Source organism: Ascaphus truei, chromosome 5 (genome assembly GCF_040206685.1).
Source record: "Ascaphus truei isolate aAscTru1 chromosome 5, aAscTru1.hap1, whole genome shotgun sequence".
NCBI lineage: Eukaryota > Metazoa > Chordata > Amphibia > Anura > Ascaphidae > Ascaphus > Ascaphus truei.
The window spans coordinates 201,940,667-202,084,845 of NC_134487.1; the positions used below are offsets into that span (position 1 = coordinate 201,940,667).

Sequence of the window (144,179 nt, forward strand, 5' to 3'; positions counted from 1 at the left end):
TGGTTTGTCCCCCTCTAGGGACACGTAATCATGTTCTGAGCGTTTGCTCCTTGTCTCCTCCAAGATTTTGCAGTTTGCCTGACGTGTGGTGATGTATGACATTAGCATATAAGTTTTTTGAGGTGTGCTTCCCTAGGCTGTATATTGTGTGGCCCTATCATATATTGCTACACTGTGTCACTTGAGACATTCCCTGAGATTATGTGGGAATAAGAATGTGTTGATATCATGTGATTTGACCATTTGGCCTTAGCCACTTCAATTTTGGCTTCTTGTCTGGATTATTTTGTCAACCCTGTCAGGTATATTAGAGTGCTTCCCTAGGCTGTATATTGTGTGGCCCTATCATATATTGCTACACTGTGTCACTTGATAATTAAATTAATTGATTAACTCAAGTTAATAAAAATAACCAACAAATAAATAGATAGTGTCCAAAGAAAAAAAGGATAAGTCCAAATGTCTCCACTTGGTAGTGGTCTGGAGGAGGAGAGAGTCCCAACGATACACTGACCACAGGAGCTCCTTGCTGCTTCAAAAGAAAGTGGTGTAGCCACCCACCATAGATCTAGAAAATCAAAACACAAAAAAGCGCAAGCTCCATAGCGCATAACTGTGTACAAATGAGGGTGAATTTATTAAGAAAAGTGTCCCTAGGAGATACACTTACAAAAGGTTAGAATAAAATATACATTGGAGAGAATCTGTATGGGGCGTCATCTACAGGAGTGGGGGAGAGGGATTTCGTCCGTGATACTGAGCACCTGGTTTGACTGCTTCTGACTCCTGCCACGAGTCCCTCAACAATTCAGCGTCTCTGATGTTAAGGGAGCTTCTTTTGACGGTGCAATAATAGAAGCACAAGCAGAATAGCTGGAAAAGTGCCGAAGAACACAGACCTCCTCCCACACAACCGTCTGAGATGACGTCAACCCGTCTCTACACGTTTCGTCACGTTGCGTGACTTCCTCAGGTTAACCTTTTACCCCTGAGGAAGGAAGTTCTACTTCCGAAACGCGTAGGTTGGGATCTGCTGGCCCTGCTGCTCACTCCTGTGACCACTACCGACAGGACTACACTGCATACGTTGTTTGACGTTCAGAACGCGGCGAATCTGCCGCTGCCGTTCACATCCCTGGTGAGATCCCCATCTGGCGAATCTGCGGAGGCGGTTCCTTCTGCTCCTGAGCTGACTGCACACTGAGGTCTGTGATCACGAGACCGGGAGGCGAACAGCACGGAGGGGAGAGCCGAGGGACAGAACATCTGCCGCACAGAGGAGACGCCACGAGTCGGTTGTTATACACGAGAGGGGATACTCTCTGATTTATCCACTGCGCAATACGACTTCATGTCTGGTAAGCGGTTCAGCTTCAGCAGCAGCATTACTAGCAGACCTAATTTCTGTTTTAACTATGGTTATGTCCTATTATTGTTTATAATATTAAATGTGTTTTATTTTACCTGTTGTTTTCTCTCAGCTCTTTGTTTTAACCTTGTTTTAGTTATGTTTTTTTGTTTTTATTTATTTTGGTTTACTGCATTGATTCAGTGGCAATTGTTTAACAATATTACGCTATATGTTCTTATTTTGTCTTTATTTATATGCGAATCCTCTTTGTTTTGGAGCACATCCCTCCACCTGATCCAGCACCTGATCCGGGTTGTATATATCCTTTTTACTTTGGGGTTATGTGTGGGGCGCCATAGATATAATATTCTACTTCACAGGAGTCAGAAGCAGTCAAACCAGGTGCTCAGTATCACGGACGAAATCCCTCTCCCCCACTCCTGTAGATGACGCCCCATACAGATTCTCTCCAATGTATATTTTATTCTAACCTTTTGTAAGTGTATCTCCTAGGGACACTTTTCTTAATAAATTCACCCTCATTTGTACACAGTTATGCGCTATGGAGCTTGCGCTTTTTTGTGTTTTGTTTTTATATATATATATATATATATATATGCGATAAGCATCATGATCTACTGGAGTATGTGTGTGTGCCAACTGCTGTTTCAATATATATATATTGTGACATAGTCCCAGGGTATTAGGCAGCTTTCTGCCCGATTTTTAGGTCAGAAAGTGCAGAAATAGTCTAAAAGGAGCCATTCCACAGCTTCACATTTACTGAGACTGGTGGATAAAGAATCCATGCCATAGTTTATAGTGGTTCTGGTTCCCCCTCACCTGCTCACCTAATTACAGGAACAGAAATTTAGGACAAAAAGGTTTGCTGTTTCGTTCTCACCCCCAGCCTCCAGGCTCTTGGATAATTGCTGCTCCCCTGCATCCAGTTCTGGGAGGTTACCCCTTCAAGTATTGCAGTACCCAGAAGATTTTCCTGAACTCACTTGGGACCGAGTTCCCACCACTACTGTCAGTCTCTCCTAGAGAATGGAGGCTGGGGCTTGCTGCTCCCCTGTATCCATTTCAGGGAGGACGCCCCCTTCATGTGTTGCAATATCTGGAAGGATTGCAGAGAATCAATTGGGACGCTGCCCTCTTCTATCAGATAAGAAATCAATGTATATGTCTGTGCCCAGGCCCGCCAATAGGGGGTCTGCCTGGGTTGGTGTCCCGGGCCCGCTGGCTGGGGGGTCCCGGCCCACAGTGGGGTTCAGTCAGGCGCTTTGGCGCTCCCCCTATCCCCACGGCCAGGTGCAGGATGTAGGCGCATGCGCTCGGGGGGGGGGGAAACGGGAGGTAGGCACACGTGGGGTGGTGGGGGGGTGGGAGGCACCCCCCTCCGCATCCACTAGCCCCACTCCCCATCCACTAGCCCCCCTCCCCATCCACTAGCCCCCCTCCCCATCCACTCCCCATCCACTAGCCCCCCCTCCCCATCCACTAGCCCCCCTCCGCATCCACTCCCCATCCACTAGCCCCCCTCCCCATCCACTGCTTCCCCTCCCAATCCACTGCCCCTCCACATCCACTAGCCCCCTCCGCATCCACTAGCCCCCTCCGCATCCACTAGCTTCATCCACTAGCCTCCCTCCGCATCCACTGCCCCCCTCCTGATACCATCCCCAAGGTAAGTCTGAATTTTATATCTATTGGGGGTAGTGGGGGTAGTTTATATATGTATTGGGGTGGTTGGGGTATTTTGTATATGTATTGGGGTGGTGGTGTATTTTGTATATGTATTAGGGTGGTGGGGGTATTGTGTATATGTTTTGGGGTGGTAGGGGTTGTAACGAAAATTGGGTTAATCAGCGCATTAATAAAGGCAGTATGCTCGGCTGGTTAACCCTATTTCGTATTGGGGGTGAAGGGGTTAATTTTATATGCACTATACATGTACTATTTTCCCCTCTGTACCTTATTGTCCTCGTTTTGCAGGATTGTATAGGCCTGCGGTAATGTATTGCATTGCATACCTGCATTACTAGTGTTTGGACACAAGATGCTGCTGCGCGAGCCAAGCCGCAAGTTAATTGGAGAAGCGTGGCGCGGTCTCTTTGTTCCGTTGAGTAACATAGATATCCATTACTGAGGCTTGAACTCGCAACCGCGAGGTCAATTGAATCAAAGGGTTGCGGTTTCAGTCTCAAGTGGGTACCGGTTACAATGTATCCAGTCCCGGTTAGTAGCGTAATTTGAAAGGCGGCAGGCAATTGGCGTGGGAACTCGGTCAATTGACGTGGGAACGCGGTTAACCTCAAGTCAATGGTCGTGAGAAGTCCATAGCCCAGCATTGCCGGCTCAAGGAGAAGCCCTAACTCGGGAACTGAATGGGTTAGCACCCTGAAATTTGGTGTGCAGCCCCAGAGTAACACCCCAAGTACACACATATTAGAAATATAATTGTAGGATAAGTAAAACATATTTTTAATAAAGTGCCTTTCTGGTTGCAATTTTAAAAGTACAGACAGGATACATTTTTTCTACTTGCCTTTGTAATGCACCCAGTGACCAAATATTTTAACACCCATGAGCTGGGGGCACTTTCTCATGCAGACTTCATAGACCCCATGTTGAGGCAGTGCCTATGAGTCTAGGAGTTTTGCAAATGAAAGCCCCCAGAGCCAGAAGGTGTGAATTAGCTGGGATGCTCGCTGAATAGGAGATCCTGTTAGCCATCTGGGCTAGTTCACACCTTGAGACCAACTCCTAGCCTGGGAGACGCCAGGGAAAAGGGGAGTACACATATGGTAAGCAGCCAAGGTGTCAGGTTAGCAAAGGCGCTATACCAACCAGAAATCCCTATAGTGCCCACTCTGCAAACTGTGGGCAAGTTGGGGATTGGTGAGTGGGAAATTCCCACGAAGGGGATTGGGTGGGTATGTTGGAGATATGATCTCAGACCCTATATACATGGCCCCCGAGCTATCCCCGTTTTCTTTCTTTTTACCATGTAATTGAATTTCCACCTCGCTTCTAAGAGCGGATAAGAGCAGCAGCAACGATTCCAGAACGCAATGAGTTAATTTAATCGGAAACCAAGGACAGAACTCTGCTTCAGGAATTCGTTAGTGCTGGGGGTTATCTAACGAACCCCAGTGGACCAGAACGAACATTGCACTATTCCAGGATATATTGGGCTGGCAAGTTGCGCCCCTTGTAACAGGACTGCATTTTAAAAGACAATATGCCGGTGCTTTGTTCCATCTCTGGACATTTTATCCCGTTCTCTCCCTCAGTAATTCTAAGGTTGTCGTGTGTTTGTCTATTAAGGAAATAAATGTCACTTTATTTTGCTCAACTTGTGTACTCAATCTAGTTCCCCAAAATATAAAATTGTTGATCAGGTCTGTCCACCGTGACAGGGGTCTTTTTAAAATGTGGTGGGGGTCTTTTTAAAATTTATTAGGGCCACCCACCTACGCACAAAGTCACCCACCGACGCACGCAGTCAATGCGATGCAGTCACCCACTAAGTGATACATTATAACCATGTTGGATGCCTGACAAACCGCAGTATCCGAATGCCGCTACAATTTCGAGGAAGGGCTTTGATCACTGAATTGCCGTGGGAACTCGGTCACGGTCAAGTTCAAAACATATTAAAGTTTATAACTTTGGTTCTGGGGCAGCTAGCGATAAAATTATTTCTACCCCTAGCTCATGGGACCCCCCTCACTCGACGCCAACCGGGTCCGATGGGCAATGGCCACGAGAAAGGGTCACGCCCGCCACGAGGGTCGTCGCCATTGACCACAAATGGCTGACAAAAGCTGCTAGGTTTCAAAAATGCTCAAAACCTGATATTCCTATCTCCGGTTCGGTGATAGCTGGATGGCTGACATTTGGCCACCATGCAGGCACACCTCCGGCATGATTGCATGGCAATTTCCAGCCCTCTCAGATCAACAGAACTGAGTATTTTGATATGTATAAATTTTTGTAAGTTTTACTGCATTTCATGCCTACTGTAAAGCCCGCAAAAGTTACTGGCCCATGAGGTATGTTAATGGCCAGAGGGCGACAGTGTGTCTACAGTGAAACCACTGAACAAAGGCTCACTCCCCCAGATTAAGTATGCAGGGCGGAGAAAGAGCAGGACATGGCTATTCAAGCTAAGTGTCATACTTCACACCTCTGGTCAGAGTTTCCCGGTCCAGAATCCCAAATGGCAGACGTGGAGACGCAACCTTTTAGTATGGGGTTCAGGAAATGGGACTCTGACTGAAGGAATGTGCGCATGTGCCAACCACCTGGGGGCAGGTACTATTCTGCTTCCCACGTTAGCTGGCAAAAGGTAATTGGGTCCAGGTAATTGTTATCCAATGCCTGAGACCCAATGTTGGGGTATAGAGCCCAAATCCCATATAAACGATTGTAAGCTCTATGCCCAGTGTCTTCGTTATTCTACCTGAATAGTTCCTGTCGCTTGATGAACTGCTAGCCTGAATCCTAGGCTATTTCATTTGTCCCCTTCCCAAGTAATTGTATATATTATGTTTGTTATTTGCTCAATACTGTGTGTCCACCTATCTTCTAAGGAATAAAATCTCTTTATTATATCACAGTCTCATTCAATTCAACCCAGATTATTTGGTGTATATTATAACCCTGAAGCTACCGTGACAGTGGGTTTGTCGGAGAAAGTCTTTACAGAATGTGGCTATGTATTGGGTTTCCAGAGTTATGGGATACCCCAGGAACTGGATCCAGGAATTGAGTGAGATTCTCGGATGCAACCAATCACATTACTCCAGTCAAACTCTGACTCTGAAAATGCTATTCTGTCTCACCGCCAGGATTCCTGCTGCAGCATATTCCAGACAAGGTAATTGGGCATGAAGGGATTAATGTATACCTGCAATCATCCAGGGCGTCCCAGGTATAAGGAGGGGTACCCAGATACATGCCCATGTACCCTGGACCTGGTTATAGGGGTTCAGGGGGGGACTACAGCTATGTGATAAAGCTGAGAGTGCTTTCTTGTGTGTAAAAGTTTTACAGTCATTTCTAAAGAATGAGGCTAGTGAGTGTAGGAAATATATACACTCACTCCATCCCTGACACCAGAACAGGGACTTATATATTTTACCACACATAAGACAGGACACAGTATATTTGATTAAAGAATTATATTTAATAGGTATATGTACTAGTAACCTACAAGTATACATGGGAAATATATTGATCCAGGGATTAAACCGAATGCCAATTCTTGGAGTCAGGAAGGAATTTATGTTTCCCCTTATGAGACTTCATTGGATGATATGACTCTGGGGATTTTTTGTTTGCCTTCCTCTGGATCAATAAGTAAGTATAGATAAAGGATAAAGTATCTGTTGTCTAAATTTAGCATAGGTTGAGCTTGATGGATGTACGTCTTTTTTCAACCTCATCTACTATGTAACTATGTACTATGTAACTATGTAACCTGTAAATGAACTGGGATTTCCATGATGTCATGGATTCCGGGCAGACCACATGGTAACCAGCTTGGTGCCTATGGGTCTGTGCTGAGTCCTGACTTGAAAGCTTCAGGGATGCCAAGGTGTTAGAACAGGAGGGGTACTGCAGTTCTGCTTGAGTACCCACATCCTGGGCTAACACAGGGCTATCCGGCCACCATTTGCACAACCCCAGACTCTGCGGAGCCTGGACAGCAAGTGGACTCAGTATGCAAAGAAGCAGAGGTGCCAGGTTGGCGCATGCCCCTTTACAATACCGGCAAATCGGTGATTGGCTGGCAGGGAAATTTCCATGCTCTGATAGGCTGTAGATGTTGGTGAAGGGGACACTGAAACCCATAAGGGAGCTTACAGCCAATCAGGGGCTCAGATTTCAAGCGCCAAACCATCAGCCGGAAATTCAAAGATGTTCTGTACTGAATAGACGCGACCCAGCTTCCAGGATTTTCAACTAACTCCTGCTTTTGAGAACATAGCGGTCGCGGTTTGCATTGCATGCCGAAATCAGTTCCAGGACTTTTGTGAGTACCTAACGGTCAAGGAAAAGGGCTCCTACAAAGTTCATTTTTGTAAATTTGGTTTAGAGAATAGATTTATTCGTTAGCCCCATTCCCAGTAAGTGTGTTAACCCTGTAAATTGTGTTACATTGTGTGTATGTCTTTTCCTGAAATAAATTACAATTTATTTTACCTCCTTGCTGTGCTCAATCAATGATGCCGGTATAGAAAGGTGTTAATAAACCTAGTCTCTCGTGACAGTCGGTCACCCAGGCAGTCAGTCAGTCAGTCACCCACCTAGGCAGTCAGTCAGTTACCCACTCAGGCAGTCAGGAAGTCAGTCACCCAGTCATTCAGTCACCCACCCAGTCAGTCAGTCACCTAGGCAGTCAGTCGCCCACCCAGGCAGGCAGTCGGTCACCCACTTAGGCAGTCAGTCACCCACCCAGACAGTATTGTATTGTATGTCTTTATTTATATAGCGCCATTAATGTACATAGCGCTTCACAGTAGTAATACACGTGGTAATCAAATAAATAACAGATAATATAAATAACAGATCATGGGAATAAGTGCTTCAGGCATAACTGTAACATTAAGGAAGAGGAGTCCCTGCTCCGAGGAGCTTACAGTCTAATTGGTAAGTAGGGAGAACGTACAGAGACAGTAGGAGGGAGTTCTGGTAAGTGCGTCTGCAGGGGGCTAAGCTTTATATCATGTGTCCAGTATTATCACAGTGCTATTCATATGCTTGTTTAAGCAAGTGTGTCTTAAGGTGGGTCTTAAAGGTGGATAGAGTGGGTGCTAGTCGAGTATTCAGAGGAAGGGCATTCCAGAGGTGTGGGGCAGTCAGTGAAAAAGGTTTAAGGCAGGAGAGGGCTTTAGATACAAAGGGGGTAGAAAGAAGACATCCTTGAGAAGAACGCAAGAGTCGGAATGGTGCATAACGAGAAATTAGGGCTGCGATATAAGGCGGGGCAGAAGAGTGTAAAGCTTTAAAAGTGAGGAGGAGAATAGAGTGTGAGATGCGGGATTTGATCGGAAGCCAGGAGAGGGATTTCAGGAGGTGAAACACGGAGACGGATTAAGGAAAGAGCAGAGCGATTCTGGCAGCAGCGTTTATTGTATTGTATTGGAAAAAGCGACAGGTTTTAGAAACGTTTTGAATGTGAGAGGAGAATGTGAGAGAGGAGTCTAGTGTGACCCGTAAGCAGCGTGCTTGGGCTACTGGGTAAATGATCGTACTTCCAACAGTAATGTGGAAGGAGGTAGTAGGTCCAGATTTGGGAGGAAGTATGAGGAGTTCTGTTTTTGCCATGTTAAGTTTAAGGCGGCTGAGGGCCATCAAGGATGATATAGCAGAGAGACATTCAGAAACTTTGGTTTGTACAGCAGGTGTAAGGTCAGGTGTTGAAATGTAAATTTGTGTGTCGTCAGCGTAGAGGTGATATTTAAAACCAAGAGATGTTATTAGGTCACCTAGAGAGAGTGAGTACAAAGAAAAGAGAAGAGGTCCCAGGACAGAGCCATGGGGTACCCCCACAGAGAGATCGATAGAAGAGGAGATGGTGTTAGCAGAAGATGAAAGTACGATGGGAGAGGTAAGTGGAGATCCAGGATTGAGCTTTGTTCCGAATACCAAGAGTATGGAGAATGTAAAGGAGAGGAGGGTGGTCCACTCCTTCAAAAGCAGCAGAGTGTCGAGTAATATGAGCAGAGTGTAATGACCTCTGTCTTTGGCAGCATGGAGGTCATCAGTTATTTTAGTGAGGGCTGTTTCCATGGAGTGAGCAGTGTGGAAGCCAGATTGTAGAGGGTCTAGGAGAGAATAGGTGTTGAAAAAATGAAGCAAGCGAGAGAATACAAGATGTTCAAGGAGTTTAGAGGCAAATGGCAGGAGGGAGACAGGTCGATAGTTAGAAGGACAAGTAGGGTCAAGCTTGCGGTTTTTGAGTAATGTTATAACTGTTGCATGTTTGAAGGAGGAGGGAAAGGTACCAGAGTAGAGGGAGGAGTTAAGAATGTGTTTGAGCGTAGGTATTATAGTAGGACCAAGAGGTTTTAGGAGATGGGATGGAATGGGGTCAGGAGAGCAAGTGGTACAGGGAGAAGAGGAGATCAACAGTGACACATCCTCCTCTGAGACAGTGTAAAAAGAGTCAAGGAAGGCAGGAGGAGAGTTAGGAAGAAGTGTAGGATGGGAGGAAAAAACAGACAGGATGTTCTGACGTATGGATTCCACCTTTTCCTTAAAATAGTGAGCAAAGTCCTGAGCGTTGATGGAGGAAGAAGAGGCAGCTGAGGGTGGTTTGAGTAGAGCGTCAAAGACAGAGAAGAGTCAGCGTGGGTTAGACTTGTGCGTGTTGATTAGTGAAGAAAAGTAGGCTTGTTTAGCTTGTGAGAGGGCAGAGTTGAGACAGGATAGCATAAATTTGTAGTGAAAGAAGTCTGCGAGAGTATGAGATTTCCTCCAGAGGTGTTCAGAGGAATGAGTGGAGGAACGTAGCATGCGCGTGGGGGAATTTAGCCAGGGTCTGGGGTTAGAAGGGCGAGGACGGCAAAGAGAAAGCGGGGCATGTAGATCAAGAGAGGAGGATAAGACAGAGTTGTAGTTCCTGACCAAGTTGTTGTGGTCTGTAGCAGAGCTGGGAGAGGAGAGGGAGGAGCGTAAAGTGGACTCAAAGTCAGGTCGGTGAATAGAGCGCAGGTTTCTGCAGAACCAGGGGGTAAATGGAGTTGGAGAAGGGGAGAAGCGAGATAGAGAGAATGTGATGAGCTGATGGTCAGAGAGAGGAAAGGGGGAAATGGAGAAATCGGAGAGAGAGAAGTTTTTTGTGAAAATCAGGTTGAGGTAGTGGCAATCCTTGTGGGTGCTGGCTGCAGTCCACTATTGAAGGCCAAAAGAAGAGGTTAGAGAGAGAAAGCGGGAAGCCCAAAAGAGAGAGGGGTCATCAATGTGGGAATTGAAGTCCCCAAGGAGAAGAACAGGGGAGTCTGAGGAGAGAAAGAAAGAGAGCCAGGATTCAAAGTGAGAGAGAAAGGCAGAAGGGGAAGGAGTAGAGGAAGGTGGGCGATAGATGACTGACACGTGGACAGGGAGTGGAGAGAAGATCTGGGCAGTGTGAGCCTCAAAGGAGGGAAAAGCAAGAGAGGGAGGAATAGGAAGGGTTCGGAAATGGCAGAGAGAGGAGAGCAGGAGCCCCACACCTCCACCCCTGCTATAATGGCGCGGAGTTTGGGAGAAAGAAAGGCCACCATAGGAGAGGGCAGCTTCTAGAGCAGAGTCAGACTGAGTGAGTCAAGTCTCAGTTATAGCAAATAGGAGCAGAGAGTGAGAGAGAAAGAATTCATGCACAGAGAGGAGCTTATTAGAAAGGGAGCGTGCATTACAAAGAGCACAGGAGAAAGGGAGAGAAGAGGGAGGGTGGCAGGGGATTGGTATGAGGTTGGAGGGGTTGACACCAGGAGTAGAGGTTGCATTTGGCAGGCGAGGACAAGAGCATGTAGGAATAAGGCAGGGACCAGGATTTGGAGAGATATCCCCAGAAGCAAGGAGGAGAAGCATGGATAGAAAGAGAATGTGTGAGGATGATTTGTAGGGGTGTGATTTAGTGCAGGCAATATAGCTATGCAGTGTCAGAGGGCGCAGGTAAGAAAGAAGAGATGAACTCAGAAGTGGTGAAGAAAGGAGAGATGGAGATATATGAATAGAGTTAGAGACATAATGAGCCTGGTAGAAGGAAGTGTATAATTTGAGAAGAAGTGAAGCCACAGCAAAAATAAATTGTAAAGGCAGCATCACAGCAATAGTTAAGTTCTGGGAAGTGCAGTTTGAGATAGATACTATCCTCCTTTCCAGCGTTGGTCAAAAACAGGAATCAGGGCCAATAGGTGTTCTCCACTTATTCTTCACTTCAGTTACCCACTCAGGCAGTCACCCACCCAGACAGTCACCCACCCAGGCAGTCAGTTACCCACACAGGCAGGCAGGCAGTCAGTCAGTCACCAACCCAGGCAGTCAGTCGCCCAGTCACCCACCCAGTCAGTCACACATCCAGTCAGTAACCCAGTCAGTCACTCACCCAGGCAGTAAGTCAGTCACACACCCAGGCAGTCAGTCACCCAGGCAGTCAGTCACCCAGGCAGTCAGTCACCCAGTCACCCACCCAGGCAGTCATCTACCCAGTCACCCACCCAGTCAGACACCCTCTTCCGTATTAACAATAACAAGAAAACAGTTACGTAAAAGTTGCATGCTAACAAAAACATTTTTGTGGTAGGTGAGCTATGGGTTTGGGGGGTAGGGTGGTGGGGCCTGCTCTTTTAATTTGTCCTGGGCCCCATGATTTCTGTTGGTGGCCCTTTCTGTGCCTAAAGATTGTGGATATTCTTGAGTATATAGTAACCGTAAATGGGAGTGCGTTATTTAAGCTGGGTGTAGACGGACGTTCACAGAGGTACACAATTGGAGGCTTTTATAAGGTGAAATTATAATAAGGCTTTATTGTGCCTTTTCATCAGGAAATCATCCAAACACAGGGGAGGAGGGGAAACAAAGCTTAATTCACTTGGGAGTATTTCTAGTGAAATCCGGTGCAATTCACAACTCCTAGTTAAGCAGGTCTCCCAGCCCCAAACACATAGCATGACATAAGCAGATATAAGAAGTCTCTTTAGAATGAAAGTCTTATCTGTTAGCTGCTGTAGAGTAAGCTTCTCTGCTCTCCTGGAACCGCACCCGTGCTTGCACAGCAAATCAGCATCCAGGTTTAGAAGTCTTATTTGGTGTCTTGCAATCAGCTCTGCTGTTTCTTCTTGACAGAGCTCAAGACAGGTCAGCACCAGAGATCTGTGTTCTCCAAAGTTCAGCCCACAAGTGAGCTAAGGAGTCACTTCCTGTCTCAAAAGCAGGCTTTTTCTACCACCTCTAATCAGGCAGGTGGTGTTAGTTAATTTGCTACCAGCAGTTAACTACCACACTGCTGGATTAGAGGCACATTTGTGAACAGGGATAAGTCCCCTGTTACACTCGGGAACCAGGTTAGTTGGCCAACAACAATTAGATAGGCATATGCTGCTGTATAGTTAGTTTTCCTAAAAGGGATAGGTGTTATTTTTATGATTTCGTTTCTTAAAGTGACAGGGTGATTGAAACATTAAGTGTCACTAATGTAAGAATTAACTGCTGAATGTCAATGGCTGAGTGCCCCAATATTTACCTGTTAATGCTGCAGTCCCCTACTGGGATGAAATAAAACAGGCAGAAAAGACTGAATTACGCAATATAATGCTTTGTATTATCCTGTTAGACATCAGTGCTACAAAGGAGGTACGTTTGTGAATATATATATATATATATATATATATATATATATATATATATATATATATATATATACAGTGTTTGACAATTAATGATAACCACACGCCCGTGGTGAGTGGATTTAGGCCACTGGCGAGCCGTGCTGTGGCTCTATTAATTTCCCTGCTCGCGCCAAAATTTTCAATTTTTAAAAATAAATAAATAAATAATCCCTGTCCCTGATTGGTCTGACGCAGTGAAGAGGGCCGGCTGGCAGCTCTGGGTCGGCCTCTCTCTCCCTCCCCCCCCCCCTGCCAGCTCTGGGTTAGCCTCTCTCTCCCTCCCCCCCTCTGCCAGCTCTGGGTCAGCCTCTTTCTCCCTCCCCCCCCCCTGCCAGCTCTGGGTCAGCCTCTCTCTCCCTCCCCTCCCCCTCTGCCCTCTGCTTGCTGCCTGGGTCGGGAGGAGCAAGGGAGGAGCTTCCCCTCCGTCCCACGCTCCTTTGGCACCCGCGCGGGCAGGGTAATGGGAGCGGTGAAGCAGGCTGACTGCTCTGACATCCGTCAGAGGGGGGAGGGAGGGGTGCGCGCAAGCAAAGTTGGCTGCTGGATCCAGCGCGTCACCGTCCGGCCACGTTTCCCATCGGGGAGTTGGTGTGGCTGTGCGGATGTCCCCCGCATGCCCCCAAATACACTCAATTTCCCCCGCAGGCCCCCCGGTGTCCCCTGCATGGCCCCACATACACTCCATTTCCCCCGCAGGCCCCCCAATGTCGCCCGATGTCCCCCGCAGGCCCCCACATACACCCGATTTCCCCCGCAGGCCCCCCAATGTCCCCCGCAGGCCCCACAATGTCTCCCGATGTCCCCCACAGGCACCCCAATGTCTCCCGATGTCCCCCGCAGGCCCTACGATGTCCCCCGCAGGCCCCCCAATGTCACCCGCAGACCTCGATGTCGCCCGCAGGCCCCAGATACCCACATACCTCTGGTGAGTGGGACTCCGGGCTCCGTTTCTTGTAGAGTGTGTGTGTGGGGGTGTGTGTGAGTGAGAGGGTGTGAGTGTCAGAGTGTGTGAGTGTCTGAATGTGTGTGTCAGAGTGTGTGTGTGTGTGTGTGTGTGTGTGTGTGTGTGTCATAGTGTGTGTGTCAGAGTGTGTGTGTGAATGTGTGAGAGGGTGTGTGTGTGAGTGAGAGGGTGTGTGTGTGAGTGAGGGTGTGCGTGTGAGTGAGTGTGTGTGTGTGTGTGTCAGTGTGTGTGTGTGTCAGTGTGTGTGTGTCAGTGTGTGTGTCAGTGTGTCTGAATGTGTGTGTGTGTGTGTGTGTGTGTGAGAGAGTGTGAGTGTGTGTGAGGGGGTAGGATGACTGACTGGGTCACTCTCTATCTCTCTCTGTGTCGCTCTCTCTCTCTTTCTGTGTGTTGCTCTCTCTCTCTCTGTGTCGCTCTCTCTCTGTGTGTCGCTCTCTCTCTCTCTGTGTCGCTCTCTCTCTGTGTGTCGCTCTCTCTCTCTCTGTGTGTCGCTCTCTCTGTGTGTGTCGCTCTCTCTCTCTCTCTCTGTGTGTCGCTCTCTCTCTCTCTGTGTGTGTCGCTCTCTCTCTCTGTGTCGCTCTCTCTCTCTGTGTGTGTCGCTATCTCTCTCTCTGTGTGTCGCTCTCTCTCTGTGTGTGTCGCTCTCTCTCTCTCTGTGTTTCGCTCTCTCTCTGTGTGCTGCTCTTGCTCTCTCTCTCTCTCTCTCTCTCTCTCTCTCTCTCTCTCTCTCTCTCTGTCGCTCTCTCTCACACTCTTTAGCTGAATATCTTACTTACCCTATACAGTATATCTTAACTGCCCTATACCTACACCGAAATAACCTATACTGCTTACTTCCAGATCTGACTCAAGCTTCACACAGGAGACATCGGAATCCCCCCTAACCCAGAAGACAGGTAAGAAACACCTCCCCTCCAACATATAACATTGCGGGAATGAGGTACCTAGACTGCGGATCAGGTAAGATCACACACACACACACACACACACACACACACACACACACACACACACACACACACACACACACACACACACACACACACACACACACACACACACACACACACACACACACACACACACACACACACACACACACACACACACACACACACACACACACACACACACACACACACACACACACACACACGAATTCTGTAGAAAGAGTGGCTCAGTGAGTAAAGACACTGACTGGCACTGAGTTTGGAGTAGCGGAACCTGGTTCAATCCCCAGTGTGGGCTCCTTGTGACCTTGGGCAAATCACTTTATCTCCCTGTGCCTCAGGCACCAAAAATTATTATTATGCTAGAGTGAGGTGCAGTATGTGTGCTTTCCAACATGCAGGAGGTTAAACTCCTCTAGAAGCTAGCTGCAGGTGGATCTAATTAAGGCTGAGTTTATAGTGGAGTGGCCGTGCTCTCCAGCGCTGATGCTTGCTGATGCTCACCTCTCGCTTTACCAAGCGGCTGCTTTTCATGTTCTTGCCCATCAGACAGAGCGTGTGCTCTGGTAGGCGGGGCTTGTGGGGCGGAGGCGGGACAGGGATCTGTGTGATGGATATGTATGTATGTATATATATATGTATGATATATATAGTATATATAGATATATCCAAAATATATATATCACTAGCTGATATACCCAGCGTTGCCCGGGATGTAAATGCGTAATAGGTAGTATTATGTATAAATAGGGGAACAATAGATTGACTATTTTGTGGAAAGGTTGTATAATAATGTTGAAAAGAAACATGGAAGAAAATGTAATACGATGTTGTTTAAAAATGATTTATTGTAAACACACCACAGTACAATGTATATTTTGGTGACATAAATGATGTAAAATGTGAGGTGTGTGTCCCGCTAGGGTGTGATCGGGTGTGAGGCGGCGGGTGGGTGTTCAGTACGGGTGGCGGGTGGGTAGTGAGTGCTGGCTGTGGGTGGGGGTCTCGCTAGGGTGTGAGGCGGCGGGTGCTTGGTGAGTGCGGGTGGCGGCTGGTCAGTGATGTCGGTGCGTAGGGGCGGGAGGCGGCAGGCGTGTGTTGAGTGTGTCAGGTGGGTGAGAGGCGGCTTGTGTGTCGAGTGGGTGAGAGGCAGCAGGTGTCTGAGTGCGGGCGGCGGCTTTGGGGTGCAGGGGTGTGAGACGGGGGGTGGGTGAAAGGCAGAGGCGGGAGACGGGAGGCGGCGTGAGGGGAAGGCAGGGGTGGGGGAGAAGGCAGGGGCGGGGGGAAGGCAGGGGTGTGGGGGAAAGGCAGGGGCGGGGGGAAGGCAGGGGCGGGGGGAAGGGGAGGTGTGAGTGTGTGTAAGTCAGTATGTGTCTGTCACTGTGTGTGTGTCTGTCACTGTCACTGTGTGTGCCTGTCACTGTGTGTGTCTGTCACTGTCTGTGTGTCTGTTACTGTGTGTGTGTCTGTCACTGTGTGTGTGTCTGTCAGTGTGTGTGTGTCTGTCACTGTGTGTGTGTCTGTCACTGTGTGTGTGTCTGTCACTGTGTGTGTCAGTGTGTGTTGGAGGGGTCAAAAACGGAGGTGGGGGGGTCAAAGACAGAGATGGGGGGTCAAAAACGGAGGTGGGGGGGTCAAAAACGGAGATGGGGGGGTTCAAAAACGGAGGTGTAGGGGTCAAAAACGGAGCTGGGGGGGGGGGGCAAAAACAGTGCTGGTTTTTTAATGTATTTATTGGGTAAGGATCAGTCAGATCAAAGTCAGATCAGGGAACAATGGCCGCTCTCGGGTCTAAGCTCATTTATGAGCAGAGCTCTGATTGGAGGCTGTGCAGTCACGTGACCGCACCTCCTCTCCAGCAAGCACAGAAACACAGATTTGCCTGTAGCTGGAAGCTGAGCGAGCTTCAGCAAGCGTGAGCAAGCAAGCGGAAGCTTTCACTCAGAATGGCACCATAACATATAATGGGTCTCTGAATATATGCTATGCTCGCCTCAGCGCGCATCAGCAAGCACTACGCCACTATAAACTTAGCCTAAGGCAGGTGAACTCTGGACAGCAAAGGGGTTTAAAAAGGTGGTCAGTAAGCTGTCAGGGCAGAGAAAATGCAGGATGATGATCCTACAGCCAGTGCTAAAGGGCTAGAGAGCGTGGGTAATCCATAAATCATGATGACACACAAAGCAGGCACTTAATAAGCAATCATACTTTAGAGCCCGGCGGACAAATAAAGCAGGTTAGGGGGAGGGGTGATAACGGGTGACATTAAGAATCGCCGACCATCCTAAACAAGAACAGCCTGGCTGATGCTAAGACACCCTCAGCCCACTCCACTCACAGAATACCTGCTGTCACGCTGCATCCAGTGTGTCCCGCTGCAGAGGAGATGATTCACTGGGGAAAGTGTCTGGAGCTGTGCGTAGAGTCCACGTGCCACCAGCTGGAGTAATGAGCACAAGGAAAGAGGAGAAGTGGTGCACCGAGGAAAGGAGATGAGACCAAACGCAGCTCTACCAAAAACGGCTATTTATTGAAAAAAAAAACGAACAAAAATCACATGGCTAGGTAAGCTCTGACGCGTTTCATCCCGCAAGGCACTTTGTCAAAGAGTGAGTGGTAAAACGTCTGTGTGCTCCCCTATAAAGTACTAACTATACTGTGATAGGCTAATACCAAACAGATCTAAATGGCAACACCTCTAACACAGCTGAGTCTTAATGAATGAGGGTGCCATATAACCCATGCAGACATATTAGTACATAGAGGAAAAAGCAACACAGATGTAGCTAATACACAGACAGTTAACAGACATATGTAGCCAGGTCCCCTGTCGGTGCGGGCGCGAGCACAGCGCGTCTCTCCATTGATGCGGCCGGGTTGCTAGGGCCACGGTCACGTCGCAAGGGTCTCGGCGGCTCGTGGAGCAGGGCACCGCCATTGTTAGCACTGTTGCGCATGCGCAGGAGTCTGATAGCGCGGGAGGACACAGAGAGGTCGCGCATGCGCAGGGAAGGGCAGCCCACCCCCAGGGTGCACAGGGGCAGAGACACATGACCCCCGGGAGCCAATAGGGCTGCAGCATCTCCCTTCTAGGAGATTGATACATTTCGCGGGCTTGCAGCACGTTAGTTGGTTGGTGACCGGAGCAGCTAGGGGAAGGAGGTAGGGGGCAGGAGTCAGTGACTCCCTGCACTAGGCCAGCAGTCCCCTAGGCCCCAGATAGCCCTGAGTCACAGTAGCTGAGTGTTGTAGGGACAGGGCCCTAGGTTAGGGGCTCTGCCCCATTAGCTATTTGTTAGTTAGGGACACCGCGGACGCTGCGTTTCCTGCTGAGAGACTTGGGCTCAAGTCTCTGTCATTAAGAGAGCTGGACTATCTTCAGGGTGGGATCGCCCCTGACAGGATCACCACGCGGGTGGATCCGGGATATCGTGTAGGAGCTCGTCTGATCCTTTTCGAAGCAGTTGCAGATCCGAGCACCGGAGTGCTTGGCAGGTACTCTAACTCTACAAGTGCACCAACAGTTCCATTAGTTAGGGACTGCGCAGTCACCCACATCCTTTCACTGTAGAGTGCGGGACATTGTGTTAGGTTACCGGACACGGGGTGGGATCACCCGGTGATAGGGGGTTAGCGTCCTGCGAGACGCAGTAGTCAGTGTCTCCTCTAGGGAGGGACACCTGTTGATATACAGTATGTGTATCTGCTTAGGATTATGATATGCAAGTAAAGTCATTGATTGTTTACATAAGTGTGCTGAGTATTTGTAAGTGTCCTGCGAGGAACAATTCCTGCTCTGATAGGAACCATCGCAGGTGGAGGCGCTGCACCGAGTACAGGGTTACTCCTAATATAATTGCCACAGGTTCCCCGTGGTGGAAGCTAAGCCCTCCTATGAGTCTAACAGGTAACGCACCACACCTGGTAACACTGTATGTTCTCCGCACCCACACTATATCTGCGATTGGGTGGGGTGGAATACCCGTTACACATATATAACAAATATGAAAAAATAGCTACATAAGGAATGAATAAACAACTTATTGCAACAATACTGTAGAATAGTAACACCAGTTGTAGCAAATGAATAATATTTAAAAACCAACAAACAAGCAACGTAAATAAAAGCAAGAACACGAATTGATAAAGGGATGAATAAATAAGTCACATAAATAAATGTAATTAAGAATAAGATGATATAACAGTGATGATAAACGAATGAAAATAATAAGGTAATAAAAATAATAATAATAAATATAACTGGATATAACCAGCCATAAATAATATTGAATAATAAAATAATGATAAAGTCAAATAAATAAAAGTAACATATATTTACTCTAAATAATATAAATAAATCCAATAACAATATATGTATATATGTGTTACAATGTGGTTGCCATAAGAAATATGTGGGACACACTATGAGACCCTTACGGTCATGAATCATGGAACACATACGCCTTATTAAAAAGAAGGATGATAAACATCCAGTTTCTCATCATTTTTCTATTTGTCCTCAAGGAGGTATATCCAATTTTTCATTTGTTGGTATTGAACATGTTCCATGTCATCCCAGAGGTGGAGATAGACTGAATGTCTTAAATAAGAGAGATGCACTGGATCTATACTATGAACACACTGTACCCTAATGGTATAAGTACTGATTGGGAACTGAAACATTTTTAGTTGAATAAAGATGAGGAGTGATGATTATTATATATATTTCTTCTTCCTCATTGTAATTTAATGTTTTAGGTTGATCCAGTGTGTTTTTCTTCTTTTTTGCTTCTTCATCTCTATGTCTCTTTTCTGAGATATTACAAATGAATACCATGATACAAATTTTCTATGGTTATATTTTTATATATATTGCTATTATTATTATTACAGTATGTCTTTCTGACAATTTTCCACTGTTATATGGATGTGAGATAAGATTATATACTATGATTGACTATTATTTATTTACATATATTGTTGTTGGATTTATTTATATTAGAGTAATTATGTTACTTTTATTTATTTGATTTTATTTATCATTATTTTATTATTCAATATTATTTATGGCTGGTTATATCCAGTTATATTTATTATTATTTTTATTACCTTATTATTTTCATTCGTTTTTCATCACTGTTATATCATCTTATTCTTAATTACATTTATTTATGTGACTTATTTATTCATCTCTTTATCAATTCGTGTCCTTGCTTTTATTCACGTTGCTTGTTTGTTGGTTTTTAAATATTATTCATTTGCTACAACTGGTGTTACTATTCTACAGTATTAACAATCCAAAAAATAGTACCAGCACTCTCTGTCTCACAGCTACAGATATAAGCGAATACCAGTGTAGGGAAAATGAATAATTTAATGACACTAATAATAAACTGAAAAAATAGCAACAATAGCCAATACGCCAATGCAAGAATAATATTTATTCTTGCATTGGCGTATTGGCTATTGTTGCTATTTTTTCAGTTTATTATTAGTGTCATTAAATTATTCATTTTCCCTACTCTGGTATTCGCTTATATCTGTAGCTGCGAGACAGAGAGTGCTGGTACTATTTTTTGGATTGTTAGTACTTCTGAAGGGTATTAGGGTCCCTTCCTGTTCCGTGCACCCTGCAACCTTGCTGAGTCATTGTGTCAGAGTGCTGTCTATCACCCCCCCTTTCTATTCTACAGTATTGTTGCAATAAGTTGTTTATTCATTCCTTATGTATCTATTTTGTCATATTTGTTATATATGTCTGTTAACTGTCTGTGTATTAGCTACATCTGTGTTGCTTTTTCCTCTATGTACTAATATGTCTGCATGGGTTATATGGCACCCTCATTCATAAAGACTCAGCTGTGTTAGAGGTGTTGCCATTTAGATCTGTTTGGTATTAGCCTATCACAGTATAGTTAGTACTTTATAGGGGAGCACACAGACGTTTTACTACTCACTCTTTGACAAAGTCCTTTGCGGGATGAAACGCGTCACAGGTTACCTAGCCATGTGTTTTTTTTTGTTTTTTTTCAATAAATAGCCGTTTTTGGTCTCATCTCCTTTCCTCGGTGCACCGCTTCTCCTGTTTCCTTGTCAGGACATAGAGCCTTTCTCCCACCAGAAAGGATAGTGGTTGGTACGGTTTTACAGGCCTTCCGGATGCAGGTCCGCCTGGGACCTGAGCCACAACCCTGCTGATGGAGCAAAACAGTCTGGTCTGAAGGTGTTACGTTCTAGATGGATTCCCAGCACCTCAGTTAAGGACAATTTATTATTTATACAGTACTCTACAGTTTGTAGTGTTTGGACTGAAACTGGCCTGGCCATCCAGCCAGTTAGTTTGTGTAGTTGTCCTCCCTACTGTGGAGTAAGCTTTTATGTTGATGGTTTGTCTTGCCTTAAAGGAACAATGTAAATAACTGTGTGTCATGTGGGAAAAAAAACCACTAAAGAGTTTTTTAGGCTAGAAATACACTGTGTGGACTCTTACTGACACAACCACAAGGCTGTCCTGCCACAATATATATGTGTGTGTGTGTGTGTGTGCGCGTGTGTATGTATGTATATATATATATATATATATATATATATATATACACATATACACACACATATTATATATATATATATATATATATATATATATATATATACACACACATATATAGATGTAGCCAGGTCCCCGGTCCTCCGTTTCACCCCCCGCCCACCCTTATCTCCGCTGCCACGGGGAATGTTGCGGGGAGGTGGAGATGTAGGTGGCGACGGGCTAGCTGGTGGCTCCCTCCGCAGGGCGCCGCCATGTTGTGTGTGCTCACACATGCGCAGAAGAGTCAGTGGCGGCCATTATCGGTTTGCGCATGCGCAGTACCCTAGGCGCACGCGACTGAAACAGGGGATGGCTCTGCAAGGGATTACGAATCACATGGCGCGAATCGGCCAATAGTGTTGTCAGAATCGCAGGCAGCCAGGAAGAGGTTTTGGCGTGCTCAGAGCAGAAGGGCAGTCGGAGCTGGGACACAGACAAGGGAGGGTGTCGGTGTGAAGGGGTCTGTAACTCCTGCACTAGGCCAGACATCCCCCTAGGCCCGTCTCCCCTGGTAAGAGTGTGGCAGCAGTGTGGCAGCAGCAGGGACAGGCCCTTAGGTAGGGACAATGCCCTACTAGTTGTTTATGCCAGGGACACAGCTGCGACGTTGCGCAGCACTGGATAGCAGTGGTCTGGGACCAGATCACCAGAACTGAAGTTAGAGACTATCTTCGTGTTGGACAATCCAGCGGGATATCACTCCAAAAGGAGGCGAAGGACATTGCTGGATTGGCGGATCCCATTGTTTCCTCAGTCAGCGCGCCCGGGTGCTGGAGCACCCGGCAGGTATCTATTTCCTATGTGCACCAACAGAGTACATACACCATAGTGGCAGCGCTGACCACATACAAGGATGGGGCTGTTATCCTTGTGGACACCAGGGTGGTTGGGTGCTGAGGGCTCCTCTGGTATGGTGTGGGTTACACGGTGGTGGGATAAGGCCCATGAGACGAAGGGGTAGCTGTAACCAGTAGAGTTATTATCCGGTTATCACTGATTATTTACATGTTCTTTAGTAAAAGGTTATTCTTATCATATACTGTGTGTGGACATCAGTATTGTGGTTCCTGTGAGGGGCTACTCCCATTACGTTGGGATCCCTCCCAGGTGGAGGCGCTGTACCAAATTGTATTGTTGTATCACCCCGGGCTCCCCATGGCGGATGTTTGGGATAGATAAAGCCAGCACCTGTAGACTCCTTACCCTAGTGGGAAAGAGGGCTACATACACATACACACTAGGGTTGCCAGGTGTCCGGTTTTCACCCGGACAGGCCGGTAATTCTGCTGCCTGTCCGATATAAAATTGGAGGTAATACCGTACACCTATGTGTCCGGTGTTACCATTGTTGCGGCGGCAGTGGCAGCACGAGGGCGGGCATGGTCAGTAGCGAGGGTGGCGGCAAGCGCTAGTGGCTTGTGCTGAGAGGGCGGGCAGAGGCAGTGAGAGGGTGGGCGGTGTTAAGAGCTAGTGGCTGGTGCTGAGGGGGCTGGGCGGAGGCAGTGAGAGGGTGGGCCGGGACGGTGGCTAGGCAGAGCAAGGAGGACTGGTGTGCTGTCCTTGATTGGATGAGAGGATAGCCAACCAGAGGACAGCAGGGGCAGAGCCCACACCCCGGCAGCCCAGAGACATGTTCCAGTGCTGTCTGCATCCTGCCAGGAGATAAGGTAAGGTACAATGTGGGGGTATATTTCATATGTATTTGGGTGGTGGGGGTATATTTTATATGTATTGGGGAGGTGGGGCTATATTTTATATGTATTGTGGGGGTGTAGGGGTATTTTTTATATGTATTGAAGGGGGTCGCAACTTTTACCATTGTGTCCAGTATTTTTGGACAAGCCATCTGGCAACCCTAATATATATATATACATATACACCCTGCTTCCCTGCACGCCGAGACCTCTGCGCATGCACATGGGGATATATATATATATAGATAGATATATATATATATATATACACATATATACACACACACATATACACACATATACACACACACATATATATATATATATACATATATATATACATATACACACATATATATACATATATACACACACACACATATACATACATACATATATGTGTCAGGAAAAAAAATGCCGGCGATCCCCATGTGCATGCGCAGAGTTCTCGGCGTGCATGTGCAGGGAAGCAGGGTGTCCGACCTGCTGTCTGTGGGGGGGTAGCGCCATGGTGAGCCCACGCCCGCCAACCCAGCTTCCCCCACGCCCACCAACCCAGCTCTTCCACGCGCTAGCCTCCTGCCCCTGGCAGCAGCCATGGGGCCCGGGGCCACGGGAATTAGCCTGCCAGTGTCGCACCCCCCCTCAGCCTACCTTTTTATGATAAAACTTTATTTTTCAATGTAGAAAGTGGGAGATATGGAAAATGCTATATGACAAATTTGTTGTTAGTGGTATATATGAAGTATATATTGATACTCCTCATTCTAGAAATATTATGATTCTGTGATTATTGAATCACCCTATTCTATTTACCATATGTACTTTAAGTGCAATTTGTAGGGATCTTCTGTAAGTATTGTCTGTCACTAGTTGCAAGCGATATCCTCTTGAATCCTGTATATAACCCTCATCAAACGCATCCAGGTGTAGTGTCTTGCGTAATTGATAATGTGAAACAACCGGCAGGAGGAGCTGAGGTTGTGAGCCATGGTGACATCCATGCTCAGTGTCTCTTACTCACAGGTAATCGTTTGGCCTCTCTGCTCGGTTGAACATAGGAAAAGCTGCAAGCGCAACTATCGGAGATGGATCCAAAAGACGTCTCTGCAGTGAAGCTTTGAAGTTTCAATGAAAACATGGTCCCAAAATCGCTTAAAGCGCTTTGACACATTTACGCGACTTCGTCAGGGTCGGGTCTATTGGATTGACGCAACAGCTATAACTTGCCTGCCTGCAGCTACCAGGATAGCAGTAAAAGGATATATACAAGTATAGTTTTTCATCTCCTAAGCGATTCTGGCACTAGACACAATTTGTAGTGAAACCATATAGTTTATTGAGCCATATATAATCTGGTAGTCCGGCGTTTCGGTTTTGACAGGGAGATTAAAGACTATACTAACCGTAACCCATTTTACCGTGCATGGAGCTGCTGTAGAAAGCTCTATAAATTTTGGAGTGCAGCCATTTTTTTATTAATATATATTGGTATGCATACAGTATGTGTCATTCTGTGACTAAAGGCACTGACTGAAAGAATTGACACTGCCTTTATAGCAGTGGATCCTGGTTCAAATCCCATTGTCAGCTACTTGTGACCTTCGGCATGCCACTTTATCTCCCTCTACCCCAGGCACCAAAAAGCTCTACACAAAAGGGACTTATTGTGCTGGCTACCATCACCCACGATGGAGGTAAGTATCTCTGGAAGCAGGGGTCCCCGGAGCTGAAATGAATGGGGTTCAACTCTGGAGACCCACTCCTTCAATCCTGTATTTAAAAAAAATGAGGGGGAAAAAAAACGGCTTGGATTTACTCTTTAATAACAAGTAATGCCCAGTGTTTTTTCACGCTTTGAGAATCAGAGTTGCAGCACGGACCTTCCTGTTGAGTGAAAGCGGGGTGTGGGCCGGATTGCTGAGTGGGGCGGACTGGCAGCCACAGGCAATTAGTATCTATGAGGAGACCGGGTTGTCAGGGAGAGAGGTGATTTGTTGATGACAATATGGTAATCAGATGAACAGATTACTTATGTGAGGAAAAGAAAAAATCATACAAAACATACAGTTAACCTATGCCAATGTCCTGGCTTGGTTAAATGCCATCAGCTTTTCAACTCCCCAGTCAGTGCATTAGTTCCTCTTAATGTACAGTAATGTACATAATTAGGTACACCGTACAGGGAATAGTTAGACAAGTGCATGAAAAAGACAATTGAATAAATGGTGTTAGAGAGTCCCTGCCCAACATAATTTAATGAACCAGTCTCGCTTTTAATCAGGCAATATCAGCGTCATTAAAGTAGTGAAATACATTTTCCAATATTTCCAACCAATTTAGAATATTGGATTTAACAGAGTTCATTGAATTCTAGCACATTATAAAAAATGTGGAAATTAGACATTTATGGAATATCGCACTCCATGGATATGCAAGGAGAGTTTTCAATATAGCGAAATCCAAATTCGTGGAAAAACAGCTGTTCTCGCAGCGAAAAGCACTTTGAGTTTATGGCGATTATAGTGCATAAATAAATATATCAGACAGTTCTTTGAAACAGACAGACACTCACATTGCATGCTATTCCTATTTATATAAAATTATCCTATAAAATCTACAAACCAAAAAGTAAGAAACAAAATTTATTTGACATAATTGCATAGTAACAGAACATATTTAAATGGCATGTACAATCCCCAAATAAATGCAATCCCCACATAACATTCCATTATTTTATTCAAATAAATCAACCCTCTCTGTAAAGGATTATGAATCTTCTTTCAATAATGAATATTCCTGCTATTTTGCAGCTCTGAGAAAACTACTGTATTGCTATGCATTTCTATAACCATTTACTTAATTCACCAAGTCTCTATAAAACAGACAAGAGGGAAACATGCTATCAAAGAAGGGCCAAACCCCAACTACAGAATATAAATGGCAAAGAAAAACAAAACCTAAAATAACTTAAAAGCTCTTCTATACATTTATAAATATACGTAAAATATATTTTTAAAAGAAATAGTTGATTATAAAAAGTGTTCACAGTTATTCTGAATAGAAGAGTATACATATATTGCACAATAGAATATGAGTTAAATCTGTATAGAAAATGTAAACAATTATTTTTCTTCTTTGGCAATTTAAGTATATAAATCAACAGCGTTTGCCAAGGCATAAGCACTTGGGTATAAGGCACATAAATCGCTGAGTTAAAAAAAAAAAAATCTATAAAAATCGAACTGTATTTTTTCAAATAACAAAATCCATTCTAAAAAAATATTTTAACTAGAGAGATGTATCAACAGAACAGTATTCATTAGTGTATGCATATTCATTCCACTGTAACAGATTTGGCCAGGTTCCTTGGAAAATCAACCTGAAATAAATAATAAAATTAGTATATATTTGCTTTAACTAGGTACAGTACATAGTAAGAACCATTTTAAATCATAATTTAATCAAGAACGGTTTGTGGTAATTCCAGTTGAACTTCGATATGCCTATGTATTGCCTATCCTGATTTTAATTGTATTGTATATCAGAGATCAAAAGCAAGATGTATCCAGCCTCAGGGTTCTCGGTGCCGAATGGAGTCAGGACCCCCCTCCAGACTCATGTTGACCTCCCCCCTACCCCACAAGCGGTTACAGAGGCCCCATGCTCTTCCCCACAGCAATGAAACTGATTCCCAGGGGGGAGAGGGCAGTGCAGCTCTCCTCCATGATGTCATGGCGACACATGACATCACCCGGGGGCCTCTTAAGGCGTAGTTACACCACTGAGTACAACAAATGTTATCCTCCTTTTTTGTGGAATTATTTTAGTAATAATCGTAATCCTAAAAATAAGCATTGCTGTGTAGAATACAGCCGCAGTTCTTTTTAAAATTCTAGACATCTAACAGAGAGATGGCATATTATATTATATTTACATAAGACATTAACATAATTATCGTGGGTAAAAAGGACAGGGTCTGAGACATGCAAATGTACCCATAAGTGTTATTTTTATTTGAAGTTGATTTGTTTGTTTGACAGTCACCACTTGTTATTGAGGCTTTGTCCCTCTCCCATATTGTCTAATAGTTGTACAGATAGAAATGTTTGAGTTTTAACCATTTGTGTGCCAGAGGGGCTGTTGCACCCGGCTTAACTTAGCGGTGAAGTGATTGTGGCAGCACTGAATGGAGGGAGTGAGCCTCTTCAGTTCCCCTGCCTACCCAATCTCTCCTAGAAAGACTAGCTTAAAAGCCATGCCGTAGTCACTACTTCATAGGGCCATGTCAATTAGGCTCCGTCCCTGCTGGTGCTGAGCGCACTTGACGCTCAGCACTTGACGCCTTCTCTTCTGTGAGTGTGAATCAGCCCGTTCACCCTCACGTGGCGCAGGGGCACATACGATCTCCCAAGCTCGGAGAGACCAAAAAAATCTGCGATTGACGCACGCTCAGCTTAGGTAAGTGCACACAGAACACAGCCACAGCCACAGCCACACACACACACACACGTCCCTGATCCATGCCCCCCGCTTGCAAAATTAGGCTGGACACCCTGCACTCATGCTTTGAGAGTTGTCTTTGAGCGTCGCCGGCACTATAAACACAGCCTAAGACTGACTTTTTTTTTTTCAGCTTCATCTATGTAACCATGTAATTTTTAGTGGAATAATTTCAGCTAAAGCACCCAAGATCATTGTATGTATGTATGTATGTATGTATGTACACATAAAAAATATATATATATTTTTAAGTATTAAAGGTAAAAGTTATGCAACTTACATCATATCCTCTGAGAACTGCCAGGTGGAATGAAAGCAATTGCAGTGGAATTACACTCAAGATTCCCTGCAAACAATCAACTGTATGTGGCAACTCAATAGTTTTGTAGGCAAGTTTCTTACTTTCAGTATCATCTTTTGAACAGAGAATGATAGGACATCCCTGAAATAAGTACATTAACATAATTTAGGGGTGTTGTAATTCCACAGTTTATGTAGCAGATTAACTATTCCAGCTCCACAGTCTTTAGTATCTCTATGAAAACATATGCAAGGATTCACAAAGTTGCATTCATTGACTTGAATAGCAGTCAATGTCGATTTACAGTAGATCCGATATCTCTAATCAGAGATTCATGAATCCTCCCCCCCTATCAGGAGGTTATGTATTAAAGTCTTTTGGGTGCAAATATAGGAACAAAAAATACCACCAGATTTAATTAAGGAAAAAGACTCTCGTTTACTTTTAATGGGATTTTTTTCCTGGATAAACCTGGTGATATCTTTTGCTCAACTTTGTGCCCCAGTTTTGCATGAGGAAGACTGATTAAATGGCACCCTTCGTTACAATTGTGCCCTTCTTGGGGTGGTAAACAATTTGGTCACTGTCACATAGAGCAATCGAAATAGTTGAGAAGTTATATATTGTAACTTGAATAATATGTGTTTATTGCCATAAGGTATCATTAGTGCCTTAAAAGAAAAATCTGCATCAATATAAAAATAAGGTTGTAGATCAACACGATTAAAATATATCACATTTGATAGCTACTTTCATACACTTGATGCATAAACTAAAGAAAATACAATAATATATAAGAGGACTCAAAAGTTAAATGTAATAGTTCAAAAAGTTATTAAATAAGATTTTTTTTAAAAACAAAAGAAAACGTCATAAGAAAAAAAACAAGTTTGTTTGATGATATATTTGTCTCCTCTTATTTGTAGTCAGGATATGTATTTGAATATACAAAGTATATTCAAATGATTTAAATTGGCATATTTACAAGGTATCTAGGTGTGTTCACGGGTATCTCTACATGTTGTATAAAGGAGCATTTTAAGAGATATATAAGTCAATGTTCGCTCTACACAATGGGTCTCTCCATGTTTCTCCCCCCCCCCCTTTCCCTCTTCTCTTCATCTCCCTTGCTCTATTCTCTCTTGCTCTCCTCTCCAGCAAAACCCCATTTTCAGGATCTCCAAGTTTAGGTATTATGTAAAGTTAAGTACCCATGTTAACTTTAGTGTATATGAGATATTAGAGTATTGTCTCTTTAGAACGTCCTTTATAGTTAACTCCATTCTCTTTATGGGAGAAAATAGAGTGTAATGTAACATTGTCCTTTTAAGATATACATTAAGGCTTATAGTGACATTAAGTTAGATTTACATCCCCTTAAGTCACTTAACAGGGCGTTGTGGATTTAGCCCTTAGCACCTGATGCTGAACAACATCAACATTAATGAAAGTGGTACTGCTACTTCACGTTCTCCTTTCTTGAAAATAAGCTGTTTTCCTGATCTGACAAATTTTACATGGCTTGCATAGTATTTTCTGTTTATGTAGTTTGTTTTGTAATAAACAATGTTAAAGATATTCAAAAATGTTACTTTTGTTGATAGCAACAAGAACCCATTACTGTACAATATGTTGTCTACTTTTTTGTGACCAAGCTAATTTGCATTAAACAATATTAAATTATTTAGTTTAGGCTGAGCTCAAACTGTTTGATGGGGTTAGTCAACGTCTTATTTAAACCTTGCACTGGGCCCATACAGGAAGATAATAACAGGATTTTTTTGCTATGATAAAATCTTTTTCTGGTGCTTTGTATATCCTTAAGTATTTTGTATAATAACAGCTCACGTGAAGAAATATAATACAGATGAAGAGTCTTACTACAGCTACTGTAATGATTATGCACAATAACGCTTTATAGTGCAGAATATCACATAGTTTTCATAGGATACAATGGCAGTTATTCTGAGATCTCAACATAATGCGCCGGTAGAAGTAATAATTGCTACACCTGTAAATAAATATTTGTCATACATAAAAAAAATAAATGATTAAAATGGCATACCTTGCGAGCAACAACTTGTTGGAGAGCATTCTGGCATTTATTAAAACAGGGATCTTTCATAATAACCATGATAACAGGCATTTGTTTATCTATCAGAGCCAATGGTCCATGCTTCAGTTCACCAGCCAGAATTCCTTCAGAATGCATGTATGTGATCTCTTTAATTTTCTACAAAAAAAAAAAGGAACATACTGTATATCTCTTGTTAATGGTAAAAACTGATATTTTACTTTGTAAATTATAGTTTTAGACTAGTGAATAAACAAAGTGAAACCCCTCCAAAGATGCAGATTACCATGTCCACAAAGCAACTTAAAACAATAATTAAAAAATACTTACACGTATCTGCTATGTGCAAAGATCGTGTTAATTACTCAATTTTAAATCCAAAAGACAGTCCCTGTCATTAATTCCTTTGGTTCTAAGAGGTAGTGCACCATCAAGTAACTTGGCAATAAAGCATTAAAAACTCAATGAATTCTGTGCCACACCCAGGGTTGCCACCACTCTGGTTTGACCCGGAGAGTACAGGTTTAGGCCACGGATTTACCTTGTAAACCTCCGGGTGGTGGCAAAGGAGGCAGCATCTCCCGGCATCTCCCCCTGCAACTGCTGTCAATATGGCAATGTGGCGTCAAACGGCGCCACGTTGCCATGACAACGGCAGCGCTACGTGATCATTTTGTGGATTTACAGAAATTGGGCTGATACACTAACATATGTGGACTAGTTTTGAGGCTTGCTAACTGATGTACATAGAACGTGGAAATATCTATAACAAAAAAAACTGCAAACTGCTGGATTTGAAATATTATTTATTACTTACAAGTGCTCCTTCCAAGCATGTAGCATAATTAAAACCGCGTCCCATGACTAGAAGAGATCTTTGTTTGTAGAGCTCATGGGCCAAATCATTAATTGTCTTGTCCAAAGTTAAAACTTCTTTAATCATATCTAACAAAATTATGCAAAAGAATTAGAGAATTTAGAAAAACATTAATGTGTTACTGTTTTCAATTTGTACATATAGTGAAACAGAATCTCCAATATATTGAGATTAATTGACAAATGGTGACTATAAGCTAAAGACATAATTCAAATATTCACATTTGTCCAATTGAATTTATTTTTCCTTAAACAAAGAAAATAATCATAACCAACTTACTAGGCAAAAATTTAAGACCACTTATAATTTCCTGTCTCCTTTCTTGCATTGAAATGCGGTCTTCAGACATCATTAGGCCGAACATTACTAAAGAGATGAACTGGCTAGTATAAGCCTAGGATACAATAGAAAAAAAAATATTGGAGTTATATACTTGTTAATTTATAAGTAGACAACATACATGCTTTTCTGGTCATGGGCTGGAGGAGTAGCTTATTGGTAATAATACTGCAAGCAAGGGTAGTCAAACATGAGACCGCTAGACCATTTTGAGTGGTGGTGCATCCCCAACATGCAGCCTCCTCCTTTTCTGGCCTCTGCAGCTGCATTTATAGGGCACAGAAAAGAGAGGGAGAAGGTAGTGCCAGTGAGATGTGCCACTGGAGATGATCACCAAGCCAGGAGACAAGTATATCTATCTGATTCTTGGTGGATGGTGGCTGGGTGGTGCCTGGGCCCTGAGTCTGCAGTCTCGTCCAGCTTGTGGGTATTGGGGGAGGGGGCATGGGTTGTGAGCACCACTGGAGAGAAAATCAAATGTGGCTCTTTGTACTGGTGCAATGCTCGAATGGGGAAGTCCAGCGGCCCCTAGCGGTTGCCCGTCACAAATCTCACTTTCCTCTCTAACTTGCTTAGCAAGTAATCAATTAAGCACTTAACTCATTCAGCCCTTCAACGATACTTTTCCTACCCCACTTATTCCCTCACCTTCCACTCATCCCCCTCCCACTCATATGGCACTCTTACCCCTTCGATGGTACTCTTTTCCTCCCTAATTTTGTTGAATTATGAAAATGGGGCTGATTCTTTCCTTACAAGATGTTTTCCAGCACAAGAAGATTTGTGACATTACACCTCTTACTAATCATGGCCTTACACTTATGGCCCAGGCATAAAATACAGTATAGTACCTTTGTGCTGGCCACACCGATCTCAGGACCTGCATTAATGTGCACTCCACAGTCTGTCTCTCTTGATATTGAACTTCCAACTGTATTAGTAATGCCGCAGGTTAATGCACCACGGTCCTTGCAATATCTTAATGCCATGAGAGTGTCTGCAGTTTCACCTACAAAAAGGCAAAATTCCAAATTCAGTGCAAATAATAAAAGCAGGCAAGTCAATTATGTTAACACATTATTTTTATAGTTACATAGTAGTTATCCATCACGTTCAAACTATGCTAGATTTAGACAACAGATACTTCTCCTATATTTGTATCTACAGTAAACCCCAGTGAAATATCATCCAATGATATCTCATAAGGGGGAAAATAAATTCCTTCCTGACTCCAGATAATGGCAATCAGATTTCTCCCTGGATCAACATCCTTCCTATGTTTACTTATTTGGTATACGGTATCCCTGTTTAACTTTCCTTTCTAAAAAGATGGCCAACCTTTTTTTTTTTTTTAAAGATATTTATCGTGGAGAAATAAGATATTTATATAATGTAGTTAAAAATAGAAGTGCAATGTTTCACTATTTTAATAAAGGAACAGTTCACACTGATTTTACTGCCAGCTCCTACCCGACTGTAAACCTACAGCGTCTGTCTATACAGACTGCATCTCACTCCACTTGAATAAACATGCTTGAAAAACAGTTATGCAATCTGCTTATGTGTTGTAATTTGCAATGTATAGATTTTTAATGCTTGACAATTTTTTGCCGAAGTTTGCAGTTAAAAAAAATAATCAGACATCTCTACTCACCTGACTGACTTATAAAAAAACACACATCATCTCTGAAGACAGGAGTATTTCTGTCTAGAAAATCACTTGCAAGCTCTACCATCACAGGTAGTTCAGTGAGTTCTTCTAGCACTTGACGAGTCTAAGAAAAAAAAATTATATTTAGTATTTGCTAAAAGTTGTATGTCTTCTAAAACATAAGGAAGGCCAGATTGACGAAAGACATTTATGCTTAGCCGTAGCTCAGCATTTGGAGTTGATAATATTTAACTCATCCTAACTTTCAAAACTGAATTAGGTTTAACACATTTACTCAGCACCAAAAAATAAACTTTTTTTTCACAAGTATTCAATCACTGAACTTCTATAGGTTACATTTTATGTATAGATAAAGAATGCTAATGTGCTTGAAGCATTTATAATCCAAATGTTCATTTGACATTTTAAAGAGGCAAATTAATAATTAGCTAATTAGAAGCTATAACATGTTGTCAATGTTGCAGTAGAAAACTAAAGCCTAGATTGCCCAAAGGTAAATAAATGAAAAAATAAAAGTTTTATCCCCAGTTACTTGTAGTTGTAGAAAGAGGACACGTGCAGATGGTTTCCATTTAAGAAAAAAAGGAAGAGGAGTACTTGAGCAACTGAGTTCAATCAATGATGGGGATGGTTTGATGTGGGCATGATGGCAGTGCATTGAAATAGGTATAGGATACTAATTAATGTCTACTACAGTAGACGTATTGTATTTGCATGTGTATTTTCCGCATTATTCTGGAAATTTAGATAGTGACTATTGCGTATCTCCTGCATTAACACCAGAAAGCAACCTGCGGTTGAGTTGGATAAAGTATGGTGTTTTTTCATAGCACAAAATACTATTGACAATTTAAAAAAAGTCTAGTGCATCTAGGCTAAAGTCTCATTTCTGTTATGCAAATAGAATACCTGTTATCACTACACAGCCTTAGACTATCTTACAAAAATAGTTAGACATGAATAAAGTACAAAAAGAGATAATGTACTACAAAAAATTCTTCAAAAAGTTTAAAAGGAATGACTTTACATGTATAGATAGCCGGACTTAAGTTTTACTGAAGCCGCTGCTTTAAAAGCAAAAAGAATGCAGCCTTGTGGCGCATTGCTGCGGGTGGTCCATTACTTCTGAATGGGACCACCCTCTGCGAGTATTCCCCCTACTGCCGGGAGAAGCTGCGGCTTCCCCTGCAGAAAAAAAAAACATAAGTCAGGCTACATCTGCATATGCACAAACTTTTTCTTAGATGTACCAAGTGCATTATGCTGTTTCTAAGGTGTTAAATGAATCAGATCAATCCATTTTAGTGTTTTGAACATCTATTCATGTCACTCACAGTTTAGTATCTTGGTAATATAGATATATACAATATACACTTCTTTCTAGTATTATTCCATAAAGCTGTTAAATGTTTTTGTTATTATTAATAGTAACTTACAGCAATGGCAGCATGATAACTCGTTCCACAGCCAATCAGGATCAGTCGTCTGCATCTTTTAAATTCTTTCATGTGATCCTTCAGACCTCCCAGCAGAACTAAGCAAATTAAAATAAAAAACCTATTTGTTATGTATCTGCATATGTTATTTTATCATTCTTAGGCCAAGACCCAGAAAGATCCGTTAAGTGCCTTAATGTCACGTCTCACCACATATCTAAGGCCAATCATTTAACGCTAGCATTAACTATAATGGTCGTTGCTGATAGTATTGATGTGCAATCGTGGGGTTACCCTAATATCGCATATCTACAAAAGTTTAAGGTTAACGCCATGATTTACTGTTATGTTAATTAAGTCATAGATAAACTTGATGTTACTCCAGACCTAAAAAAAGGCTATAGCTGGGGAGAAGACAGAGGGAGAAAATCGAGAGCCAGGACGGGTTATTGGACATTGAGGTTAGTGGGAGTTGACATCGGCACAGGTGCGATAACTGTATCGCTACTTCATAAATGTGCCCCAGAGAGAAAAAGATCTGCTAGTGTACCAGCCAATCATTTCCAGTTGCTTTAAAAGTTACATAACACCGGTGGTGGGCATACAGAAAACACCATCTCAACTTTCACTACTCTCTGCTTGTATATTATCAAATAATTTCCGGTTGTTTAAACACTTTTACTTTAAAACAAGTATTGGGTTGGCGCTGGAGAGGGAGATGTGCGCCCCGCTGGAGCTCAAGGACCTGATCTGGTACCCGAGGACACGGGTAAAGGATGTTCTCGTTCCGCTGACCTCTGTTCTCAACTCACTCTCGGTTTGGGAGGCTGCTAAAGGTAATCGCTCGATAACCTCCAAACACACACTGATGGCTCCCCTATATGGCAATCCAGATTTTGTTCCTGGTTTATCAAACAAGAGCTTTCCGTTATGGCGCAAATTGGGGATTAGGCGATTGAAGGACCTGGAGGGTAGTGGAAAGATTAAATCTTTTGAGCTATTACGGTCGGAAACAGACATACCCAATACTGAATTTATGAGGTACCTCCAGGTTCGGGCATACTACAACGCACACCCGGTGAGGCCACCGTTAACGAATTTTGAACAGCTCTGCGTGCGTGGTGCAGACACGCGGGGACTGATCTCTGCCATATACAGAAGGGTGATTAATACTGACTCGGACAAGACAGCCAAACCCCGTTTTATGGTTCAGTGGGAGGAGGACCTACAAAGCACATTAGAGGACGAGGACTGGTCTGCGGTGTTTAAAGCCGCAGCTAGTAGCTCCATTTGTACGACATTAAAGGAGAACTCATATAAGGTGTTGTTACGCTGGTACCTCACCCGAGTTACATTGGCGAAATTCGTCCCGGGCTCTTCCCCGCTCTGCCCTAGGCAGTGCGGGGAACAGGGGGATTTGGTTCACATGCTGTGGTCTTGCCCGAAAATAGTGCCGGTCTGGACCCCGATCCGAGATTGGCTGCAGCGGATCTTCTTGGGGCTCAAAATTCAGCTGGACCTGTGGCTATTTTTATTAGGCAAACCTACCAATGATGTATCTAGATCAGGTAACAAGCTGATAGCACACTTTGCTACAGCTATGAGGTGTGAGACCGCAGCATTGTGGAATCAGAATGCGATTCCTTCTATAGATAAAATCAGAAACAGAATTTGGTTCATATGCCGAATGGAGAAGTTAACGAGCTTAGTTAACGATTCGGGTGATAAATTCGAAAAGGTCTGGTCATTATGGCTGGCTCAGACTGATATTCAGGGGGTGAATGGTGCCACGATATGGCTTTAATAGATTTAGGTGAGTTCTCCTTGGATGGGTGGCTGGGAGCTAGATATGACGGACGGACGGAAGGGACTCCCCCGGGGCTTAGTGATACACTAAACCAATACAAACAGAAAGTTGAAGTGGAACTACTCCTGAGACCTCTGTGAGGTGGTGACGGGCAAAGCGCTAGCAGCAAAGAAGCACAGTACCGGAGGACACGATAAAAGTGATTATTCTTCGCCGATCCCTTACCCCCCCCCTTTCCCTCCCCGCCTTCCCCTCCCCCTTTCTCTCCTATGTTGTCGTTGGTATGTCGATGTCTTGTCCTGTTGTCTCCCCATCATGTGTTTGTTTTATGTAGTTTGTCCTAGATAGTTTGGTGTATACTATGAACAGTTTGCAACATCCTGTTTGCTCATGATTGTATGCACAAAAAACAAATAAAGACAAAGTTGAAAGAAAAAAAAAAACCAAGTACAGGCATACCCCGGTTTAAGTACACTCACTTTAAGTACACTCGCGAGTAAGTACATCTCGCTCAATAGGCAAACGCCAGCTCACGCATGCGCCTGTCAGCACGTCCTGAACAGCAATACCGGCTCCCTACCTGTACCGAAGCTGTGCGCAAGCGGGGAGACTATTGAGCCTGTTACAAATGCGTTATTTACATCAGTTATGCATCTATATGACGATTGCAGTACAGTACATGCATCGATAAGTGGGAAAAAGGGAGTGCTTCACTTTAAGTACATTTTCGCTTTACATACATGCTCCGGTCCCATTGCGTATGTTAATGTGGGGTATACCTGTATTGGGTAAAATTGTTGGCATACAACAACCATCTACTCTCTGCTAATATACAAACCAAAAAGGTTCCAGTTGTTTTAACTCCACCAGGGTTGGTTAAACTGATTGGCATACAGAAAGTACTATCTGACATTTCTCTACTCTCTGCTAGTATACTAGCCTATCACTGCCAGAAGTTTAAGTTAAAACACAATCTCTGTAACACCAAGTTTACATGTGTGGCATTAACTTTGTTTTTTTAATTATTATTTTTTTAATTCTGATTGTTGAAACACAATTTCGTATATTTGTTGAGTCAGCAGAGAAAGCATGTATAAAGCAGATTCACACACTATCTATGTTATGTAGTGCTCCTCAAATCACAATCCCCCCCCCCCCGACTGATTATATTACAATGTAACTATGAGGGAATTATTTTTAGTGGACAGAGGACAAAGGACTCAGGCATGGCCTGCAACCTTGTTTACAGTGTGTTTACAGATATCTCTCCATTCGTTATATATGGCAGTGTTTTAGGAAGTATAAAAGTCCACGGGTACTCTGCAAAATCTCTAACAGTGGCTCAGTGAGTAAAGGCATTTATAGTGAAAATAAATGACAGATTTTCAAGCAGCCTGGTTCAAATCCCAACACTTCAGGACAGGGACTTTTTTTTTAAAGGATTCTATGTACAGCACTGTGTACGCCTTGCCAGTCACAGCTGCAGCATAGGGCAGGGGAGCACAAACAGAGGGCGCACAAGATTTTTTTTGGGGGGGGGGGGGGTGGGGCGCAGCGGTTACAGAGGCCAGTATTAAGCTCAATTTTCCTGTCTTAAGGAGAAACTGGCCGTGCAGCTTGGCAGACACCCCTTGTAGTGGGACCGGCCCCATTGAGGGGCGGCTCTTGTCCTTGCAGCACAAGCAGGCAGCCGGGACCTGACCATACTGTACTTTATCAAATCCGGTTGCTTTTAATGGTGAACTGTCATTTGGCTAAAAATAAACATTGAAAAAAATTATTCGGAGCTGGTTTCAGTATTGGTTTATCTTTTATTGACTTCGAGAATAGGGATTCGGCATTTTTTGCACAATTTATTTTTCAAATCCACCTTTTCAGAGCATATTTAATATAGCATTCAAATCAGAAATCCCTCCTCCCCCATCAGAACCCTACATGAGTTTAACACATAATGTTAGTATCTTGCCCCCCTGATCATGCCCTTTTTTTTTTTATGTTTGTAAAAAAAAAATTAAAAAAATTCAGTGATGTGGTAAAAAAAAATCAGGATTTTACTCATCTCTAGAGCTCCTGAAGTTACCATGGTAATGTATAGATTGCACCGGGCACTGGGGAGAGCTCCATTTTAAGGACACTTAATATTTCAAAAAAGTTTATATCTCCTGAACAGAGCATTCAATTATTTAAAAAAAAAAAAAAAAAAAAAAAAAACAGCGTTGGAAAAGTTAAAAATAGATCTATTAACGCAAGTACAAAATGCAAACAAATGGCAATCTGTGCGGACTGTTAATCTACATAGAAACAAGGGAAAACATTATGTACCTGTATTGGTCTCATAATTCACTCTTCCTCTCATGGTATTTACAACAGATTCTGGCTGCTCGAAGATTTCCTTCTGCATGAAAGCGCTGAAATTGCCTAGTAATGGAAACACAAAATGTTAGCTTAAAGTGTTTTCTATTGTTGAACTCAATGTGCGTAATATTTTGCAGTTAACAAAGGATAACATTTTGGCTTGCGTCTCCCATAATATTTATATATTTGTATTTTTATTTTAAAATGATTGACCTTGATTAATTTCGATCATGTGAGCAAGGTGGTCTAAACGGAAACTTGATTAATTAATAGCATTCTGAAGAAAGGCACATGTGAGTCAGGTCAGCATGTCTCACTAGTTGTACTTCACAGGTTATATTAAGCTAATTTGCAAAGTTTGCTTTCACAAATTTGTGATTCTCTTTTGCAATTCACAAATATGTTTTTGAATCAAACGAGAACACCTCCCACAAATCTTTGTCCGCCCTTAAGTTCACTTTTTGATTCTCAGAAGGCTACTGCAAATTTTGCTCTGGAACTAAAATTAATCTTATGAACCTCAAATGTGATTCCATACCTGACTAAAGGCCATTAGCGCATTTCAAATACAATGTTTGATAGCTTTATTGTGTCCTACCTTTTCATCACAGCTCACCTTTCATAATTTGCTGCAATTCCATCTGCAACGTCTGGATTGCACGTGAAGGGTCATCACCTGTTGAACGTTTAATGCGGTGGATGGAAAGTTTTCCATCTGCAACAGATGCTACATCGTCATCCTCAAGAAAAATGACCCTGTTCGTGTGTTCAATTATAGCACTGCAAAAATGAAATCAACAGGTATTTGAAAAACACAAAAAGTTAAATAAATGTGCGATCCCTTAATTTGGTCTTCACTTATTAATTTGGTCACAAGTAAATATTGAATAAAATAATGGCAACTCACGAGCACTATGAACATCATAATAAAAGCTTTAAAATAAAAGCTTTAAAATTGATTAAAAATAAATGTAGGTGTATTATACAATGCTGAAAGAGAAATACTGTATGTTTTTGGAAAGCGGCTGCTTATCAGGAAGGATAATAACAAAAAGACATGCTTCTTACATGATATTCCACTGGGGAAAAAAAATCTTAATTAATGTCAAAGTTGAAATTACCTCGCATCGGATGCAAAGAAATATTCAACTCCTTTTTCTGGCCCCACAGGATAGAGGCATGTAGAACTGTCCATTCTCTTAGGTTTGGGTGTATTTTTTCTATTGTCAATATTGTTGCCTATACATAACAAAATGAAAATATAGTCAAACAGTACAATTGAAAGTAGTCTCTTTTTAGTCTCTATCACTATATAAAACAGAGGGTGCACATGCAAGCAGTCCCAGCTAGAAAGTGGAAAGATGTTTTAAAAATAAACTATAGTTTATCAAACTATTATAAGGGAAATAAAACAAAAACAATATAAGTGTAGACATTAAGATAAATTGTGAGTTCGCTGTATATTGTGTCTTGGCTCGTATGTGCAGCCTACTCACAGGATGTAGATGTAAAATGGGCAATTGTGAACAATTCCTGAACGGGAAGAACTTCTGTTGCGGTTAAGGTGAAGACCTCCAATCTCAGCAAGACATTGTATACACTGGCGACACACTTTATTCGAGCTCGGCTAGTCCCACGAATTCGGGTATACCCGGGTGTATTGAGGTTTGTGACTGTTTTCTGCCCGAGTGCATTGAGGTATTTTCCAGGCAGGGATTGAAGCATTTTATTCCCGCTGGCTGCAATACTGCACAGTATATATATATATATACTGCATTACAATTCATGAATTTATGCCATCTGGTAGACACGCGAAGCATTGCAGCCTATTAAATCCTAATCATTATCATTTAACAGATCAGCCGCCCGTCAGCCAGGCATGAACCCAGGCTGGGAAGGCAAACGCAACGGGGCTTGTCAGAGGTGAGGAGCGGCGCATTCCAGGTATCTGCCAGGTACATACTGGGTATTTGCTCGAATAAAGTGTGTCGGTGCAGTATGTAAAGAAGGGAAAATACCCATAGTGCAGACCAATCTTAAAAAAACGTAACTTTTATAGGACTTAAAAATGTACACTTACAATAAAAACATTCAAATAATGCATATATCACAACACTGTGATGGAAGAGAGTATGCTCTGGACATCTGGCTCACCCCCCGCCTCCGGTTTGCAATCGATACGTGCGACATTGCTATAATTAGCTCTCTGCCTCCTGAGCTCCCTCCGAGGCGTGCCGTCACGTCACTTCCGGTTGGTTGCGACACGTCACTTCCGGTTGTGAATTCTGGGCTTGCTGTCTCTGTCCTTGCTTCTCTCCTCCTATGGGCGGATACCACTCTACGCGTTTCGCCAATCCGACGTGTGGCTTCGTCAGGAGTCCCCTCCCACATCACATCTTATTATACCCTACATAATTAGCATAAATGCGAAGCATCTGCTTCAATGGGTCTACATTCATTGATAAATACGGAGATCATTTAACCTCTTCATCTTTGTTTAAAAAACATATACATTATAACAAAAAAGACCACCCCTCTATGTATCCCTTAGATTTGTATTTGTATTTCTGTATTGATGTTTTGTCAGCAGAGGATGTGAAATCATTGCGCTTTCATCTTTGTACTATCCATGGAGTACCTTTTACTCGTTTATCTTATTGGACTCCCCCCTTTTTTGTATGAGAATCCCCCTTTTTGTATTAGAATCCCCTTTTTCTAAAGAATTTTTAATGATTCTAAAAATGTGTGTGTATATATATATATATATATATATATATATATATATATACACACACATTTTTAGAATCATTAAAAATTCTTTAGAAAAAGGGGGATTCTCATACAAAAAAGGGGGGAGTCCAATAAGATAAACGAGTAAAAGGTACTCCATGGATAGTACAAAGATGAAAGCGCAATGATTTCACATCCTCTGCTGACAAAACATATATATATATATATATATATATATATATATATATATATATATATATATATATATATATATATATATATATACACACACTCTATTTTTGGAATATACATTTTTTTATATATTTTTTTATTTTTCTGTTAGTCTGCCCCTTTAAAAATTCCACACTGTCCATAAAATGAATTATATAAGCAATAGATTATACCAACTAGAACCTTTTTGATTGCTTTTTACGTATATTGATTATTCCGTTTTGATTATCTGCATCCATTATTCCATTTGTCTATGGAATATTCCGTTTTTATGGAACTAATTGTTCACTAAATATTCCATTTTTTTGTTATAATGTATATGTTTTTTAAACAAAGATGAAGAGGTTAAATGATCTCCGTATTTATCAATGAGTGTAGATCCATTGAAGCAGATGCTTTGCATTTATGCTAATTATGTAGGGTATAATAAGATGTGATGTGGGAGGGGACTCCTGACAAAGCCACGCATCGGATTGGCGAAACGCATAGAGTGGTATCCGCCCATAGGAGGAGAGAAGCAAGGACAGAGACAGCAAACCCAGAATTCACAACCGGAAGTGACGTGTCGCAACCAACCGGAAGTGACGTGACGGCACGCCTCGGAGGGAGCTCAGGAGGCAGAGAGCTAATTATAGCAACGTCGCACGTATCAATTGCAAACCGGAGGCGGGGGGTGAGCCAGATGTCCAGAGCATACTCTCTTCCATCACAGTGTTGTGATATATGCATTATTTGAATGTTTTTATTGTAAGTGTACATTTTTAAGTCCTATAAAAGTTACGTTTTTTTAAGATTGGTCTGCACTATGGGTATTTTCCCTTCTTTACATATACAACTGTCTTGCTGAGATTGGAGGTCTTCACCTTAACCGCAACAGAAGTTCTTCCCGTTCAGGAATTGTTCACAATTGCCCATTTTACATCTACATCCTGTGAGTAGGCTGCACATACGAGCCAAGACACAATATACAGCGAACTCACAATTTATCTTAATGTCTACACATATATTGTTTTTGTTTTATTTCCCTTATATGCTCTCCCTGGATTGCAAACGGAAATCTACAATTTGGGGGACCAGAGAAACCAGTCCCTACCAGCTGGGTTTGAGCAGGGGTTTTTAATTCAATTTGCTTTACTCACGTTATTGTCACGTTTTTATTTAAATATTTTGTATCACTGGATTATTACGTATATTCACTTTATATTTTTAAGTGAACACTATTAGTGCTAGCGCCTTTTCTATCACTATCACACAGCACTCAAACTATTATATGACATGCTCAGATTTGTTAGTGATCAACACACTATTATTAAATCTGTGACAGACTTAGATTTTAAAATATTTTATTTATAGGAAAGGGTTTTTACAAGTAAATATTTTAGAATGTGTTTAAATATATTTAATGTAGCCGACATTCAAGGTACATAATGTGACTTACAAAAAATGTGAAGGTGCTCCTGATTGTGAATACAGACTATAAAGGTCTGTAGTGAATTTTAAACACTTTAAAGTGATAATTATACATATTTAACCAAACAAAATGCAGCTTTAACCTAAATAAAGGATAGTTTCCAAATCCTTTAACACGATAGAGTGAAAAATGAGGGAAGCGCAAAAGAATACATGTATGAAATTCAAGTGAATGTAAAGTGCAAGTGATATAATAAAGTATCAAATTAAGAAATTATCCTAAAAGCAAACAAGTTATGACTGGAGGCCAGGGGGTTCCCATTAGATGTTCATCTGTATATCCAGCTGTTATGAAGCTCCTGGTGAAGCTACTGTAGCGAAACACGTTGAATGTGGCACTTAAACTACTTCTGACCTGTGCGAACACAGCTACGAGAATGCGCAGTACCGGAGCAGTGTACACTGGAAGTGACGTCACGGTACGAGTGGACACTGGTCACGAGGGACACTGTGCGGGTCGGGTGGCGGTGAGATCTTCGGCACTCCAAATTGGAGTATAAACTTCTAAACTAATGCGTTTTTTTATCTGGGGCATTGTATGTGCATTTGTTTGTGCCTGCCGCAGTGCTCTGTATATATCTCTGTTTATACTGTCTGCACCATTGTATGTTTGTTTCTCCTCTGAGGTGGATTTGTCTCTGAGCTGGACATACAGATGAACATGTGATGACAATCCCCTGGCATCCAGCCATACCTTGTGTTTGCTTTTAGTATAATTTCTTAATTTGATACTTTCTTATATCACTTGCACTTTTCATACACTTGAATTGCATACATTTGTATTCTTTTGCACTCCCCTAATTTTTCACTGTATTCAGGGTACATGTCAGAAAACACAGCATAAAGTTTATACGGTTACATGCATTTTTGCTGTTCTTGCGGAGTCTACATTTATTTCAGGAGAAAGGCATTGAAACATGCAACATTTTATTTTAAGAAACACCCAAATCTTAAAGTAGAGGTTAAAAGACAAAAAACATTTTTTTAAGCAGTGCAGGGCCATAAAACATCTTATGTCCCATGGTGTTTTATGGAATAGCATTGCTTAGACTAGAATGTTTCCTCTTGGTGGTCAAAGCTAAGAGAAACAAAGATGTAGATGGAAAGTAAATAGCGCAATACTCCACCTATGAAAACATCTTCCAAATGTTCAATAGAAGAAGCTTTGGTAAATTTGCTACACTTTGTGTCCAAGGTGAATGAGCTCTGGGACACTAGACAAAATAGATTTGGAAAAAAATACAAATTAGACTGGGCCACAGACGCAAGGTGACACTCAAAAACAGCACAAATATGTGAACTTTAAAAAGTGAACTAATATTGTTATCCAATGGTGAATTTATGTCATACTTTATTAGTAACAAGCATATAAAAAAATCTGTCTGATCGCTTGTGCAAAATATTTTTTTATCATGTAGACTAGTAGGATATACAGATGCAGCGGCCATTATTTTAACAAATCACACGGTGTACACTGCCGACACACTTAATTGCAGTGCGGCCAGATCCGCAAGCCGGGAGATTTCCCGGCTTGCTAGTGGCCGCCCCTCGGCGTGCCGCGCTTCATAGACGCGCGGTCACGCGTCTTCGGGAGCCTGCGCCCCCTGCACGCGCGTCCAGGGCTCCCCGAGCCCTGGTGTCCCGCGATGTGGGGGACGGCGGCAGGGGGTTCCGGGGGACCCGGCGGACCCGGCAGCGGTAGGGAGAGCGCCCCGATCGGAGGGCGCTCTTCCGCTGCTTCGGCGCGCGCCCGTCACCCTCGGGCGCGCGCCAGGCTACTGCTGCGGCCAAGAACGGGCAAATGCTCGAATAAACTTGGCCGCAGCAGTATACCTCGGAACACCCATGTCATGGCGCGGGATTTCTTCCAACCGTACCGCCTTAAGACGCGAGTGCAGGCGATTGCATAAAATTCCATTTTAGTGTTCTGGCTTTTAAACACTTGAAATTGACACAGTAGCACAGTACTGTACACATTACAATTCATTTAATTGCATTTAATTGCACACAATCCATGAAATTCAAACAAAGCAACCACGATAAACACGTGTGCCTGGGGCGATTGGCCGCGTTCATGCCGCATGGAGTACAGCAGCGCACACGAAAACGGCGCCGTGATTTGTTAAAATAATGGCCGCTGCATCTGTACAAAACCTCCATCTCTATGACATTTGAACTACATTTTAGATAAACAATTTACATATTTTCCACACGTGATCCGCTCTACTAAATGAAAATCTGGGTGCTAGAAAGGGAATTGTTTAATGAATTGTAGATTACAAAAAAAGGAAAAGGTCCCTCAAAGATCAAAAATAATATAAAACGTAACTTTTATTCTAATTATACAATAATATAGTTCATCAATATAAATACAATATCGTGCACTGACCTAATTCAGTACTATTTAAAATAAACATAAAATTGCCCTATTGGCCAAAGTGATACAATAGTTTAAAGGCTACGTATTTTAATTGGATGGCATTAAATGGTGGTCCTGTGTATTGTCCTAATGGTTAAATACCATTACAATATTATGCTGCAATTATTGGATCTCCTTAAATTGTCACTATTGTCACTATTGTAGACCAATGTCATCAAATCCCACCCCGCGTTTCACACCTAAACGTGCTTTATCTGGGGTGTCTTCACCTAATATCACTATTGCGAGATTTGTGGATATATTAATGTGCTACCTACTGTAACTATAATAGTGACAATTTAAAGTGATCCAGTCATTACAATGGTATTTAACCATTAGGACCATACACAGGGCCACCATGTAATGCTATCCAATTAAAATACCATGCCTTAAAAATATCACTGTGGCCAATAGAGCAATTTTACGTTTATTTTAAAAAGTACTTAGGTCAGTGCAGGATATTTTATTTATATTGATGAACTATATTATTGTAAAATTAGAAAAAAAAGTTTTATATTATTTTTGATATGTGAGTGCAGATCTTATGAGGGACCATTTCTTTTTTAAATGATATTCAGACATGTAAATTCCCAGCGTCCCACCATGTGATACAGGGTTGTATCCCTTTCTCCCAGTCTACCAGTGAAGTGTAAAAATCACACTGTGCATGAAAAGGGGGTTGTTGCATAGCAGGACCATGTCCTTCCAGGGTGGACGTGGCAGCGCATAGTGATGGAAATTGAATCATTGCTCCAGAGTAGCGGAGATTACACGAGGGGCATCAAGTTTTAGAATATAAATATACAAATAGAAAAAGAAAAAAGGCAGACCGGCGCACTAAGGGACACAAACTAGTTTATTATTAATAGTAGATCCCAATACATGTAAAAATAAAGGGAAAACAATATACAAAAAATGGCATCAATAAAAAGTTTAAAAAAGGTTTTAAAACAGAATTTTAACCAATATAGGGCAGAGAGGGGAACAGGACGATATCACACCTACACTAAATATTCAAAGAAAGGATCCGGAACCGATCAATGAACTTACCAAATAGGCAGGGAGATGCGAAGAGCCCTGCACAGCCTCTGACTGCAAACTCCACGGGAACAGTCTCACGTGACCTCTACGCGTTTCGCACGTAGTGCTTCATCAGGAGGTCACGTGATGACGCTGTCACTGGAATATTATTATCTTTTTAAAAAGTCAAAACTATTGTTTTTTTTTATTTTTAAATTTGATTGATTTATAAAATGACGGCTTTCTTTATTTAGTTTTATTGTGCTTTTTGATATTCAGAGTGTGTTGCATGTCATGTGTTTTTAAACTCATTTATATTGTCTTAAATTGTTTAAAATGTTTAAAATATTCAGTTGTGGTTTTTGTGTAAAAAATTGTATCAATTCATTATACAGGACATAGTTAGCCTGATTGAAGTAAACTTTTAATTGATTCCGTGGTCTTGGCTAGTCTAATTGGCAGTCGGGAGATCAGAATGTATGATTGCAGCCCTGTGTTGTCAATGGCCATTTGTTTAGGCATTTCATTGGCCAAGGTATGCTATTTAACTCCAGGGACAGCGTCATCACGTGAACTCCTGACGAAGCACTACGTGCGAAACGCGTAGAGGTCAAGTGAGACAGTTCCCGTGGAGTTTGCAGGCGGAGGCTGTGCAGGGCTCTTCGCATCTCCCTGCCTATTTGGTAAGTTCATTGATCGGTTCCGGATCCTTTCTTTGAATATTTAGTGTAGGTGTGATATCGTCCTGTTCCCCTCTCTGACCTATATTGGTTAAAACTCTGTTTTTAAACCTTTTTTAAACGTTTTATTAATGCCATTTTTTGTATATTGTTTTCCCTTTATTTTTACATGTATTGGGATCTATTATTAAAAATAAACTAGTTTGTGTCCCTTAGTGCGCCTGTCTGCCGTTTTTTTTTCTGTCTGTGAGCTCCCTTCCAGGAGCTCACGTTTATAGGATGTGTGTGGAGTCCCTCAGACTGATGGCAGCAAGAGGGACCATATCTACAGACAGCGTTAGCGCGGAGTGTCTTCTTTTGCTTATAAATATACAAACCTATGAGTTTGCAAACAAAAAATATAATTAACGAGTTTCAATTAAACAGTTTATGCACATTACTTTAATCATATGAAACATTTCGGCCCATATTTTACCGTACATATGTGTACCATACAAGTAATTGGGGAGTAATGTTAGTACCGCCAAGCAAATATGGACCATTTTATCTAATGCACTTTTATGATCTTGGTAATTAATCTAGAAGGAAATGCAAGATTTATCTTCTGAAATATTTTTAACAAACATACTTTTGTAGCTAAAATAATCTGTAATGTCAACTTGTCATGATACAATTTCTTCATGCCTCCACATTTGCCAACGAAAAATATATTTATTAAAAGCTGCATATTAAGTGGCATAATGCCTTTAGTACTATTAATTATTTATTGTAATTAAAGCAGTGCATTGTACTTTAAAATGTATGCAACTCACATGTCCTGTACACAACTGGAATCTGCTCAGTAGAGAGCTTATACTTGCTGCGGACACCAATCAGTAGAGGGCTTCCTCTCCTGTAAAGACAAATTAAACATGCAGGTTTAAAACATTTTATGGGAGGCTATTTGGGGAAGACATACAAGGTTTGCCTATTTGTTGTTGTTTTGACTGCTGCATTTTAGCAAATGGCCTGGCAGTGAGATAAATTGTAGAGTTAATGTAAACAAATAAAATAAATAAATTGACCGAACCAGTAGAATATGCTTGTCAAAATAATATCAATCTGAACTTGGAGAGTAGGTGTCAATTCGGAAACATTACTTTTATTCTTATTTCAAATAATTTGTTTACAATGTTGCCAGTCATCACTACAATCTAGCTAGCAGTAGTTCCCAAAAGAAGAGTTGTTTTCAAAGTAAGGGAATTTTTGGATGGTGTTTGGACAGTTACAGTACGCCTTGCAGAAGGGTCAGTTGCTATATCTGTTGGAGATAGTCAAATAATATTTTCGGGTATTGTTATTAAAAATAATAATATGTCAAAGTTGATTTTTTTTTAAATGTAAGTACCAGCATTATTTATTAAACATGTTCACCTTTAGCACTCATGTCGAAATCATAATAAAAAAAACAAAAAAACAATAAAGTCATACAATCACCATCAGTACAGGTTTACAATCCATTAAATCATCATGCTAATATCAAGAATAGATGGGTGTTTTTTTAAGGTCACACAGACATAACAGCAGTTTGACAGTTGCTTTTGAGTTCTGTTATGTAGGCAAATAGATCCCAAAAGCAAATTTTTATTGTGATAAGCACATGTATCTCCTTTATTTCATAGGCCACACAGAAAGACTGGACAATATAATTACATTCATATATTTTTTAGACAGGGTGTTTTTGTCTAGTATCAGGAATGGTCACCAACCTTGTTGCCACTGCTTCCCCTGGATAATGCATACTCTTGAAAACCAGTGCAAAAGCTCCTTCCTGAAAAGCACACAGCGTGTGTTAAAATAAAACGGAATACATGTGGGGCCCCGTTTTCCTAAAAAGTCCCTTGTGTCTTAATTACTATTGCTATCTGGAGATGTTCCTTGGCAGTCAGCCTTGCAAACCCTGTGCTGAGGTCAAAGTTAAGTCATGAAAAAACAAACAAAAAGCAGTAGAGAATACATTTTTTTAAAGGTCTTATTTACCAAGACAGTAGAATGTCAATTTAGTATCCAGAATACACAAAGGTGTGTCTATTTTGTAATGGAGCTGATCGTGTTAGTAATGTAACCGTACAATTGAAAAATAGTTCTTATTTTACATTATATAAAGTTGCTCCCTGGGGGTACTGTAGTTGAAATGTCTATATATCATCAAACCATTGATGTATAAAAAAAAAAGTTCTTAGCAAAATATCACATTCAAAAAGTTCATACAGGATGTAGTTATATTAAAAAAACCACATTCTTAGAAAATAGTTTTATACTAATGTTCCAGCTTTTAATAGCCAAGTCTGCAACAGTCTCCTATTTGTAACCGGTTAAGTCATGAATCAACAAACCATGTTAGCCTTGGCACCATATGTGGGAGACAAGGGGGTTTAGTAAATTTAGCTCCCAACTCTGCTGCAATGTCTACTATATTTCTGTTACTTCATCAGACTTCTATTCCCCCCCCTTTTTTTTTTTAGATAAACTGGTCAGAACAAAGGCCCCTTCAAACCATGCTTTTTAGTTCAGTGTCATATTTCAAGTACAAGTATTGGCATACTGAAGAGAACAGCTATCAGTTTAGACGCTGGATAATAATGATGTTCGAATGGCACAGTCAACATTCCCTAATCCCAATGTATGGGAATTTCAATTAGAATTTGAAAATATGAGCAAGAAGTAGTAGTTCTCATATTTTAAAAGGTAAACATATCTAGAAAATGTTCTATTCAATATGATGTGAAGTTGCTTTTCTGTGCTACAGAAGATTTGTCACATTCATTTGCATGGAGTGGGTCTCTTGAAGTACTTGTAGCTACACAAACAAAATTGTTATTTGTTTAAACATCATCTTATCATGCAATTTTGGTAACTTGATTTGCTAAATGTCTCTTTTTTTTTTTACTTAAAATAACTCTAACTCTACTTACAAGTTGTTGAATAACTCGCTCAACCAGAGTTGAAAAGCTGATGTGTTCGCTTTCTCTGTTGTCGTAAACATATTTGATCAGTTTTGGGATCACCTCAGTATCGGTTTCTGATTCAAACTCGTAACCTTTGATCTCCTGGAATGTTTTGTTCAAAATAAGACATACACATTCTTAAAAGCTCAGAACTGTTTTGTTCAAAATAAGCCCACATTTCCATTTTACCAAATTGTACTTCAGAGATAGAGCAATATACAGTTAAACAAGTTAAAGCTGATTACTTTATCTCAATACCTGTGTCAACAATTATTATCAATAATATTTCTTATTTATATGTGTTAATGTTCAATAAAACATAACCCTAACACACAACAAAAACAATATTTACCCGTTAATGATCGTGCGTAACTACCATTGTTTTAATAAATTATATATCAAGGAATGGCCACACACACAGGTAAGAAACGCTCAGAGAGGTGGGTGGTGCATGGTAGATTGGGGTAATAATAGAGGGGTAAGATCACAAAGTGGTCAAAGTATCAGCACGACACGGGGGGGGGGGGGAGAATGCAAAAGAAAAAGGATTTATTGATCCATCAGGTAAACAAATCCCCAAATGTATTTATCTAGTGGATCAATACATCCTTTTTCTTTTGCATTCCCCCTGCCCTCGTGTCATGCTGGTACTATGATCACTTTGTGATCTTACATTTACATGCACACCATACTATGCTACTTTTGATTAGAGAGATATTACTTAGCCTTTGTTTGAAAATTAATTTTAAAAAGTGTACTGTAACATATATGTGAATAATTTTAAATGGATGTGGATACAAATCTAGGTCTATAAACAGTCAGGGTTTGACATTTAGGGTTGATCTGTGATACTGTGCTCCTTTGTTTACATGTTTCCGAGTGACATATGGAGGCACCAATGCTGTGCCTGACGTGATCACCTCCTAGGGATACAGCTCCCTACATACTACAAAAGAGACTGAAAGTGCCATCCCAGACAAAATGATTGGATAGTAATAAATTATATTGCAAAAAAAGAAAGTCATGAAGGTCTGCAAAGCAAACAAGGTTATATTTACAGTGTGGTTATCTAAAGTGCAGGAATGTGAAGTGATGCTTGCATGTTCCACAGCGAAGTTTGATTGACTCAGAACACAAACTTTCTCTGGTCTTGCTTTATTAACTTACCACCATAAGGCTAAGTTCCCGCTAGCGCTGATCGGGCGGAGCGGGTGGCGCTTACGGAGGAGACTTACATATATAGATAAATGTAAGTCCCCACTCACGCGGTGCGCGCGGCACTTGTGCGCGTGCACACACGCTCAGCCGCGATTGGCAAAACAAAACAATCTATACTTACCACACGCTCAGCTGGCCCGCAATGCCTGCGCCGCGTACAATAGGACACCCAGTGCTCATGCTTGGAGCGCTCTCCAAGCATGAGCACGCTCAGCGCCAGCGGGGACTTAGCCTTACAAGCTACGTGTCAATAATATAAGGAAGCACACACCCTAAATGGATGGGGGACCTTTTCTTTAGTTGCTTAAAATGGTATATTTCAACAATATTAACTTTTCAGCAGTGTAATTGGTATATGTTAAATCTAATTTTTCATTATAGTTGCTGTATGCACAACACTATATCAAAAGGCTAAATCATGAAAAATGTCAATTTGCATGTTATTTAGAAACTTACCAGAAATTTCCTCAGATCCTTATAATTTGTGATGATTCCATTATGGATAACAACAAATTCTATAAGGAAAATAAAGATTTTGTTCAAATAATACCATTATAGTGGTTAGTTCTTCTACTATCTTCATTCTTTTTTATATTTCCACTTTTGTAAAACATATTTCTGTATAGTGCAGTTACAAAGTATGGGGAAACAGTTTCAGGCGATGAGAATCCTGCTTGTGCAGCCAACACAACATAGATAAACAAATTCCTCAAAATGCAGGTGTCCTTTAGGACAGCGGTGCGCAAACTGGGAGGCGCGCCCCCCAGGGGGGGCAGAAGAATTTCTAGGGGGGGGCGCGGGTGGTTACAGAGGCCCCTCGCTCTTCCCCACAGCATTTAAATGAAATGCCGGGGGAGGAGTGAGGGCTCTGTAACTCAATTACCTGCTGCCAGCCGGGTCTTCGGCAACACGTCGCCATGGCAACGTGGCGTCAAATGATGCTGCGGGATCATGTGACGCCGCGCATCGCCATCAAGTGCCGCGAGGGGGTCACGTGACATCACGACTCTCGACGTCATTTGACACGGAGACATTGGGAGAGGTGGGGCATTGCTCTAGGACAGGGGTACAATTATAGCTCTACTCACAATGCAATTCTTCATTTATTGTAACAGCCAAGAACAGAGGAGAAACAACGTTTCAGGTCCCTATGGACCTGATTAAAGGACCATATGGGACCTGAAGCGTTTTCTCTCCTCTGTTCTTGGCTGTTACAATAAATTAAGCATTGCATTGTGAACTTGTGAGTAGAGCTCTAATTGTACAGTACCTCTATCCTAGAGGAGTCATGCATTTTGAGGAGTTTGTTTGTACTAGGATATGTTAATATTTCTTTACAGGTTTATCTAACTTCCACAGTTACATTCCTTGAATGGAAAGCCATTTTAAGCGTTCTATGAGATTAGAGAAATCTTTTTATGAGATCTTTAGCATGTCAAAGATCAGAATGTCGTTTGTCTGCAGTGTTTATAAAATTGAAAAATCTGTTTAAAAATAAAAAAGAATATACAGAATGCTTCTTGGACAGTGCTTAGTATGCAGGCTTTTCGGCAAGTTTTTATTTTTAAACTAAACACACTGCATTGATTAAAAAATAATAACCGAAAATTATAGCCTATAAAATAATTACCCTGGAGAACTGTTTTTGTATTGTAGTTAAACCAATTTATATTTTGCATTTGCAATGTGCCACAGAAACTCACTCGCGCTATACAATTTTTACTCTTTGTTACTTTGATTACATTAAACAGTCTGTGCGTATATACCTTCATTTATGCTTGTACTGTGCCTGTTTTTCGTCACTGGCAGATCAGTGATAAAATAAAATATTTGCTATTTTGATGTTGAAATCTACATGTATACCATCATTTGTGCTCTAGCATGTCTTACCATTATTTTTATCAGAACGCTGAGGGTGGCAATTAACAGCGTTGGGTTCTCCATGTGTTGCCCAACGTGTATGTGCAATCCCAAAATGTGTCTTGAGTTCAGCCTTTAAATCCATTCCATCTTGTTCTGTATAACAAATTGCCTCAATTAGCGCATTCATTACAAATATACAAATCATGGAAAAACCTCATCACAGCTATTTAGTTAATTTTGTCCAGAATTTATTTTTACAACCTACAAGCTTTAGAAATGTCACATATGACTGTAATTATAAAAATGAATGGGCGGTTGGAGGTAAAAGCCAGATTCTGATCTGTATATAAAGTTTTGCTACGTGCTGTGGTTATGCCACTCACGTACCATAGGATGATACAAAAGTTTCACAGTTACAGTATTTTCAGCGATTATAAAATAAACTGATTCAAATGATAATCGGTTTATCATACTTCCTACTAGAATATATACCTGGTTTACTTAAATTGAAATCAGGGGTTTGTTTCCCCTGAAAACTTTGTAATCCTTCACATATTTTAAATGAATAACAAAAAATGAGTTTATGAGAAAATCCTTTGATATTCTGCAAAAGTTTCTGCATTTAGTAATTAAGTATAATTATTGAAGTAGTAGCATGCTTTAGAAATGGGAGCCGTTTCCTGAACTTCTAAGGCATCTAATAAAAGACAAGTTTAAGAACATGCTTTCAGCAATGTAATATTAACTAATTAATTATAAGCAAAATACACTAAGCTATTGAAAAAGCATGATATTATACGATTCTTCTCAGAGGCAGAACTAGGTGGCAAGTGAGCGGGGCAGCTGCCCCGAGCAAGAGGGTTAGGGGGTGGAGGCAGCTGGAGTGCATGTGGCCACGGAGGAGAGTGGCGGAAGAGGTAGCTTGGCAACAGAGGATGGTGGGATGCAGCTGCAGACGGGGGCAGGATGTGGCTGCAAAGGGGAGTGGGGTCCACCCCAGCATTTCGACATGGAAGTCAGTCATAACGTCCGGTGTCATAACCAGGACAGGCCCCCCTGCTCCACAGTTAGGAACTTTGGTGGGGAAGAGTTGAGAAACTACTGGTGGTGGGAGGGGGATGTTGTTACATATAGTTACATAGTAGATGAGGTTGAAAAAAAGACATACGTCCATCAAGTTCAACCTACAGTATGCTAAATTTAGATGACAAATACTTTATCCTATATCTGTACTTACAGTGTATTGATCCAGAGGAAGGCAAACAAAACCCCCCAGTGAAATATCATCTAATGATACAGTATCTCAGGGAGGAATTTATTTTTCTGACTCCAAAAATCAGATTACTCCCTGGATCAACATCCTTCCCATGTTTACTTATTTGGTATATCCCTGTATACCTTTCCTTTCTAAAAAGATGTCCAATCTTTTTTTGAACATAGCTATTGTATCTGCCTTCACAGTCTCCATGGGTAATTCATTCCACATTTTAACGGCCCTTACTGTAAAGAACCATTTCCTTTGTTGCTGGTGAAATCTCAATTCCTCCAACCTTAAAGGGATGACTCTTACATAGTTACATAGTAGATGAGGTTGAAAAAGACGTCCAAGTTCAACCTATGCTAAATTTAGACCACATATACTTTATCCTATATATATACTTATTGATCCAGAGGAAGGCAAACAAAAAACCCCAGTGACATATCATCTAATGATATCTCCATGGGTAATGAATTCCACATTTTAACTACTCTTACTGTAAAGAACCCTTTCCTTTGTTGCTGGTGAAATCTCCTTTCCTCCAACCTTAAGGGATGACCCAAAGTCCTTTGTACTGTCCTTTGGATAAATCGTTCTTTTGAAAGCTTCTTGTACTGTCCCCGAATATATTTGTATATAGTTAACATATCCCCTCTTAGACACCTCTTTTCTAATGTAAATAAATCTAATTTTGCTAGCCTCTCCTCATAAGTTTGATTGTCCATCCCCTTTATTAATTTGGTGGCTCTTCTCTGCACTCTCTCTAGTTCCATAATGTCTTTTCTAAGGAGTGATGCCCAAAATTGTACTCCATATACAAGGTGTGGTCTTACTAATGCTTTGTAAAGGGGCATAATTATGTTTACTTCCCTTCCATCTATTGCCCGTTTAATGCAAGATAAGATCTTGTTTGCCTTTGCAGCTACTGCATGACTTTCAGCACTATTGCTAAGCCTGCTGTCTACAATCGCTCCTAAATCCTTCTCCATCAAGGATTCCCCCAATTTATCCTGTTTATTCTTGCTTCCCAAATGCATAACCGTACATTTATCTGTATTACTGCTGCGGCCAAGTTTATTCGAGCATTTGCCCGTTCTTGGCCGCAGCAGTAGCCTGGCGCGCGCCCGAGAGTGACGGGCGCGCGCCGAAGCAGCGGAAGAGCGCCCTCCGATCGGGGCGCTCTCCCTACCGCTGCCGGGTCCGCCGGGTCCCCCGGAACCCCCTGCCGCTGTCCCGCGATCGCGGGACACCAGGGCTCCCTCGGGGAGCCCCTGGACGCGCGTGCAGGGGGCGCACGCTCCCGAAGACGCGTGACCGCGCGTCTATGACGCGCGGCACGCCGAGGGGCGGCCACTAGCAAGCCGGGAAATCTCCCGGCTTGCGGATCTGGCCGCAGTGTGATAAAGTGTGTCGGTAGTGTACACCTCATCTGCCATTTACCTGCCCACGTTTCCAGTCTCTCCAAGTCCTTCTGGAGAGAAATTACATCCTGCTCTGATTCTACTACCTTACACAATTTAGCATAATCAGCAAAGATGGAGACTTTGCTCTCGATTCCAACCTCAAGGTCATTAATAAACAAGTTAAAAAGCAGTGGTCCCAGTACCAATCCCTGTGGTATTCTACTCACGATCCTAGCCCAACCTGAAAAACTTCCATTTATGGCAACCCTCTGTTGTCTATCATTCAAACCGTTTTCAATCCAGGTGCATATATTTTTACTGAGTCCATTTTGCTTTATTTTGTACACCAACGCGTGGAACCGTATCAAAAGCATTTGCAAAATCAAAGTAGACCACATCAACTGCATGACCCTGGTCTTAATTCCTACTTACCTCCTCAAAGAGAGAGACTACTGGTGGTGGGGAGTGGAGGGGGATGTTTTGAGAGACTACTGGTGGTGAGGTGGTGGGGATTTTAGAGGGACTACTTGTGGGATGTGGGGGAGGAGGGGAGAGAAGACAAAAAGGGGGAGAGAGGGGGGAAGTGTGTGAGAGAAAGGGGAGGGAGAGAACATACAAAAGATTACAAAAATTACAGGATTGTTTTTCCTTGATTATATACAATGTAATATAGATAACTTGCCCTGTGTGCAAAAATACCTAGTTCCTCCTCAGATTCTTCTTATAATATCTGTCTACCAAGTTAAAAATAATACCAGTAAACAAAACAAATAAAGAGAATATGGAAAGATAGAAACAATGTTTTTAACTCTCCTATAATAAGTTATAACTATTCTCACGGTTTTACTCTTATGCAAATAATATTTTTTAGACATACTGTGGAGTTCTTCTTCCAAAGCCTTCACCTTTCCCTTTTTCTTGATTAGTTTGATGTGCTTCTCTTTGTCCTCATTGTTTTTTCCATCCACTGCAACACCTGCATTTAGGATCATAATTTAAATGTGAGAAATAACATATGATTAAAGGAATATTATGAGAAAAACAATAGGGAAGTCTATACCACGGGGAAATACTATACTGTTGGTCATTATAGCAGATATTGTGAAAAGGTAGAAAACAATATCAGAATTTCAGGTACTGGTGTCCTCTTCAAATAATGGCCACTAACTGCTGCCAAAGCAGCACACAGAGCATTGCAGAGTAAAATTATTGCCTGGCCTTCTGACAGAGAAGGGACCAAGTTGTTTTTTTTGGCCTGTAGAAGGCACCGCGCGGGACTAGAATTTAAAATGTACAATGTTCATTTTCAGGTATTTTGATGCCCCCTTCTTTCTAAATACCCAATGGTCATTTAACCTCTGGAATGCCAAAGCTATGTACCACAGATTCCACTGGCACATGTGGTTAAGCAAGTCCAACAGTTCAAGGGGCAGTCCAGTGTAGGACTAAAGTGAGCTAGTGGTATTGGCATGTTTAATACTACAGTTCAAATGATACAATAGGAATAAAAAATATATATATATATATTAACTTTTACTATTTTCATGGTTATGAAATGCTTTTTACAATAATCTTGTCATAAGACTTTGTGGACCACATGATCTCTAGGTTAATTCTTATTTTTTTTTTGTTTAGTTATATGTAAAGAAATCATAATCATAATTAAGCAACCAAACAAAGCACCAGAACTATATAATAAGCATAAATTCCAAAGGATCTGAGGAAATTACATTATCATAAAACACGGTAACGTAAAATGTTCCTGCCCAAGTTTTGTGTGTATGTGCTGGATAACCCCATAGAGATTAGTCACAAGGCTCCTTACTCTGGGTATTCATTGTTGCCAGTAACACACATTTTAAAATCTCCTAAACAAGGATACTATGGCTGCCAGATCAGCCTTACTTCTTCCGATGATATTTGGCTTTCTATTTGTTACCCAGGTTGCCATATTGTTAGGGGGGGGGGGGTTGCCACAAACTGGCATGGGACTCAACCTTTAGAATCTGAAAAAGAGCGCTTTGGTGCTGGTGGCATCTGCAAAAGATTTATTTACAAGAATAGGAGGTCCCCTCCATCTTTAAAGTAGTTAAAGATGATGGATAAAAGGAAGCAGTGTAAAATTAAACTTCAGATAATGTGGTATGGCATGTAAGCCGAAATAAATGTCCAATTCAATGATAATAGTGGTCTTTAATAGCCAACCCTTTCTGTAAGAAGTACCCAAGATATCTAAAAAAAACAAAAACTAACCAAGTAAACAAATAATCATACTGTTATACAGGCATACCCTGCATTAACGTACACAATGGGACCGGAGCATGTATGTAAAGCGAAAATGTACTTAAAGGGAAGCACTACCTTTTCCCCACTTATGGATGCATGTACTGTACTGCTATCGTCATATACGTGCATAACTGATGTAAATACCACATGTGTAACAGGCTCTATACTGTTCACGCTTGCGCACAGCTTCGGTACAGGTAGGGAGCCGGTATTGCTGTTCAGGACGCGCTAGCTGCCGTTTGCCTATTGAGCAAGATGTACTTACTCGCGAGTGTACTTAAAGTGAGTGTCCTTAAACCGGGGTATGCCTGTATATATATATATATATATATCAAATGTTAATATTACAGTATGCTCATTTGCATGTCTTACACAGGTCTGCAACCCCGCCTTTCACCATTATCACCCAGCACTTCCACTGCAGCAAGGGATTCTGAGAAATGACATGCAAATGAGCACACAGTATATATATATATATATATATATATATATATATATATATATATATATATATATATATATATTAGTGTACATTTGCCGTGTATAGTGTATTTTCTTTGTCACAATAGTGCATAGATTTTTATGTTTTAGTCTGTCTAATAAATTTTGTATTTTTTTGTATACTCTGAGGTGCTTATTTTGGAGGTTCTTTGTTATGTTCTCTTTCATATATTTTGCACCTTACAGCACCGTTAGCGCTAACATTTATATGTATTTACATTGTGTTAGTATTTCTCTAATTTTTCTGGGGTTCCATGTATTGTGGTTTCCAAAGCGGTCTTTTCCTTTTTTTTTGTTAGAGATATAAAGATATATATATATATATAGAGAGAGAGATACACACACACACACACACACACACACACACACACACGTTCCTGCAAATCTTGTTGAAGTGGCAGTTTGCAAATAAAGGTAACTTGTTTTACTGAACAAACAGTTGTATTAGATAAAGAAAGAAAAAGACTAACACATTCATTTTCTCCTGGAGTAAATTTGTATTATAATGTGAACATTTGGTAAAGAAAAAAAAAGTTCCTTTCTAATATGATGACATTTTAATATTGTACCTGCTGAATCATATCCTCTGTATTCTAGTCTTTGTAGACCCTTTATGAGAGTCTCCATAATCTCTTTTCTGGTGCGTGGAACACAATAGTTCAGGTATGCAAAGATTCCTATGGACAAACAAAACATATAAATACATTAATATTGTTTATTATTCGTTTATTTAAAAGGTTGGTTTATTTAACAACAATTAATGTGTTATGCACACATGGTTTTCTTTCACAGGACATTTACCGATAAATTCATCCCATATGGAATCCATCATCTCTCTCTTTCTACACATACATTCCTGGTAGCTCTCACTTCTACGCTGGGGAGACACTTATCATTGTTTCCCTCAGTATTGGTTAGATTGACAATCACTTGCATAGCATCAATGCCCCATCTCAAGTGGGCCCACGGTGGCGATACACTCGGTTCTCTTGGATCAGTATCCTGTTAATGTGTACTGCATACCTCGTCCATGCACATTGGATCAGGAGTTTACCAAGGACTTTCCAGGAGGTCGATCCGATTATACTCCGGAGCTACTATTCTGAGAACTCCTGCTAAGCACATGCTCACTCCTCTTCCAGCATGAGAGCAATCTTGGAGCATTACTACACACACTAACTACTGTATATAGGGCATATTCATTAACTGAAAACAATAAACAGGGACAAGACACACTTGGACATATTCAGTGTTTTTTTTGTACTGCTACGGCCCCGCATGCCATACTGGGACCATTTTTCCCCCCCTCAAGTTCTGTCCGGCTAATGCTGCAGTTTCTGTGACTGGTTGCTGCGGGGACTGGGCCGTCAATCCACATAGCCAATTCCTCCCACCCCTGTCTGATTCCCCATACCCCACATAGGTAAGCAGTGCAGTAGCTCAGAAGCAGCCCTACCCCACTTCTACAGGTAAAATTCTTGTGGGGGGGGGGGGGAGGGGGAAGAGTGTGTGTGTTGTATATTTGGGATATTGTGTATTGAGGAGGGGTGTGTGTATTGGGGGGAGGGTTATTTGTGTTGGGATGGCAATGTGTTTTTTTGGGGGTTCGTGTGTACTGGTGGGTGTTACAGGGCCATTCCCCCGGGTTAAAAAGGCAACATAACTAGAGCCAATCTGTAGCTGATGAGTCCAGCAAGGAGCTGGTTAATTGCAGCTAGGTCAATTAACCAGTCTCCACATGGCTCAAGTAGGTACAAAGGTGTGTTGAACAAACTGCCCGAGGTTCTCTAGCTCAGAAGGATTGGGCTACCAGTGAGATTATGAGGAACAGATTGCTCTAGCACAGAAGGACTGTGCTGTCAGAGAGTGATTCCAGGAAATCAGACCCTCTATTTCAGGGCGCAACAGACCTGGAGCCTGCCAGAGGGTGGCCCCCCACAGACACCAACCCAGAACTGATGTAAAGAGTCCCTGCTTACAGGTACCTCTTTAGACTTTGGGGCCAGAGGCCAAGCCTCCCAGCCCTTCAGATAGGGACTGGGATGTGTGAGTTAGCCCTTACAAAGAGAACGGCCTGTTTTTGTTTTGCATGCTAACATGAAGTTGCAATATTTAAAGCCGTGGGCTATATAAAAATGTGTCCCTGTATTGGGGGTGGGGGGGGAGAGAGAGAAAGAGAGTGAAAGAGAGTGAAAGAGAGAGACAGAGTTGTCTAAATGTCTGGCAAGAACTTACTGTATATAGTCATATCTAACTGTTGATGGGGGCTAACAGAGGGTTACATATTACAGTACAGTATATACACAAAATATAAAGCTGAAAGAAAAAGCAATCCCTCTTACTTCACAGCACAGTTTAATTTTGAAGTGATTATATATACAGGCATACACCGTTTTAAGTACACCCGCTTTACGTACACTCGCAAGTACGTACGTTTATTTTTAGTTGCACCATACCCCTGTGTACGTACGCAGGGGGCGGCGTGCGTGCGCAACTCATCAATACTGCAACCTCCTTCATTGTGGTCCCTTACTGAGCGGTAGTGCAGGTAAGGGGTAAGGGGGAACGGTGCCAGATGGCAGGGGGAACGGGGAGATCGGGCGCGCCATCAATCAGCAGCTATAGCAGTGATTCCGCCCGCACTGCAGCTCCTGGCTCTTCTCCCTCCGCTCTCCTCCTCCCTCCTCCCTCCTGCCCCTCCCTCCTCCTCAGAGCTCGCTCTAGGTTGCTGCTGCATGGAACTTTGCATGTGAGTTACAGGCTACGGGGGAGGAGGAGGTGCTCTTCTACTGCATTCTGTGCTTGTGTGTCTGAGTGTGTGTGTGTGTGTGTCTGTGTGTCTGTGTGTGTGCGTGACTGAGTGTGTGTGCGTGACTGAGTGTGTGTGCGTGACTGAGTGTGCGTGCGTGACTGAGTGTGCGTGCGTGACTGAATGTGCATGACTGACTGAATGTGCATGACTGACTGACTGTGCATGACTGACTGTGCATGACTGACTGTTTGTGCGTGACTGACGGACTGTGTGTGTGTGCGTGACTGACTGACGGACTGTGTGTGTGTGCGTGACTGACTGACCGACTGTGTGTGTGTGCGTGACTGAGGGAGTGCGTGAGAGGTTGTGTGACTGAGGGAGTGCGTGAGAGATTGTGTGACTGAGGGAGTGCGTGAGAGATTGTGTGAGTGAGGAGTGCATGAGAGATTGTGTGACTGAGGGAGTGCGTGAGATATTGTGTGAGTGAGGGAGTGCATGAGAGATGGTGTGACTGAGGGAGTGCATGAGAGATTGTGTGACTGAGGGAGTGCATGAGAGATTGTGTGACTGAGGGAGTGCGTGAGAGATTGTGTGACTGAGGGAGTGCGTGAGAGATTGTGTGACTGAGGGAGTGCGTGAGAGATTGTGTGAGTGAGGGAGTGCGTGCGTGTAAGCCAAGCTGATCAAGGACTTGAGTAAGGCCGTGCGTATAGTGCCAGCGATGCCGCCCAAAAACAAACACATTGCCGCCGCGTGCGCTTATAGTAAGCGCGACAGTGGCAATGAGACAGGATGGACTTTGGAAGCCGGGAATGTTTGATTTTTCAAGGGCTGTCACCTCATGTGACAGCCCCTGAACAAATCAAATGCCCGGAAGCCCACGACGCCGCCGCAAAGCGAAATATAACTTTCGCTAGTGGGGATGGGTGATGTCGCCAGTCGCGGGCACTATGCGTGCGGCCTAAGGAAGCACAGCATTGTAAAACACTGTAATGTACAGTATTGTACTGTATGGTTTTCAAAGTCACAAATCAAAGTCCTAAAAATATATCAGTCAGTCAAATAAATGCACCTCACCTTCAGCCCTTTCAGTAAAAATACTGTACAGTAGAAGATATGCCCTCTCCTTCATCCTTCCTAGATATTTTTAAAATAATTTTCCATTCATCCATGTTGTATCTGTCAGCACTTATAAGAAAAATCAGCTGACATTAAAGATTTTATTTCAATAAAGCCTACTGTATTTATTTTGGTTACAAATGCATTATTTACATCAGTTATGCATGTATATGATGTTTGCAGTACAGTACATGCATTGTAAAGTGGAAAAAAGGTAGTGCTTTACTTTAAGTACATTTTCGCTTTACATACATGCTCCGGTCCCATTGCGTATGTTAAAGCGGGGTATGCCTGTACAGTGCGATTTATAGCATAGCACCATTGGCATGACACTATATAATATTAGATTTCAGCTTTTGATATACTAAAAACATAACTTTTAATTATCTCATAGTTAAAATAATTCAGAAAGCAGAAAGAGAATTTAAAATTCAAGATCCTAGCGTAGTTTAGATTTGTATATCAGGTTTGTCACAGAAATAAACTTTTACCACAGATCCAACACTTGTAATCATATATTGTTGCTAGTCTGTGTAAGGTGCTCCGAAAAAGGACAAAAAGTAATGAAATATTTATTACATAGATACTATTTTTCAGTGAACACTAAATGTGTTTAAAATACTCAAGGTGCTGAGAGATTAGTGATTATAGCCGATTAGCCACTTTGCATCTGGAGTCCTATGTATTATAAATGGAGTGTGACCCAGTGTCTTTTAATGTACCAATGTCTCTTTAATTAAGACTGATCTGCCGATTTACAACTGGGAACCTGGGTACTAAAATATCAATGGGAGCCAGTGTCTTATAATGTATCAATGTCTGTTGAAAATTGCCTAATCTAGCATCCCCATAAACCTCTTTATCTCAGGAATTTTACATTTAGGACTCTATTTGTGACAATTCCTGGTATAATAGTAGTGAAGTCAGTGTGAAGAAGCAGATAAAAGAAGGCGTCTGATCAAAGTCGATTCGTTCATAGAACAGAATTGCTACATCAGAGGCAAACAGGAGCTCAGGTGGGAGATATGATATACTGTATCGTCACACTCAGACTTCGAACAGACGCTGCATCAGCGATGACGCATAATGTCACTGAAAACCCGACACGAGTTTCGGCGCCCAGCAGAGATTGTCTGCTTTATATAGTGATGGTTTTCATGGCAATCCTTGGCATCTGCAGGGAGAGCCAGAGTATTGGCGCTATTGTGAAAGTGTTGGATTAATGTTAAGGGGCAATAAATAGCACCTCTATCCATAATACTTTAGAAATTATTGTGCACATGTTAAAACCCTTTATACAATTTTTTTTAAACATACTGATTCACAGTCTTTAATGTGGGGCTGATAAAATATATTAAGTTTTAGTGAGGGCAGTTTGTACCCATAATGTCTCTCTTTATTTTATCATTCATAAAATGGATTCAATACAAAGTTTGAACCTCTTTAGTTATTTATCTATATAGTGTATTTTGGTACAAACTTCTGACTATGTATGGGATTGCTTTTTGTAATTAACAAGTTTTTACCCTAAGGGCCCACAGTCATCTGTGTTTTCTTTTGTGGTAATATTACCATTGTTATGGTCAACCTGCATCCAATTCATTTGAATCAATTATTTGTTATTCATTATTATTCGTTCCTATATTTGTTGAAGGAATTGGGCAGGCAACATGACTACTCATACAGGAGAATAGGTAGCCCTCATTGATTCAAAAAGATTAGAATTCTATGTAGAGGGAGATTGAATCGTATCCTTGACACCTTTTCTTTGAATGCGAGATTATTATTAATTTGCTCATCAAGCAGAATATATATACGACCAACGTATATATACGACCGTATAAGTGTTATGTTGTTGGAATGATTTCTCATTGTATTACAAATACATATTTAAATTGAAGTTGATTTATGTAGTTACCTATCCCTGACTCCTATTTAATGGATGAAGGGGGTGTACACAAACCCCTCCTTTAAACCATTTGGAGATATGGTATGTAAATTATATATCCAATGGGATTCTCTCATTAGGAGTTTTTTGTCCCATACTATATTTGGTATAATATTGTCTATTCCCTGGAATGTTAGAAATTTGACATCACCCCCGTGCTGTTCTCTAATGTGCCAGAAGATTGATGTGTCCAATTAATTTCTAATTGAACCAATATGTTCAACTATGCGTTGCCACAGTTGCCTACAGGTTTTGCCCACATACTTGTCTACATCTACACAAAATACATCACTCTTCTCTACATCTACACAAAATATATCACTTGACTTATTTGCAATCTATCAAATGTTTAACATCAAATGATTACGTGTTGTGATAGTTCTTAACTTATTTCTTTGGTATCATTAACTCACATTCTTTGCATAAATGGTATTTGAAAGATCCCTTGGTGTGTTTCAATAGGCAATTTTTGCTATTAGCCTTTCTGGAGAAGTGGCTCTGTACTTAAATGTATTTAATATTCCTTGCTTACTTCCAGACTTTGCTAGGCCTGGGTATAAGTTCTTTGCTCCAATTTAGATCAGGAGGATGTGACAGTGGTTCTGCATGATCTTAGTTACTTCCTTCCATAGATTATAGGTGCCTATATATCTAATAGTTTTTGATTCTACTGGTTTGTAATTATTTTCTTTTTTGGTTTCTTTTTTCCATAATAGGTATTCTCTTAGAGTTATTAGAGCTCTCATAATAGGCTTTTTTCAGAGAATTACCTCTGTACGGTCTCTGCAAAAACAGTTTTCACATTGAGTTTGCTTCTGTCTTAAATTAGGTTAGGTCAGAGCAGTTCCTACAAATTCTAAGATATGGTCCCACTGGTCTCGAAAAGCTGGGTGCAGATGATGACTCTCTGCTCGTAGATAGCTGTTTGTAGATGTTGGTTTTGTGTGGACTGTAGTTGTTAAGGTATCATCCTCGTTCTTTGATATTTTTAAAATGTACAGTATTGAATCGGTAGCTACCTCCAGTGTTAGTTTCAGGTTATGTTTGTTCAGATTTAGGGTGTCAATGGTTCTTTGAACCATTTCAAAAACAGCCGCACGTCAATGTGTCTTAGGCATAGTTCTATATAATTGGTATATTGTTGGAGGTTTTTGGTAAATACTTTCTCTGCCTCCCACCAACCCAGATACATGTTGGCATATGTGGGGCACAAGCTATACATATATCCTCTCTCTCGGTCCAAGAGATGTTTGTGGAAAATTTGAGCACAATCTTTTGTATCCATTTTATACAATTTTACAACATGTCATTGTGAATTATCTATGAAGAACTTCATAGTGAGATATATGAAAGGAAGATCCATTGTGATCAATTGCTATAAATGGTCCACAGGATAAAAACCATAGAAATGCAATTGAAAAAAACAAAAAAAAAAACAACTTTGTTAAAGTGTAGTTAAGACTTGAAAGCAAACCCTTCAAAAGTCTGGAAATGTCTAAGTTAAGGTGACACACAACCTTTAACTCCCACCTATGCTTTGCTGATGTTATCATACATGACATCACAAAATACATGATCCCATCACATCAGTGAATGTGGGGTGGATAAAGGTGATTATGTAATTGGTGATGTTGACATAACATATGTCAGGATGTATATAGCACACTATAGACTAATACTATAGCACCGTGGAGAATTTCCAAACTGACTAGCACTGAAATCTGTTCCTTCCTCCAAAGCTATAATCACAACCAAGAATGGGGGACCAGTATGGGGGGCGGGTTATTGAGAAGTCTGATACTTGTGGGATGCGGATGTGGGTAGAGAAAGGGATCAGAGGGCACTGATACTTGTGGTGGTGGTGGGGGGGGGTGAGGAATAAAGGGTCAGCAGATACTTGGGGAGTCAATGGGTACAAAGGGATCACAGAAGCCTGATGCATCTGCAGGGGCAGAGGAGGAGACTCCAGAGAAGCTTTATGTAAGGAAGAGAAAGGGGTGGACAAGCCTCATGCTTCTGGTTGTCAGGTGGGGGAAAAGCACCTGGGAAAACCAACGCTTGTGGGGTCGGAGGAGAAAGGGATCAGAGAAGCCAAATGCTTGGGGGTGGGAGGGGGGGGGGAGAGGGAGAAAGGGATTGGAGAGGTGTAACGGTAAAGGGGTACCCAGGCCATTAAATAAAATGTATTATGCCCGGCTGGGTGCCCCTGAGCCATATGGAGGAATTGTGATAGTCAGCTCTTCAACCCAATCATGGCATGTAACTGCATTGGTAAAGATGTATGTGTATTTTTACTGTTCCAGGAGTGCCAACCAGCGGAGAGGTGCAGGGCGTGAGTTTGAGGGGTGATTTTACGGTAAAATGTTGTCAGGGTGTGTTTGGATAGAAGGGGGCCAGTGTTGCGGGTTACCCCGAAAGATGTACTCAGGAATCCCACCCAGATTCATGAGGACGAGGAACACAGACCACCGGATAAAATCCTCCCTAGAAAGCAGTTTGCAGCTCACCGTCAAATCTCCCTGCTTCAGCCCAGAACAGAAAAGTAAGACTGGGCAGGGAATTGGATTACATTCAAAGGTCCCCGGTATATGCCCACCAAAAAAACAGAACCAAGGGAGGGTTCAGTGTAGCTTCAGTGTAGAGGTTTCTCTGTATAAGTGGAAAAGACCATGGTTTTAAAAGTACCCATGGTTTATATTTTTATTACAGTAAGCTTCAAAGGCAATCCAGGATATGGAGGTGGTAACCATTCTGTTAGCAAGGAAGGGGGAGAGAAAGAGAACCAGTAAGTCCTTGCTAGTTTCAAAGGCAATCCAGGATATGGAGTTGTTAACCATATGTTAGCATGGGGGTGATGGGGGAAGAGGAAGATAATTTCAATAAGCCATCATGGCAAATGGCTGCTCTTCCCAGACTGAGCAGCGCCAGGTAGAGGGGACGGGCCTCATATGCTAAGCGGCCAAGGTGCAAAGTTGGCACATGCCCAGAGCAGACTGAGAAGCCCCTCTGCCAGGTTTGAAAAGTATTGGCAACTCCGTGATAGGGGGAAGGAATTATTCCCACGGAGTAGATTGGCTGCATGGGTTAAGTATAGGACTGCTTAGTGCATAAAAAACCCTGCAGCCCATCAGGAAGGAGTTCCATCATGTAACAAGATTCATCATGCAGTGAAAGATTCATCCTGTAACCAGACTTAACAGCGTAACTAGTAAGTGTATTTTCCGTTGCAATTGTAAATCGAGCTGTGTATGTTCATTCTGTAAATAAATCACAATTTATTTTATCTCTTGCTTTGCTCAATCAAAGGATCCGGGTATTTTGGTGTTAAAAGTGCTGGTCTCCCGTGACAGGAGGCCTGATGATTCTGTGGAGTGGGAGGAGACAGGGATCAAAGATTTGTGATACTTGAAGAAGTGTATAAGGTCAGGGCCAGAAAAGCCTGATGTTTGAGAAGTGGGCTTAAGGACAAATGGACCGAGAAACCTGGTTCTTTGGGGCTACATTCCCTATTCTCTGATATGATGGGATCATGTAATTTGTGATATCATATGTGATGCAATTTGTGACATCATGTATGATGACATAGCAAAGAACAGGGGGGTTAAGTTAAAGCTAAAGTTACCCATCACCTTAACTTTGAAATGTCCAGACTTTTGAAAGGTCTATTTACAAACCTTAACTACACTGTAACAAAGTTTTATCAATTGAATATTGTTATATAAAAATTGAAGCTTTACTTGCCATGCTTGGTACATTTGCATATTACACGAAGAGACAAGAAAATAACTGAATGGGTTCAAGACCAAAAGTCTTGAAAAGAAATTAAAATTGCAGTGGGACGCAGTAGCGCAACTACTGCCTGGGGATGTCCCTGGGGCCCCAATTCGGGGAAGAGGGGGGCCCAAATGGTGTAAGTACCCCTCCCTCTGGACTCATGTTGAAGCCCCAAGCAGTTACAGATTCCCCACAGCAATTAAACTGAATTGGGCCTCTGTAACAGAGCAGCCCTCTTCCATTGACGGAAAAACAGAGGGAGGAAAAATGGAGCACTATATTCAGTGCTGGAAAATCAGAAAAGAACCACCAGGAATGCGTTCCCATAAAATAAAGCTAATTTAATGGATCAAGAATAGAATACAACACACACCAACGTGTACTATGAATAGTCCTTTATCAAGGTGAATACACAAGTCACATAAAAAATACAATTTATACTGATCGTGGCACAATAGGGACCAACCGCGTTAACTTCCGGGTGCGTCACGTGACGTGGGCGCTTGACCCATGACCTGTGACGTAGACACGCCGGGAGATGCAGCACACCTGCATAGCAGATACCAGCGTGAAGCGTCACTGCGCGGGAGGGCCCGAGGGGCGTGGTATGCGTGTCCAACAAGGAACACGCAATGCCAAAACAGAGCCCCTCTGAGTCCTAACGATGGAAACGGCGCGTGACGTAAGCACGTCGATCGGCATGTGACAAAACGTCACAATGCATTGCGCTCCTATGCAACAAGACCCCCATCGGTCAGGAAAAGTAAACCAAAATAAAAAAACTTTATTAACACTAAACATTAAGCAATGATACTCCTAATATTGACTATTATGAATACAAAAAGACATATGGAATAAAATCAAATAACAAAAGCTGAAAATTAAAAACAATTAGTTAATACTAAACTAACAACCTCAAATATAGAGTATCCTTAAATCGTAATACGAATTGTGCAATGCTTGTGAGGGTTTGTAAAGAACATAGGTATATAAATGTTACATAAAATAAGGTATAATAGAACCTATCATATAATATACATAACATTGTTCTAAAACCCTTTAGAGAGAATAGAGACTAAGGGGTCTATGCAGTAAGCAGCGAAAAAATGCATTAGCCAGTTTGCAATTAGCCATGTTTTTGGCGTGTTAAACTCGCTGTATGCTGTAACGGCCGAATCCCTGGCGAATGAATGCGCCACCACCATTTGATAAAATGGCTAGTAACCGGTGGCGAGACGGCTGCCTGGCGAGAAGCTGCCGAGAAGCCGTCCCCTGCCGAGATCTGTCTGCAGCAGAGAGAGATCCGCCGCTCTCTCTGCGCAAACATCGGCACATTAAAAAAAAATTTTAAACCATTTTTATTCATAGTGTACATGTGCAGGGGGTCTCCGGAGCTGAACCGCATTGGTTTCAGGTCCGGGGACCCCCTGCATCCCGAGATACAGGCCCCTTTATGAGGTGCCGGTATACCTCTGTGCCGGTATACCTCTGCATTTAAAGGTCCCGATCACGTGACCGCGGAATGTAAACAAAGCAGAGGGATACCGGCACCCCATAAATTGGCCTGTATCTCGGGAAGCAGGGGGTCCCCGGACCTAAAACCAAAGCGGTTCAGCTCTGGAGACCCTCTGCACATCTACACTATGAATAAAACACACATATCAATAAACACTCATTCCTTACCTTTGCGGCTATCTGCTATGGTAGCGAAGCAGCATGAATATTTTTTTAATAATACTGTACAGTGAGCAGGGGGTCCCCTGAGCTGAACCGCATTGCTTTGTGGACCAGGGACCCCCTGCTTCCCAAGTTACAGGCCCCGGTATGTGTGATCGGGTGGGCAGTGTCGCCGCCATGTTTACAGCGTCCCATACGCTACGTGCCCGCAATAAATATGGCGTCGACACTGTAACCGATGCCCCAAACCGGGGCCTGTAACTCGGGAAGCAAGGGGTCTCTGAGCCACAAATCAATGCGGTTCAGCGCAGGTGACCCTCTGCTCCCACACAATATTATTAAAATACATTAATGCTGCTTCATTACCATAGCGGATAGCCGCTAAGGCAATGAAGGGGTTAACGCAGAATAGCATGTTTATTGGGGACAATTGCCCCCAATAAACATAGCAATACACAACATACAATACAGTAATGGGCAACATTACTATTATCCACAAATGGATAATAGTGCAGTTGTCCATTTAAAATATATAAACAACAATAAATACATTAAATACATATAGCACTCACCCATGTCCGGCTGCCACGATGAAGGCCATCCTCATCTTCATCCTGCTAATGCCCCATCCGCTTCTGCAAAACAGACACAAGAATAAAAACATCCAATGTAATGTCTCCTAACCCCTTAATCACCATAGCGGTTATTAACCGCTACAGTCATTAAGGGGTTAACCCACCATCACCCACTTACCGTCCCCCACTACCCCTCCACCCCCTGATGCCTAACCACCCTCACCCACTACCCACAAGGGAGTCCTACCACATACTCTTGGGGCCAATACCCCCTCCCCCCACCCCAACCCATACAGTACAATAATGTGCCAAATAACTATTATCCAGATAGGGATAATACATTATTTGGCCATTATTTAACACATTAACTAGCATAGTAAAATAAAGAAAATTCTACTGACCTCATCAATAAGAAGGCCCCGTCGCCAGCATCATCCTTGTGGTCCGTTGCCAAAATAATACATAGCCAATACATTGCAATGACATTCACATATCAATGAACCCCTTAATCACCTTATCGGGTACTAACCGCAAAGGTAATTAAGGGGTTAAGCCATCCTGGTCACATACCCACCCTTCACACATTCCTTTGTACAGTGGCTTCATCATGAAAAATAAATAAATAAAAGAAACAATTTTTTTAAATATATATATATATATATATATATATATATATATATATATATTAAAAAAATTGTTTCTTTTATTTATTTATATATATATATAGACACACACACACACACACATGATGAACCAATATACAAATAAATGTGTCAGGGTTAACAAAAACATGCTCCAATAAAAAAATACCACTTATCCATAACATCCTCAATGAAATACAATGCGATTTCCTAAACAAATCAAATGTAATCATCCAATCTAAAGCATCAAATGCCAATCCAAAGCCTCAAATGCCACTTAAAACATTGCATTTACATTGTATACATGCTGCATAAAATGTAAGCTACATGTAGACGCTGCAAATCAATGTTAACAATACAATATTTCAAATAAAATAGCATTACATCAAAAGAAGTATACAATGTAATCCAATAAAGTCACCATCAATCAAATAGCATACATGAATTACATCCCAAAACAATTAAAATAGCATCCATACCAATTACACAATTAACTATAGCAACCGTTAAAGAGAACAAGTTACCATCATACAAAATAGGACACCAAAAATTACAATATACAAAAGCAAGCCTCCCCATTACCTAAAGTACAGCATAGAAGCCCAAAAATTACATCTATGTAATTATAAAATACATTGAACACACATATATGCATAGAAGCATAGCCACAATCATTTAAAATAGTGCAAAGCAAGCTTTTAACACACTATCATTTCTTACCCTGTATGTATATATCTCTCTAGACATAATACATATATACAGTGGCAAGAAATGATGTACAATAAAAAAAAACAACACATGTAAAAAGCAACAAAAAACACAGTTACATTAAATACATTTCTTTAGTTCACTTACCATTACTTGACCCACTCACCGACTCCCGTTGACCAGCTTACTCACGAACCAATCCACGAACAGGAACCCATAAAATAATAAACATTAAAATAATAAAACACGACAAACCAGGGGTCTTCTACTTCTAATCCATCTTCATCTGTATTCTTGTTTCTTCTATCTTCTTCCGGGGTCTTCTTCCCGTCTGCTGCCACGCCCTGGTCTTCTTTCTTCGCCGGAGGTCCTTCCTCCTCGGCGTCTGGCTTCAAAATGAGACGACATGGGCTTTTAAAGGCCTATGACATCACATTTTCGTCATGGTTTCCACGGCCCTGATTGGGCCGTGAAAACCATGTGTTTTGGCCGATAAAAATAAAAATGATGACGTCACTTAAAGGCAATGAAAGCACAGCCAATCAGAACGGCTTTGCTTCAATTGCCTTTAAGATGACGTCATTAAAAGAAACATGGCCGGCCTCACATGGTACGGCAGCCAATCAGAGCGTGGGAACTCCATCCCATCTCTGATTGGCTCTAGTAGACCATGTGACAGAGGCTTGGGGAATAACGGATATGACGTCATTGAAAGCCTGTCCCATGGTACTAGAACCAGAGTAGGGATAGACTTCCCACGCTCTGATTGGCTACCGTACCATGTGAGGCCAGCCATGTTTCTTTTCATGACGTCATCTTAAAGGCAATTGAAGCAAAGCCGTTCTGATTGGCTGTGCTTTCATTGCCTTTAAGTGATGTCATCATTTTTATTTTTATCGGCCAAAACACATGGTTTTCACGGCCCAATCAGGGCCGTGGAAACCATGACGAAAATGTGACGTCATAGGCCTTTAAAAGCCTATGTCGTCTCATTTTGAAGCCAGATGCCGAGGAGGAAGGACCTCCGGCGAAGAAAGAAGACCTGGGCATGGCAGCAGACGGGAAGAAGACCCCGGAAGAAGATAGACGAAACAAGAATACAGATGAAGATTAGATTAGAAGACCCCTGGATTGTCGTGTTTAATTATTTTAATGTTTATTATTTTCTGGTTTATTATTTTATGGGTTCCTGTTCGTGGATTGGTTCGTGAGTAAGCTGGTCAACGGGAGTCGGTGAATGGGTCAAGTAATGGTAAGTGAACTAAAGAAATGTATTTAATGTAACTGTGTTTTTTGTTGCTTTTTACATGTGTTGTTCTTTTTTATTGTACATCATTTCTTGCCACTGTATGTATGTAAGTCTAGAGAGATATATACATACAGGGTAAGAAATGATAGTGTTTTAAAAGCTTGCTGTGCACTATTTTAAATGATTGTGGCTATGCTGCTATGCATAGATGTGTGTTCAATGTATTTTATAATTACATAGATGTAATTTTTGGGCTTCTATGCTGTACTTTAGGTAATGGTGAGGCTTGCTTTTGTATATTGTAATTTTTGGTGTCCTATTTTGTATGATGGTAACTTGTTCTCTTTAACGGTTGCTATAGTTAATTGTGTAATTGGTATGGATGCTATTTTAATTGTTTTGGGATGTAATTCATGTATGCTAATTGATTGATGGTGACTTTATTGGATTACATTGTATACTTCTTTTGATGTAATGCTATTTTATTTGAAATATTGTATTGTTAACATTGATTTGCAGCGTCTACATGTAGCTTACATTTTATGCAGCATGTATACAATGTAAATGCAATGTTTTAAGTGGCATTTGAGGCTTTGGATTGGATGATTACATTTGATTTGTTTAGGAAATCGCATTGTATTTCATTGAGGATGTTATGGATAAGTGGTATTTTTATTGGAGCATGTTTTTGTTAACCCTGACACATTTATTTGTATATTGGTTCATCGTGTGTGTGTGTGTGTGTGTGTGTGTGTGTGTGTATGTATGTATGTGTATATATATATATATATATATACATATATATATATATATATATATATTTTTTTTTTGTTTATTTTATTTTTATTTTATTTTTTCATGATGAAGCCACTGTACAAAGGAATGTGTGAAGGGTGGGTATGTGGCCAGGATGGCTTAACCCCTTAATTACCTTTGCGGTTAGTACCCGATAAGGTGATTAAGGGGTTCATTGATATGTGAATGTCATTGCAATGTATTGGCTATGTATTATTTTGGCAACGGACCACAAGGATGATGCTGGCGACGGGGCCTTCTTATTGATGAGGTCAGTAGAATTTTCTTTATTTTACTATGCTAGTTAATGTGTTAAATAATGGCCAAATAATGTATTATCCCTATCTGGATAATAGTTATTTGGCACATTATTGTACTGTATGTGTTGGGGTGGGGGGAGGGGGTATTGGCCCCAAGGGTATGTGGGTAGGCCTCCCTTGTGGGTAGTGGGTGAGGGTGGTTAGGCCTCATGGGGTGAGGGTGTAGTGGAGGAGGGTATGTGGGTGATGGTGGGTTAACCACTTAATGACTGTAGCGGTTATTAACCGCTACGGTGATTAAGGGGTTAGGGGACATTACATTGGATGTTTTTATTCTTGTTTCTGTTTTGCAGAAGCGGATTTGGCATTAGCAGGATGAAGATGAGGATGGCCTTCATCGTGGCAGCCGGACATGGGTGAGTGCTATATGTATTTATTGTTCTGTATGTATTTTAAATGGATACATGCACTATTATCCATTTGTGGATTATAGTCATTGTGCCTATTACTATACTGTATGTTAGGGGGGTATAGGTGTTGTTGGTGCAATATATATATATATATTTCTTTAGTTAGTGTGGGGCTGTTGTGTATGTTTTCTTTTTATTGTGGGTAGCGGGGGTGGGTGAAGGGGGTATTAGCCCCAACGGTGGTTTGTTTAGGGCTTGCGGGTGGGTAGCATGAGAGTTTAACCCCTTAATTACGTAGCGGTATTAACTGCTACGGTCGTGAAGGGGTTAAGTGCACCCGCAACCCCCCGCAAACCCTAAACAAACAACAAGGCCCAAATACCCCCTTCACCCACCCCCGCTACCCACAATAAACCTGGCACGGCTGTTTAACCCCTTCATTGCCTTAGCGGTTTGCCGCTAAGGTAATGAAGTGGCCTTTAAATGCATTTTTCCTGCCTCAGATGCATGCCGGGGGGCTCCGGTGCTGGTATTAATGGTATCAGCTCAGGAGACCCCCGGCATCAATCCCAGCCAGGAAAAAGGACAGAATTTTTTCTAAGTGCCGACCCGCCGCTCATCAGCAGCCTCTCACCATCAACTTGCCAACTTTTTTTTGCGTGGCTGATTCGCCATAAAAACGCCATTCTAGAGTGGCGAATAGCGCCGCTAAGCTACTTGCCACTACTAGAATACAGCGTGGCGGAAAATGTGTCTATTTTAGGCGGAAAGTGTCTTCTCGCCTCACCACTGGTGGGGAAAAAAACCGCCAACAAAACTGGCGTTTTTTTTTATTCTCGCCACTTTCTCGCCCCTTACTGAATAGAGATAGGCTTTTTGGGCGGGAAACGGGTGAGAAGTGCCTTTCCGCCGCTTACTGCTAGATGCCCTAAGATACCATTAATAACAATTTCTAAAGTGAACTGACATAATTTAATAACGTTACGCAGACCCATTGAGATAATATAGACAATGGGTAAAAACACATTATTTCTCATAAATATCAAATGAATTATTGTTAAGACATCCTATGCTATTACCTATAACAAGATACAAATGGACCTTATGGAGAGAAACATTCAAGTATCAAATAGGAGAGGCCCTATATCCCAGTCAGAATTAAGACCATAAGGGATACGGGTTTGTAAAGTAAAAATCCAAAATTGAGGATATTTAGTCTGTTGCCTCCCCTAATAGGACAAGGTACATGTTTGATACCCAAAAATTACATATTTTTTTACATCACCCATACTGCAGTTGCTGAAATGAAGGGATACAGGGTGATTAGTATCTTTTTTAATAATCAACCGTAGGTGTTCAAGTATACGTACTTTTAAACACCTAATAGTCCTTCTTATATATTGTTTTCCACAACCGCATTTTAATAAGTACACCACATGTGTGGTATCACAATTAATAAATGAATTTATGTGATATCTTTTGCCTGTTTTCTTTGAAAAAAACTCTGAATTGCTTTCCATATGTTTGCATGCTTTGCACTTTGAACAAATAAAGCTACCCTTGGGTAAATTCTTTGCTGGAACATTGGTTGAGGAAAACAAACTAGTAGAGGCATAGTTTGCGATAGTTTTTGCTCTTCTAAAGACTAATTTGGGCCTTTCCTCATAAATGGAGTGTAAAACTGGATCTGCAGCTAACACTCTCCAATGTTTCTTCACTATCTCCCTAATTTGATTAGCTTGATTGTTATGTGAAATAACAAAAAAAGGGGAATTTGAGTGCGTGGTTGATTGGTTATGAGTTTCTATCTAACAAAACAGATCTATCCATATTTAGAACTTCTAAAAATGCCTTGTTTAGGTCCCTTCTCAGGTAACCTCTGGTCTCAAACCGTTCCATCAGGTCTTTTGGATTGTCTAAGGAAATCATCTCTGTTTGTACAAATTCTCCTCAATCTAATGAGTTGGCCTTTAGGTATACCTTTGATCAGAGATCTAGGGTGGCAGCTGTCAGCACGCAAAAACGTGTTACGTGAATTTGTTTTGCGATAAACCGTGGTAATAATATTCTTGTGCATATCAATAGAGAGTAATAAATCTAAAAAGTGAATGTGATAAAAATTATAATTAAAGGTGATTTTTTTTTTTTTAATACTCTTCCATTGACGGGAAGGATTTCTCACAGACGGGACAAGGTGACTGTGCATTGCGTGCCAAACAAGGGCAGTTGATGCGTGCTAAAAAAACAAAACAAAAAAATAGCTGACAACTGCCGGGTCACTAAAAAAGGTACTTTATTCTAGGACTGCAGCATATAAGAAAACGGGAACCTCCAGAAGAACCTCTGATGCGTTTTGTGCATCCGTGCACTTTGTCAAGGAGTAGTGTTGTCTCGAGGGTGCCGGCACTTGTAATTGTTCCAAGCCAGAAGCTCCGCCCCTGCTCATCAACAGAAAGCATTCCCCGTAGTGAAAAAAACCTCCACGGACGGTGCATGATGACGCAACAGTGCTGGTTGCTCCCAGCAACGAACAAATGCCGGACAAACAAAATACAATCCAATCAATTTTTAAAAGCAAAAGAAAAATATGGGGGGGGGGGGGGGGAACTTATAAAGAATAATTATCTAGTGTCCAAAAGAGTATGACAAAGAAGCTATATATAAATCATTGGCTAGTTAGTATATATACACAATTAAATTGTCAACTGTGATACTAGAACACATAAACAAACTAGATAGATAGATAGATAGATAGATAGATAGATAGATAGATAGATATCCTATAAAGACAAATTGAGGGCCCTATTTATTATAAGTTTTCATTACATAAAACGGTTACATATGAAATTGTGAAAACATGATATTGATTAAATAATTAAACCAAGTATGTTCCAAAAGATATGATTTTGAAAACATACACTTTAACTTATGCAATGTATAGAGAAGATTTTCAGGTCATACAGTCGTTTTAACCCTTTTGAGTTGGTTAACAAATCACCAATGTATTGCTATGTTGGCATAATGATTAAGAGTCACTACAATACTGTAGAATTAACCAATCTAAAGTGGATAAATCACGAGAGTGTATGTCTAAAGAGGAAAAATACATATATATCATGTCAGAAAATGTTTCAATTCCCAATCGGTATTTATCCCAAAATAGTTCAAAGTATTTAAGGTAAAGATCTAGAACATCTCTTTGGTTGAGGATGCCCTGTCTACTACCCTTTCTGATGGGTAATTATGTTCCAGACCGCTAAATAGAAAATTATCTATCTATTTTTCCCTGTGGACAACTTAAAGTGTCTGCACACCGGGAATCTTAAATACAGCTAAACCCCGTTATAACGCGCCTCGCTATACCGCGAATCGGTTATAACGCGGTCTGAGCATGGCTCCCGAATTGAAAGCCTCCATTTTGCCGGCTTACCTGTATCTCAAATTTTCCATTTTGCCGCCTTAAACTCTCCTCTTACAGCTCATCTCTCTCCTCTTCCTGCTGTCCACGTGCACATCTCTCTGCCCGTCGTGTGCCATCAGGGTTTTTTTTTTTCAAACATTCAATTCAATGCTTTATTGACTACCAGACACAGACACAAATAAACATTAATACATTTTGTACAAAACACATGCAGGGATTGAACTCGGGACCTTCTGATACCAATGCCTTGCCTCTTACCTCTACACCATAGGCTTGGTGTGACAAGACAGAACCTATAAATATATTTATCCTCTACAACACAATGCCACAGGCATTAGTTAATTAACTGCTAATAATAATTAATCATCATACTTATTAATAATACATAATTAATCATAAAGAATGATTAATAATGAATTATTATTAATACATCATTATTGATTAATGAATAATTATTATTTAATAAAGAATAATAAAGAATTATATATTTATAAATTATACAACATAATTAAAATAATAATTTATTAAAAAAGTTAATTATACCATTTCATACAGGAATTGAACCCAGGACCCTTGCATATGTTGGTAAGAAGTTCTTCCACTAGACCACAGAACTGTGTGATATCATAGACAGCTAGAAATAGACTTAAGATTTCACATTGACATGTAACCTGTGGCATTGTGTTGTAGAGGATAAATATATTTATAGGTTCTGTCTTGTCACACCAAACCTATGGTGTAGAGGTAAGAAGCAAGGCATTGGTATCAGAAGGTCCCGAGTTCAATCCCTGCATGTGTTTTGTACAAAATGTATTAATGTTTAATTGTGTCTGTGTCTGGTAGTCAATAAAGCATTGAATTGAATGTTTCAAAAAAACAATAGCATACGACGGCAAGAGAGCAGAGAGATATGAGCACGTGGACAGCAGGAAGAGGAGAGCACTGGTAAGGCGGCAAAATGGAGGATATTTAAATCTGTAAGAGGAAGCTCCAGAGCTGATGCCGGTGAAATTTTAACGCGACCCCGGTTGTAACGCGGTCTTTGGGTTGTGGACCCCAAGGACCACGTTATAACGGGGTTTAGCTGTATTTCTTTTTTTATGGATCTTAAATACTCAGTTATCCTTATTTTTAGCGGTCTGATTGTCCGACCGACATAGTTCTTTCTGCATCCACAATGTAGAACATAAATAACATGATCAGTGTTACATGTTATTCATTTTATATTTGTCTTTAGTAACTCTAGATGAGACAGCTTTAATTGAATTTGCATATGCTACAAAAGCCACCTTTGTGGAAACCTTTTTGGAGGTAAAAAAACTTCCGTTAATTGTACAGGAGCCCTAAATAGGCTTGGTGACATATGTTAAAAGAGTGTTAGCTTTCCTAAAAGTAAATTTAGGTTGTTTATCAACTAAAGATTTTAGAGCTGTATCCAGTTTGAGAATATACCAATGTTTCATTATGATATACTTAATGTCATTGGAATGACGACTGTATTGTGTTATAAACAACGGGCTGTCGCTTAAATATTTTGATACTTTGTGTGATCTGGTGTTTTTATTATTAAGATTACCCTTCAGTAAATCTGCCCTTGAAGTGTTACTTATTTTCAAAAGCAATCTGAATCTTGCCGCATCCATAGCCTCTTTGTCTGAATCTAAGAGCCAAATCTCAATGACCATGTCTGTATTTGAACAAATCCTTTTTAATCTCAAAAATTGGGCCTTGGGTATCCCTTTAATTGTAGATCTCGGATGACTGATAATTGCTCTTAAAAAAGCATTTCTAGAATTTTTTTCTTTTCGAAATCTATTGCTCTGAATGGAATTATCCATATCAATGAACAACACATCGAGATATTTGATATGCTGTATATGAGCGATATACGTAAACTGTAGGTTTAAATCATTATTCAGAGACTCCACGAATGTTCTCTATAGATCAATGCCACCATCCCAAATTAAAATAAAGGTCATCAATAAATCTTCTATAAAAAATATTGTGCCTATATTTGTTGGTGTCACCAAAAATGTGTTTGTTCCCAATAGCCCATAAATAAATTTGCATAAGAAGGTGCAAAGGACTTGCCCATAGCAGTGCTGCGTTGCTGTAAATAATATCATTTATTAAATAAGAAATAATGTGTTAGTAAAAATAAAATAGATTCAACAAAGGTATTCTGCGAAGGTGAAGTATCTAAAAAATATTGAATGGCAGAAATGCCATGTTGTTGATTAATAATAGTATAAAGTGATGTGACGTCAAGTGTTACCCAAGTGTAAGTGTGCAGCCATGTGAAATTATCAAGGGCATTGAGAAGATCGATGGAGTCTCTTAAATAGGATGGTAATTGATGTACCAAAGGTTGCAGGAACCGATCAATATATATTGATAGACCATCTACCAAAGATGCAATGCTTGATATAATAGACCTGCCAGGTCAGAGACTTATGGATCTTTGGGAGATGGTGAAAGATAGGGACAACAGGATCTGCGAAAAACAGAAAGGCTCTCTCTTTTTCATTAATCACCTGTAACAAAACTCTCAGATCAAGGACATTTTTCAACTGTGAAAGAAAAATACAGGTTGGGTCACTTTTAAATTTCAAATATGAGTTGCGATGTGATAATTGTCTAAGGGCTTCCTTACTGTAGTCAATGTTCTGGACAACTTTAGCTTCACCCTTATCTGCATTCTTAATAACTACATTTTTTTTTTTTTTAAGATCTTAAATTTAGTTATTTCATCACTAGTCAAATTGTTATGGCTATGTGTTGAAAATCTGAATCCTTTAGCCAGTATTTGTAGATCTTGTTCAAGAGTTGTTCAAAGGTCCCAAAATGGGGACCCTTAGGAATAAATCCATATTCTATCCCATGCATCTTAAGTCCAGAGTCAATCGAACCTGAAAGGAAAGAAGATGTATCAATATTATCTTCAACATTACATTCTTCCCAAAGATCGTTCATGTCTTGTAGTGTACAAAAATCAGCAAAGGAAGAAGGTGTACTCCCACTGGGAAGATCCAATGGAAGCAGGGGCTCCAAATACCTGTCTGGGGAAATGGACACCTCATTGTCCAATGGGCCCCCAGTGGATACATTAACCCCTTCATTATCTTTATTAATACTAAAGAATTTTTGTATTAAAGATAATGAACGGTTAATGTACTCACTGGGGGGCCATTGGACAATGAGGTGTCCATTTCCCCTGACAGGGATTTGGTGCCCCTGCTTCCATTGGATCTTCCCAGTGGGAGTACACCTTCTTCCTTTGCTGATTTTTGTACACTACAAGACATGAAAGATCTTTGGAAAGAATTTAGTGTTGAAGACAATATTGATACATCTTCTTTCCTTTCAGGTTCGATTGACTCTGGACTTAAGAAATCCATTTCTATCCCATACATCTTAAGGGTCCCTATATCCGGACCTTTGAACAACTCGTTGAACGAGATCTACAAATACTGACAAGGGTTCAGATGTTCAACACATAGCCATAACAATATGACTAGTGAAGAAATAACTAAAATTGAAGATCTTAAAAAAAAAAAAAATGTTTTAGTTAAGAATGCAGATAAGTGTGGAGCTATAGTTGTCCAGAATATTGATGACTACAGTAAGAAATCCCTTATACAATCAAACCACGACTCGTATTTGAAATTAAAAAGTGACCCAACCTGTATTTTTCTTTCACAGTTGAAAAATGTCCTTGATCTGGGAGTTTTGTTACAGGTGATTAATGAAAAAGAGAGAGCCTTTCTGTTTTTCGCCGATTCTGTGGTCCCTATCTTTCACCATCTCCCAAAGATCCATAAGTCTCTGCCCTGTCCTCCTGGTAGGCCTATTATATCGAGCATTGCATCTTTGGGAGATGGTCTATCAATATATATTGATTGGTTCCTGCAACCCGTGGTACATCAATTACTGTCCTATTTAAGAGACTCCATGGACCTTCTCAATGCCCCTGATAATTTCATATGGTTGCAGACTTACACTTGGGTAACACTTGACGTCACATCATTTTATACTATTATTAATCACTAACACAGCATTTCTGCCATTCAATATTTTTTAGACACTTCATATACTTCACCTTTGCAGAATACCTTTGTTGAATCTTTTATTTTTACTAACACATTATTTCTTATTTAATAAACAATATTATTTACAGCAACGCGGCACTGCTATGGGCATGTCATTTGCACCTTCTTATGCAAATTTATTTATGGGCTATTGGGAACAAACACATTTTCGGTGACAACAAATATAGGCATAATATTTTTTATAAAAGATTTATTGATGACCTTTATTTTAATTTGGGATGGTGGCATTGATCTATTGAGAACATTCGTGGAGTCTCTGAATAATAATGATTTAAACCTATAGTTTACGTATATCGCTCATATACAGCATATCAAATATCTAGATGTGTTGTGCATTGATATGAATAATTCCATTCAGAGCGATATATTTTGAAAAGAAAAATCTAGAAATGCTTTAAGGGCAATTAGCAGTCATCCGAGATCTATGATTAAAGGGATACCCAAGGCCTAACTTTTGAGATTAAAAAGGATTTGTTCAAATATAGACATGGTCATTGAACAGTCTAGAGATATGTCTCTGAGATTCAGACAAAGAGGCTATAGATGTGGCAAGATTCAGATTGAAAAATGCATTTAACACTTCAAGGGCATATTTACTGAAGGGTAATCTTAATAATAAAAACACCAGATCAAACAAAGTGTCAAAAAAGAATTTTATTGACAGCCATTGTTTATAACACAATACAGTCGTCATTCCAATGACATTAAGTCTATCATAATGAAACATTGGCATATTCTCAAACTGGATTCAGCTCTAAAACCTTTTGTTGATAAACAACCTAAATTTACTTTTAGGAAAGCTAACACTCGTTCAACATATTTATCACCAAGCCTATTTAGGGCTCTTGTAAAATTAACGGAAGTTTTTTTTACCTCCAAAAAGGTTTCCACAAATGTGGCTTTTGTAGCATATGTAAATTCAATTAAATCTGTCTCATCTAGAGTTACTAAAGACAAATATAAAATTAATAACATGTAACACTGACCATGTTATTTATGTTCTACATTGTGGATGCAGAAAGAACTATGTCGGTCGGACAATCAGACCGCTAAATATAAGGATAACGGAGCATTTAAAATCCATAAAAAATAAATATTTAAGATTCCCGGTGTCCAGACACTTCAAGTTGTCCACAGGGAAAAATAGATAGATAATTTTCTATTTAGTGGTCTGGAACATATTTAATTACCCATTAGAAAAGGTAATAGACAGGGCATCCTCAACCAAAGAGAGATGTTCTAGATCTTTACCTTAAATACTTTGAACTATTTTGGGAGAAATACTGATTGGGAATTGAAACATTTTCTGACATGATATATATGTATTTTTCCTCTTTAGACATACACTCTCGTGATTTATCCACTTTAGATTGGTTAATTCTACAGTATTGTAGTGACTCTTAATCATTATGCCAACATAGCAATACATTGGTGATTTGTTAACCAACTCAAAAGGGTTAAAACGACTGTATGACCTGAAGATCTTCTCCATACATTGCATAAGTTAAAGTGTATGTTTTCAAAATTATATCTTTGGAACATACTTGGGTTAATTCTTTAATCAATATCATGTTTTCACAATTTCATATGTAACCTTTTATGTAATGAAAGCTTATAATAAATAGTGACCTCAATTTGTCTTTATAGGATATATATTTTTCATTTTATATTGTTTATGCTTATGTTTTCTAGTACCACAGTTGACCATTTAATTTATAGATGCTAGCTAATGATTTATATATAGCTTCTTTTTGTTGGACACTAGATAATCTTTATATGCTTTTTTTTTTGCTTTTAAAAATGGATTGTATTTTGTTTGTCCGGCATTTGTTGTTCGTTGCTGGGGGCAACCAGCACTGTTGCGTCATCATGCACCGTCCGTGGAGGTTTTTCACCATGGGGGATGCTTTCTGTTGATGAGCAGGGGCAGAGCTTCTGGCTAGGAACGACTACAAGTACCGGCACCCTCGAAGAACACTACTCTTTGACAAAGTTCCTCAAGGTTCCCGTTTTGCTTGTATGCAGCAGTCTTAGAATAAAGTACATTTTTTAGAGACCCGGCAGTTGTCAGCTATTTTTTCGTTTTTGCCATGGATCAACTTCCCTTGTTTGGCACGCAGTGCACAGTCGACTCATCCCGTCTGGGAGAACTCCTTCCTGTTATTACTACCGGACTGTCTGCACGCCTATCCAGGAACCTGTTTATACACAAGAAGCAGTGAGTAACTCCGTTATATAATTTGCTTATTCATGTTATAGGTCTAGTTCCAGGGACTTATCTATTAGCTATCTGGGGGCCTAGATTACCACTCGTGGTTTTCTTAGACATCGCAATGTGCTTATTTTATGTTATTACCTCAAATGGGTGCATGTGACCTGCTACTATATTGGAGAAATAATTACTTTTTTGGATGATAAACACCGGACATTCATCTATAAATTGGAAATTTTGATACATTATGCTAGCTGCCATGAATATATATATATTTTTTGCATGCTCTAGAGCCCTGATTTAGGGGGTCATTCCTCCAGTCTCCTCTTCCATTGACGTCATGGTGACGCACTGCCATTACAATGCCCCAACACGTGACACAGCGACATTTTAATCTGGTCTGTAACTGTTTCATTCGCCCATAATATATATTTTCTTTAACTGTGCATGCAATGTCTTGTATATAATGTATACCCTGTTCATTTATGTAACTGTATTTGTAACCATTGTGACATAGTCCAAAGATGTTAGGCAGCTTTCTGCCCCATTTTAGGTCAGATAGTGCAGGAATAGTTAAAAATGATCCGTTCCACAGCTTCCCATTCCCATTAACTCGGGCAGCTGGATGGAAAATCCAGACCACAGATTACAATGGCTCTAGTTCTCCCTCACCTGCTCTTCTAATCACATGCACAGGTATTTAGAGCAGAGAGGTTTTGCATTTCACTCTCTCTCCTTAGAGCCTGGAGGCTGGGGGTATCGCTGCTCCCCTGTTTCCAGTTTCGGAGTGGACGGCCCCTCCAAGTATCACAGTACCAGAGGATTTGCCTGGACACTTGGGACTGAGTTCCCACCACGAACAGATAAGACAAAACAAATGGTTATTGCTGTTGCTAAAAGACTGCTGTATCTAGTGACCCTAAATGGGAGAGCATTGTTTTAAGCTGGGGAACCAGGTTAGTTGGCCAGCAGCTGTTAGAGAGACTTATTCTGATGTGTAGTTAGATCCCAGAAAGGGATAGGATTTTGTTTATATGATTTTGGTTTTATTTCTTAAAAATAACAGTGTGGGAAATACTGTAACACTGAAATGTGTGAACTGCTGAATGAAAGTATCTGAGTACCTCTAATCTACACTTGTTAAAGCTGCAGTACCTTACTTGGATGAAAATAAAGCAGGCAGAAGCCTGAGTTAAGCAGCATAATACTTTGCATGATCCTGTTTTTTGTATAAATAACCCTAGAAGACTGTGTCGGGAAGAACCCAGACAGACGTCAGCGCTACAAAAGAGGGGCGTTTGTCACACCATGTATTATTTGTCTTAACTCTGTGCCCAGGACATACTTGAAAACGAGAGGTAACTCTCAATGTATTACTTCCTGGTAAAATATTTTATAAATAAATTGCCTGGGAGACACTTATGGCAGAGATATGCCACTGGTGTGACGACATATTGCAAGAAGAAATTACCATCATTGGACAAAGATGGTACTCGACTGGATTCCAAGGGAAACTAAAAGACCAAGACAATCAAAGTAAGATGGGATTAATCAGAAAATGTGTTGTAGCTTTGTGGAGAAGAGAGGCTTGCAACCACAGTACCTGGAAGATCATTGGGGAGGCCTTCATCCAGCAGTGAATAGACAAGGGCTGAAGATGATGTATCATATATTATCATGGTGTTGTGTTAACCATATAATGTATTATCATGTTATAGCTCGCAGCCAATACGTTTTGATTAGATCATGAGCAAAAAGCAAACAATGGATATCTTATTGTTAAGTCCAGTGTGAGCTGCTACTGAACCCATTTCTCACTGAGGTATGTTTAAGGCCACATCAGGCATGTACAGTAACTTTAATGTGGTGTCTCTGATTATGCAGTTCCAAAAGAGGCCTCTTATAGAGCTGCATCTACTATATATTTCTGAAAGCACTGTATGCCTGTCTGCATGTCCTCTGTCCCTAGCAGCAATCGCATTGGAGCTTTGGTCCGTCACTCCGCCTCAGGCCAATGAGATGGCTCCCTTGGCCCGCCCGCCCCCGCATACCTCACATTGTCCTGAGGCGGAGTGACGGGCCAAAGGTCCAACACACACACACACACTTAGGGGTAGGGGGGGGTTACATTTAGCAGCATGTATAACCCGGGGGGTGGGGCTCACAGTGTTAGCAGCACATCTCCCGGTCTCTTACCCGCCGGTCCCGGAGACTCCGCCGCTTCCTCCCCGAACATCACCCTGCAATCCAACTCATCACAGCCGCAGTGCGCGGCGCTCATCGGGACCCGCGCGCACCTCCTCCTCCTCTCCCTGGGTCTCCCGGTTTCCCGCGCTTTTTCCTTCCCCCCCTTTTACCTCTCCCCCCCCCCCGGCGCCGCTACAGTCAGCGGGGGAGCGGAGCGAGCGCCCGGGACACAGCGGGGGACTCTCACCTCACCACGGCTCTCACCACCCATAGGCCACTCCCTCACCCGGCGCTCTCCCTCACCCCCCACCCACTCACCCCCCCCCCCACACAGAACACGCACTGTGTGGCTCTCCCCTCACTCAGGCCGCTCCCCGTCCCCGAGGGTGCTCCTCCGGCTGTCTCCGCCTCTCCCCGCAAAAGGCACACCACCTCCTCACCGGACCGTCTCAGCCTCTCCGCTGAGGAGCCTGAGGTTGAGGAGGAGGGCGGCCGGTACCCGGACGAACAGGAGCGCGGCCGTGTGCAAGGTGAGTAAACGCAGGGGAATGGGTTATTTAACGCATCCCTGACTCCCCCTGCCTTTTGCCCCCCCTACCCTCCCTGCCTTTTGCCCCCCCGCCCCTCCCTGCCTCCTGCCCTTTGCCCCTCCCTGCCCTTTGCCCCCCTGCCCTTTGCCCCCCCGCCCCTCCCTGCCCTTTGCCCTCCTGCCCTTTGCCCTCCCCACCCTTCCACGCCCCTTGGCCCCCCCGCCCTTCCACACCCCTTGGCCCCCCCGCCCTTCCACACCCCTCCCCCCCTTCCACTCCATGCCCCTCCCCCCCTTCCACTCCATGCCCCCTGCCCTTCCACGCCGGGTCTCTCAGCTAGTTTACAATACAACCAGTGTATTCAAGTTGTTAAAGGATCCTTGTTTCCAGGGAACATCAGATGAACAGATCCCAGTTTAACTAGAAGCTTTTTTTCAAGAGACCATAATTCTTAAAATGTTCTAGTTCAATAAATTAGTGTTCATCATTGAATTATAAATGTGAAATAATATAATGTTAGAGTTGGAAAGATATTTAATATGTGATATGGCCAACTAAAGGTGTACATATGACCAAAGTGATCACAATCAATAATACAGTTAAAAACCAAAGTAATTGTTCCTTTTGAACTTGTGGCCATGTGCATGTTTTTAATTGAATATAAATAAAAACCAAGTGCATTGTAGAATTATACAAATAATAATAATAATCCTCCTTGGTTATAAATTTCAGGATTTACTGTTTTAATACATTTTATACACAATGTTTTGAAACTCTGTCCCAGATAATAAAGATGTTTTGTTTTCACACTGGGAAACATAATAGTTAATAATTGTGCATATAATTATCCCAAAACACCCATAATTAAAGCAGAGAGTTAATAAATAGAAATGGCAAAACAAAAATGTAATTATAGACCATTTGTAGGCCATCAGTATAGATACAAGTATTATTCCTGCTTCTTCCCTTTATAAAATTGTATAGTCCAACTTCTCACGAAAATATATGAGAAACCATCTCTCAATGTACAGTAAGTTTGACTTTCTTAAACAAGTACTACTATAAAAAAAGAGAACATTAATTGTTTTCTGTTTTTTTTTTAATGTGGTACTTGGAAAAGTAAAATGCACATCAATCACGTATTTTCTTATGTATATTATCAAGTCTGGAAATGTTCAAGCTATCTTCTGACAAATTGTATCTTGCTCTGATCCTATTCATATTGTGTATTGTACACTTTCTGCACTAACTTGCTCGAATGCTAGAGCAGTTGTTGATCTGTAAAAGAAAAAAAGTACATTTCTGATTTTTTTTATTAGCATTATCAAACTTGACAATTTTCACCAACTTTTGGGAAACAATCACCAATATTTGTGCTACCACTGGCAATAACAATATTTGTGTTTGCCAGTTTTGGGGCAGTTTGTTTCTGCAACTTGTCCACCAGCTGAGAATATCCAAACTTCAGAGAATGTAGATGTTTTGAATATCTATCAATGAGGAAAATACATTTATAAAACATAAATCTAAAGACATTCAATTCACCACAACAAACCAAGTTTTATTCTACTTTGAGTTAATGTTCACAAATAATTGCAGTATAACAGAAGACATTTTTTTTAGAAAAGAATTGAGACAATGGTGGACTGTTGAAGTGGTAGAACCCATTTAACTTTTACAGTGCTCTAATGCTCTCTGAACGTCAGGGAACGCCATACTATATTTGCTCCTTTTGTAGTGGGAGATCGCCTTCATCGCGAATCAAATCGAAACGGAAGTGGAGGCCAAAGCAATCACATGGTCGCAATCCCATAAGTCTGGCAACATTCGGATGCTGCCAGAGATGTAGTATTGTAATGGTGCAGTGACAGTTCAATGTAATTTAAGGCAAGTCACCATACACTATTTCCCTGTACATCAGGCATAAACAACCTTTTTGAGAAAGTTACTCTATTTTCTGTCTTTCTATGTGTACACTGAGTGGAATATTTTACTACTAAAAATATAAATAAGTAAATAGTGCTAAAAAAAATACTTTGAGACACTGATCATATGTATTATACTTTACAAAACATACTAGATTGATTATTTTGCTGTTAATTGTATTACTATCCATCAATATTAAAATATTTAATTGCAGAAAGTTATTTGCAATATCAAGCAGAATTCAACTCCCAGCCTGGATTGTGTATTTTCCTCCTGACTTTGAGTAAAACCTGTCACTTTGTGTCTGTACATTATTAGATGCATAGGGGTTAACATTTTTGTGTCTGTAGTAGGGCTAATTGTGGTACTATTGCATGGAAACTCTTATTGTATTCAGTCCCTGAGATAGTGCCCTGATTAGTTATTGAATAACCTCCCATTTTCTTTTAGCAATCTGGAAAGTCTATTTCAGTAAAAGAATTCAGTGCACAAAACAGAATACGGTTTTATCAACATTCCACCAATAAACTGTGAAAAAGATGGCATTAAATGATGTTTATTTCCATGTTTTCACAGTTCATTGTTTGTGTCATTGTGATATCTATTTGTTGATTTAGGTCAGTGTTTCCTAAATTGGGTTCCGTGGAGAGCAGTCCCAGGGATTGCACCATGGCTCTCCTCCACCCCCCTCACTCTTTCCCCCCCTCCCCCATAGCAGCTGGGGAGAGGGTGAGCAGCCACGAAGAGACAGACTGTTTGCTCCACTGAGGCTCGTGCGGGAAGCCCCGGCTCTGCACGCTGTTAGTTCGGGGAAGATCCCACTAGCGCAGCTGGCTGACCCGTGGCAAAAGCTGCCAGTGAAGAAAGTGGAGAGCGAGGTGCATGAGAAGGGAGTACGAGGAGGGAGGGTGGCGGTTACAGCTCGCGCAAGAGCAGGATAGCAGTGACAGGAGAGGAGGGCGCATGGGATATCTACTTATAAGGAAAGTGTATGGCAGTATAGAAAGGTGTGAGTGAGCAGGGGAGGTGTATTGTATTGTATGTCTTTATTTATATAGCGCCATTAATGTACATAGCGCTTCACAGTCGTAATACATGGGGTAATCAAATAAATAACAGATAATATAAATAACAGATCATGGGAATAAGTGCTTTAGACATAAAAGTAACATTAAGGAAGAGGAGTCCCTGCTCCGAGGAGCTTACAGTCTAATTGGTAGGTAGGGAGAACGTACAGAGACAGTAGGAGGGAGTTCTGGTAAGTGCGTCTGCAGGGGGCCAAGCTTTTGTATCATGTGTTCAGAATATCCACAGTGCTATTCATATGCTTCTTTAAGCAAGTGTGTCTTAAGGTGGGTCTTAAAGGTGGATAGAGAGGGTGCAAGTCGGGTACTGAGGGGAAGGGCATTCCAGAGGTGTGGGGCAGTCAGTGAAAAAGGTTTAAGGCGGGAGAGGGCTTTAGATACAAAGGGGGTAGAAAGAAGACATCCTTGAGAAGAACGCAAGAGTCTGGATGGTGCATAACGAGAAATTAGGGCAGAAATGTAAGGAGGGGCAGAAGAATGTAAAGCTTTAAAAGTGAGGAGAAGAATGGAGTGTGAGATGCGGGATTTGATCGGAAGCCAGGAGAGGGATTTCATGAGGGGAGATGCTGAGACAGATCTAGGAAAGAGTAGAGTGATACTGGCAGCAGCGTTTAGGATAGATTGTAGGCAGGTGAGAGGCAGGAAGGCCGGACAGCAGGAGGTTACAGTAATCAAGACGGGAGAGAATGAGGGCCTGAGTCAGAGTTTTAGCAGTCGAGCAACAGAGGAAAGGGCGTATCTTTGTTATATTGCGGAGGAAAAAGCGACAGGTTTTAGAAATGTTTTGAATGTGAGGGGCGAATGTGAGAGAGGAGTCGAGTGTGACCCCTAGGCAGCGTGCTTGGGCTACTGGGTGAATGATGGTAGTTCCAACGGTAATGTGGAAGGAGGTAGTAGGGCCAAGTTTGGGAGGAAGTATGAGGAGCTCTGTTTTAGCCATGTTGAGTTTAAGGCGGCGGAGGGCCATCCAGGATGATATAGCAGAGAGACATTCAGAAACTTTGGTTTGTACAGCAGGTGTAAGGTCGGGTGTTGAAAAGTATATTTGTGTGTCGTCAGCATAGAGGTGATAATTAAACCCAAAAGATGTTATTAGGTCACCTAGAGAGAGTGTGTACAGAGAAAAGAGAAGAGGTCCCAGGACAGAGCCCTGGGGTACCCCCACAGAGAGATCGATAGAGGAGGAGGAGGTGTTAGCAGAAGAGGCACTGAAAGTACGATGGGAGAGGTAGGATGAAATCCAGGATAGAGCTTTGTTCCGAATACCAAGAGTATGGAGAATGTGAAGGAGAAGAGGGTGGTCCACGGTGTCAAATGCTGCAGAGAGGTCGAGTAATATGAGTAGAGTGTAATGACCTCTGTCTTTGGCAGCATGGAGGTCGTCAGTTATTTTAGTGAGGGCTGTTTCCGTGGAGTGAGCAGTGCGGAAGCCAGATTGTAGAGGGTCTAGGAGAGAATAGGTGTTGAGAAAATGGAGCAAGCGAGAGAATACAAGTCGTTCAAGGAGTTTAGAGGCAAAAGGCAGGAGGGAGACAGGTCGATAGTTAGAAACACAGGTAGGTGTATAGGAGAGTATAGGAGGGAGTGAGGGGAAGTGTAAAGGAAGGAGTGAGGGGAAGTGTATGGGAGAGTATAGGAAGGAGTGAGGTGTGTGTGTGTGTGTAAATATGTGTCTGTATATATGTGTGTGTGTGTGTGTGTGTGTTGTATAGTAAAGGACCAACACGTGTATTGTAGAGCAGCATTTCCCAAATGGGGTTCCGCGGAACCCTGAGGTCTTTCAAAAATGTATTGGGGAAGTGGGGGACTTTTAAAAAAAACCCTGGAGCTCTGTGAGGTAAAATTAAGTGTTTTGCGAAAAAATAAAACATTTAAAAACTGTAGCCGCCAGGAGGGACGGAGATACCAACACCACTGCAGGCTCCCTTCCTCCCCACACCATAATAATAAACAAAGCATCTGATGCTATAATTATCATATAAGTAAAAGTAAAACCTTATCATTTTTTTCCCCGACGGGCACGTATACAGGGCGGCTGCATTTATTTATGGGACATGAAATAGGACAAAACGTGTAGTTGCCTTCCCCCTGGAAAAATGTAACTTTCAATTTAAAGGTATTTAATCTTGACCCAAGAAAATGTTTCGCCTGCGGCGGATTTCTTTTTTTTTTCATGTGCTACGCTAAAAATATTTAAGGGGTTCCATTTTGTTGTACAAAATAAAATAAAAATTCCACGACTAAATTTAATTGGGAAACACTGATTTAGGTAATAGCCAAGATTCTATTATTATGCCTGCTCCAAGAACAAATCTTTGTAATCTAGTTTTTGATGCTTTAGTCTAGAGCTTAGCAGTCTTGTGAGTTGTGTGCACAGATGCTACCCGTGTTATCCTCCACTACATGAGCTGCAGCAGCATGTGTTTGTTTTGCATTTGATCATGTTTAGCCTAGGAAAGCATGGTGGTGTCACCCTACTTGGAGAAGGAGCGGCTCAGTGAGTAAAGAAAAGTAAAGACAGACTCTGGCACTGAGTGTGAAGCAGGGGAACCTGGTTCAATTCCTGGTGCTCCTTGGGAAAGTCACTTTATCTCCCTGGGCCTCAGGCACCAAAAAGAGATTGTAAGCTCTACAGGGAAGGGACTGTCTGCAAAATGTCTCTGTAAAGCGCTAAGTAAAACTAGCAGCGCTATACAAGAACAACCAATTATTATTATTTAATTATGGCATATCAAGACTGCATGTTCTGTTCCTCTATGGAAAGGAGAGGGGGTGGGGAGAATGTATTGCAGGTGATCAAAAAAGGGAGGGCGCATGGAGGTAGAGGAGGGAGGTGAGAGAACAAGGGGCAGGGAGGAAAACAGATGGAGGATAGGGGGGAGAGTGGGTGACAGAAGGGGGAAGAGAATAGAGGGTAGTGTGTGCGAGAAAGGGGTTACTGGAGAGGAGAAAGGGAGGGGAGGTTAGTGTTATGTTAGGAAACTGAAATAAAATAATAATACAGCATGATGGGGACGCGATTAGACAAATACCATTATAATATTTATTTGTAATTTGTTTTATAAATAATTTTTAATGTGTCCCAGTTTCTACTTTGGAAAATTAACCTAATCATTACTCAGATTTAACACAGTGCTCATTAACTATTCTTTTAAAGTTAAAAGGCAATGCATAACAGGCTCCATTCAGCAGATCAATCTTTGATCAACTGCATAACCTTTATAATTTCCAAAAACAACTCATTAATCATAATCTATTTTGGTAAATGGTAAAATAGTTTTAGATGTCTACCTCATACATTTAACACAAAACTCTTTCTATAGAAGTTCCCTTATAAAAATGGGACTCAAGGCTGCCTATGAGAACTCTGTCTATGACTTTGACCACTTGTATTCAATAACATTTTCTTACACACAGTAGTTAAACAGTAAAATTGAACACTATGGGGTCTATGTACTAAATGTTACAAATATAGTTTTTTGCTGCAAAATTTACCACGGTTACCTGAAATTTCAAAATGTGCGACAGCAGCATCAAATGTGCCTCCCGAAAAAAGTAGAACGGTGATTAAAATTATCTGCCAAGTTCATCTTGGCGTAAACTATAAAAAGTCTGTTGATAACGTTAGCAAAGTTGCTCTGTATCAATCAAAAATGTATTTGACGCAGCACAAATGTTTCATTATATAGGTTAACGAAATGTATTTTCACAGTATGGCTACTAAAAAGACTACTGTATTACACTAATAATTTATATTTACTAACACTAGCTAAAAATAAAAAATACATAAATACTGTTTTTTCAAAATAACACAGTATGTTAAAATGAATTTCAAACTTATTGTGCATTGTATGAAGCTTTCATACAAAACACATTTTATAAACAGTTGTACTACTTTTTACCACTCACATTTTGACGTACCAAAAAAAATAAAAAATCAAATTTAATCCTAGTGCATATTGTAGGTTCAGAAATATGTGGCTGGGTTTAATCTTATGGCCAGATAACATAAATAATACCACTGTAATTGAGCAGACTAAGTACTAGTTAAAGCTGCCGTTTAAATAATAATAAAAATATATATATATATATATTTCCCCCCCCCCCATTCAATATGTACAATCTGCACACTGACAAGAGATTAGCAAAGTGTGACAGTGAAGGTTTACCCAGGCATGTAAAATAAAGGCATTATGCCCGGCTGGGTGGCCCTGAGCCTTATTGGGGAAATGTAGATTGTCAGCTCTGCGACCCAGTAATGGCAGTAACACTGTGATTGTTATAAAATTGTCGGTGTGTCTCCCACCAGGTATAAGGTGGCTGGAATAATGTATTTCTAACTATGAAATATATTACTGTAGCAGTGTTTCCCTGTAACCGCACAAAGTAAAAATGTTTTTAAAACCCAGCAGCCCACAGCACACGGCTGTTAGCTAACTTCTGCTAGGAAGGTCCTAGTGAGCTGAAATTTGCTGTGAGCGCTGGTTGGGTAAAATCATGAAAAAGTTAACACAATTTTTATAAAGTTATATAAAAATTGATGAATTGAAGTCCCCCTATTTTAATTGTTCCAAACTTAAAGGCGTAAGGGGATTTTCAATCAGCCGGCCGGAACAGAGGGAAACACTTAAGTTGTAATTACTGTACTTTAGAAGTGTATAGCAGGAAGTCCCTGCGAGGTGAGCAATGCATATGTATCTCAGACTTCTAAGACCCTCCCCCCCCCCCGTTGGCTTGGTTCCACCGGGTATAAAAAAAAGTCTGTAGTTGAAAAGATTTAGACGACTAAAATGTGAAGTGGGGAGGGGAAATTCAAGTATCCCCATCTTAGTAAATGTCCGGGCAGATGGCCCAGATGTCCGGCCAGCTCAGACAAAATGTCACCAGGTAAGGGGGCTTGGTCTGGTATGCTAAGCGTCAAAGTTGCGAGGTTCGCGCATGCCCTAGCAAACTAAGAAGCCCTCTTCCAGGTTTTGCTAAGTATGTGCAACTCTGGGATAGGTGGGAATATTATTCCCACGAACAAGATAGGGATTTTTTACTGCATAAGAAACCCTGTAGCCAATTGGGAGTCAGATTCATCTAACCTGGATTTTAAACTTTGCAACATTGTAACCCAAGTCAAGAGTTCGTAAGAACTAAGGAATCCAGAACCAATTCTACGGCGGTAGAATGAAGTAAGCAGCTGCAGAGAAGAAACAGTGGTTGCGAGAGGCACTACTATCCAAAGACTGTTTTCGGCTCTGTTTGCGCACAACTCCCGCTCCTGGGAAATTGTGCCAAGAGACTCTATTTCTAAAGATTTAGTTCTGGAAATAGAAGATTTCATTTTACCCGTCCCAGTAAGTGTATTTCAAGTGTTTTTTGTAAGCTAAGCTGTGTATGTTCATTGCTGTGTAAATAAATCAATTTATTTTATCTCTTGCTTTGCTCAAAGGATCCGGGTATTTTGGTGGTAAAAGTTCTGGTCTACCATGACACTAAGCTGCAGATCGATCCGTTTTCCTGTAATCGATCGCTTGCTCCGTGTTATTTAATTCAGTTCTTGCATAGCATTCTGGGCAATGTAGTCCTGGAATATGATTGACTGGGCAGTTACTAGATACAATTGGTGCACTGCTAGAGAGAGGGTGGGGTCAAGAGCCAGAGCCTATCAGAAGGGACAGGGGGCTGTCACTTTGGAAATGCTTCCTATATTAGAAACTTTTTTTTTTAATGCAACAAGTATTTTTTCATAGTACAGAACTGGTTTATTAAAAATAATGTGAAGTTACCTAAAACAGAAATGGTTGTTATTTTCTGCAGCAATACTATATTGCTCCCATTTTTTTTCCTTATTTTTATATGTAAAGAATGTGACAACGTATAATTCTATATTATTACATAAGCTAGCAATCATTTGGTGCTCCTGTAATAAATTTGTAAAAATCCTGATTGTGTGCCTAACATAATGGCCGCCTTTCAGTTCCAATCAATCCTTCAGTCTGTCTAACTCAGCAGCTACAATGTATCTTGATATTACTAAGGTAACATTATGTGAGGATTCGCCATTCCGGCGGTTCTGTCCCCTTAACCCTCACCTGTCCATCAGGCTCCAGAAGCAATCCTACTAGGCACTCCAGCAATGGTTTTTATGCGCAGTGCGTGGTCAGTGCGCAGTCCCTGTCAGTCCCCACGGTTCCCAGGTCTAGGGTGTACTATCCCTCCGGCAACAGTGACGTGGTACGCATTCTCTCCAACCTTCCATGGCCTCCGTTCCCCGACTCCGCCCTGACAGCGGTAGGCGGCGAAGCAGCCGTACATGCTCCTCCCCACTCATCTCAGGCTCTGCCTCCGGTCTCCGCCCCCGTACTGACGCGGGTGTCATGATGCGTGCGACTGGGTCGCCAACGTAATGCGCGGGTTACACGCGGGGCGTGCACGCTTTCCAGAGGGCCCACCCCCACTCCTAAATCGGCTGCACAATAGGGCGCACCTGCGCGATCCAGCAGCCTATCAGTGAGGGCTCCTTCACTTCCTGGTTGCCTTCCATTGGTGGGATATCCTATTTATACCCTCTCAGTGCTCTCCTGCCTTGCCAAGCATAACTCCTGTTTGTGTGTCGCTGTACTCTCCACCCTGTGCCTGTCTTCCTGAACCCTGCTGCCTGACCCTGCCTGGATATTACCCCGTGATACTCTCCTGCGCTGACCTTGGCTTTGGATACGACTACTCTACTCTCTCCTGCACTGACCCTGGCATTGGACCATGACGACGCTGCTCTCTCCTGCACTGAACCTGGCTTTGGCTCTATGACTACTCTACGCTCTCCAATCCTGACTCCAGCTACGTACCCCAACGATCCGCTACTCTATACTCCAAGACCTGGCAAGTACCATATTTACGCTGTCTTCTATTACCCTGATCCGACCTGCAAGACTATCTTACACTCTAAACGCGCCCTCGCGGTTGTGGTCGGCGTTCTATACAAATTCCTACCTCAGCCCCGTGGTCGTGCCTCGTTTGTGGTGAGTTACGCATTACACATTGACTATTGTTACAGTTAACAGTTCAAACTGCTGGGAATATTGGCAACAAATGATCACAAAACAGGAAAGTGTTACAAAGTTCTTGCACTGCTTGGGAGGTGGGCAAAACCTGCTATAGAAATCAGAGAATGCTTTAGCACTCATTAAAAATGGCATTAAGAGTTGCATTTAAAAAAAAAAAAAAACAGTCATCTAATACTACAGAACTGAATTTATAAAAAAAAAAAAACACAACTAAGATTTCACGTTTTGCTGCTTTAAGTCACAATACTATTTCTAAAAGACAATACTGTCCGTACGTTTCCTCATTGCTACATTATCTCCAGATAACATGATGTTACTAAAGTCTTGGCGTTATGCCCAGCCAGACCCTGAACAAGGCCTTGGAGGGGAGCAAGTAACCAGACTAGATATAGTGATCCGCTAAGTTAATAGCAAGAAAATAGTTCTAGCTGACTACTAAGGATACATATATATATACCCTTAGTAGTCAGCTAGAACTATTATCTTGCTAGCGGATCACTACAGTAACAAGAAAGGTAGGAGGGCAAGTGTCACGGGGGACCAGGTTATTTACACCTTTTTACCGGGATCATACATTGAGCAAAACAAGGTAATGAAATAAATTGTAGTTAATTCGCATAAATTCGCTTACACACAATGATACACAAATTACAGACAAAAAGACACACTTACTTTGGGACTCAAGTTTAAAACTAGCCTTTCCTAGGTGCAGGGAACTCTTTGGGAAAGTTTTACCCTGACCGAGACTTAGCCCGGAATCTCTTGGAACTCAAATCGGCATGAAATTCCACACGCCACCGGTACGTTATCTTCTGAGAACTTGGTCCCTCCTGACCGCGAGTTACTACAAATCCTCTGTAACTCAACTCGACATAAAATCCCAGCCGCATCAGCTACGACGTTTCTGAGAACTTGGGCGCAGGTGTTGGTATTTAAACGCTGGCAGGTAGGCTTTTGAAGCCGGTTGTTCTGCTATTCTGCAGAAGCAACTTTGAAAAGCCTGCCAGCGCTCTTACTACCAGAGGACTACAATCTGATTGGCTCACAGATTCTTATCGTATCCTGAGTTTCATTCACAAAACTCAGCAGCCAATTAATGCGTGGGAAAATTCCCAAGCAACCAATCAGAGCCAAGCCGGGTCAGCGGGAAATCTGAAATAGCCAAGGGACATGTGCAAGCTTGCCACCTTTCTCCCTGGCTATCTCAATGCCACCCGCTGGGACAGGCTCGTATGGCAGAGAAAGTGGCAGCCCGGATGACTTCCATTGATCTCCGGACCTAGTACTCCACCTTTTACCTGCTGACCAAATGCTATTATCACCTCTGGACATGTTGTAACTGCTTTGAACTCCGATGTCCAGCAGACTTACCAGCGCCTATGGGTTAGCTCGGGCAGTCTGTTTGGACATCTGTTCCGAATGTAAAGAACACATTACATTTAATAAAGTATATCTCACTATACTTCTAAGTCTTGAGGGAACAGGGACAGACAGGGAAATATGTTGTAGTTTTATTTCTATCTGCCTTATTCCCCACACACCATCTTCTGGACTCTCGGAGTCCCCCCTCAACCTTATATACGGTTGGGGTACTGACAAACCCTATAGTGGTTGTGGGTCACCTGGGCACTAGCTGGGGTACCCCCCTTAACCCAGAGATTCCCTCAGCTACAGGAATAGATGTTTTATCCCTGTGCCCCATTCTCCTTTATGGGCTGTGCTGAAGCAGGGTACCCTAGTGGTAAGTCGCGCTTGCAAGGGGAGATATTGCGGGCACAATGTGCCTGCATGTATCCATGAATCTGGCATGATTCCTGGGTACATTTATGGGGGAACAGACAACTCCGGACCCCAACCTCCTAGGCACATTTTGTCAACGGTTCCTCTGCAAACCCCCCCCCCCCCCTTGAAACTCATACCCTAGCAATCCCTGCTTGTTGGCATGCCCGGAAAGGGGAAAAGGGGAAAAGACTTTTATTACATGCAATACATTGTATTTTTTCAATGTTACTGGGCCCAAGAGCTAACTCTCTTGGACCCTTGTACACGGATCAGGGGTAACCAAAACGGGCTTAACCTTTGAGAGCCTGGTTACCCTGTACCGTCACAGCAAGGTCCAGATGTTTAAAGTCCCCTGTTGAGGTAAACTGATCCCCATTACAGATCCTGGTGACGCAGTCTGGTTTTACTTCACCCTTTTCTAAATGACCAGTTTTGCAGGAATTTCTTGATTAGTGACAGAATAGTACACTCAACAGTAACTTTCATATTTGTAGGTGTGGCATCTTTCTATTCTTGTACAATCACAAAGAATAAGGTTGGTAAAATATGCAACCAAACCTGAACTGCAGTTAAAGTTCATTTTGAAGGTGCAATCTGATTTTAAATTTACAAAAAATATATTTGGAGAGGTTTTTAGTCTTAACAAGCCATTTTATTATACTCAGATGATTCACTTTTTTTTTTAGGATGCATCTGTTTATATATCTGTTTACAAGAATTTTCTTTTAAGACATATGTAAAAAAAACAATTGGCAATTGCAAGTAACTTTTTTTTTTGTCTTGTTGGTTAATTTAATTGATTAAAGAAACAATAAAAAAAGTGCTGAAAATGTTAGGGATAATCTGCTTCTGATTTCCCCCAAACAATCATATAGGACATGTTCTGGGGTGGGGGTTGGGAGTGTAAATTGGTTTTCATATCTTCTGGATTGTACAGGCGGGCTGCAAACAGCCTACTATGGGGTCGGGACATGGCATATAACAAAAGCCTACAGAAACTGTCTATACCACACATGGCATACAGTAGATATGGATAAAGCCACAAAACCTGCCTTTAAGTGGAGAAGGGATTAATAAACAATCATTGAATATTATACACGTTCTGCAGTTACACGAGTAGGAAAGATACTACTACACTGTCTCATTCTGCTTTATAACTCACGCGTAACATTTTACTTCTAGGTTTTCCTGCTATGCAATTTAGGAAAACGGGTGCTTCTTAATCTAGCTCAGGGTCTGCTATACTGTACCTCACGGGGGGGAAAAAATTACAATCCGGAACGGAAGGATCACTATACAAAAAAAGCTATGCAATTTAGTTTACATTGGATCCACCCTTTCAAACCTATTTAACATTAACATCAGTCAAGGATACATGGAATAAAAAAAATAAAAACAGATTTCTTTTTAAACAAATAATCCTCATTTCCATAATAATAATAATAATGATTATTATTATCATACACACACCATGCAGTGGGATTTGAAAACTCTTGACATTGTCTTCTTGGTAACTAAAAACTGCTCATTCAGCCCTGCCTGTCTTCATTAAACAACTGCATTTGCATTCCACACGTCCGCATAAGAAATAAAAAAAAAGGCTTTGCCAGTTTCACTTACCACACATTGTTTCAGGTCGCTATGTCACCAAAACGCCAGAGAGGGGAAAAAAATGGGTGCAGGATGGAGCGGATCACAGAAAGCTAACGTAGTATTCAGGGTTGCCTGCAGAAAAAGCTCCACATCATCTCTCTGTCGCAGCTCCAGCTTTTATAGACGATGGAGGAAAAGGGCTGGTCACTTTTGATTTCCATTGGTTGCCGTTTCCAAGACGACAATTCCGGGTTTAGCTGGCGGAACGCAGCCTTTCTGCATAGTTATGCTATTACATGACAGATGTACTACTGTACCTGATTGTAAAATAGTTTTTGAATGGATCACAACAGATGGAAATTAGGCACGTCCAAAAGCACTTGCGCAAATCAAGATATAGGGGTGGGGTAGCTCTACTACAAGAATAATAATAATAATACATATTATTATATTGCTTGTGTGTGTGTGTGTATCCAACTTAAATTAAATACAGTAGTTATAATGAACTGTTTAACTACAAAGAAAAACAGTGAATGTCTCCCTGTCCTAGCTAATTCTTGTGAGCGTGGATCGTTCACAAGCTTTTCTGTGTTTCTGTGGAGTTTCCTCTATGTAAATCTTGTCAGCGTTCAAAACCCTGGGGATTGTGCTGCTGGGAGTCCAGTGAGAGGGGGGAAGGGCTGCATATCATAGAACAGTGTGATACTGGACCCTACTAGGAGAGGGAACTTAAAAAAAAGGAAAATCATAAAAATACTTTAAAAAAAAAACAAAAAACTATATAATTGTATTTAAAAAGCTATAAAACACAATAGCCAGCGCATTTTGAGTGTAACCATAACAATTTCTTCATCAGAGTAAAATTATCCTGATCATCACAACCCATCATTTTAGAAGCATGCATATTGTCTAAATAAAAAAAAAAGAATCTGTGGGGGAGCCCCACAGATGGAAAGATCCTATATTGCACACACCATATGTACATAAATCTAAAATTAATTTGTAATTGATATAATTAAAAAGATAGGGGACATACAACTGTGCTCACGTTATTCTGATAGTAGATTTCAAAAACATAAACACAAAGGGGCCTATGCAGGAAACGGCGATAAGCCCTATCTCCCCAGTTTTTTTGCAAATATCCGCCGTTTTTTTTTGGCGGAAAATAAAACTCGCCGCGTGCTTGGCGAGAAGCCCTATCTCGCCAGTTTTCAAAGTCGCTGTATTCTAGTAGCGCCGATCAGCATCTCGGCGCTGATTGCAGCTCTAGAATGGAGACATTTTCTCCAAATCGCTCCGCCAAAAAGAGTTGCCAAGAAGCTGGGGCTGAGCTGCGATACGGAACTTAGAAAAAATCAGGCCCTTTTCCTGCCTCGGATTGATGCCGGGGGGCTCCAGAGATGATACCCATTAATATCAGCACCGGAGCCCTCCCCCCCATGCATCCGAGGCAGGAAAAAGGCATTTACAGCCCACTTCATTACCTTAGCGGCTAACCGCTAAGACAATGAAGGGGTTATCCACCAGTACCAGGTTTATTGTGGGGAGCGGGGTTGGATGAAGGGGGTATTTGGCCTTTGGTGGGTGTTTAGGGCTTGCAGGGGGATTGCGGATACCGCTACAGTCATGAAGGGGTTAAGCCCTCCCGCTTAAAAAAAAAACTCCCGGAGTAGAGAGAGGAGAGAGTCTGGAGTGCAGTTGTTTTGGAGGGCGGAGGAGAGAGTTATGCATTGGAGGCTGCGAGTGTTGGAGTGTCTGCCGGGATTTACAGGCCAAGAGAGAGAGAGAGTGTATCTAGGTTCCTGAGGAGTAGGGCCTAGTGTGTAGAGGTGAATCCATGCCTCTCATCCTGCTTAGGGGGTGAGGGAAGAGCTAGCCCCACCTGTGGCGCCCTTGGTTGCGGGTGGAGGCAGGGAGAATTGTACCCTTCAGACCATCCTGTGGAGAACGATCTGGCGGGAGAGGAGGAGGAGATGTACCGTGTACCAGTATTGCTGTGCTGCTACTACGTGCCTGCTAAAGAGAGTACAATAAAGACTCTGTTAGTTTCATCTACTGTGCCGTGTGATTCTGGAGTATTCACCCCGGGACCAAGGGGGTTCTTCTATAAGGGTCTCTTCCCACATCCCTGGGAATTATAGGAGATGGAGGCGCTGCACCACTAAGACCATATGGAGGCCACTACCTCAGAAGCCGGATCCTGTCTCCCCCATAACATCGCGGGAAGCTCAGGCCCTCCTGTTCCAAACAGGTATGCACCACCCAACACCATGTAACGGCCCCTCACGCACCCTAGATACATCAGTTGAGTCTAGGGGGGGGGAATAAGGGTTACATATATATAGCCCTGGTAAGATTATGGGCTATATTTATATCCTCCTCCTGTGCAGTAATCCCAGTTAAGGGCAGGTTTGCCAGGAGTTATCATGGGTTTGCCCCACCTCAAGCACTTGCTCTGAAATGGTGAAGGTAGGTCACCTGACCCTGTGTCCAATCAAGAGACACGGGCGGTGCCTGCTGAAATCATAAAGAGAAGTGCACTTCCTATTTAGTGAGACAAGTTGTTGGTCTGTGTTCAGAGTGAGTTAGCTAGGAAAGGAGTGGAGCAGTACAGTTAGGAGGTGGACCAAATACCTCTCACCCTGATTAGGGGGTGAGGGAAGAGCTAGCCCCACTCTGGGTGGCCCTTAGGCCCAGAGTGGAGGCAGGGACATCCAGAAGGGAGACAGCCTGCTGTGAGTGACTGCCTGTACCTGCTGTAAAGCTGCTGCTGAGGACTTGAATAAAGAGTCTTCTGTTAAAGAGACAGTGTGTGGAGACTGGAATCTCTCATCCCTGGGAGGGGATTCTGTGGTAGGGATTCCACCCCGTATCCCTGGGGCTTACTACAGATGGAGGCGCTGCACCATTAGGAGAACGAAGGCATCCACCCCAGAAACCTGTCCTGTTGTCCACCATGTCATCGCGGGAGACTCAGGCCCTCCTGTTGCCAGCAGGTATGCACCACAGAGAGACATGTAGCCAGACCTTGAGACACCCTAGGGTAACCGATCTGCGATTGGGTGGGGGTACATGGGCTACATATATATATATATATATATATATATATGTATATATAAATATATATGTATATGTGTGTAATACACCAACAACCCCTAAACCTCCCTAACATACAGTACATTTATGTAATTTTGGGGATGCACAGCAATGATACTATAGGCTGGTGGTGGCCCTCGGGTGTTCCCTGCAGGTGTCCCCGCTTGCCTGCAGTACCAGTTCTGTGCCCCCAAAAAATAATTAAAAAAACACATAAATACTTTTAAATAAATACACCACACCCACCCCCCCACCCGCTCTCTAACACATACAGTAATAGTAATGGCCAAAATAACTATTATCCACATATGGATTATAGTGCATTTGTCCATTAAAAATACATGAATCTCAATAAATAAAATAAATACATTTTGCACTCACCCTTGGTCGCCAGCCACGATGAAGGCCATCCTCATCTTCATCAAGCTAATACTTGATATACACAAGCTAACAGCCTGTACATGTGGAAACTATCTACAAATGGCTTGACTATTATGCCATAGAGATCAACAGCATATTTGGGCTACCTATGTATGAGATACATGATACATACTGCTACTAAGTAGAACTACTTGCATACTAGGTAGATAAGGGAATAAACCCCTAATGTGGTGCTTCAAATTGGTGTCGGTATTGAGGACTGTTTAATCCTCAGTGTAGCAGTGGTAGGGCAGATTTGCCAATGTTTGAGGTGATAGAGGAGAGCAGCGGAGTGTGTACCCCTAGATAGAAGATAATAACTTCTTTTGGGCACAATAAGGCACAATCTGGATAGCCGTGTAAGAAAAATGATCTCTAACCTGACCGGAGTGCTTCTCCCATCCGGCGGTTCCTTCTGTGGCGGATCATGTGTTCCCGGCGGGTCCTCGAGCAGGGAGTGCAGGGACTCGTGTAGCTGGCTCGTGTAGTGCCTGATGGCTGTCCGTTCCAGAGGAGGGGGCCTCACCGCTGCTCTCCTAGAGCGTGCGTCCGTCCCAGAGCAGGTGAGTAAGAGGAGGGGAGAAACAAGGACATTGGAGCACAGCAAAAAGACAGGCTGGCGGCAGTGACTGCGTGCAAAAGCTTTATTCCGGCAACATTGCCATTAAAAACAGGACAGGTTCTCTGACGCGTTTCGTCTAAGAGACTTTTTCAATGCTCTTAGATGCGTCTCACCCAAACCGGAAACCGCACAGAGACGCATCAGTGAAACGCACGCCGAGGCGGAGGGGGGACTGATACAGCTGCCTTGCACTGAGATCCGATATGTGATCAAAACGCTTGTATTCTTTTAACACATTGTGAGTGCATTGTACTTTCACTTACAATTTTAATAGAATTTTGTACAGTCTGCACTATGTCCGTTTCCTTATTTGTTACCTAAGGTCCTCAACATCCACCCACGTACACAGACCCACTTATACCACGGGCAGACGGGCTGTCCCTGAAAGATACCTTTATGGGAACATTACTCATCATACACTTGTGAGTACATAGCACACTGCACTTTAAATTTTTATTTATTAATATCACAATACTGCACCATCAGAAAATTTCTTCTGTTTTACATGATTTTGCGCTTCCCGATGATCTTCACCCCTTCCACGTCCACGGGATCAAGAGAACGACCCCCCACTGGGTTAAGCTGCATTCGCATGTGTTTGTATTAGTATCACTTAATTATTATTTATACACTTGTTTATATAGGGATGTAATTCTTGAGCGCCACATTGATATATATTTTTTCAACGTATACCACAACGAACATTCCAATCAATTACAAAAAAATAATAATAAATAGGTTGGGAGCAGGGCGTCTGAAGAGCTGAACCACATTAATTTCAGTTCGGGTGACCCCCTGCTTACTGATACTTACCTCAGTGGATTCTCCGTGATTCTTAAATCTCCTTAGGCACGCAATTAAATAGGAAGCCATAACAGGTGAGATTGTGGCTTCTTATTGGCTCCTGTGCTATGGGAGATTTAAACCTCCATATTGAGGGCACCTTCGGAGGTTAGTATCTCTGCAAGCAGGAGTTACCCGGAGTTATGGTTACCACATTTAAGTTTTTATAATATGGGATACCGAAATTCAGTTTCCTATATGTTTTAGTGACCAAAAACACAAACCATTTCTTTCTCCCATCCATTCTCTTTCCTCCCCCAATCTTTCTCTTTCCCCATCCATTTCTTGCTCTACCCCCTGTATCCATTTCTCCCCTCCAATCCATTTATTCTCCCCTCCTTCCTCCATCTCTGCCCCCTCCTCACTAAAAGTGCCCTGTTCCAGTCCACAGCTCTTACCTATGGAGTGGAGCCCATCCTGGCGGCAGACAGAGGAAGTTGTAATTGACATCCAGGTTGGACTGCTGGGACAGGCTCCACTCCTGGTGTTCTCTGCCACTGCCATTGTCCTCCTCCACAGCCCCCATGCCTGCCTTCTGCCTCCACCCACCTTCTTCTCCTTCCCATAACTGCTGGCTGGACCTGCGTGCAGCCCTGAGTGATTTAATTGTCTCCTGAAAGGCGGGTCAATTATGCGTCCCGACAGAACTTTCAGGGACAACAGGACAATTCATTGAAAAAAGGGAAAATCCGTAATATACGGGACGTCTGGCAACCCTACTCAGAACTGAAATTAACACGGTTCAGTTCCGGAGACCCCTGCTTTTCACATAGGGGAGAAAAACAAACCTTAGACAGAACCGTACTTTTATAATCTTACCCCATAAACCCTTCTACTGCCAAGGGTGGCTGTGTGGCTATAGGATTTTTTATATGTGTGTGTAAGGAATCGGGGGCCACGTCCCTTGCGGCGTGACCCCTCCTTACCCACTACCAGTACTGCAGCGGCTGCTGCCCCTGCCCCCCGTCGCTACCCATGCCGCCGCCCAGTGCATACCTTGAACTCTGCCGTCGCCATCTTGGATTCTGGCACTGGTGTTACAGACCCTCAGCTGGGCTCTACTATTTCCTGGTCTCTCAGCCACTCACGAGCAGCTCCTCGACACGCCTCCGCCATGCCCCTCGTCCGGATTGGTCACTGTCGCTTTAAATATCCAGCTGTGACTTCACTTCCTTGCTCTGCATAGCTCCTTGCTTCCTGTGTAGCCTGGAAACTGTGTCGTGCTCCTGTTTGTCTTTTCTCCTACAGATTTGAACCGGCTTGTCTGACTTACCCCTCTGGCTCCCGACTTCAGCTTTCCCATCACGATTCTTACCTCTCAGACCCTTGGACACGGAAACGGATTTAAACTACGGAACTCTCTATACTCCTGAACTCGGCAAGTACAACGACTATTGTAAATCTTAACCCAGGCCTGGCCACGCTACAACCACATCCCGGACCCGCTCCCTCTGCTGTCGGTGTGTATATTCAACATCCCACCTCAGTACAGGGGACTGGCCTGGTCTATGGGCTGCACAGCGTGACATTATGCAGAGCCCAACAGAAACAGACCTGACTGAGGTGGGCCAACTAATCAGGGGACTCGCGCATTGCATTGATACTTTGGGAACTCAGATCACAAGCCTGGTACAACAGCTTTCCCAGCTTTCACTACAGCCTATTCCGGCCCCAGCCGCGCAGGGTGGCGACCGGCCATCAGAACTCAGGATTCCTACGCCTAAAGCATATGCGGGTGACCCTCTAGCCTGTCGTGGTTTTTTGAATCAATGTGAAATACAATTTGAGATTTCTCCCAGCCTGTTCCCCACCGGACGCACCAAGGTAGCCTATGTTTACTCTCTTCTAACAGGGGACGCCTTGGCGTGGGCTTCTCCCATCTGGGAGTTGCGTGCGGAAACCACCCAGGATTACCAGCTCTTCCGCCAAGAATTCCAGCAGGTATTTGATATTCCCGCCCGCAGAGATACTGCCGCTGCTTCTCTTGTTCAATTGTCTCAAGGTCGTAGGTCCGTAGCCAAATATGCATTGGAATTCCGGACTGTCGCGGCGGAGACACATTGAAACCAAGAAGCCCTTATTGCTGTGTTTTGGCAAGGTTTGTCCGACTCTGTAAAGGATGAACTTGCAGTTCAGCCCAGGCCCCAGGGATTGGAGGAATTGATCGCACTATGCATACGAGTGGATCAGCGCCTTCAACAGCGCCGTCATGAACGCCAGCGTCCCAGAATTTTCTCTTCTGACCCTATTCTTCCCAGATCCTTCCCAGATCCTTCCCAGCTCTTCGTCCTGTTCTAGACACTGTGGAACCCATGCAGATTGCCAGTCAAGAGTTCCGTAATACCGACAGGACTGCTGATAGAACTCCTGACCGGACTGCCGAAAGGGCTCGTCGCCAGAATGAGGGTCTTTGCTACTACTGTGGATCTCCAGAACATACGGTACGTTTTTGTCCTTTAAGGCCCAAAGAACAAACACGACCAATGGGGCAAGAGGGACTCATTTTGGGGTCAATATCTTCTCACCCTATCTCTGAAGAGATACCCTAAGAGAATTATGCTTCCAGTCTCGCTTGAGGGTCAGAATTTTCGCGTAACCACAGCCGCTTTTCTTGATTCAGGATCCGGTGGTAACTTTGTGGATCAAGATTTTGCTACTCTTAACAAGATTCCGCTCATCGCTAAGAAATCGCCGATTGGCCTCGAGGCTATTGATGGTCGTCCTTTGCAACCTGGCTTCATCACGTTAGAGACTCTTCCTCTCACCCTTTCTGCCGGTACTCATACCAAAATCATATCCTTTGACGTGATGCACTCTCCTGCCGTTCCAGTTATCCTAGGATTACCCTGGCTACAGCAGCACAACCCACGCATTGATTTGAGGAATGGCAAGACAATTCAGTGGGAGCCAGAGTCAGACGCCTCACCATTGCCGGTCATTTCTCCTACCACAGTCCTCGCGGGAGTGGAAACGCCCCCGGCTAATGATTTCGCTCTTCCTGAAGCATATGCGGATTTCATCGACGTGTTTAGCAAGACACAATCGGAGGTTCTACCTCCTCACAGACCTTATGATTGCCCCATTAATCTGGTTCCCGGCGCTGTTCTTCCAAAATGTAAGTCCTACCCCTTGTCTCTCCCTGAAACTGAAGCCATGGCAGCATACATCAAAGAAAACCTTGAAAAAGGATTCATCCGTAATTCTTCGTCCCCCGCTGGTGCCGGTTTCTTTTTTGTCAAAAAGAAAGATGGATCCCTGAGACCATGCATTGATTACCGAGGGCTCAATCTCATCACAGTCAAGAATCGATACCCCCTTCCGCTGATCTCCGAACTTTTTGATAGGCTTCAAGGGGCAAAAATTTTTTCCAAGCTAGACCTCCGAGGAGCTTACAATCTTGTTCGCATCCGAGAAGGCGATGAATGAAAGACTGCCTTCAATACCAGAAGCGGCCACTACGAGTATCTTGTAATGCCCTTCGGCTTATGCAATGCTCCTGCTGTTTTTCAGGATTTCATGAATGATGTCTTCCGTGATGTTCTCAATTCTTTCGTAATCGTCTATCTGGATGATATCCTAATTTTTTCTAAAAATCTTCAAGATCATGTCCAGCATACCAGGCTCGTTCTCGCTCACCTTCGTGTCAATAATCTCTACGCTAAGCTCGAGAAATGTCTTTTTCATCAAACCTCTACTGCCTTCTTAGGCTATATAATTTCAGATAAAGGATTTTCAATGGACCCTGAAAAACTTAAGGCTGTTTTGGATTGGCCTCAGCCCAACTCTCTCAAAGCCATCCAGCGTTTTTTGGGCTTCTCCAATTACTATAGGAAATTCATCCGAAAATTTTCCACCACTGTGGCTCCCATTACGGCCCTTACCAAGAAGGGAGCTGACCCGTCTGTATGGCCTCCGCAGGCCGTCTCGTCCTTCGAAACCCTGAAACAAGCTTTTGTCTCGGCACCCATCCTGCGACATCCCGATGTTAGTCTTCCTTTTACTTTAGAAGTTGATGCGTCTGATTGTGGTGCAGGCGCCACCCTGTCCCAGAGATTCTTCCCTCAAGATACGCTTCATCCATGCGGTTTTTTTTCAAAGAAGTTTTCGCCCGCTGAAAAGAACTATGATGTTGGCAATAGAGAGCTCTTGGCTATCAAGATGGCCTTACAGGAATGGCGACATCTCCTGGAAGGTTCCCGCGAACCTATTTCTATATTGACCGACCATAAAAACCTTCTGTATATCGAAAATGCACGTCGTCTGGGGTCTCGTCAAGCTCGCTGGGCACTATTTTTCTCAAGATTTAATTATACTTTGTCCTATATTCCTGGTTCTAAAAACACAAAAGCTGATGTCTTGTCCCGACAATTTTCTCCGGAGGAAAGATCCGAAGAAACCCCTGAAACTATTGTACCCTCTAAGTTTATAATTTCCGCCAACTCATTTGACATTCCCGAAAAGATCGTTGAAGCTCAAACACAAATTCCGAGTGGTCTAGAGGTACCGGAGGGAACTCTTTATGCCGCACCCAGGTTTCATCAAAAGATATTAGAATGGGGTCACTCTGTCCGTTCAGCCGGCCATCCCGGTTTCAAAAGAACTTTGGATCTTATCAAACGTACTTTTTGGTGGCCTAATATGGCAAAGATGGTTCATGAAATTACTAGTGCTTGTCCAGTATGCGCACAAAACAAGACTCTTCATCAAAGACCCTCAGGCTTGCTCATGCCCTTGCCAGTACCCGAACGTCCATGGTCACATATTTCAATGGATTTCATTGTGGATCTACCCCCTTCCAGAGGGATGAATACCATTTTGGTCATCGTTGACCGTTTTTCAAAACAGGCCCACTTTGTTCCACTCAAAGGACTTCCCTCCTCGCCCACCCTAGCTGATATCTTCACCAAGGAGGTGTTTCGCATCCATGGGATACCTACATCCATAGTCTCGGACCGAGGCACACAATTTATATCGAAATTTTGGCGGTCTTTCTCCAAGAGGCTTGGCATGGCGCTATCCTTCTCGTCAGGCTATCACCCCCAAACTAATGGGCAAACAGAAAGACTTAATCAAATGCTGGAACAATACCTGCGGTGTTTTATTTCCGATTCCCAGGATAATTGGGTTGACCTGCTACCTTGGGCAGAATTTGCAACCAATTCACTTCGTAATGAATCCACGCATGAAACCCCGTTCTTTGTGAATTATGGTTTCCACCCAAGTCGACTGTCAATCTCAAACATTCCGATAGGAGTGCCGGCGGCTGATGAACGGGTAACTACTCTTCAGAAGTCATGGATCAAGATTCAGTCCGCGCTTCTTAGCGCCGCTCAGAAATTCAAGTCTCAGGCAGACCACCGTCGTCAACAGGCCCCTAATTACAAGCCAGGGGACCAAGTTTGGCTTTCGTCTAAGAATATCAAGTTGAAGTCTCCGACCCCGAAATTAGCACCTCGATTCTTAGGGCCTTTTCTGATCCAGGAACAAATCAATCCTGTGGCATTTCGTCTGCAACTTCCGTCTTCCATGAGGATTCCAAACGTATTCCACGTTTCCCTGCTCAAGCCATTCGTCCAGAGCAAACGGTTCCCTGCTAAGACCCATAGACCCAAACCAGTCACAGTCCAAGGACAACCTGAATTCGAAATCCAGACAATCATGGATTCTCATGTATCCAGAGGAAAGATACAATTCCTTGTTCACTGGAAGGGTTATGGCCCAGAGGAACGCTCTTGGGTACCCAAGGAGGACATCCATGCTCCAGTTCTCTTGGACCGCTTCCACAAGAAATTTCCGCAGAAGCCTTGGATGGATCATCCTGAGGTCGATCCTGAAGGGGGGGGGGGTACTGTAAGGAATCGGGGGCCACGTCCCTTGCGGCGTGACCCCTCCTTACCCACTACCAGTACTGCAGCGGCTGCTGCCCCTGCCCCCCGTCGCTACCCATGCCGCCGCCCAGTGCATACCTTGAACTCTGCCGTCGCCATCTTGGATTCTGGCACTGGTGTTACAGACCCTCAGCTGGGCTCTACTATTTCCTGGTCTCTCAGCCACTCACGAGCAGCTCCTCGACACGCCTCCGCCATGCCCCTCGTCCGGATTGGTCACTGTCGCTTTAAATATCCGGCTGTGACTTCACTTCCTTGCTCTGCATAGCTCCTTGCTTCCTGTGTAGCCTGGAAACTGTGTCGTGCTCCTGTTTGTCTTTTCTCCTACAGATTTGAACCGGCTTGTCTGACTTACCCCTCTGGCTCCCGACTTCAGCTTACCCATCACGATTCTTACCTCTCAGACCCTTGGACACGGAAACGGATTTAAACTACGGAACTCTCTATACTCCTGAACTCGGCAAGTACAACGACTATTCTAAATCTTAACCCAGGCCTGGCCACGCTACAACCACATCCCGGACCCGCTCCCTCTGCTGTCGGTATGTATATTCAACATCCCACCTCAGTACAGGGGACTGGCCTGGTCTATGGGCTGCACAGCGTGACAGTGTGCAATTTCGTTTTTTAAACCTAGATTTCAGTGTCAGTGTTGTAGTGCACCTGTGAGGATCGGCGTTAGGCCCTGTGGCAGCTCGAGTGACGCACCGCAGACTAGGGCAGCAAACCACAGGCCTTGCGCCTTTACACGCGTCACATCCCAGGAGACCATGCACCGGTACCGTGTCATCAAGAGCACGCAACGGGTTAACCATAACTCTACTCTAAACTCAGAATCACCTGCGGCTCACTCCGCCACCGATCTGCCATTGGGCTCCTGTTACCGAGTGGGTGTTTCTCCATAATATCCAGCAGCTGCTTGCTACCTCTCCATTGGGACCTTTATGTGCTCAGCCAACCTCTGGCAACTTGCCTGAGCATAATCTTTCGTCCTGAACGTAGTAGAAAAAGAGAGCAAAAACAGTGCACTGCCAGGGAGCCAGGTGATAAGAAAAATAAAATTCTATTTATTCAGCACCACTCAGTTAACATAACCCCAGGGGGTGAGACAAAAACTCCGACACGTTTCGGACCGTAGGGGTCCTTTATCAAGGAGTACTGAATAAATAGAATTTTATTTTTCTTACCACCTGGCTCCCTGGCAGTGCACTGTTTTTGCTCTCTTTTTCTGTTGCTGGATTACTCTCTACAGTTTGCAAGCCAATTGGACGGACTATTCAGGACATTTGAGGACAGACGGAATGGGTAAGACTTTCTCTATTATTAATTAAGTTATTATTCATGGAGGAGTACCTTCATTAGCACTGGCATGTCTCCAATGAGGTTTCGTCAGGGTGCTTACTGGCATCCTTGATTGTTTCCTTCAGGAGATTGGTGCTCTGGTCACTCACATATCACACTTTACTGCGATAACCACTCCCTTATACACTTTGTCCTCCAGTCCTGGCACATGATTATGGACATTTGCGCATTTAGTTCCACCATCTCTGGAGCACCCAATTCTCCATATACCCCTATACGTCCTGAACGCTTACCTCAAAACCTCCATTGTCTTGTCCTGTTGCCTTGCGCATTCTGTTCTTGTTTGGTCCTCAGTGTTTGACCGGCTTGTACCTGGACCCCGACTTCCGTCTACCTCGACCTCGGCTTGCATCGGGACCTCTACCATCTCCACTCCTTGACCCCGGCTATCCTCTGTGACCATCCAACTTCTCCAACCCCCGACCACGGTGAGTATTACGACTATCCTCACTTCTACAACCCTGACCTGGCTACAGGACTACTACTCTGCATCCCGGACGTGCTCACGTGGCTGGAGGTCGGTTTATACTAACATCCCCACCTCAGCCTCGCGGTCCCGTCCTGTTTGTGGTGGACACCTGTTGTGGCGAGGGGAGGATTAATCAGGCCTAAAATAAAGGTTATACCCGGCTGATTAATCCTGACTCGCATTGGGAATGAAGGGGTTAAATGGGTTTGCCATGCATTACTGTGTTTTCCCTGTCCCAGCCGTTTTTACCCCCCATTTTCAGGCCATTCCCTGCCTGCTGTGTTAAAAGACAAAATGCATTGCTTGTTATACCCTTTCACAGACACAAGATGGCGTAGTGAGCGCCCAATGCTAGCGCTGATTGAAGAAGCGTGGCAAAAGTTTAAAGGGCTGTCTGTGAGATGGGTATCCATTTCTATCGGTTTAACCTGTAACTACTGCTGCGGCACAGTTTATTCGAGCATTTGCCCGTTCTGTGCCGCAGCAGTAGCCTGGCGCGCGCCCGAGTGTGACGGGCGCGCGCCGAAGCAGCGGAAGAGCGCCCTCCGATCGGGGCGCTCTCCCTCCCGCTGCCGGGTCCGCTGGGTCCCCCGGAACCCCCTGCCGCTGTCCCGCGATCGCGGGACACCAGGGCTCCCTCGGGGAGCCCCTGGACGTGCGTGCAGGGGGCGCACGCTCCCGAAGACGCGTGACCGCGCGTCTATGACGCGCGGCACGCCGAGGGGCGGCCACTAGCAAGCCGGGAAATCTCCCGGCTTGCGGATCTGGCCGCAGTGCAATTAAATGTGTCGCCAGTGTACAAGTCAATTAAATAAGTGGTTGCGGTTTGATTCTCAAGTGTTTTACCGATAAAATGTATCCGTCTCTCGTTAACTTTGTAACTTGAAAGGCGGAAAGTCAATTGACGTGAGAATGGTGTCAATTAACGTGGGAACCGGGCGAACTTGCGGTTCCAAAGCCGGCATTTCAATTATAAAGGCTAACTTGAGAACGGAAGCACCCAGCAACCTGATTTTTGGGGTGCAAATACAGTTAAAAACTACATGCACATACATATATAAATTACAGTTGTCACATAAGCAGAACATGATGTTTAAAAAAAGTGTGTAAAAACTGCAGATTTAAAATGTAAGGCAGGATGTATTCTGTAAACCCGGGAAGAAATTCCTCTGGCATACAGATGTGAAATGGGTGAATAAGCTGGGGGTATTTTCATGCCTGTGCTTCAGTGGGGTTTTTGCCAAGTTGGCGACCCCCAGTCTATAGAAGTGTCAGGGATGAAAGGACCCAGAGCCCCATAATGTATACACGGCCGGCATTCTGATGTATAACAGATGCCGGGCCAGTGACACCTCTGGGCCAAATCTCAGACTCAGAGGCGCCAAGGTATGGGTGTATCCCAGGTATGCTAAGTAGCAGGGGTGTCAACCTGACCCATGCGCTTTGCACACCGGAAAGCCTTTTTGCCCGGTCTTATGAACTGTGGGCAACACGGCTATTGTTTGGTTAAATTTTTCCCACGAGGGGATGGGTCCACATGTTAAAGATAGCCTTGGCCAGTCTAACTGCGGCTCCCGGGGTATCCCCAGTGTTGTTCAATGATTCCTGTATTTTGATCCATGATGTAAAGACCCAAAACTTTGTTCCAGCACAGCGGCAACCAGTCCCTGAGAGAAGGAGTTAATAACAATGTAACGAAGGATTTGCCCCAAACTTCGGAATTCGTTAGCCCTGGTGACTCTTGAACGAATTCTAACGAATTTCCACGAAATACTTTGAGGTGGCTGAGATATTAGATCAGAAACTTTTGATCTGGCCACAGGACCTTTAAATCAAGACTGCATTTCTTGCAGGCAAAGGACAATTTATTTTGTTCCCTTATCCCAGTAGGTGTTGTTTTAAGTGTATTCTTCAGATGTCGTGTGTTTGTCTATTAAGGAAATAAATCACAATTTATTTTGCAACATTTCTATTCAATTGAGTACCAAAAAATATAAATGTGTTGGTAAAGTTGATCATCGGGACACCCGTTACAGTATGCTAAGCCCCACAAACATGGACCCCGCTGAGGTGTGTCGAGTCTTGAGCACGCACACCAACATGTTCGACAGACTGGAAAAATACATAAAGATAGAGAGCGTAGATAGAGCACAGCCAGGGATATCCTGTATATTATTTATTTATTTATAAAATATTTTACCAGGATGTAATACATTGAGAGTTACCTCTCGTTTTTGTGAGGAATCAGGGATCGCGGCGCCCGCGCCCTGGTTCCTCTGCTGATATATTCCCTCCTGCTGCCGTGGCGCGCACCTCTCGCCAGCGCCACTCACCTCCGTCGGTTCTGGGGGTTCCCCGTCGTCCTCGGCGTCCCCGGTTTCCAGCAGTACCTCACGCGGCCGCCATGTTGTTCGGGCGCGCGCCTGAACAGCGCGCACCGGGCGAAGTTAATTTATTCACTGCTCTGGCAGTGAAGACCCGCCCCCAATACAGAAATATGATCTCCTGTCAAGACAAGAGTCCTCACCTGCCTGCCAATCAAGGGAACCTATCCAGGATGGCTCCACGCAGTCCTCCAGGTCTGCCTTCACTTCTGATTGGTCAGCCACACTTTATAATGCCAGTCCTTCCTATCATTCATTGCTCGACATAGTTTTCACTTGGATTACTACTCTGGCGTTTTCTCTCTCATTCACTCAGGTTACGACTTGGCTTGGCGGACGTCTCTCTCTGGCTCTAGACCCCTGCTTGGACAAACGACCTTCCAGAATTCTCCAATCCCAGACCTTGGCTAACGGCAACGACAACGGCATTTCTACACCGGTACCGGCAAGTATTGCTAGCGAAATACACCTGGCCTGGCAACGCCAAAATCACCACACTCCGGACACGCTCCCTTTGCTGCGGGTGCGTGCTTCTATACGTTCCTCACCTCAGTGAAAGGAACGGGTCTGGTCTGCGGGCAGCACCGGCGTAACATTATGTCGAGCCCACAAGACGCAGACCAGACTGTGGACTCTATGATGACGGCCATGTACCAACAAATACAGGCCTTAACGGATCAAGTGGCTCTCCTCTCCCAACAGGTATCGGACCGCCCTTTACAGGCTCCGCCTGCGGCTGCACTTATCTTCCACTTCATTTTCAGTTCCGAAGATTCCGGCTCCAAGGCCCTACGCAGGGGATCCACACACCTGTCGTGGCTTTCTCAAACAGTGCGAGATCCAGTTCGAGATGGCTCCCCAGCTGTATGCTACTGGCCGGAAAAAGGTAGCCTACGTATATAGTCTGCTCACAGGTAATGCACTGGCATGGGCTTCTCCGATCTGGGAACTACGCCCTGATATTACCCGCGATTACGCGGCCTTCAGACGGGACTTTCGACAGGTTTTTGATATCCCCGCACGTCAAGAGACTGCTTCTGATACCCTGCTAGAGCTTACACAGGGACGTCGGCCTGTGGGTCAATACGCCTTGGAATTCAGAACCGTAGCAGCTGAGACTCATTGTGGTCAGGAGGCTTTAGTCGCCGCCTTCTGGAAAGGTCTATCGGAGTCTCTGAAGGATGAACTTGCTTCCCACACCAGGCCAGAGTTACTGGAGGATCTCATCACCCTGGCTACTCGTATGGATCAGCGCCTTCAGGTACGCCGCGCTCAGCGTCAGCTTCCCCGGGCTACGCCTTTCCGTGCTTCCTTTTCCAGGTTCTCTACTAACCAGAGACCCGTCGTATCCCCGTTACCGGCGCTGGAGGCTCCAGAGCCGATGCAACTTGGAGTTCAGCAACCTCGGGTACCGTCACGACAACTTCGCTCTACTGGGGAATCATGCCATCATTGCGGAGCTTCTGAGCAGCGTACCCGTAACCATCCTCCATCTCCGGGAAACGACTAAGCCCAGTGAGTACGAAGGGGCGCTCTCTGGGTACTGAATCTCCTTGTCCCCCTCCAAGAAGGGAACTTCCCAAAAGATTGACTATTCCCGTCGCCCTTTCAGGACCGACTTTCCGCACCTCCACTGCTGCATTTATCGATTCCGGCGCAGGAGGGAATTTCATAGATCAAACCTTTTCTGAGCAAAATCAAATTCCGCTTTCCAGGAAGGACTCTCCCGTTGCCTTGGTCGGGATTGATAATCGACCTCTCACCCCGGCTTATATCTCCTTAGAGACCGGACCTATCACCCTTTCTACTCATTCTCACAAAGAGACTCTGGGTTTTGATGTTATTCATGCCCCAGGAACACCTATCACGCTTGGCTTGCCCTGGTTACAGAAGCATAATCCACTCATCGATTGGGTGTCTCCTAACCCTATTAACTGGAGGTCAAGGTCAGAGAAACCTTTTCCCTCTATCAAGCAACCATCCTTTCTATTAGCCAATACATCAAGTTCTCTGAGGGAGTTGCCTTCTCCATACGCCGAATTCTTGGACGTTTTCAGCAAGGCTCAGTCTGAACTTCTACCTCCTCATCGTTCCTACGATTGTCCGATTGATCTGGTACCTGGTTATACCTTGCCGAAAGCCAAATCTTATCCTCTCTCGTTGCCCGAGACCAAAGCTATGGACGAATATATTCGTGAGAATCTTAAGCGGGGTTTCATACGTCATTCCAATTCTCCTGCGGGGGCTGGATTCTTCTTTGTCAAAAAGAAAGATGGTACTCTCAGACCATGTATTGATTACCGGGGTCTGAACCATATCACGGTGAAGAATCGTTATCCACTCTCACTCATCTCCGAACTCTTTGATAGACTTCAGGGGGCCAATCTCTTTACTAAACTGGATCTCTGTGGGGCATACAACCATATCCGCATCCGGGAGGGCGATGAATGGAAGACTGCCTTCAACACCCGTAGCGGACACTACGAATATCTAGTGATGCCCTTCGGGTTATGCAACGCACCGGCAGTTTTTCAGGACTTCATCAATGACATCTTTCGAGACGTTCTTAATATATTTGTCATTGTATACCTGGATGACATCCTTATTTTTTCTCAAAACTTACAGGATCATATCATCCATACGAAGTTTGTGCTTTCACGCCTCCGCGAGAACCGGTTGTTTGCTAAAATGGAGAAATGCATTTTTCATCAGTCTACCACTTCTTTTCTCGGATACATCATCTCCAACAAAGGTTTGGCCATGGACCCAGAGAAGCTAAAGGCCGTCGTGGATTGGCCACAACCCAATTCCCTCAAATCTGTTCAACGGTTTTTGGGTTTTTCTAATTATTACCGGAAGTTTATCCGCAACTTTTCCACCATTGTCGCTCCTATCACGGCACTGACCAAAAAAGGTGCAGACCCTTCATCTTGGTCTCCAGAAGCTGTCACGGCATTCGAGACACTGAAACAAACTTTTGTCTCTGCTCCCATCCTTCGACACCCTAACACGAATTTCCCCTTCACCTTAGAGGTTGACGCTTCGGACTGTGGGGCTGGGGCGGTTCTGTCGCAGAAATTTTCTTCCCAGGATAAACTTCATCCTTGCGGGTTTTTCTCCAAAAGATTTTCATCGGCAGAGAGGAATTATGACGTGGGCAATAGGGAACTTTTGGCCGTCAAAATGGCTCTTCAAGAATGGAGACATCTTCTGGAGGGGTCAAAAGAGCCATTCACCATCCTTACGGACCATAAGAACTTATTATACATTGAGAATGCTCGTCGCTTAGGTCCTCGCCAAGCTCGCTGGTCGTTATTTTTCTCTAGATTCAATTTTGTTCTCTCATACATTCCCGGCACTAAGAACGTCAAGGCGGATGCTCTCTCCCGGCAATACTCTTCTGAAGAGAGATCAGAGAAAACCACTGAGTTCATCCTCCCTAAACAAAGAATCTTAGCAGCTGTGGCATTCAAGAATCTGGAGAGGATCATCAAATCTCAAGAGAACCTCCCGTCCGGTCTGGTGGTTCCTAAAGACTCTTTGTATGTGGAACCCAAATTTATCCCTGAAATACTGGACTGGGGACACGCCGTCCGTTCGGCAGGGCATCCTGGATTCAAGAAAACCTTGGACCTCATCCGTCGTACCTTTTGGTGGCCCAATATGGCTAAAACCATTCTGGAATTTACACGGTCCTGTCCGGTATGTGCGTGTAACAAGATTCCTCGTCAGAAACCTCAGGGTCTTCTCTTACCTTTACCTATTCCGGAGCGTCCCTGGTCCCACATTTCGATGGATTTTATTGTGGAGTTGCCTAGGTCGAATGGCACGAATACCATTCTTGTGGTAGTAGATCGGTTTTCCAAGATGGCACACTTTATCCCTCTCAAAGGATTACCCTCCTCACCCGCCCTTGCGGATATTTTTGCCAAAGAGATTTTCCGGATCCATGGGATTCCTACATCCATCGTGTCCGATCGGGGTTCCCAGTTCGTCTCCAAGTTCTGGAGAAATTTCACCAAGAGACTAGGTATCTCGTCTTCCTTTTCTTCGGGATATCACCCTCAATCCAACGGACAGACCCAGAGGGTTAATCAGTCCCTCGAGAAATACTTAAGGTGCTTCGTCTCTAATTCTCAGGATGACTGGGCAGAATTACTTATCTGGGCTGAGTACGCATTCAATTCTTCCAGGAATGAGTCCACCCACGAGACTCCCTTCTTTATCAACTACGGATTCCATCCGGCTCGCCTACCTATTACTAAAGAATCCTCTGGGGTACCAGCCGTGGACGAACATATTGCTCTCCTACAAGACTCTTGGTCCAGAATACAATCTGCATTACAAAAAGCATCCTTGACATCTAAAAATCAGGCTGATCGTCACCGTCGTCCGGCACCCGAATACAAACCCGGGGACAAGGTTTGGCTATCTTCCAAGAACATCCGTCTCAAAACGCCTTCCCTCAAATTGGCTCCTAGGTTCCTGGGTCCCTTTTCCATTTTGGAGCAGGTTAATCCGGTTTCTTTTCGACTCCAACTTCCTCAAAGCATGAGAATTCCGAATGTCTTTCACACCTCACTTCTCAAACCTTTTATCTCCAGTAGCCTCTTTCCGGATCACACTTCGAAACCAGATCCTGTGATGGTACAGGGTAACGAAGAGTATGAAATACAGGCTCTACTGGATTCCCGTCTTTCAAGAGGTAAAGTCCACTTCTTGGTCCACTGGAGAGGTTTTGGACCCGAAGAGAGGTCATGGGTACCCCTGAAAGATATTCATGCGCCAGGACTCCTCAAATGCTTTCGTAAGAAGTTTCCATCAAAACCATGGAGGGATCGTCCTGAGGTCGATCCTGAAGGGGGGGGGTACTGTGAGGAATCAGGGATCGCGGCGCCCGCGCCCTGGTTCCTCTGCTGATATATTCCCTCCTGCTGCCGTGGCGCGCACCTCTCGCCAGCGCCACTCACCTCCGTCGGTTCTGGGGGTTCCCCGTCGTCCTCGGCGTCCCCGGTTTCCAGCAGTACCTCACGCGGCCGCCATGTTGCTCGGGCGCGCGCCTGAACAGCGCGCGCCGGGCGAAGTTAATTTATTCACTGCTCTGGCAGTGAAGACCCGCCCCCAATATAGAAATATGATCTCCTGTCAAGACAAGAGTCCTCACCTGCCTGCCAATCAAGGGAACCTATCCAGGATGGCTCCACGCAGTCCTCCAGGTCTGCCTTCACTTCTGATTGGTCAGCCACACTTTATAATGCCAGTCCTTCCTATCATTCATTGCTCGACATAGTTTTCACTTGGATTACTACTCTGGCGTTTTCTCTCTCATTCACTCAGGTTACGACTTGGCTTGGCGGACGTCTCTCTCTGGCTCTAGACCCCTGCTTGGACAAACGACCTTCCAGAATTCTCCAATCCCAGACCTTGGCTAACGGCAACGACAACGGCATTTCTACACCGGTACCGGCAAGTATTGCTAGCGAAATACACCTGGCCTGGCAACGCCAAAATCACCACACTCCGGACACGCTCCCTTTGCTGCGGGTGCGTGCTTCTATACGTTCCTCACCTCAGTGAAAGGAACGGGTCTGGTCTGCGGGCAGCACCGGCGTAACAGTTTTCAAGTATGTCCTGGGCACAGAGTAAAACAAAATAATACATGGTTACAAATACAGTTACATAAATGAACAAGGTATACATTATATACAAGACATTGCACGCACAGTTAAAGAAAATATATATTATGAGCGTATGAAACAGTTACAGACCAGATTAAAGTGTGAGACAGCCTTAGATTTGAAAGAACTTAAGCTGGTGGTGGATATGAGAGTCTCTGGTAGGTTGTTCCAGTTTTGGGGTGCACGGAAGGAGAAGGAGGAACGTCCGGATACTTTGTTGAGTCTTGGGACCATGAATAGTCTTTTGGAGTCTGATCTCAGGTGATAGGTACTGCATGTGGTAGGGGTGAGGAGCTTGTTCAGGTAGCTGGGTAGCTTGCCCAGAAAGTATTTGAGGGTGAGACAGGAAAGGTGAACTTTGCGCCTAGACTCTAGTGATGACCAATCTAGTTCTTTGAGCATTTCGCAGTGATGTGTGTTGTAGTTGCATTGGAGAACAAAACGACAAATTGAATTGTAGAGGGTGTCAAGTTTGCTAAGGTGGGTTTGAGGAGCCGAGCCATAAACTATGTCTCCATAGTCAATAATTGGCATTAGCATCTGCTGTGCAATACGCTTTCTGACCAGGAGACTTAGGGAGGATTTGTTCCTGTAAAGTATCCCTAGTTTGGCATAGGTCTTGGTTGTCAGGGTATCAATGTGCATCCCGAATGTTAAGTGGGAGTCAAACCATAAGCCCAGGTATTTAAAACTAGTGACAGGTGTTAGGGTGGTTTTGGCGTTGGTTCTAATCAGGAGCTCAGTCACTGGAAGCTTTACAAATGTAGTCTTGGTCCCAAATACCATTGTTACAGTCTTGTCAGTGTTTAAAAACAGTTTGTTTTGGGAAATCCAGTTTTCGAGTCTCAAAAAGTCAGACTGAAGTATGTGTTGAAGGTCAGAGAGGCTATGGCTGTGTGCATACAGAATTGTGTCATCTGCATACATGTGTATTGAGGCTTCCTTACAAGCTGTGGGAAGATCATTAATGAACACTGAGAAGAGTAGGGGCCCCAGAACAGAGCCTTGCGGGACAACACAGGTGATATCCAGGGGGTTGGAGTTAGAGCCTGAGATGGACACATGTTGGGATCTTCCTGATAGGTAGGACTGAAACCAGTTTAAAGCATGTTTCCCTATTCCAGAGCTCTGGAGTTTGTTAAGCAGGATAACATGATCAACTGTGTCAAAAGCCTTTGCAAAATCTAGGAATACTGCACCAGTGAGTTGTCCCCGTTCCATTCCACACTGGATTTCATTGCAAACTTTTAGCAGGGTAGTTACGGTGGAGTGTTTGGGACGAAACCCAGACTGGAATTGGCTAGGGAAATTTGTCTTGGTGTAGAAATCGCTTAATTGGGAGTGGACACATTTTTCCATAACTTTGGATAGAATTGGGAGAAGTGAGATTGGCCTGTAGTTTGAGACAGTGTTTTTGTCCCCACTTTTGAAGATTGGGACAACTCTGGCAGTTTTCCAGGTCTTAGGGATATGGCCTGCAGACAGGATAGAGTTGACTATGGACGCAATTGGTTTGGCAATGGCTGGGGCACCAAGTCGTAGGAACCTAGATTGTAGTAAGTCGGGTCCACATTGGCTGCTTAGTTTTAGTTTGAGGAGCGCTTGTGTAATCTCCTCTTCAGATACTGGGCTAAATTGAAAATTGTGGGCAGTGTTGGGAGGGGGTGGGACTATAAGGGTACTCCCAGGATGAGATTCAGGTTTGGGGTTTGTGCTGCGTTTCGCTAATAAGTTAGTGGCACACCCCACAAAGTAATCATTGAATGCATTTGCAATGTCAGTGGGGTTTGTCAGAGTAATATCCCCCTTAGTGATGTTAAGATTCAGTCTTATACACAGGGTTTCAACATCAGGAACATACTTATATATCAATTCAACAAGGCCAGATTCAGTCTTATACACAGGGTTTCAACATCAGGAACATACTTATATATATCAATTCAACAAGGCCAGATTCAGTCTTATACACAGGGTTTCAACATCAGGAACATACCTGTGAAGAAAATGCAATTAGATATATATATATATATATATAGTTAATATACTCACTTTCTTCATGCAAGACCAATAACCAATAACCTCAGCTGATATGACATGGATCTAATTGCATTTTCTTCACAGGTATGTTCCTGATGTTGAAACCCTGTGTATAAGACTGAATCTGGCCTTGTTGAATTGATATATATAAGTATGTTCCTGATGTTGAAACCCTGTGTATAAGACTGGTTCCCAAAAAGAGCTTGCTGGGGTTTTGTGTATTTTTAACCTATTCTCAGCTGTTTCAGCTGTTGGAGGTTAGTGGCTCCTCCTTCCCAGGTTTTAAGCCCGCCCCTCCCCACTTCCCAAGTTAGTAGGTCCTTTCATTCTATTGGATATAGATCCAATGTGGTCTTTCTCGCTCCTAATAGAGGTAAATGAGAATTTTAATCCTAATAGAGGTATATTAGTATTTTATCTGGTAGTGTTAGGACATGCGAACGGTGTCTGCCTTGTTGTGGCTCGCAAGCTTACAACGCTTTGGCCAAAGGGTTAAACTAAATGACCCTTTTTCAAGAGAATATATAAGTATTTTACTGTCTATTTCTGTCATGTCTGATGTAGCATTGGGCTTCTTCATGCAAGACCAATAACCAATAACCTCAGCTGATATGACATGGATCTAATTGCATTTTCTTCACAGGTATGTTCCTGATGTTGAAACCCTGTGTATAAGACTGAATCTGGCCTTGTTGAATTGATATATATATAAGTATGTTCCTGATGTTGAAACCCTGTGTATAAGACTGAATCCCAAAAAGAGCTTGCTGGGGTTTTGTGTATTTTTAACCTATTCTCAGCTGTTTCAGCTGTTGGAGGTTAGTGGCTCCTCCTTCCCAGGTTTTAAGCCCGCCCCTCCCCACTTCCCAAGTTAGTAGGTCCTTTCATTCTATTGGATATAGATCCAATGTGGTCTTTCTCGCTCCTAATAGAGGTAAATGAGAATTTTAATCCTAATAGAGGTATATTAGTATTTTATCTGGTAGTGTTAGGACATGCGAACGGTATATTAACTGTAGTCTAACTGTATCACTTAAAAACCTCACTTTAAATGCCTCACTGCCTATATTCCGTCCAGGAAGAAAAGAAACAGCCAGGCAACTCCAGAAGTAACAAAAAATAAATGATTTATTGCATGCTGAACATACAGCAAAGAATGGACTAAGTAAATGCACCTACGCGTTTCGTACACGGGGTACTTTATCAAGGTGCTATTGTTACAATTTCAGAGCATCACATATACCTTGTTCCCTGGAAAAATACATAGAACAAAATAACCAGCACATGGAGCTGCTCCAACAGATGGTTCAGTCCATCACTGATTAGACGCAACACTCTCCTTTCCACTTTGTGGCACCAGTGTCTGCACCTATTCTTGTGTCCACAGCCTCCGAACCACGACTCCCCACCCACAATCACTATGGTGGTGACCCACATGGTTGTCGCGGTTTTCTTAACCAATGTTTCATCCAATTTGAGCTCATGCCTTCTTGTTTCATGTCTCGGTGATCTAAAGTGGCATATATTATTTCATTATTGGTTGACGATGCCCTGGCATGGGACTCACCCATCTGGGAACTCAGGTCGGACCTCACCAGTGATATTGCACGCTTCACCAAGGAGTTCAGCAGTGTTTTCGATACCCTCGGACGCAAGATAACTGCTGCCTTATCCCTTTTGCATATTTCCCAGGGTGCCCGGTCCGTGGCCCGGTATGCCCTCGAGTTCCGCAACAATAGCCACGGAGACCGCCTGGAATGATTGTGTTGGCAGCCGCTTTCTGGATAGGCCTCTCCGAGAACCTGAAGGACGAACTCGCAGCACAAGCTTGTCCCGCAGAACTGGAGATGCTCATTGCTCTATGTATCTGGGTAGGCCAGCAGCTACAGGAAAGGAGAGCCGAAAGAACCCGGCACAAGCAAGGTACGCAACCCCTTCACAGTTCCTACACAGGTGCTGTTAACCCATCTGCCCTGGACCTGGAGGAACTCATGCAGCTTAGTGGTAACAAGCTATCTCCCGGCGAGAGCCGTCGCAATGCCGGACTCTGCCTGTACTGCAGTAACACTGGACATCAGGTACTTGCTTACCCCCACAAGTTGGGAAATGCTAAGTGCCAATGACAGCCAGGAGAATCACACTGGGGACCCTATCTCCTTCTCCTCCCATAAAGATGTCTATGTAACGTGTAGCTCACCACAAATGAAGCGCGATCGCAGTGCTGAGGTTGGGAATTGGTTAACGCCGACCCACAGCCACACGGGCGCGACTAGGATGTAGATTAGTCATTCAAGCCAGGTCAGAGTTAGAGATTGGAGATTAGTGTTGGTACTTGCCAGGTCTGAAGTGGAGAGTTGCGGACCGTCGGAGGGTGTAGCCAAGTTCAGGGTTGTAGAGTATCGGATAGTCGGGGTACGTAGCCAGGTTCAGGATAGGAGAATATCGGATCGTTGGAGTATTTAGCCAAGGTCAGGACTGGAGACAGGAAAATGGTCGTTCGTAGCCGGATCAGGAGAGGAGAAGTGCGGAATCCAAAAGACAAGCAAGGTAGGCAACAAGAGATTAATCAGCAAGTCAAGGCAAGGTCACAGGAACTGGAATGCAGCAAGGCATGGCATCACACTAGACTATGCTCAGCAAGGAATGAGAGCAGACTCAAGGTATATAAAGGCAGAGCCTCCAATAGCCAGCCGGAGCTGAACCGGAAAGTAAGAACGATAGGCTGCTGGTGCACACAGGTGTGCCCTATGACACAGCCTAATCGGGGTTGGGGGCGGAACTGCTCGCACGCCGACCCACGCGCGTCACGGAGGTCAGGGGCGGAGCCTGGAGCGCACGTCACTCCCATGCCGATTCTGAATGTCCTTAGAGCAAGAGGGGGTGGAACCAATTGCGCAGTGACCCGCGCGTGTCACGGAGGTCAGAGGCTGTAGCCGAGAGCGCGCGTCACTCCAACGCCGGTCCTGTCCATCACCAGAGTGTGGGGCGGAGCTTGGGTCACACGTCAGAAGGGAGGCTGGCCGAACGCACCCGTCGTGCGTCAGAGTGGGACCGGGGTCCGAATCCGCGGACAGGGGATCAGGTCGCGCAAGGTCCGCGCGCGCATACTGGGACCACGAGACCGCACATCCTGAGTGTCTATCATGGAAGGCTTGTTGGGGTGAGGAGACGGTCTGAGACCGCAGGGATGGCGAATCCTCAGTCTACTAGAATTCTAGTCCCCATTACGTTAACCGGTGACACCTTCCACGTTACCGCACGGGCCTTTCTGGACTCTGGGTCAGGGGGTTCTTTCATTGACCAGAGATTCATGGAGAGAAACAAGACTCCCCTGGTACACAAGAAACACTCAGTGGGACTGGAGGCCATTGACGGCTGTCCATTACAACCTGCATTTATTTCTCTGCAAACCATTTTCTTTCAGTTGCGGACAGGAGAGGTTCACATCGAGAAGATGCAATTGGACGCCATCCATACCCCTACGGTCGACTTCCAATGGAGTCCACATTGTTTGAAGAACTGCTCCGTCTCCTCCCAAAAAGGATGCAGGGTTTTAGTACCGGAACAGGTAAACATACACTTACTGAAAATCTACTCTGACTTCCAGGATGTCTTTAACAAAGCACAGTCTGAGGGACTAACCCCATCGGGCATTCGACTGCCGCATTGATCTGCTGCCCAGCTCGGTTCCCCAACTAGGATGTTCCTACCCGTTATTTCCCCCCGGGACAAAGGCCATGAAGGAATATATTTTAGAGAACCTACAGAGGGGATTTATCCAGAAATCCTCATCGCCTGCTGGAGCAGGTTTTTTTCTTTGCAAAAAAGAAAGATGAATCCCTCATGCCCTGCCCCGATTATCGGGGCCTGAAAGAGATCACAATAAAGAACCGGTATCCTTTACCCCTGATTGCCGAACTCTTCGACAGACTACAAGGGGCCAAGATCTTCACCAAGCTGGACTTATGAGGAGCTTACAATCTAACAGACGACAGAGAAGCCCAATGCTACATCAGACATGACAGAAATAGACAGTAAAATACTTATATATTCTCTTGAAAAAGGGTCATTTAGTTTAACCCTTTGGCCAAAGCGTTGTAAGCTTGCGAGCCACAACAAGGCAGACACCGTTCGCATGTCCTAACACTACCAGATAAAATACTAATATACCTCTATTAGGATTAAAATTCTCATTTACCTCTATTAGGAGCGAGAAAGACCACATTGGATCTATATCCAATAGAATGAAAGGACCTACTAACTTGGGAAGTGGGGAGGGGCGGGCTTAAAACCTGGGAAGGAGGAGCCACTAACCTCCAACAGCTGAAACAGCTGAGAATAGGTTAAAAATACACAAAACCCCAGCAAGCTCTTTTTGGGAACCCCTGAGCCCCCACAAAATATATGTATATGTGTCAAAATGGAGTGCTCATTATGAATACCTTGTTATGCCATTCGGCCTTTGCAATGCCCCAGCAGTATTCCAGGACTTTGTTAATGAAATTTTCAAGGACCTCCTAGATCAATATGTAATTGTCTACCTTGACGACTTCCTAATCTTCTCCAAATCCGTACAAGAACTCCCGGGTCATGTTAAATAGGTATTTCTACGCCTACGAGAGAACCACCTTTTCGCTAAGTTGGAGAAGTGTCAGTTCCATCAGACCATGACGACCTTTTTGGGGTATAATATCTCTGATACTGGCCTTGCCATGGATCCTGCCAAGGTGAAAGTGGTCTTGGATTGGCCTCGCCCCACGACTCTGAAAGCCATACAACGCTTCTTGGGCTTTGCGAACTACTACCGAAGATTCATACAAAAACTTCTCCGCTGTAGTATTGCCCATTATGGCCTTAACACAGAAAGGTGCTGATCCCGCCTTATGGCCCCCAGCAGCCGTTCAGGCATTAGAGATACTGAAAACGGCCTTCATGTCAGCTTGTCCTTGTGCACCCAGACCTTGGGTTAACCTTTACCCTTGAAGTGGACGCATCTGACGTCGAGGCCGGAGCAGTATTGTCCCAGAGGAAGTCACCTCAGGCCAAACTTCACCCATGCGCCTTCTTCTCTAAGAAATTCTCTGCTGCTGAACAAAACTATGATGTAGGCAATCAGGAGCTCCAGGCCATCAAAATGGCCTTAGAAGAATGGAGGCATCTGCTGGAAGGCACGGAAAGCCCAGTCACCATACTGACAGATCACAAGAATCTCCTGTACATTGAGGGTGCTAGTCGGTTGGGGTCACGACAAGCACGATAGTCACTTTTTTCCCCCCTTGGTTTAACTTTAATATTTCATATCTACAAGGCTCGAAGAATGTGAAGGCAGATGCCCTCTCCCGTCAATTCCTGGGGTAAAACAAAGCTGAAGACCGAGAGGAGACTATACTTCCTCCAGCGTACATAATATCCGCAAACACCTTCTATTCTTTGGAGAACATCGTTCAAGGTCAGTCCAATATTCCTGAGGGTCTCGTAGTCCCAGAAGGTCGCCTTTTCACCGCCCCTGCATATCGCAGGAAAGTGATGGAGTGGGGTCACTCCTCCAAGAGCTCTGGACACCCAGGTACCAGGAGAACCATCGACCTGTTGGAACAGACCTTTTGGTGGCCAGGAATGCGGAGGGAGATTAAGGAGTTTTTCACTGCATGCTCTACATGTGCTCAAAGTAAGACTCCCCGCAACAGACCCACTGGATTACTCCAACCTCTTCCGATTCCAGATCGTCCATGGACAAACCTATCCATGGATCTTGTTGTTGAACTTCCTACGTCTAAAGGTATGAATACCATCCTGGTGGTAGTGGACCGTTTCTCAAAGCAATTTCACTTTATTCCCCTCAAGGGCCTATCTAACGCTCCCAAACTTTCAGAAGTTTTCATCAAGGAAATTTTTCGACTCCATGGGGTTCCTCAGGTTATTGTCTGATCGGGAGTCCCAATTTATTTCTAAATTCTGGCGGGCCTTTTGCAAGCAATTGGGGATCTCTCTCCATTTTTCATCAGGCTATCATCCCCAGACTAACGGTCAAACTGAACGCACTAACCAATCATTAGAACAATTTATTCAATGTTTTGTTTCCAATACCCAGGACACCTGGACAGATTTTCTACCTTGGGCCGAGTTTTCGCACAACAATTTATGGAGTGAGTCAACAAGGGACTCTCCATTTTTTTTTAATCAATTATGGTTTTCACCCTTCAGTACTTCCCACTACTGGACCCAGATCTGGGGTGCCAGCAGCAGACAACAGGATCCGGCAGCTGCAGACCTCGTGGGCAAAGATTCAGGAGAACCTCAGGATAGCAGTGTCTACACAGAAGGAACAGGCTGAGCGGCATCGACAAAGAACCACAGCATACAACCCTGGGGAGAATGTATAGCTTTACACCAGGAACATTAGTCTCAAGGTTCCCACTGCGAAATTGGCACTGAGGTTCATTGGTCCATTCACTATCGCTGAGAGGATCAACCCAGTGGCCTATCGCTTACACTTTCCGGCTTCCATGCGTATCCCATCGGTTTTCCACACCTCTCTTCTGAAGCCATTTGTACAAGATCCTCGGACCCCTTCTCCAGATCCACCTCCTGAACCCCTCCTTGTAGAGGGCCAGCAGAAATACGAAGTACAGTCATTACTGGATTCCAGGATAACCAGGGGTAGTCCAGTATCTGGTCCACTGGAGAGGTTTTGGGCCCGAAGAGCGATCCTGGATCTCCTGGGACCAATTACATGCTCTCATACTCGTCCGCCTTTTCCACCTGAAGTACCCTCTCAAGCTATCCCTGAGATGCCCAGAGGTCGCTCATGAATGTTGGGGGGTACTGTGCGGATCGGCATTAGGTCCTGCCCCCGCGACAGGCCTCGTGACTACTCGGTGACACGCCGCAGACTAGGGAAGTTACCCACAGGCCCTGCACCGTCAGACAGAGGGATACCTCCAGGCTTGGGCTTAGGTCCCGCCCCCACATCATGTCCCGTGACAACCTGGGTGATGCGTCACGTCCCAGGAGACCACGCACCAGTGCCGCGTCAAAGAGCATGTGAGGGGTTAACCGTAACTCCACTCTAAACCCAGGATCATCTGCAACTGCGTCTCACTCCGCCTCCGCCCTGCCATTGGGCGCTTGCTACCGAGTGGGTGTTTCTCCCTAATCTCCAGCAGCTGCTTGCTACCTCTCCATTGGGCCTCAACCCTTTATATGTTCAGCCAACCCACTGGCAAATTGATTGAGCATAATCTTTTGTCCTGAACGTAGTGCTTACCTCAAAACCTCCGTTGCCTTGTCCTGTTGCCTTGTGCATTCTGTTCCTGTTTGTTCCTCCGTGTTTGATCTCGGCTTGTACCTGGACGCCCCAACTTCTCTCTGCCTCGGCTTGCACCTGGACCTCTAACATCTCCACTCCTCTATGACCATTCGACCTCTCCAACCCCCGACCACGGCGAGTATTACGACTACCCTCACTTCTCCAACCCTGACCTGGCAACACAACTACCACTCTGCACTCCGGACGTGCTCACGCGACTTGAGGTCGGTTTATTCTAACATCCCCACCTCAGCCTCACGGTCCCGTCCTGTTTGTGATGAGCACCCGTTACAGTACCATAGCAAACCCTTTATAAAAAAAATTTCCAGAAAAAGTTCAACTTTAAATTAGTGTTGTTCCCATGTGCATATTTGCTCATGTGACATCATCATAATTTGTGTGCAAAAATATTATTTTACATTTTTAAATGCAGTATGTAATCAAGCTATCGAAATTTTGTTTGGATGAGCCTTTTTACACACCATATAAACCATCATTTTGTCTACTTTTAAAAATATATACAATTTAGTACATTTACTTTTATTTAGTGTGATGTTTTTACATGGAGACTGATGGCAGATACAATTTATCTTCTAGGAAAGGTTAGACCTTTTTTTTTTTTCTTAGGCCTCGGCCATGTTACTTGCTTGCTGGCGGAAGCGCACTGAGGCGCACTCCCACTCAGCACTGAGCCCCTACAGCCGCAATTAGAGCGGCTTTAGTAGGGGCTCACCTGAGCTTCCACGCGCTTGCGGAAGCGCAGGTCTTAGGGGAATTTAAAATTCCCCCGCTTGCCGTCGAGACAGGCCGGTCATGTGAGCGGTTCGCCCAATGAGGGCGAACCAGCTCCGTGACGTCACTGGCCCGCCCCCGGCCAGTTACGTGCCCGCCCCCGGCCCGCCCTCTGAAGGCCCGCTGACGGCGCGTGCGGTAAGCAACCGCAAGGCCAGGGAAAGCACCCGCTTTCCCTGAGCCTCAACGCGCCTCAGCGAGCAAGCAGGGAGCATGGACTCAGCCTTAGAAAGGAAAATACCTACTACTTGGATATACCAAATAAAATAGGAAGATCTTGATCCAGGGAGAAATTTGATTGCCATTACTGGAGTCATGAATTGATTTCCCCCCTAACAATATATCATTGGATAATGTTTCACTTGGGTTTTTGTTTGCTTTCCTTTGGATCAATATACTATAAACACAAATATAGGATAAGCCTCAGTTGTCTAAATTAACATGGGTTGAACTCCATGAACATGTCTCTTTTCAACAACATCTACTATGTAACTATGCACACAAGAAAGGGGAGGGTGGGTTCCCAAAGTAGAATTTCATAGGTTTGGACGCTCTGCTATTTTCTCATGCAATTACAGTAACTAAACAATGACTCACCAAGAAAAGTTATATTTTCTGAAAGTAGACATCAGAGGAATTTTGGGGTGGGTCACTTTCAGATATCATACAATGGCTATGTAGGTTGTTCCTGTCTTACAAATATTTGCCCTTCACTCTACCCTACCAAAGCATCCCTTAAATATTTCCCCTCTATGGAGTCAGTCCTCCTAAAATCTAAAAATGTTGTTTCTGTCTGGTATGGCTCAGACCCTGTCTTTATACTAAGCCACATTGATTGATGATCACTGGTACCTATGTTTTCACCCACAATTACTTCTGATACTTTGGGCCCTATTCTATATCTGCTGAGGTGACTGGTAGAGCCAGAAATCACGATTAAAGTCTCTGGGGATTTTCTGTGAAAAACAGTCTGAACGACTGGGTTGCCAGATATAGAATGACCCCCTTTATCTCCAATTGTTATTATTGCTTACTTGTGAGTGGGCTCCCTCACCAATTATTTGAGAGATGCCCCATGCAAGGAATCCAAGATATCCCCCTTTCTGGCTAAACCTGCAACATACTGTTGCGGCACACTTTATTCTAACAAATCACCGGTTTGTCCCTGGCTTGTTCCTGGAATGCGACACTGTTCACCTGGAGCATGCCGCGTTCCCAGCCAGGGGTCATGCCCGGCTGACGCGCGTTTGATGTGTTAATTGATAATGGTTCAGGATTTACTAGGCTGCAATGCTTCGCGTGTCCGCCAGATGGCATAAATTCATGAATTGTAATGCAGTATATATATACAGTATATATATATCTACTGTATAACAATAACCCCTATAACCCCTAACATACAGTACTGTACACATACAGTACTGTATATGCACATCAATTATACTATAGGCCGTCCCCTGGCGAGATGTGTTTGCAGCAGAGAGAGATCCGCTGCTCTCTCTGCGCAAACATCGGCACATTAGAAATTATTTAAAATACATTTTATTCATATTGTAGATGTGCAGGGGGTCTCCGGAGCTGAACCGCGTTGGTTTCAGGTCCGGGGACCCCCTGCTTCCCGAGATACAGCCCCCTTTATGAGGTGCCGGTATCCCTCTGCATTTAAAGGTCCCGATCACGTGACCGCGGCATGTTAACAAAGCAGAGGGATACCGGCACCCCCTAAAGGGGCCTGTATCTCGGGAAGCAGGGGGTCCCCGGACCTAAAACCACAGCGGTTCAGCTCCGGAGACCCTCTGCACATCTACAGTATGAATAAAACACATATATAAATAAACACTCGTTCCTTACCTTTGCGGTTATGTGCTATGGTAACGAAGCAGCATGACTGTATTTTTAATAATATTGTACAGTGAGCATGGGGTGACCTGAGCCACAAATCAAAGCTCAGGGGACCCCCTGCTCCTGCACAATATTATTAAAAATACAGAAATGCTGCTTCATTGACATAGCTGATAGCCGCTAAGGCAATGAAGGGGTTAACCCACCGTGCCCGCTTTATTGTGGGTAGGGGGGGTGGGTGACGGGGGTATTTGGCCTTTGGTGTGAGTTTAGGACTTGCGGGGGGGTTGCGGGTGCACTTAACCCCTTCACGGCCGTAGCAGTTAATACCGCTACGGTCATGAAGGGGTTAACCCCTCCCGCTACTCCCCCGCAAGCCCTAAACAACCATCGTTGGGGCTAATACCCCCTTCACCCACCCCCGCTACCCACAATAAAAAAATTCACACACAGCAGCCGCCCAAAAAATAAATAAATAAATACATCTAAATAAATAAATAAATACATGAATATAAATAAATATATATATGTATATATATGTATATATATATATATATATGTATATATATATATATAAATATATATATATATATATATATATATATACTGTATATATATATATATATATATATATATATATATATATATATATATTATATATATATATATATATATATATATATATATATATATATATATATATCTATATATATACACAGTATATACACACACATGATGAACCAATATACAAATAAATGTAGAAGGGTTATCAAAATCATACTGTACTAAAAATAACACTTCTCCATACAGACACACTACATTACAATGAATTTCCTTTAATAATCCTAACTGATCTTACAATCTAAATCATCATATGCCAATGAAATACCTCACATTCCAATCAATACATTGCATTTACATTGTATTTATGATGCATAAAATCTATGCACCATATACATTCTGCAAATGAATGTGAAAAATATCATTGCAAGCTAAATACAAATACTGTACCTCCAAACAAGTCAACTATTTTATCCAATCAAGTAAACAAAAATCAATTTATAAGTACCAACCAGAAAACAAAATTTAAAACCAAGGCTAACCCTTACAATACCAAGGATTACATCTATCTAATTGTAAAAAACATTATACTGTACACACTTTGAAGCATTGCAATAAACAACATACAGTACAGTACATCCCCTGTATCTCCCTGCCTTGAGTGTAATCTGTGTAAAGCCCCCTCCCCCCTAATGTTTCTGTTAAATCTCCCTGCCTTGAGTGTAATCTGTGTAAAGCCCCCTCCCCCCTAATGTTTCTGTTAAATCTCCCTGCCTTGAGTGTAATCTGTATAAAGCCCCCTCCCCCTAATGTGTCTGTTAAATCTCCCTGCCTGTGTTGCTGTGAGTGCAGTTTATGTAAATGTGGGGAGGGTGAGTGGGTTATAACCCCACCTCCTTGACTGTGATCTGTGTAAAGCCCCCTCCCCCTAATGTGTCTGTTAAATCTCCCTGCCTGTGTTGCTGTGAGTGCAGTTTATGTAAATGTGGGGAGGGGGAGGGGGGGGACCCGATGTGCATACTGTGAGGTCTAACCACCCTCACCCACTACCCACATACCGTTACCCCCCCATCCTGGCCATGGCCCCTCCGCTTCTGCAAAACAGACACAAAAATTAAAACATCCAAAGTAATGTCTCCTAACCCCTTAATCACCATAGCGGTTATTAACCGCTACAGTCATTAAAGGGTTAACCCACACTCACCCACCACTCAGGACGCCTACATACCCTCCCACACTAACCCCTCACCCCGTGAGGCCTAACCACCCTCACCCAATACCCACAAGGGAGGCCTACCCACATACCGTTGGGGAACCCCCCCCCACCCCCAGTACCCACAATAAAAACAATACAGTGACCCACAATAAACATTATTATATTTATTAAATACATTACCCACCCCCTGTGTCCCCCCATAAATACAAGATTTATCCTTTTACAAACAGGGTTCATAACGCAGCCCCACGCGAGTCCCCGGTGGGCTGGCAGGGCACCTGACAGACCTACAGGGTACCAGCAGCCCTTTTCAAACAGGTTCTGGAGGCCTGCTGGTGGGTCCCGCCAGCACCATGGCCCCCAGGTGGTCTCCTTGGGTCACCGTGGGCCACAATTGGGTCCCCACGGTAGGCCCAAGGATGTCTGGGAGCCCCGTGTCAGACCCACAGGTGTCTGCGGGGCCTTGGGTGGTTCCCATGGGGGTCTGGGGAACTCACGGGTGCTCACTACTGGTCCGCGGTGCCCCCACAGAAGTGGGACCACACATCTTCATCCCCGCACCTACGGGTCGGCGGTGCCCCCACAGAAGTGGGACCACCCCCACAGAAGTGGGACCACACAGCTTCATCCCCACAGACTACGAGTCCGCGGTGCCCCCACAGATGTGAGGCCACCGCTTCATCCCCGCATGTGTCACCTGTGGAACCACCAGTCTGATACCCGTGAGATACCCGAGAAAACCACAGGTGGTCTCCAGAGGTCTCACGCGGAACCATGGAACAAACCCTGAATGTAAAAAAAATAAACCTGGCCTATACATTCAATACATACACCCCCCCCCCCCCCAACACCTACAGTACAATAATGTGCAAAATAACTATTATCCAGATATGGATAATAGATTAATTGCCCATTATTAAAAAACATTAACTAGCATATTCAAACAAATAATAAAGTGCTACTGACCTCATCAAGAAGAAGTCTCCGTCGCCAGCAACATACTTGTCTTGTCCACAAAATACATTGCCAAAACAAAGCCAATACATTGCAATTACATTCAGATATCAATTAACCCCTTATACACCTTATCGGATAATAACCGCAAAGGTAATTAAGGGGTTAAGCCACACTGGCCGGATACCCACCCTTCCCCCATGAATTTGTACAGTGGCTTCATCATGCAACTATATATACAGTATATATATATATACACAGATATATATATATATATATATATATATATATATATATATATATATATATATATATATATATATATATATATATATATATATACAGTATATACACACATGATGAATCAATATTCAAATAAATGTAGAAGGGTTATCAAAACCATACTGTACTACAAATAACACTTCTCCATACAGACACACTACATTACAATGAATTTCCTTTAATAATCCTAACTGATCTTACAATCTAAATCATCAAATGCCAATGAAAAACCTCACATTCCAATCAATACATTGCATTTACATTGTATAAATGATGCATAAAATCTATGCACCATATACATTCTGCAAATGAATGTGAACAATATCATTGCAAGCTAAATACAAATACAGTACCTCCAAACAAGTCAACTATTTTAACCAATCAAGTAAACAAAAATCAATTAGCAATCATTATTTACATCCCTAAACAATTGACAGTCCATCCCGAACAATGAAACAATTAACTAATTCATATCATTTCTTGCAACTGTATGTATGTATGTATATATGTCTAGAGATATATATACATATAGGGTAAGAAATGATGTTGTTTTAAAAGCTTTCTTTCATGTGTTTTAAAATAATTTGTCTATGCTGCTATGCTTTATTGTGTGTTTAAAGTATTTTAAAATTAGATAGATGTAATTGTTGATATTGTGTGCTTGTGTTCAGGGTTAGCCTTGGTTTTAAAGTTTGTATTCTGGTTGGTACTTATATTTTTTCACAGGCTAAATTGTTCTGCTCCAGGCGTGAATTAGTTAATTGTTTCATTGTTCGGCATGGACTGTCAATTGTTTAGGGATGTAAATAATGATTGCTAATTGATTTTTGTTTACTTGATTGCTTACAATAGTTGACTTGTTTGGAGGTACTGTATTTGTATTTGGCTTGCAATGATATTGTTCACATTCATTTGCCGAATGTATATGGTGCATAGATTTTATGCATCATTTATACAATGTAAATGCAATGTATTGATTGGAAGGTGAGGTTTTTCATTGGCATTTGATGATTTAGATTGTAAGATCAGTTAGGATTACTGCTGCGGCCAAGTTTATTCGAGCATTTGCCCGTTCTTGGCCGCAGCAGTAGCCTGGCGCGCGCCCGAGAGTGACGGGCGCGCGCCGAAGCAGCGGAAGAGCGCCCTCCGATCGGGGCGCTCTCCCTACCGCTGCCGGGTCCGCCGGGTCCCCCGGAACCCCCTGCCGCTGTCCCGCGATCGCGGGACACCAGGGCTCCCTCGGGGAGCCCCTGGACGCGCGTGCAGGGGGCGCACGCTCCCGAAGACGCGTGACCGCGCGTCTATGACGCGCGGCACGCCGAGGGGTGGCCACTAGCAAGCCGGGAAATCTCCCGGCTTGCGGTACCGGCCACACTCGAATAAAGTGTGTCGGTACTGTATTAAAGGAAATTCATTGTAATGTAGTGTGTCTGTATGGAGAAGTGTTATTTGTAGTACAGTATGGTTTTGATAACCCTTCTACATTTATTTGCACAGTGGCTTCATCATGTGTGTGTATATACTGTATATATATATATATACTGTATATATAGTTGCATGATGAAGCCACTGTACAAATTCATGGGTGAAGGGTGGGTATCGGGCCAGTGTGGCTTAACCCCTTAATTACCTTTGCGGTTATTATCCGATAAGGTGTTTAAGGGGTTAATTGATATCTGAATGTAATTGCAATGTATTGGCTTTGTTTTGGCAATGTATTTTGTGGACAAGACAAGAATGTTGCTGGCGACGGAGACTTCTTCTTGATGAGGTCAGTAGCACTTTATTATTTATTTGAATATGCTAGTTAATGTTTTAAATAATGGGCAATTAATCTATTATCCATATCTGGATAATAGTTATTTTGCACATTATTGTACTGTAGGTGTTGGGGGGGGGGGGGGGGGTGTATGTTTTGAATGTATAGGCCAGGTTTATTTTTTTTACATTCAGGGTTTGTTCCATGGTTCCGCGTGAGACCTCTGGAGACCACCTGTGGTTTTCTCGGGTATCTCATGGGTATCAGACTGGTGGTTCCATGGGTGACACATGCGGGGATGAAGCGGTGGCCTCACATCTGTGGGGGCACCGCGGACTCGTAGTCTGTGGGGATGAAGCTGTGTGGTCCCACTTCTGTGGGGGTGGTCCCACTTCTGTGGGGGCACCGCCGACCCGTAGGTGCGGGGATGAAGATGTGTGGTCCCACTTCTGTGGGGGCACCGCGGACCAGTAGTGAGCACCCGTGAGTTCCCCAGACGCCCATGGGAACCACCCAAGGCCCCGCAGACACCTGTGGGTCTGACACGGGGCTCCCAGACATCCTTGGGCCTACCGTGGGGACCCAATTGTGACCCACCGTGACCCAAGGAGACCACCTGGGGGCCATGGTGCTGGTGGGACCCACCAGCAGGCCTCCAGAACCTGTTTGAAAAGGGCTGCTGGTACCCTGTAGGTCTGTCAGGTGCCCTGCCAGCCCACCGGGGACTCGCGTGGGGCTGCGTTATGAACCCTGTTTGTAAAAGGATAAATCTTGTATTTATGGGGGGGCACAGGGGGTGAGTAATGTATTTAATAAATATAATGATGTTTATTGTGTGTCACTGTATTGTTTTTATTGTGGGTACTGGGGGTGGGGGGGGGGGTTCCCCAATGGTATGTGGGTAGGCCTCCCTTGTGGGTATTTGATGAGGGGGGTTAGGCCTCACGTGGCGAGGGGTTAGTGTGGGAGGGTATGTAGGCGTCCGGTAGTGGTGGGTGAGGGTGGGTTAACTCCTTAATGACTGTAGCGGTTAATAACCGCTATGGTGATTAAGGGGTTAGGAGACATTACTTTGGATGTTTTAATTTTTGTGTCTGTTTTGCAGAAGCGGAGGGGCCATGGCCAGGATGGGGGGGGCGGGGTAACGGTATGTGGGTAGTGGGTGAGGGTGGTTAGACCTCACAGTATGCACATCGGGTCCCCCCCCCTCCCCACATTTACATAAACTGCACTCACAGCAACACAGGCAGGGAGATTTAACAGACACATTAGGGGGAGGGGGCTTTACACAGATCACAGTCAAGGAGGTGGGGTTATAACCCACTTCCCCTCTCCACATTTACATAAACTGCACTCACAGCAACACAGGCAGGGAGATTTAACAGACACATTAGGGGGAGGGGGCTTTATACAGATTACACTCAAGGCAGGGAGATTTAACAGAAACATTAGGGGGGAGGGGGCTTTACACAGATTACACTCAAGGCAGGGAGATTTAACATAAACATAAGTGGGGAGGGGGCTTTACACAGATTACACTCAAGGCAGGGAGATACAGGGGATGTTCTGTACTGTATGTTGTTTATTGCAATGCTTCAATGTGTGTACAGTATAATGTTTTTTACAATTAGATAGATGTAATCCTTGGTATTGTAAGGGTTAGCCTTGGTTTTAAATTTTGTTTTCTGGTTGGTACTTATATATTGATTTTTGTTTACTTGATTGGTTAAAATAGTTGACTTGTTTGGAGGTACAGTATTTGTATTTAGCTTGCAATGATATTGTTCACATTCATTTGCAGGATGTATATAGTGCATAGATTTTATGCATCATAAATACAATGTAAATGCAATGTATTGATTGGAATGTGAGGTTTTTCATTGGCATTTGATGATTTAGATTGTAAGATCAGTTAGGATTATTAAAGGAAATTCATTGTAATGTGGTGTGTCTGCATGGAGAAGTGTTATTTTTAGTACAGTATGATTTTGATAACCCTTCTACATTTATTTGTGTATTGGTTCATCATGTGTGTGTATATACTGTGTATATATATATATATATATATATATATATATATATATATATATATATATATATATATATATATATATATATATATAGGGATTGTTGTTAAATATATATATATATATATATATATACATATATATATTTATTTATATTCATGTATTTATTTATTTAGATTTATTTATTAATTGTGGGGCTGCTGTGCGTGAATTTTTTTTATTGTGGGTAGCGGGGGTGGGTGAAGGGGGTATTTGGCCCTTGGTGTGAGTTTAGGACTTGCGGGGAGGTTGCGGGTGCACTTAACCACTTCACGACCGTAGCAGTTAATACCGCTACGGTCGTGAAGGGGTTAAGTGCACCTGCTACCCCCCCCGCAAGCCCTAAACAACCACCGTTGGGGCTAATACCTCCTTCACCCACCCCCGCTACCCACAATAAAAAAATTCACACACAGCAGCAGCACAATTAATAAATAAATCTAAATAAATAAATACATGAATATAAATAAATACATTTAAAATACATTTTTATTCAGTGTAGATGTGCAGGGGGTCTCCGGAGCTGATCCGCTTTGGTTTTAGGTCTGGGGACCCCCTGCTTCCCGAGATACAGGCCCCTTTAGGGGGTGCCGGTATCCCTCTGCTTTGTTTACATGCCGCGGTCACGTGATCGGGATCTTTAAATGCAGAGGGATACCGGCACCTCATAAAGGGGCCTGTATCTCGGGGAGCAGGGGGTCCCCGGACCTGAAACCAACGTGGTTCAGCTCCGGAGACCCCCTGCACATCTACACTATGAATAAAAATGTATTTTAAATGTATTTATTTATATTCATGTATTTATTTATTTATTTAGATTTATTTATTTATTTTTTGGGCGGCTGCTGTGTGTGAATTTTTTTTATTGTGGGTAGCGGGGGTGGGTGAAGGGGGTATTAGACCCAACGATGGTTGTTTAGGGCTTGCGAGGGGGTAGCGGGAGGGGTTAACCCCTTCATGACCGTAGCGGTATTAACTGCTACGGCCGTGAAGGGGTTAAGTGCACCCGCAACCCCCCCGCAAGTCCTAAACTCAAACCAAGGGCCAAATACCCCCTTCACGCACCCCCGCTACCCACAATAAAGCGGGCACGGTGGGTTAACCCCTTCATTGCCTTAGCGGCTATCAGCTATGGTAATGAAGCAGCATTTTCTGTATTTTAATAATATTGTGCAGGAGCTTTGATTTGTGGCTCAGGGAACCCCCTGCTCACTGTACAATATTATTAAAAATACAGTCATGCTGCTTCGTTACCGTAGCACATAGCCGCAAAGGTAAGGAATGAGTGTTTATTTATATATGTGTTTTATTCATACTGTAGATGTGCAGGGGGTCTCCGGAGCTGAACCGCTGTGGTTTTAGGTCCGGGGACCCCCTGCTTCCCGAGATACAGGCCCCTTTATGGGGTGCCGGTATCCCTCTGCTTGGTTTACAGCAGCGGTCACGTGATCGGGACCTTTAAATGCAGAGGGATACCGGCACCTCATAAAGGGGCCTGTATCTCGGGGTGCAGGGGGTCCCCGGACCTGAAACCAACGCGGTTCAGCACTGGAGACCCCCTGCACAGGTACACTATGAATAAAAATTTATTTTAAATCATTTTTAATGTGCCGATGTTTGCGCAAAGAGAGCAGCGGATCTCTCTCTGCTGCAAACACATCTCGCCAGGGGACGGCCTATAGTATCATTGATGTGCATATACAGTACTGTATGTGTATGTTAGGGGTTATAGGGGTTGTTGTTATACAGTATATATTGTATATATACAGTATATACTGCATTACAATTCATGAATTTCTCGGCTTCAAAGACAACAGCTCGCAAACGCCCCCATGCGTTTTTACACGGCATTGCAGTATTGCAGCCAGCGGGAATAAAATGCTTAAATCACAGCCGCGAAAACAACGCAATACACCCCGGGAGAAAACGACACAAAACCGCACATCACCGGGATAATCTGAAATACTCGGAGCTAGCCGTGTTAGAATAAATTTGGTCGCCACTGTACACATGCCAATCCACACCTGGGAGATTCAAGTCTCCTATAAAGATCTATCTTTTAATTACCATTTTAGTTATGCCCTCTAACCCTGACCAATTCCTCCTCTGGTCCCTGTGGTCTGTAGATCTCCCTAGTACAAATGACAACCTTCTCACTAGTTTTTAGGGTTATCCACAAGGTCTCAGTCTTTTCTTCAGTTATATAAGGTAGGGGGAACGCCACTTACTGAGTATGGCTGTCAGGTATTTTGTTCCTTTGTGATCAGGTCCTGTTGACTGGCCATGTGCCACCCTTGTGGTCCACGATTTAACATTGAAAGCAAAAGGCGTCACAACACTCTTCTAATTTTAATGTTTAACACATTCCTCTTCTTGATTGTAGCTTCAAAGCATTGCAAAACATATTAAACAACTTAACCTTGGCCCCTTGCAGGCGCACTTACCAGAACACCCTCTTACTGTCTCTGTAAGTTCTCCCCACTTACTACTTAGATTGTAAGCTGTTAGGGACAGGAACTCCTTCGGGTCCGCGGACGGGTAAGTAGGTCGCACGCCTCTCCTTCTCGTCCTCTGCAGGGGCCGTCTTCGCCTGGCGGGAGTAAGGGGGTGGTGGAGTCTCCTTACCGCTCCGCTGCAGGCTGATGTACTCGGGTCCCTCTGGATCTGCCTCCAACGCCGTCTCCGCCGCACTGGGAGTCACCACGGCTGTGGGACTTCTACGGGCCTCAGGCCGCACCAGCACTCGCCGTCGGGAGGTGTCCGGACTCGTCTGCTCCCTCTCTCTGGTAAGTGGACTGCCATCTTTGTTACAGCTGGGGTTGTTCTCCGGTAGGCGCATCGCCACCGATGAGACGCAATCTTCTTCCTCCGAAGACGACTTGGTCAAATCCTTCACTAGGGAGTCACCTAGGTCTTTTGCGGCACCGCCAGTGGGTAGTGGTACGAAATGGGCCCGCTGCGGTACCTCCACTGCGGTCGCGTTCTTCTCTGCCGGATCTCCGCTCGGCTCTGTAGTTGGCTGGGCCTTGGTTCCCACCTCGGCAGGGGTGCAGGGAACTAGGGCAGCCTCATCTGTCGTCTCCGCCACCTCCGTTAGTGTTCACGGAGAGGCACCCCGAGGGGCCTTGATCATTGGCCATGGCTCGGTAGGCTACAGGTAGAACGTGCCACATTGAGGGCATCATGCCTTCGTGCTTCGGGCCGGTCCGGGTGTCCTGCAGTGTACGCACAGGCACCGGAGGTACTCTCGGCCGTCGAGTTCCACTACCAGGAAGCCTCCTGGGAACTGGAACGTGGTCATGCTTAGCTCTGACATAGTTAGTTCAGGGGTGGAACAGTTCAGTGTTTCAGCTCCTTGCTCTTCGAATGCCAGACAGAAGTCAAGTTCCTCGCTCTCACTTCCTGTCCCTCCCTTCGCTGGGGAGGGCGCTCCTGATTGGCTCTCCTTGTGCCCCCTCCCTCTGGTGGAAACAAGAGGAGAGGCACTCCTTCTTTCAGTGTGACGTGGTCTGGTCTGTTGGCCAGTCAAAGCACAGGTGGGTGGGCTTTCGGCTTTCGCGCCGCTCCGCTCCTTTTCCAGGGGATCTGGGTTTGGCGCCAAACCCCTGCACATCTCCCTCCACATTTCTCTCACAGTCTCTTTGCACGATTCACGTGCGCGCTCCAGAATTGGCGGGAGTCGCCATTTTAGTTCGGCTGCTAACTGCTGGGCCGTGGATGGTGCTGCGGTCACCATTTTGGACTCTTTCTTGCTCCGCGGAGCACATGTAGTGATGGCCGCCATCTTTGATGAGCCCTCCAAATGTATATCACCACTATTCTCAGTGTCTATTGCAAAACTCGTTCCTAGACACTGACTATACTCAAACTGTTCACTGGACACTCTCTGCATGCTATTTCTCTGTGCTTTAACCACTGATATGATGTGGCATACCCCAGGCTAGGCAGAACTCCTTCTCTGTGCACCGCACTCGCTGACGGTTCCTACAAGTACTCTGTGGTGTGTTTTATGTGGGTGCTGGCTAGTGTAACGGGCATCTCCCTAAGTACGGACGTCTCCTACTTTTGGCCACTCATAATGCGGGCCCTGGGCCATGGTCCCTGGACTAGGTAACAGGCTAACCCCCCCAGTTGCCTCACACTATCTGCTTCAAGGGACTAGGACAGCAATAGCCATACACCCATCTTACATCACCCTCTTAGGGCACCCATGGCGTACAGTGCGGGAATCCACGCTCCCCTGACTACTCCTGGTATTACATGCCCTACTCTCTCCAGTACTTGCACGTAAGGTGCACTTCACTCTTCCTGCTCTGCTTCGCTGAAAGCCTGTCCTGTTCTGGATCTCAGCAGCTCGCCTCCAAATGTAGCCATATCCCCCCCCCCCCGGTCGCAGATTGTACCTCTAGGGGGTAGTGAGGGCTGGCTA

The 144,179-nt window shown here is 43.2% G+C and overlaps 1 protein-coding gene across 2 annotated transcripts; it reads right to left on the reverse strand.

The window, feature by feature from the left end:
• Positions 1-25,567: 25,567 nt before the first annotated feature.
• On the reverse strand, positions 25,568-100,355 carry GFPT2 (glutamine-fructose-6-phosphate transaminase 2). Of its 2 annotated transcripts, XM_075601612.1 has the most exons (20): positions 100,198-100,355; positions 58,935-59,042; positions 56,456-56,554; positions 52,945-53,070; positions 51,511-51,569; positions 49,804-49,938; positions 48,598-48,659; positions 47,662-47,741; positions 43,858-43,944; positions 39,421-39,538; positions 38,916-39,079; positions 38,267-38,362; positions 34,138-34,235; positions 32,684-32,804; positions 31,881-32,038; positions 30,970-31,084; positions 30,631-30,758; positions 29,805-29,972; positions 27,719-27,880; positions 25,568-26,317 (listed from the first exon to the last, which is right to left on the reverse strand). In XM_075601612.1, the coding sequence occupies exons 1-20, from the start codon at positions 100,202-100,204 to the stop codon at positions 26,273-26,275; spliced, it is 2,136 nt and encodes a 711-aa protein (XP_075457727.1). In that variant the 5' UTR covers positions 100,205-100,355; the 3' UTR covers positions 25,568-26,272. The 2 variants fall into 2 exon arrangements, with proteins under 2 accessions (XP_075457727.1, XP_075457728.1); XM_075601613.1 differs by lacking the exon at positions 58,935-59,042 and having other exon boundaries at positions 100,198-100,352.
• Between the last annotated feature and the right edge of the window lie 43,824 nt (positions 100,356-144,179).

Bases quoted from the DNA above. Each gene is read 5' to 3' on its own strand.
- GFPT2 (XM_075601612.1), bottom strand. The intron at 47,742-48,597 runs GTTGGTGACCAT...TTGTCTTTACAG, and splicing joins GGGGAAGCAGTGGCAACAAG to GAGAGGAAGCCCTCTACTGA. The intron at 32,039-32,683 runs GTGAGTAGAGAT...GCCTTTTTGTAG, and splicing joins TTTTTTTATAAGTCAGTCAG to GTGAAACTGCAGACACTCTC.